The sequence below is a fragment of the Mchenga conophoros genome, linkage group LG23 (genome assembly GCF_057382185.1).
Source record: "Mchenga conophoros isolate Kocher_MC1m ecotype Shallow Benthic linkage group LG23, M_conophoros_male_GT1.1, whole genome shotgun sequence".
NCBI lineage: Eukaryota > Metazoa > Chordata > Actinopteri > Cichliformes > Cichlidae > Mchenga > Mchenga conophoros.
The window spans coordinates 819,326-957,883 of NC_140547.1; the positions used below are offsets into that span (position 1 = coordinate 819,326).

At 44.3% G+C, this 138,558-nt stretch overlaps 12 protein-coding genes across 21 annotated transcripts in view; 7 read left to right on the top strand and 5 right to left on the bottom strand.

Moving 5' to 3' along the window:
- LOC146546278 (claudin-7-like) overlaps nt 1-1,173 on the top strand; it is a 1,572-nt gene extending 399 nt beyond the window's left edge. The window contains exons 2-4 of the mRNA XM_085264126.1: nt 99-263; nt 401-473; nt 571-1,173. Of these exons, the coding sequence (XP_085120252.1) occupies nt 99-263; nt 401-473; nt 571-736 (404 nt within the window). The 3' untranslated portion in view covers nt 737-1,173. The remainder of the gene's footprint in view (nt 1-98; nt 264-400; nt 474-570) is intronic.
- Nucleotides 1,174-8,154: 6,981 nt separating this feature from the next.
- Nucleotides 8,155-10,169, top strand: LOC146546279 (claudin-7-like). The gene is made up of 4 exons (XM_085265087.1): nt 8,155-8,989; nt 9,199-9,363; nt 9,481-9,559; nt 9,646-10,169. The coding sequence occupies exons 1-4, from the start codon at nt 8,788-8,790 to the stop codon at nt 9,806-9,808; spliced, it is 609 nt and encodes a 202-aa protein (XP_085121213.1). The 5' UTR covers nt 8,155-8,787; the 3' UTR covers nt 9,809-10,169.
- Nucleotides 10,170-16,264: 6,095 nt separating this feature from the next.
- p3h2 (prolyl 3-hydroxylase 2) lies at nt 16,265-59,615 on the top strand. 2 transcript variants are annotated; one of them, XM_085265223.1, is made up of 15 exons: nt 16,267-17,037; nt 48,445-48,597; nt 49,057-49,246; nt 51,046-51,177; nt 52,257-52,384; nt 54,564-54,653; nt 54,995-55,035; nt 55,379-55,470; nt 55,574-55,701; nt 55,790-55,885; nt 56,026-56,176; nt 57,174-57,291; nt 57,378-57,453; nt 57,979-58,119; nt 58,618-59,615. In XM_085265223.1, exons 1-15 carry the CDS (start codon nt 16,621-16,623, stop codon nt 58,708-58,710), a joined length of 2,046 nt encoding a protein of 681 aa, XP_085121349.1. In that variant the 5' UTR covers nt 16,267-16,620; the 3' UTR covers nt 58,711-59,615. The 2 variants fall into 2 exon arrangements, with proteins under 2 accessions (XP_085121350.1, XP_085121349.1); XM_085265224.1 differs by lacking the exon at nt 51,046-51,177 and having other exon boundaries at nt 16,265-17,037.
- Nucleotides 59,616-60,229: 614 nt separating this feature from the next.
- ccdc181 (coiled-coil domain containing 181) lies at nt 60,230-65,288 on the bottom strand. Of its 3 annotated transcripts, none has more exons than XM_085265782.1 (6): nt 64,664-65,288; nt 63,165-63,280; nt 61,786-62,799; nt 61,555-61,701; nt 61,226-61,386; nt 60,230-60,922 (listed from the first exon to the last, which is right to left on the bottom strand). In XM_085265782.1, the coding sequence occupies exons 2-6, from the start codon at nt 63,267-63,269 to the stop codon at nt 60,751-60,753; spliced, it is 1,599 nt and encodes a 532-aa protein (XP_085121908.1). In that variant the 5' UTR covers nt 63,270-63,280; nt 64,664-65,288; the 3' UTR covers nt 60,230-60,750. The 3 variants fall into 3 exon arrangements, with proteins under 3 accessions (XP_085121908.1, XP_085121907.1, XP_085121909.1); XM_085265781.1 differs by having other exon boundaries at nt 61,534-61,701; nt 64,664-65,287; XM_085265783.1 differs by lacking the exon at nt 64,664-65,288 and adding an exon at nt 63,058-63,106 and having other exon boundaries at nt 61,534-61,701; nt 63,165-63,279.
- Nucleotides 65,289-67,781: 2,493 nt separating this feature from the next.
- On the top strand, nt 67,782-74,294 carry cpox (coproporphyrinogen oxidase). Its single transcript, XM_085264165.1, has 7 exons — nt 67,782-68,469; nt 68,580-68,723; nt 68,802-68,912; nt 69,017-69,158; nt 69,988-70,206; nt 73,508-73,612; nt 73,710-74,294. The coding sequence occupies exons 1-7, from the start codon at nt 67,908-67,910 to the stop codon at nt 73,792-73,794; spliced, it is 1,368 nt and encodes a 455-aa protein (XP_085120291.1). The 5' UTR covers nt 67,782-67,907; the 3' UTR covers nt 73,795-74,294.
- A 356-nt stretch (nt 74,295-74,650) lies between these two features.
- Nucleotides 74,651-80,165, bottom strand: prrg1 (proline rich Gla (G-carboxyglutamic acid) 1). Of its 2 annotated transcripts, none has more exons than XM_085264166.1 (4): nt 79,868-80,165; nt 79,231-79,271; nt 78,357-78,517; nt 74,651-76,764 (listed from the first exon to the last, which is right to left on the bottom strand). In XM_085264166.1, exons 2-4 carry the CDS (start codon nt 79,238-79,240, stop codon nt 76,303-76,305), a joined length of 633 nt encoding a protein of 210 aa, XP_085120292.1. In that variant the 5' UTR covers nt 79,241-79,271; nt 79,868-80,165; the 3' UTR covers nt 74,651-76,302. The 2 variants fall into 2 exon arrangements, with proteins under 2 accessions (XP_085120292.1, XP_085120293.1); XM_085264167.1 differs by lacking the exon at nt 79,868-80,165 and adding an exon at nt 79,351-79,855.
- Nucleotides 80,166-83,550: 3,385 nt separating this feature from the next.
- On the bottom strand, nt 83,551-87,990 carry LOC146546284 (uncharacterized). The gene is made up of 4 exons (XM_085265935.1): nt 87,729-87,990; nt 86,668-86,816; nt 85,803-85,967; nt 83,551-85,725 (listed from the first exon to the last, which is right to left on the bottom strand). The coding sequence occupies exons 2-4, from the start codon at nt 86,722-86,724 to the stop codon at nt 85,525-85,527; spliced, it is 423 nt and encodes a 140-aa protein (XP_085122061.1). The 5' UTR covers nt 86,725-86,816; nt 87,729-87,990; the 3' UTR covers nt 83,551-85,524.
- A 2,712-nt stretch (nt 87,991-90,702) lies between these two features.
- Nucleotides 90,703-97,353, top strand: tmem47 (transmembrane protein 47). Its single transcript, XM_085264471.1, has 4 exons — nt 90,703-90,839; nt 90,911-91,138; nt 95,028-95,168; nt 95,263-97,353. Exons 2-4 carry the CDS (start codon nt 90,913-90,915, stop codon nt 95,439-95,441), a joined length of 546 nt encoding a protein of 181 aa, XP_085120597.1. The 5' UTR covers nt 90,703-90,839; nt 90,911-90,912; the 3' UTR covers nt 95,442-97,353.
- A 53-nt stretch (nt 97,354-97,406) lies between these two features.
- Nucleotides 97,407-104,713, bottom strand: tab3 (TGF-beta activated kinase 1 (MAP3K7) binding protein 3). The gene is made up of 7 exons (XM_085264470.1): nt 104,456-104,713; nt 103,616-103,787; nt 102,203-103,460; nt 101,560-101,720; nt 100,957-101,050; nt 99,579-99,662; nt 97,407-98,255 (listed from the first exon to the last, which is right to left on the bottom strand). The coding sequence occupies exons 2-7, from the start codon at nt 103,715-103,717 to the stop codon at nt 98,116-98,118; spliced, it is 1,839 nt and encodes a 612-aa protein (XP_085120596.1). The 5' UTR covers nt 103,718-103,787; nt 104,456-104,713; the 3' UTR covers nt 97,407-98,115.
- A 5,981-nt stretch (nt 104,714-110,694) lies between these two features.
- Nucleotides 110,695-119,624, top strand: nexn (nexilin (F actin binding protein)). Of its 3 annotated transcripts, XM_085264799.1 has the most exons (15): nt 110,696-110,862; nt 112,279-112,639; nt 112,739-112,936; nt 113,779-113,863; nt 113,944-114,092; nt 115,339-115,539; nt 115,631-115,804; nt 116,217-116,399; nt 116,715-116,906; nt 117,249-117,293; nt 117,550-117,744; nt 117,855-118,076; nt 118,169-118,354; nt 118,437-118,797; nt 118,934-119,624. In XM_085264799.1, exons 2-15 carry the CDS (start codon nt 112,331-112,333, stop codon nt 118,945-118,947), a joined length of 2,514 nt encoding a protein of 837 aa, XP_085120925.1. In that variant the 5' UTR covers nt 110,696-110,862; nt 112,279-112,330; the 3' UTR covers nt 118,948-119,624. The 3 variants fall into 3 exon arrangements, with proteins under 3 accessions (XP_085120924.1, XP_085120925.1, XP_085120926.1); XM_085264798.1 differs by having other exon boundaries at nt 110,695-110,862; nt 118,437-119,624; XM_085264800.1 differs by lacking the exon at nt 117,249-117,293 and having other exon boundaries at nt 118,437-119,624.
- Nucleotides 119,625-124,063: 4,439 nt separating this feature from the next.
- Nucleotides 124,064-131,760, top strand: mindy4 (MINDY lysine 48 deubiquitinase 4). Of its 3 annotated transcripts, XM_085265177.1 has the most exons (18): nt 124,065-124,510; nt 124,811-124,930; nt 125,008-125,192; nt 125,288-125,546; nt 125,624-125,859; nt 125,966-126,018; nt 126,803-126,915; nt 126,996-127,112; nt 127,192-127,283; nt 127,443-127,544; nt 127,698-127,761; nt 127,915-127,980; nt 128,070-128,137; nt 128,225-128,288; nt 128,671-128,832; nt 129,622-129,802; nt 130,293-130,371; nt 130,495-131,760. In XM_085265177.1, the coding sequence occupies exons 1-18, from the start codon at nt 124,418-124,420 to the stop codon at nt 130,541-130,543; spliced, it is 2,103 nt and encodes a 700-aa protein (XP_085121303.1). In that variant the 5' UTR covers nt 124,065-124,417; the 3' UTR covers nt 130,544-131,760. The 3 variants fall into 3 exon arrangements, with proteins under 3 accessions (XP_085121304.1, XP_085121303.1, XP_085121305.1); XM_085265178.1 differs by lacking the exons at nt 130,293-130,371; nt 130,495-131,760 and having other exon boundaries at nt 124,064-124,510; nt 129,626-129,784; XM_085265179.1 differs by lacking the exons at nt 126,996-127,112; nt 127,192-127,283; nt 127,443-127,544; nt 127,698-127,761 and having other exon boundaries at nt 124,066-124,510.
- Nucleotides 131,761-136,002: 4,242 nt separating this feature from the next.
- Nucleotides 136,003-138,558, bottom strand: part of alkal1 (ALK and LTK ligand 1) — a 9,009-nt gene continuing 6,453 nt past the window's right edge. The window contains exon 6 of one of the 2 annotated variants that reach the window (XM_085264582.1): nt 136,003-137,401. The gene's annotated coding sequence lies outside the window, so the exon portion shown is untranslated. The remainder of the gene's footprint in view (nt 137,402-138,558) is intronic. The other variant, XM_085264583.1, reaches the window with a different exon arrangement.

Below are 138,558 nucleotides of genomic sequence, written 5' to 3' on the forward strand. Positions count from 1 at the left end.
AGCCACCGAGCCATCAGAGAACAAACCAAATCTCTTTCTCTCACCGGTGTAATAAAGCTACGATTTCTTACCGATATTTGTGCTTCTGTTCGCCGCAGCTGAGATTCAGGTTACCAGGGCAGTGCTGCCGGTCAGCCTCCTCCTCTCTGCTCTGGCTGTACTCATCTCCACAGTGGGGATGAAGTGCACCCACTTCATGGACGGTGTGCCAAAGAGCAAATCCATGATAGCGATGATCGGAGGAATCACGTTCATACTTTCAGGTGTGTCCAAAGCCTGTGCTCAGACTGAAGACAGAAGTCATAATGAAGTTAGCAGCTGAGAGCGGCTGTTATTGTAGTGAACAGGTGGGTCAGGATCCATGAGTGCTGCAATGATCAAAGATGTTTTCTTTCATTAGGCGTGTTGACCATCATCATCACCTCCTGGTTTGTCAACATGGTTCTTTCTTACAGTGGACACAAGCTGTTTAGGTACTGTCATCAAGACACACACACACACACGTATGCATACACATTGTAAATAAACACGCAGTGTGCTACATTAATGTTGCTCTGCTCTTTTTGGCAGACCTGAGTTTGGTAATGCCGTGTTTGTGAGCTGGGTTGGTGGACTCCTCACTGCGGCCGGTGGTGCTTTCCTGAGCTGTCGGAGATGCTGGAGGACCAACCCTCCAGTGTCCATGAGCTCCAGCCACTTTCTTTCTACCAATCACTCCAAGTCCAACTACGTCTAGTTGAAAAGGCCACAAGAACCTGAAGAAGGAGCCGGTTTCCCTTTGTGGATTATTTAAAGAATACGTCCATTCACTGAGAGGTCTTTGAGATCGGAGTGAGGATCGCTCAGAAGAAACTCCTTTGAATCTCCTTTGTCCTGGGTTTAAATGCCACCACAGCTCTGGTTTCTCCTGCTGTAAAGATGTCAGGGTTCAAAGTTTAAAGTCTGAAAAAGTCCACAAATCGATAAATATACAAGTGAGCATGTCAGGTGGAGTTTCTTCATAGTAGCACTGAAGACAAACAGTTTTTAATAGTTTGAAGTGTGGCCGCATGTAAAGTGGAGACAGCGTCATTTCTGATACTTTTCCGATATACGGATTTGTTTGTGTGTGTTTTATGTGTTTATTTGTATCTGTGATGCTTCCCCTGATCAGATAACATTTTGTATATTTTGAGAAGAAAAATAAAATAATGTTGTTTTTTATAATCTGTGTTTTCCTGTTTTTAATTAGCCGCACAGGCTAAGTTTCTGCAGAGTACCTGACAGGTTACATGAAATCAACAAATCAGAAGCAAGTGGGCAGAACTGAAAGACAGAAACACGTGCAACAAAACATCTACACATATGAAACATTAATGCAGTTAAATCATCTATAGAAACTCACAAAGACAAAAAGACATCATCGATTTGATAGATAATAACCACCAACCAAGATTCTTCTTCTTATTATTATTAACTGATAAGGCTCAGATCATTGAAATACATTTTTAAACATCATCCTAATGTGAAGCTATGTTACTGTGGCGAGGTGATGTGGCTGGAGAAGCGAGCTCAGACCTGACCAGCAGTCCCGTTCCCACAGCACCAAAGGATCGTTCACTGTGGATATCAGCTGCTGTCAGTCAGATGTGACGCCATAATGTCAGCACAAAACTGCATAAACATTCATAAGACTTGTTTACTGTAACCAGGCAGTACTTATCTTAAGCGCCGCCGTGTACGAGTAATGATGTCATACTTTCCTTCCTTTCACAGATACTGTCATTAAGCCCATTACTCCAGACCATTAGGACCATATAAGAGTTGCCAAGGTCGCTCTCAGAGAAACCTACTTGCTGCATTCAGTCAGCATTTAGTGGGTTTAAGATAAGCACTGCCATTGTTTAGGAAGTAAGTGATAACTGATGAGATTTGACTATAAGCTGCATTTTCAGGAGGCAAATACACAAAAACAGAAGCTGTTTACCGACTTTGGTTCATGTTCATGTCATGAGACTGGGCTGCGTCCCGAGTGTGAGGGATACGCGAATGCCTCGTTCGATTAAATAATTAGCAAGAGTGAGAAGATTAACACAGGTGAGAGTTCGTTTGCTTCCGAGTTTCTGAGTCACAGTGGGGAGAAATTCGCTCACTCTTCACTCGAAACATAACAAAGAGCGGATGTGGACGTGAGTGGATGCAGGCCGTGTCTGGGAGCGACTGTGTGCCGCTGCGATGCTGATTGTGACAAAGCAAAATGGGATCAAATAAAGCAGTTAATGGATATTTGATGTTACTGTGCTCGTTTGTTCATGTCTAACTCGACTGCTGAGAACAACAATTTGAATCAGATAAATAGTTTTATTCTATAGAGGATCCAGCACTGGACAGCTTGCTGTTACTTGTCGTTGCTCCAATAAATAAATAAATGTCCTCCACCCAAATTTCTCTACAGGAACACCGATAAGTAATCCTTAACTGCCCCTTGTTCAACACTAGCAGAGCTGACGGATCATATGACTAATTCTGTGGCCACTTTGGAGGTGCCACCTTGTTGGATTTGTATTGTGTAGCATTCCTGTTTCACAACTGCACTGTGGCGAGGTGTGGTTTGTGGCTCAGCTGCAGGGGAGGGGTGGAGCAGCGGGTTTGGGTGTGGCCCCCACAGATGACCCTCCATCATTCCTTTCCTATTTGAGTAGCTGCTGGGGCCCAGAGGAGGGTGGAGAGCAGGGCGGAGCTGTGAGCTGGGAACCGTAAATAAACACTCACGAATCCTGCAGAGCTGCGTGTCCCTGTTTGTGATTAACGAGGCTACCAACCTCTTTCAGTGAGTCATCTGTAGATAATTACATCTGATCTAACTGATGAATCATTACGTGAACGCGTTCTCTGCATATACTATTATATATTGTATTATATATTATATATTGTACATATATTTATTAGTTTCAGATGTAGCCATTCTTGTATTTTGCCTGTTTACATTATTGTATTTTGCACAACTCTGTTGCTTGTGAAGCTCGCACACAAGAATTTCACTCACATGTGCTGTACCAATGTACCTGCACATGTGATGTGACAATAAAAGTGATTTGATTTGATTTGATCCAGGAACACTTTAGTAATTATGTATCGAGATTCTTCATTTGTAGGAACCCAGAGATTCTTAAATAAGGGACATATATGCATGTGTGTGTGTAGGTCAGACATATAAGCAGAAGCTGCAGTGGTGAAGGACCTTCATGTACATCTGCTATATACAGTTTCACTTAGCTTCAGAAGTTTTATTGTAATTATTTGTTTTCAAACAAGTATTTAATAGTGGGTAAAGTGGATCTTTGAGCCAGTTGTGTCCCTGCCCAGAGTGGGACCCCCACACTTGTAAACCCATGAAAAAGTGAATTTTCAGTTTCTTAATGAGTCGTTGAAACCCAGCAAACCCTTTCAGATATTCAGAAACCTCAAGCTGCTCCTACAGGTCACTGCCCAGGTGTGCTGTGTCTGTTTCTGTGCAGAGGGGTCGTTAGGGTAACATGTGGATGCTAATGGTGTGATAAAAGGTTTCAGGGTGTGCTCTGATGATCACTGATGTTTACATGCTCACACCAACATTTGTTTTTCCAGCTGTGTCATGTACATATCACACATATGCACAACCAGTGTATGGCAGCTTATATGACTGGTGCCCCTCAACACTTACTGGCATGTCTACAGCTGGTTATTTAAATTCATTGGACTGAATGTCAGAAAGACAAACATCTGTCTATATGAAGTGAAAACGAAACTGTGGAACTGAGAACATCATCTGATCAGACAGGAGAGATGGAGCTCCTCAATATTTCCTCCTGAGGATCCGGGAACAAAGAGTTTAACTTTTGTGTGATTTTCTTCCTGTTTACCACCCAAACACACCAGATGTCAGTGGTAAGCCCAGGATGTCGTCTGCTAAGTGCATCGGACTTGGATATAGACCAAAAACAAATTTCCATTACAGAGGACAGAAATGTCCTTGTTCTCAGGAGGATATTCTCTTCAGCTGCAGGTGAGTGAGCTCTGTGGTTTTAGCGCCATCTACTGATGCAATCCAAACATAAATTCATCCACACATAAGGACGAACTTTCCTTCCGGCTGCTTAAAGGCAATTGAAACATTTTCCAATAAGGTATAAATATCAACCAAACAGACACATAGAAAGTGTCCACACACACACACACACACACACACACACAGACACATAGAAAGTGTCCACACACACACACACACACACACACAGACACAGACACACACACACACACACACACACACACACACACACACACACACACACACACACACACACACACAACAAAGCTCATCTGCACCTGTGAAATACAGAACTGTTCCCTTTAAAAAGTTATTGTTTTCAAAAGCTTTTGGTGCCACATCCTGCCAAAACGTCACTGAGGTCAGCCTCCCAGCAGCTTCCTGCTTCACACTGGGAACGTTTTGTTGAAGCTCTTTTTTTTCTACTTTTGCTTATTTATCAGACTCATTTGTTAATCCTTGTTTTTGCTGTTTTATTCATTCATAAAACTTTCTCATTATTGAAATGTTTTGCTTTTCATTTCCATCATGTTAACGTGTCTCTTTGTTTCCCTTCTTTTTTGAGACCTGCATGACTTTTATTCATAATAAGCAGGCTTATTATAAGCAATCTGAATATCCACACACAGTGAATTCTTTGCCTGAGAGGTGCATCACAGTCAGGGCAGACATGGGCCAGACGTCCCAGCTCTCCGTGGAGGGAGGGACTGAATCGAGCCTGGAATGAAATCTTTGTTTCACTTTGTCATTTTTTTTATTTTATAAATGTCATAACCTACTCAACCAAGGTGATGTCATTTTAGTGTTACAGTTTGATCAACACAAATACCGTAGTTTTCGGGTCATAAGCCGCTACTTTCCCCCCACACTGTGAACACTGCAGCTTGTACTTGTACTTGTTACCATGTTTATGTTACCTTACGGATTAAATTAAACGTTAAAAATCCTCACGTGTAATATTTCTGTGTAGATATCTCATATTACAGGTGAAACGCATACGGTGCGGCCTGTACAAGTACAAAATTGATTTTCTTCCTACAATTAGAGCATGCAGCTTTTAATCAGGTGCGCTCTGTAGTCCAGGATTTACGGTAAGTTCATACACTCTGTTACCAGGATTATTAGTGTAGCCTGGTCTCAAATATCTATTTTAGACCCTACAGGTTAAAAGGATATAAACATTGTCATGTAAAGACTTTATTGTAAATATTTCACATGTGTTTAAAAAACAAAAAAAGAATTCAAATGCATTAAAAACGTGTTTAAAATCACAATAAATAGAAGTCAATCATAATTTAAGTGTTCACGGAGTTAAAAGTTACAAGAAAACCAAAGGTTTGTTTTCTAATGTGAAACAAGGAAAACTTTGTATTTGCTGCAAGTTGTTTTACGAGTTCATTTTGGCTTGTCAATCTTGTATTTTCGTCTATCCCATTGGGTGATGTAAACCTATTGTCCAATCAGACGTAAGGAAGGCGGGATCTAAGCGAGGCGAAAGAAAAATAAGCACTAACTAAACTGGTGAGAGTCGGCAGCCGCACGTTACCGGAGGAGGATGGCGAGCTAACGGGAGAATAGTCAAAAACAATAGCCGTGGATGCAGAGTCTACCGGGAGTTCGCCTTGTAATCGGACGGTTGCCGGTTCGAGCCTCGGCTCGGACAGTCTCGGTCGTTGTGTCCTTGGGCGAGACACTTCACCCGTTGCTGCCTACTGGTGGCGCCAGTGTCCGGCAGCCTCGCCTCTGTCAGTGCGCCCCAGGGTGGCTGTGGCTGCAATGTAGCTGCCATCACCAGTGTGTGAATGTGTAAAGCGCTCACAGGCTATTTACCTTCCTGCTATGCGCTGTTTACCCTGTGATGAGTGAGTACTGAATGTAGTATTGAGCTTAAACAGAATGTAGAAGAACTTAAAATGTATCATGTTAGCATTTTAGAGCCAGCAATAGCTATGTATGCCGAGTAGTAAGCTACAGATTACTCTATGAAACTAAATAGTAATCTCTAACGCACAGTGGAGGAATCCTCTGGACCCTTCTGCTGTGGATAGGATTTCCGTGGGTTTGTCCAAGTGTACTCAGCAGCGTTGCCGGTCACAAAGCGAGCCTGCCCCTCAGCTCGCCCTCGCATTTAGCCCAACGGATTTGGGAGTAGACCTGAGCACGTGCGTTTTGTTTTTCTGCTTGTTTAACAAGTGAAGCGGCCGTTTGTGTGTTTTCTGGCCCATCGAGCCCGAGCAACGACCAGGCCTGCAACGGTTTCAGTACATGAGCTCGCAAAGGTTACAAATCTGAACTGAACTTAAAAGGATTGTGGGATAAATGTGTTTTCTAAAACATTGACTGTGAGTGTGAAGAGAAAACATCCAATTGAATTGTAAGGAAACGCTTCAGAACTTGGAATATTGTATGTTTTTTTAAGTCATACTTTATTTTGACTAAATACATTTTGAATTTAAAGTTTTGTGTCATAATTATTATTTACAGAGTTTGTAAGTGGTAACGGTTACTACAAAGTAACAACGGGTTAACATGTTAGATAAATTCATGATTCTTAGTGAAGATTAAACAGAACTCATTATTTTCACTGAGTGGAGGCACCGCCAATATCAAGACTTCTAAGTACAAAGGTTAAAACTGGTTAATTGTTTCTGCTGTTTACCAGTAAAATTAAGTAACGTACCAGGGCCCCGCTCATAGTACTATCATCACCTTAACCGAGAGTTAATCCTGAGCTATAAAATAATATATAAAAAAATAAAATATAAAAATTAAAGTTAAAAATGAAATAACTTCATTCTAATTTGTGTTGTACAGTTATTTCATTTTTAACTTAAATTTTCATATTTTGTTTTATTCCTTCCTAGTTAAATTTACCCTTTTTAATTTTCATATTTATTTCCTATCTTATTCATAGCCTTTTCTTCTTTTCTTTTTTTTAGCTCACGAGCAGTTGTCTAAGCATTTCACTGCATATCGTACTGTGTATGACTGTGTACGTGACAAATAAAATTTGAATTTGAGCTACGTGAGTTGGGTGCTACATTAGTGATGATGCAGCGCCCCGATGATGGTTTGACCTCTGAGGCACCAAAAAATAGAAAACAGTATGAGGCTATAAACAGGTTAAAAAGCTAATACCAGTCCTGTGTACTTTATCATAGTGGAGGGTCTGTCTGCGTACAGGATCGTTAGCACGAAGACAGATTTTGAAAGATGGTAAAAACAATGAAATCTCCAGCTTGATGCTCCAAGCAAAACTCGACTGACTACAGTGTGGAGTTAAAGAAAGGTTAAAAAGTGTCAAACTGTGCGGACCGTTGTGTCGACTTCTTGGTGCAATCATTTGTTAAAAATAAGTAATTTAAAAAGTCATGTGGCACAAAAACATCCTTCCTGCTGCTGTCACCAACATCTTCTGCCTGCAGGCAACAACAAAAGAAACTTCCTTGGAAATAAGATTTGACTCAAGCAGACCTTGCAAGTCAAACTTAACAATGCTGGAAAGAAAAAAAGAATAATAAATAAGTTAAGTGGCACATTCAGATGGGATCTGTAACTTTAATTGCTGCAAAATGTTTGTGCTTATTTCAGGAAAGGCTGGACCCTGATCCAATCTAACAGGCAATGCAAATGTTAACAAACAGGCATCTTGTGAACCAAATATGGTCAGATAATTTGGTAACTGCTGAAGTAAATGAAGAGTTTGTTCACGTAAGCGCGAGCTTGCTACGTTAAATGGAGGAAAGGAATGACAATGAGGACGCTGACGTTCAAATGTTTGGTTCAAAGATCATCTTTAATGGATCTCGTGGGACTCAGAATGTACAGTACTGTGCATTGTAAATTGTGCTTGTGCAATAGTTTATCAGTTGAAGCATGCAACACAGAAGTTACAGAATAAATTCAACAAATGTTTGCATGTGTAAGATGTGCTGCCTTAAAGTAACTCTGCTTATTTTCTTCATTCACTGTAAAATTATACTTAAAAATGTAGATCTCAGCACAGTTTGAATCATGCAAAGCTTAAAGTTTAAAGTATGTTTTGTATCGTACATCAACCCAAAGATGCATCCAATAAATACATATTGAAACCCGTTAGATAATCAGGCCATTGTTGTGTGATGGGCTCACAGTTTAGTTCCCTGCACGTAGCCTGTTGCAGTCTCATATAGGTGCAGGTTAAATGCACTAGGCATGCGCCACACGTGAAGCACATGTTTGATGCAAAGTGAAACTGCAGAAAAATCAGATTTGCACCGATCTTGAAATCCATTCTTGTGTCTGTGCACTTTGAGACCCAGTTTGATCATCAGGCCAGATTTGCAGAAACATATTAAATGCTAAATATTAAACTTCTACTCATGGAGGTCATCAGGAGGACTCATCCAAAGAAGAGGAATCTTTTTCGTATTTGTTCAAACATGTTATGGCGGTCTTTCCTTAGGATGTCAGTGTAATCTATGTTATCATCATTAGTTAATTAGCAAGATAAGACTTCCTGGAACATTTTCTTCCCATCAACGGCTGCAGGAGGAAAAAGGGATCTAGAGCGTGACGCATCTTGGACTTTAAAAACAGGAGGCAGCAGCGCTCACGCATAACTGTGAGCAACTACGAGCGACTACTGACTTCAGCGGCACTCATCAGCATTTCAGATCATTTGGACATTCCCAAAGACGTTTCAGGACTCGTCGATTAAGTTAACTCCTCTGCTGGATAAGATGGCCGCATCTGGATTACAGCTGCTTGGATTTTTTCTCTCCCTGGTCGGAGTCGGTGCCACTGCTGCCGCCACTGTTATGGTGGACTGGAAGAAGCTGGTCCAGGGCAAGCACCGCTCCTATGAGGGCTTATGGATGTCCTGTGGTGGAGTCCAAGACAGAGCCACCTGTGAAATTTACCATTCCTTTATCAAACTGCCAGGTAGGTTTGGATTGCACCCCAGCTTACAACAGGGGCTGTAATTAGTCAGAAATGTCTCTTTTTGACAAAGTAAAAATGTTTGTGTGGAATTACTTCCAGCTTTTTGTTGAGCTTTTGCAAGCAAAAATGTTCTAAATCTGATATTTAATGTATAATCTACATTTACAGTTTAGCAAACGTTCCCATATTTGTGCTTCTGTTTCCTTTAGATGAGATTCAAGCAACCAGGATAGCGTTGCCACTCAGCCTCTTCCTCTCTGCTCTGGCAATGCTCGTCTCCACAGTGGGGATGAAGTGCACCCACTTCATGGACGGTGCCTCGCAGAGCAAATCTGTGACAGCGATGATCGGGGGAATCATGTTCATGCTCTCAGGTGCGTTCAGATCTAAACTAACACATGAAACCAAAATTAAATGAGTGGAGAGACGACTAATGTATTCACAACAATGGGCTGCAGTGATGGACAATATCATGTGCTGTCTGTGATTAGGTTTATTGACCATCATCATCACCTCCTGGTTTGTCAAAGTTGTTCTTCAGAACTTTTATCATTCGCCTCCTCTAATCAGGTACAGCTGACACATATCGTCACACATGAACCCTGTGAGCAAACATGCAGCACGCTAAGTTAGTGTTTATTTGCTCTCTCCGGCAGATCTGAGTTTGGTAATGCCGTGTTTGTGAGCTGGGCCGGTGGACTGCTCACTCTGACTGGTGGTGCTTTCCTGAGCTGTCGGAGATGCACGACCATGTCCTCGGTGTCCATAAGCTCCAGCCGTCTGCTTCCCACCAGTGATCCAAAGTCCAACTACGTCTAGTTGAAAGCAAAGAAGAAGAAAAAACTTTCTACATTCACTGAATAATGAGGTCACATCAGGATCGGTCGTCGTGTGTTGTTTCCCACAGTAAAGATGTGAAGGTTCAACATTGAAATTTCTTCTGTAATTACAGATTTATGTTAGTGAAGGACCCTGTCGTCCTCCTGCACTCTTATAAAATCATCACGTTTATAATAAGCTTTAAATAAGATTTGCTTTCATAATTTAAAGTGTGGCCATAAAGTGCAGTACTTTCTGTTGTACTTTGATCTGTTTGTGTCTAAAGTGTGTGATTCATTTCGTAACTTGTCAGTTTTTTTATTGTTTGCATAATTAAATAAAATTGTTTTGTTTTTGTTTTTTTTCTCGTCTGGGTTTTCCTGTGTTTGATCAATGATATTTAAAGCTTGAACATTTTAAAAAGGTGCCTTTGTGAAGACAAACTTTATATGAAGTTATTTAAGTTTGTTATTTATTATTAGATGCTGACAAAAACAAAAACCCACAACCATGAAGCCACTGCACTTTTTAATGGAGGGAGAATTTGGAGGTTGTGCCATACGTGCAACAATACAAAAGCATCATGTATCAGCTGCATACTCTTCAGTAGTCTAGCCAGCGTCATCCTCTACGCTGTTGCATGCTGGGGCAGCAGGTTAAGTGTCGCAGGTGGCAACAAACTCAATAAACTGATTTGCACGGCCAGGAATGCTGAGTGGACGGAGCTAAGGTGGTGTCAGAGAGGCGGATGTTGTCCAAGATAAGGACAACGCTCCATGACGTGCTGGCCAATCACAGGAGCACGCTCAGCGAGAGACTGAGATTACCCAAATGCGCCACTGAGCCACACAGGAAATGATTCCTGACCGTGGCCGTCTGGCTGTACAGCTCCTCCATCTAATGAACAGTCACACGGCAGTAGTCGTACACATCCTTCATCGTGCACATCCTTCATCGTGCACATCCTTCATCGTGCACATCCTTCATCGTGCACATCCTTCATCGTGCACACCCTTCATCGTGCACACCCTTCATCGTGCACAAGCTTCATCGTGCACGTCCTCTGCAGAGAAAATAACAAGCTTTACAGTTTGGTAAGAGGGCGCCTCAGTTTCCACCATATAAATTGAACTTGTGTTATCTGCAGGGATATTTATAACTGTTTTGTTACATTTTGTAACTTTGTAATATTTGTCGTTATTGATTCAGTTTTGTCAGTCGCTGTTCTTACTGTCTGGGAGCAACTGTGGTCGCATAATTTAAAATATTATTCAGATTCCAGTTTTCAGTAATACTCTGCTTGCTAACCACCACAGCTGTAAAATAAACACAGTGCCATAAGTTTAACATGTGTTCAGACTTTGCTTTAACACACAAACTGCATTTGGTTGAATATAAAAAGTCCATAAGAGTTTGTTGTTTGCTGTATCCAGGCAGCAGTTATCTTAAACGCCACAGTGTACAAGTAATGAGTGTGTTTTCTCCAGTGTATTCGTTTCCTTCCTTTCATACACTGTCATTAAATCCATTACTGTACACCAGAAGCGTTGACAGGGTTGCTCTCAGACTAGACAAACTATGGAACGACAGTAAGAAACCTACTTTTGTTCAGTCTGCATTTCATAGTCATCAGTGTGTAAAACCAACCATTTAAGATAAGCACCATGTGAACATTTGTGTGGGCAAATATACAAGAGGAAGATCGAAGGATAAATACATGCTTTGATTTGATCATTTGCTCGGAGAGAACAGTGAAATTAATTATTGGCAAATACACATTTGCTCCATTAGTGCGTTTCTAATTTGTGGAAACAAATGATCTCGCTCCTCACTCGAAACATAACAAGACGTGGGTGTGGATTTAAGTGGATGCAGACTCTGGAGGGAGTGGCCGTGTGCCGCACAGATTCCTTCCTGAACTGCCAGCAAAAGACTAACAGAAAGAAAGCAGTCGTCATATCTAATCACGGCCCTAATTCTCTCTGGCTAAAATTTAACGAGGTGCTGAAAACATTTTGGTTCGTAGTAGCACGATGCCATCGCACAGCTGCCGTACAGCCATGATGCAAATGGCTGCATCCTGGAAGATGATCAGGAAGAGGAGTACAGAAGTCTGGTGAGGAACTTCCTCACATGGAGTCACACAAACCACCTGCAACTCAACACCTCAAAGACCAAGGAACTGGTTGTGGGAGGTCCAGAGCAGGTCCACTGCCGGTTCAGATAGAGGAGGTGGAGGTGGTCAACAAGTACAAGTACAAGTACCTCGGGCTGTGGGTGGACAACAAACTGGACTGGTCATGCAACACAGAGCACCTGTATAAAAAAGGCCAAAGCCGACTGTACGTCCTCAGGAGGCTGAGGTCTTTTAACATCTGCAGGAAGCTCCTGAGGATGTTTTTCCGGTCAGTGGTTGCTGGAGTACTTTTCTATGCTGTGGTGTGCTGGGGGAGCAGCACAGCAAAGAGGGACTCATCCAGGCTGGAGAAACTGATCAGGAGGGCTAGCTCTGTGGTCGGCATGAAGCTGGACACTCTGGTGACAGTGGCAGAGAAAAGGACACTAAAGAAACTGCTGGACATTATGAACAATGCTGGGCATCCTCTGCACACGGCCATAAACAACCAGAAGAGTCTGTTCAGTGACAGGTTGCTTCTCCCCAAGACAAGAACTAACAGACTTAAAAACTCCTTTGTCCCACACGCCATCAGACTGTTTAACTCCTCTCTGGAGGGGAGAGGGAGGGGAAACAGGAGGACAAAGGAGGGGGGACAACTAAGCTGTAGTGCCTCTTCACTGTGCAATGCTTTTTGTTAATAGTCAACGGTGCAAAACACTTCAATACTTGAAATGTGCAATTCCCTTGTATTCTTATTCCTATTTATTCTATTTATCCCTTTCATATATTTTATTCATATATGTCTCTGTATTTATATATGTGTGTATATATAAAATATTCTGCTCACGTTCTGTAACTTCTGTCGGTGCTGTGCTTTTGGAAACCGAATTTCCCAGAGGAACCCACCCGAGGGATTAATAAAGGAAACAGGAAACTGCAGGATCTAGGACTGAGCAGCTCCCTCTGCAGCTGGATCCTTAGCTTCCTGTCTGACAGACGCCAAGTGGTCAGACTGGGCAGCATCACCTCATCCCCCATCACACTGAACACTGGTGCTCCACAGGGGTGTGTACTGAGCCCTCTCCTGTACTCACTCTACACCTACGACTGCACAGCCACTAACAGCTCCAACATCATTGTGAAGTTTGCGGACGACACTACAGTGGTGGGTCTTATCACCAACGGTGATGAGACGGCTTACAGGGAGGAGGTCAGCGCCCTGACCCACTGGTGTCAAGACAACCATCTCACCCTCAACGTCGCAAAGACAAAGGAGTTGATAGTGGACTTCCGGAGGTGCAGAGAAGTACACACCCCCATCACCATCAACGGCGCTGCTGTGGAGAGAGTGAGCAGCTTCCGGTTCCTTGGCGTACATCTGGCTGAGGATCTTACGTGGTCAGTACACACAAACAAAACAGTGAAGAAGGCGCAGCAGCGCCTCTTCTTTCTCAGGAGACTGAAAAGATTCGGCATGAGCCCCGCATCCTCAGGACCTTCTATCACTGTGCCATTGAGAGCATCCTCACTGGATGCATCACCACCTGGTACGGCAACAGCACCGCCTACAACTGCAAAGCTCTCCAGCGAGTAGTGCGGTGCTCTGAACGGATAATTGGAGGTGAGCTTCCCTCCCTCCAAGACATCTACAGGAAGCGGTGCCTGAGGAAAGCGGGGAGGATCATCAAGGACTCCAGTCACCCCAGCCATAAACTGTTCAGACTGCTTCCATCAGGAAGGAGGTTCTGCAGCATCCGGTCCCGTACCGGCAGACTGAGAGACAGCTTCTTCCACCAGGCCATCAGACTGCTGAACACGTCATAGACACCTCAGCTTCACTACTGGAACTTCAACATTATGCACTCCATACTGTACAGTAATGCCACTGTTTTGCACATGTCTCACTCTGTATATTTTATTTTATTTATTTTATATATTCTATTCATTGTTTACTCTATTTAATTTGTAAAATATGTGTACACACACACACACACACACACATGTAGAAAAATATTTAGTATACACATCCAGAAATGCATATACTATTATATATTGTACATATATTTATTAGTTTCAGATGTAGCCATTCTTGTATTTTGCTTGTTTACATTATTGTATTTTGCACAACTCTGTTGCTTGTGAAGCTCGCACACAAGAATTTCACTCACATGTGCTGTACCAATGTACCTGCACATGTGATGTGACAATAAAAGTGATTTGATTTGATTTAAAGTTTAATCTTATCTTATCTTATCTTATCTTATTGTTGGTTTGAGCCCTGCTGATAGGAGAGGCCATTACAGTACAGTGAACTCACAGGCAGCATAGATACATGCTTTATGGTTGTTTACACCAAAAAGTCTCATTAGAACAGGCAACATTTTTACAGTCTTCTCTTGTCCAGTTTATAAAGTCCACGTCAAGTCTAACCTCAGTTTCCTGTTCTTAGCTGACAGGAGTGACACCTGCTGTAGCTCATGTGCTTCAAGGTTCAACTTGTGTGCATTCAGAGATGCATGGCTTCGCTGTTAGAAGTGGTTATTAGAACTACTGTTTCCTTCTTATTGACTCACAGCAGACCAGCCTTTGACCTCAAATGGCATCAACAAGGCATTTCCACCCAGAGAACTGTTCACACTGACAACCCTAGAGATCGTTGTGTTGGAAAATCCCCCATCAGCAGTTTCTGAAATACTCAGAGCAGCACGTTGGGCACCAACAACCACCTTTCTTCCCCATTCTGATGCTCGGTTTGACCTTCAGCAGCCCATCTTAGCTATGCCTGTATGCCTTAATGCATTGAGTGCATTGCTGCCATGTGATCAGTTGATTAGATTTGATTCAATCTGATCTGACGTCCTTTGAACAAGCACTTGGCAACAACGGGAAGAAAAAACTCCTTTTTATCAGGAAGGAAGCTGAACCAGGCTCAGGGAGGGCGGAGCTTTAAATGCTCTGCCACCGCCAGCATAGACTGTCATCTACATTTCTTCCATTGAAATAAGATAAGATAAGACTTTATTGATCCCACAACGGGGAAATTTTTGCGTCACCTCAGCTCAGGTACAGATATATGAAGGAAATACAAAAATACAAATAAGTACAATCAATGAAAAAAGTAAGATTACACACTATATACAATGGTAGCATACACACAAATAATTGACTTACTTTCAAAGATCATCTCAATATTAGAATATTGTATTCACAGCATATAGTAAACATGTATACAGCTCTAGTTTAGCTCATTGGTGTGTCTAAAACGTGTTGCACTGCGGTGTATTACATTCATTGGGCTCTTGTGGTTCTTCATATTATGAGTGATCGGTGTAAATCTCCTTGGTTTGACTGCCACCTAGTGGTGCAATCCACATACAGTGGCTTAATTAAATTAAGTAATCACATATTTCAGTTTGGCTTAATTGGTAATTAGGTCAAAACAGATGAAATAACATTTAAAAAACAGACTCACAAAAAACTGTCCAACTAAAGACAGTTGGACAGTTTTCTTACAGCTCTTTTATTTCGACTCTTCTTTCTGAAATTATATGTTTTATTTATATTCACCTTACTTCTCCATTTATTATTTATTAGACTTTCCCCCCTATCGATTCATCACATTTTTATTATCACTGAAATATCTGCTTTGTGTGCTTTTTATTTCTGTCACGTTTGGTTTCTTGCTTCTTTATAATTTACTTGTTTGGAGACCAGGAATAAAAGCTATGTAAATAAGTGACTTGACTTATCAAAGAAGTCTATGCAAGTGCTTTGACCTGGACTCTACTTTCATGTCGTTTTGTGGTGTTTTTAAAAAAGTGTTTGTACATCGAAAACCTGAAGAGGGAGACAGTGTCCACTGATGTGGGAAAAGCTGTGGGTCTGCGTCTGGCGGGGACTCGGAGCGAGCGCGTTTTTCTTTTGTTGACAAAGAATTTTCTAGTTGTTTCCTGCGCTCGCAGTATAACTGAATTTATTCTTAAACAGCGTAGCTGAGTTAACATGAGAGTTATTGAAGTTGCCCAAACAGCGTGGAAACGAAGTTTCGTTGATGTGGATGAGCTGAAGAGTTTGTTGTTTAGGACTCCCAGAAAGTTGATTCTGTTCATTTGGAAGGAGTGAGCGACGAAAACGTTTCTCCCTGTGACGGCGACACATCCAGTGAACAGAACCAGCTTTGGGGGATTTGCTTACCTGTTTGAATGTCTCTCGGTTACTTTTGGAAACTCTTTAGGTCTGAGAAGTCAAATGTCTCCTTTTCAGTGTTTCTTTATGACTGAAAACATCTTCAGGTTTGTCTCAGTGAGCTCAAATTGTCTAAAACTGGAGATTTTGTTTTTTATCTCAATGAACCCAAACAGTTTAAACGGTGCATTCCTCCTTTAAACGCAGCGTTTCGTGTTTTCAACGTTGAATAAACGGGACCCACGGGACTGCCCGTGCTTCCCCGTGGGGGCTGTTTCCCTGTTACGAAAACGAGCTTTGAGTGTACCCTGGCCATTCATCTCGGAGGGGAGGAGTTAAAGGAGCGAGAGGGGGTCGTAACAAGTGCGTCCTCGATAAGTAATTATTCCATTTCCGCCTCGCTCGGCTGATCCCTCTGAGAGGAGCGCTTGGATGAACTGGAAAAGGAGGCTGAGCTGATTTTTGTGTGCTCTCCGCCTGCAGCTCCTCGCAGCCTGAAGAGAAGAGGATGGATGGAAACTTGTTTCCGACTCTTATCTTCCTCCCGGTCCTGCTCTCAGCCGTGTTGCCATCTTCCGCCGGTGTGCTGGAGCCGTACGACCTTTTATATGATAACGCGGTGGAAGCGTTTTACAGTGCCGATTATGAGAGCGTGGTGCGCTACATGGAGGGAGCGCTCAGCAGCCACAGACAGGTCCGGGCCACCAGAGTCCGATGCCGGCTGAGGTGCCAGGACCAGCATCCGTTAGATGAAAGCTTCTCGGATCTGCGCTTTTTCGACTCGGTCCTGCGGAGAGCAGCGTGTATGAACAAATGCATCGAGGAGAAAGTTGGCACGCAGTCTCTGCACAAAGTCAGCGAGGATGTGGTGCAGGACTTCAGCAGGAGGATCCCGTACAACTACCTCCAGCAGGCGTATCAGAAGGTAAGGAGGGGGAGAAGGAGTGAACTGCTGGAGCTGAATGAGCACTATTGTTGTGGACTCGGCGGGGGAAGGTTTGTCTGGCTGGTCTGCTCAGCGCTACCTGCTGCATTCCTCATCAAAAAGGAAAAAGTTTCTGCTGCCTGACAACAAGAAGCAGAGAGACGAGAGAACAGCAGAGTTTTGCTTGTGCCAGTGTTGCGCAATGTACCCCACGTACACGGTGCGTGCAGTAGGTGTGTTATTGTTGCAAGACACGTTAATACACATCAAAGGGAAATGAAAGTATTTAGAAAAACACTTGCCAGTTTTCTTTTACTGAAAACTTGGCAACCATCACTTTAAGAGTCAAGATACGCTTTATGATCCCCGAGGGGCAATTTGATACCCCATGAAACACACCCACCCAGAAGACTCTACACGGAGCGCTGCTGCTTTGCGACAGTTTCACAAAGTGCTTCAATCCATCGTTGTTCTTCAGGCTGAGAGACCCAGACCAGCAAATATTAGAAGACTTGGTAAAACACAAATACAGCATTTTCATAAATACATTATACAGTAGATACACTGCTGAGCCAAAGTGACACTTTGTAATCAAGTACAAATACTTGGATTTTTCCACCAGCTCAGTTACCTGTAGATCAATCATGCTTGTCACGATAATGCAGCTCTATACATCTGTAGGCTGACAGCGATGCTCTCAGTCTCCATCCACAACAATGTGCTGTAACATAAAACTGTGTTGCTGTGAATGCTGTCGTGCTGATCTGTGCACTTTGTTTTACAGCAGTGCTTTGCTTTGTTTGGCTTTGTGGCTTCTTAGCGTGCACTGTTGGTTTTTCAACACGTTTGTGGGTTTTCGATCTCTCTCTTCCCACATCCACAGTGTTACAAAGCTGCTTGTTTGTATGAAGCGGATACATCAAGGTCCACTTGAAGTGCGCTGAACTAACAAATTCAGCCTGTCCTTTGACTTTTTTTCTTTGGACAGCTTCAGGTCTATAAGAGGCACAAATTAAGATGACGTCTGCATTATCACAGACTTTCTAAATGGAACTTCCCATGAGGCTCATCATTTGGTGAGCGCAAAGCAAAGCGTGGGAACAATCTGAGAGAGAGATAAAGCAGGAGAGTTGGGAACAAAGTGTAATGGCTTATTCAGGCTCCGTGTGCTGCTTTTTGTCCCCCAAGGAGGAGTAGGTTTGTGTCCCTGGCAGTCTGTGAATATTTGTGGGTTGTCTGTGCACGGTTTCACCAAACTGTAAACACTGCTGGTCATTCTCATTAAAGGATGTTTAGAGAAAAGTTGGAAAGCCCCGTGTTGGTTTAGTCAGTCCAGTCACTGTTCTTCTTAGTTTGTGTGGGAGGGGGGAGAAAAGGTGAGGGAAGCGTCTCCTGGAGTTTTGGATGGATCGTGAGGACCAGAACTCTTCAACATGGCTACAGCTGTGACACGACTTCTTCATGTGTCCCTCAGCAGTAAACGCGTTAGCTTGGACGCTTTAATTCTTAGTGCAACTATCACGCGGCATGTGATTGTGCCAATCAAGCTAGGGCTGCCACGATTAGTCGACTAGTCACGATTACGTCGACTATCAAAAACGTCGACGACTGATTTAATAGTCGACGCGTCGTTTGAAGCTTTGTAAGATCCCAAAAGACGCAGGAATAAGTAGCAGGATTTAAGAGTGTAATAACGGACTGAAACAGAAGATGGCAGCACTGCATGTACAAGGATGCCAGCTGCCGTTAAACCCCGAAGAAGAAGAAGCTGTGTCCCAGAATTCATAGCGCCCAGCTTAGTTTCCAACAATGGCGGCAGCTAGTTAGCTTTAATATTACTCTTATTATTCTTTCTGAGTCACAAAATAAACGTTTAACATATTTTCAGGCGAGAATGTAGCTGTGTAAACCTCAAATATCTGCTCAGTTTATCAGGACACCGCATATTTTCAAAAGCGCTCCGACGTTTTTGGAGACGTCTGTTACCCACTAGCTCGTTAGCGAGCCGGGGGCTAGGCTAACTAGAGCCGTGAGAACACTGGACTCCCGGCTGTCACTTAGATAACTTAAAAATGTTATTGTTTGGCTTTTTTTAGTATTTTATTTGTTCCTGAGTAAATCGGTTTGGATGAGATTAAAGTTATAGTTTTTACACAGCTGAATAAACGTCAAGCAGACAGCTGATTATCAGAAGTGTGAGATGCTCCAGAATTTACTCCGGTGTCCTGTTATATTTTAGATAGCAAGGAGTTTATTAAACTTCACCGAAACAATCTGCAAGTTTATTTAAAATTTAATAAACTATCATCTTGTCTTTATTTTTAGTTAGCACAGACCTTAAACACTTAAAGCTGTAAGCTAATGATAGTTATATAAGAGCAGATGCTGCTGGTGCAACCTACAGCTTGTAGGTTTTATGTCCAATGGATGATGATCTGATTAGTCGACTAATCGCAAAAATAATCGGTGACTAGTCGACTATCAGAATAATCGTTTGTGGCAGCCTTAAATCAAGCTATAAAATGTAAGAAAGGAAAAACTTGAATAAGATTGTTTCACTGAAGTCAGATGAGGGCAGTTTGACCCAGCTGGCTGACAGCTGGCACCGTCCTCCCACATGTGGACTGCTGCTGACTGTAGACCAGCCCCACATGCCCAGGTGATGACACACAGCTGCTACTGTGGTAGGAAGTTGATCGTGTTAGGGCTGCTGCTTCGCTGTGAGGTGGTTTTTGTTCTTTCTCCTGAATCAGCAGCGAAAGATTCAGAGCTGAGCGCTCTCTCCTGTCTAGACGTGACTATAGACTCGACTTTACAGACAGATGCTCGTCCAGATATGACAACGTTTCTCTACGTCTGCAAAGAATCATGTTTTCTCTGTTTTGAGAACAAAATGGCACATAATGGTTCGTTTTTATTTCCCCACAAAAGGACGCACACGCGCACGCACACACACACAGCCCTGCCTTTGCTGTTTTGACATCTTTGTGAGCCCTTTGGAAACAGCGAGCTCACCACAGGTAAGGAGGGGCAGAGCGGGGCTGCTCTGTTTGGCCACATTGACCATTAAGTGCACGCTGTTATAAAAAGGCGTGTTCCTGTAGTCTCTGACGCTCCGCTGTGCCACACCCTCCTCCTGACGCTGTACGGCATAATGTTGCTGTTGGGTGAAAGTCTCCGGCTCGCCTGTCGTTCAGCGGGGCAAATATTTTATTTTCCTTTTGTGGTTTGTGTACCTTTCTAAAAAAAGATGCACATCACCTTTTTTTGTAAGTATTAAGGGAAACTTGTGTAGCGGTCTTTGTGCGCTCGCTGAACTCTCCCAGCAACAGTTTGTTTTTAATCCACTGTTATTCCAAGAGCTGCTTTGAAAAACTTAAAACTTCTTTTTAACTTCTCAAAAAAGTTTCATGAAAGATTTTTCTTTGTTATGACAGTCGGTGGGGCAGCCATCATTCAGTCCCACACCACACATTTTAAATCTTCAAAGTTCACACCAAATACTGTGTGTGCTCAGGAAGTTTTCTCGTCCACTGTTTACGTCACCATATTCTCCCTGTGCATCTCTGCGGCGAGTCCAGCACTTCTACTACAATCAGCTTTTCTGGCATTTCACACTAGACCTATATCAGGGTTTCCAGCAGTTCACCAAAAACTTGGATGAGTCCGCAGTGTGCTCCAAGCCTGAAGGCAGCACGCTGGGAGTGAGGGCCTCAACCACAGCTCAGAGAAAATGCCCACAAAGGGCGCTGACGTGGCACTTTTGGATTTGTGTCACACCAAAACAATTGTTACACTCTAACTTGGCTTCATTGCTTTTGTCAATGAAATTCAAGCTGAAGGATGGCCTTTTTGATAAAATGGAGAAAATCCAGCACACGTGCAAACTTTAAAACAGGACACCAACTGGAAAGAAGGAGACCACGCTGAAGGGTGCAGAGAAAACCATCGATAATGAAACGACCTCCTATCAGCAAGCGCTGGGTGACAGTGGGATGGGAAAACTCCCTTTCAACAGGAACAAACTTCCCGTGGACCCAGGCTCAGGCAAGGGCGGCCGTCTGCTGTGAGCGGTTCAGGGTGAAGAGAGAAAAACACGACAAAAACACGTTGTGCAGGAGATTATTAATAACTAATGGTTAAGTTCAGAGTGATGCATAAACACACAGTGACGAAGAAAACACTCACCAGGTCACCAGGTCACCTGATCCAGCCCTGCAAGCTTTAAAAGCAGAGATAGTGTCTGTCTCCTGAACCCAAACTGGGAGCTGGTTCCACAGAAGAGGGCCCTGAAAACTGAAGGCTCTGCCTCCCAGTCTACTTTTCTGTAGTCTGAAAGGGAAGTGCTGTGATTAGTTAAGCAGGTAAAAACATGTTGCATTAAAGTCAGCATAGTGGATGTTCTGGTCCAAAGTGAGCTGCGTCTCCCTTTCTCCATCGTGTACAGGTAATGGTCCATTATTACTGCTGTGGAGACATTTTCTCCTGCTTCACATAATTTTCATCTTACTGTAGATTAAGCCGAGACTTTTCAGACCCAGCAGGGCTCGTCTCAGACTGCCCACTGTCATTAGAGTCGTCACGTACAGATTTGGGACAGTGGGATGGTCTAATGACCCTGTTGATGGGCTTTGTTCTAATAATGAACGGGACTGAATGCATCAGCAGTGATGGGAAAAATGCAAAGACTTGGCAGGAATCATGTAAATCTGTTCATTCGAGTTTACTTTTCTCTGAGAGATGAGAACAGAGGGAAAGCAGCTTTCTCACGATTTGTCCGACTGTCCCATTGATCTTTTCTGCTTTGAGGACTTTCCCGTGTCTCCCAGCATGGTGCTAGAACGTGGCAGCAGGTCAGGACACTCAAGTCTGCTGCTGTTCCTTGGGATAGTTTAAAACTCGAACTCATTCACGAGTACGATGATTTGATTACAGCACAGCTGGAAGGTCGTGATTGCGATACTACTCCATACATCCTGTATGCTTATATAAAACCTCGGGTGTGTACGTGAATCAGAGAAAAGCTAAATGAAAAGAAACTGACGAACCTGTGAGACTCAAGCGCCCTGGGAGGCTGGGCCGGGGTCTGCTCCTTGTTTTGAGACGTCCACATTAGTTTGGACTCGAGATCCTGGACAAAGTGATTGTTTGTTAAGAAAGAATGAAAAGATTTTGTATTAAAAGCAGTGAGCCTGAGTCTGAGATGATGGTGTCGTCATCTGCACATAATAAGGGGACACGAGGGTTGAAGCACACAGAGAGTGAGCTCTGCATCTGGCACAGTTACAGCAAACAAAAACAGTCCAGCTGCTGCTGAGTCTGAGTCGTGCGTTTGTGTCGGCAGCACTCGTTCTGTGGTTGACCTGAGAAGTGAAGGAAGGAAGATGAGAAGATCATTGAATTTAAAGGTCTCATCAAACGTCTGGGTGCAGCAGCGCCTTGATTTGTTTGTCACTGACACCCAGACTGTTTTTAATCGTGATGTTTAAGAACTGGTTTGACGTGTTGGAGAATTGAAAAGAGGAAACTATGAATGGCGTGTGTGTGTCTGCTCTTGGTCTCGAGCGTGTTCTGCTTTAGTCTGAGCACAAACTAAAACCAGCAAGTTCTAGTTTTAGGTATACAAGACTTGGCTTGCCACTTGGTAACCATCTGTTAAATGGCGAGCCAAGAAAAGGTTGCCTCTGGGCGGTTATTTGGGGTTAACAAGACCAAGCTGCTGTCCAAATGAATGAGAGCCGCAAATTTAGTTTCAAGGGCTACCAGGACACGTGCACGCATAGGATCACCAGCAGGTTATGCTTCCACTGCACGTGCTCAAAGTTGCAAGACATTAAGCCCTCAAAGATCGCGGCTTATCTCACCAGAGCCAAAAACTTTCATCATCTACGCACGAAGCCAAGAAAAACGACTACATCTTCTTGCATCTTCACCGTCGTGATGCGTTGAGTTTAAACTTTAGTCAGCCTGTGTGTGTGCGTGAGTCCAACAGGCCAACTGGCTTGATGCTTCAGGTCCACCTTAAAAGGTTTTAGCTGTGCTGCTGCTTGTGATGGATTCACTGGTGTTTCTTTAACTGTCACACAATGAAGATTAAATGGAAATGTTCCAAAAAACAAATGCGCTGCTGTGTTGTTCCAGTAACGGGGAAACAGGAGTGGTAAAACTGAACACCTCATTCAGAGTCAGAATGCTCCACACCTGCACCATCATAATGCCCTCCTGGGTGAAGCATGCTGCGATTTGCCCAGATGATCAGACACTTAGCAGTGCCAAAGGTCTTCTGCATGACTGGATTTCAGCAGAGAACCCATGACAGGAATGTGGGGGCGTGGCACCTATATTGTTCTTGCCCTGATTAACAAACTGCTGCCGCAGAGCAGAAGGCTGGTTCAGGATCAGCTGAAAACACTGCGTCGGTTTGCAGTCATGAAAAAGACAGATGAATGGAGCAGAGTTGGCCTCTGTGGAAATGAGTCCAAGTAGAAGAACAGACGTAGTTGGATCTGACAGGAATCAGGACGCCTTCAGTTTGGATTCACTGACGGATTAGTCACACTGACCACATGGTGACTGCACTGTTTTCCTTTTTCATGAAAGTTCACAATATCCTCTTTATCCGATAAGCAGGATTTGGGCAAAAGCGGAAGAACAGTATTTAGACGTGTTCATGTGGATTTTGTCCCCCTTTTCTCACATTGAAGGGTTCGCATGCCTCTGATGGGGGCTGTCGATCTTTGTTTGGTGGCTTTGAAACGTTTCTGTGGTGTCTGAGCACAGAAACCTGAGTTAGCGTGGAAAAAGTCGGTTTGCATTTACACACTTTTCACTGATTTTGGTAAATCGTGAGGTGTGTTTTGGTAGATGGGTGGGAGCCACATTTATTTCAGTCAAGTGTGTCAAAGCACACAGGGAGGAGACGTGTGTTTGCACAAAGTGTGCCTGAGTAACGTGTGTTGACTTTCCCAGAAAAATACTAAAGTCAGCTTTGGATGGTCTGGAGGATGCTGCAGACAGAGCTGCCTGCTGACACCACGAGGAGGGACTCACAGATAATGAATTACAGCCTACATTGATCAGTTGCATACCCACTGGCATGCCCGCTGCTAAACTCCATCTCCCCTGCTGCTGTTTTCTTTTAATCAAAATGTTTGCTTGCGCGTAGCCAGCGGTCACTTCAAGAGCTTTACTCGTTTGCTTATTCAGACTAAACATTTTGAACAATTGAACTGTTGGCACTGGTTTAAGCCACGTTAGCCAACCTCTCAAAGGAGGTAGAATACTCATCGGGTTGTGATGTGTCTCATATCCAGCCCACAGCTTGTTCTGATAAATTGTGCGGTCGCATTAAGTTGGTTTTGTGCTTGACCGCAATAAGTTGTGCGCCGTTAAGAGTGGAAACCGCAAAGAAGGGCGAGTGCACAGGAACCTGAATCTTCCTCACTAAAGTGGGTAAAATGACTCTTGATGGCAGGAGGTTTGTGGTGCTTTGTGTGAGGTCCCAGCTGCACAGAGCTGCAGGCCTCAGAGCAGAGTAAGGTCACATGCCTGTTATCCCCTTTGTCTGTTTGGTTAAGCACACACGACAATGGCAAGATGTGAGTGTATACATTTCCACTGAACTAGCAAAGCAGAAGGTAACTGATACTGTTCTGCTGTTGTGGTTCTGCTTGGGCCGAGCTGTGATCGTCTCCACCCTCTCGACCTCGCTGTGTTGACAATAATGGGTTTAGCTCGAGGCTTGTGCAAGTGTAGTTTGGCTGTAGCGCTCCAAAAGGAGTGCAGGGATAAAGCAACACAGCTGTGCTGGGCCCAGTGTGGCTTGTGTCTTAATGCATAGTGAAGCTGTGTGGTAACCTGGCTGATGTTAAGAGCTGAGGATCTAATATGGGTCCAATAGTCCTTACTGACTCTGGAAACTGGAGACCTCGTCACCAGGAGATGGGGTTTGCCCAAAACTGAAGCATGCAAGTTAATTCTGAGGTCTTTATCTTAAATTCCAATGCAACGTGGAAAACACATCCCCTAAATGCTTGGGGAAATGTTTGTCCTCTGTTCTGCCTAAAAAGCTGACGTGACTGTTGTCTTTGGTTCAGTTGTGTGGTCCACACCAAAGCTCTCACACCAGTGTGAGCAGGAAGTAGCTGAAAGTGAAGTGTGTCTAATGTCCTTTCCTTTTGGAGCTTTCACCAGGCTTCTCATTAATATTAAGAGGACAGTTTATTTTCTTTGACCCACAGCTGTTTCCAGGAACATCCAATTTAAAGTGTTGATCATTTATCAGCCCAGTCTGCTGTCATCAGGCTGCACACAGGGTCCCGACATGTGCACACATTTACGTAGCATTCGTTTTACCACAGGAACAGCGGGCAGTGTTGGGAGATTGTCCGGAGTTGTCTGGTTTTTATCACAGTGGGCACACGCTGGGAGGTGGTCTGCTTCAGCGAGGTTTTGGTTTAATCGAGGGTGTTGAGCAGAGCACGTGCTTCTCACATGCTTCCTCTGAGATGACCGATCATGTAGGAAGCTTGAAGACTAGAAATAGGTTTAACGTCCTGCAGAGCTGCAGTGCATTTGCTGAGTTTAGCACAGAAGAGACTGGCATACTGTAGACGGTTATCAGACTGTGCTGTAAATGTCCCACTGCAGATGTTTTTCCTGAGCATACAAACACAGCCATGCAGCTGCATCCACCCTATGCTACACATCACCAAGATGAACAGCTGGCAGGGCCACGCCTTCCTATTTCCAGTTTGCTCAGATCGTTCCTTTTGACTCTTCGCTACCAAAGAACCAGCGGGACATCCTGATGCTCAGCATTGCTCAGACCTGCTCCTTTGTCTTTAGAGAACGTTTTTTCTCCCCGTGTTTTCACGATCCCATGTTGACCTGACCCTGGGTGTTACTGACCTCGGGGCCTTCACATCTGCTGTAGATCTCTGAATTGTAACGAATAACAGAGTTCAACAGGCAGCCAACGACAGGCCTGTCTGCTTCATCACAGTGATGTGACAGCAGTGGGAGAAAGGAGGAGAAAGTGTGCAACCAAAGGAACGTTTGTCCTTTTTGGCTGCACATTATGTCATCTGTAGCCAAGCAGAGATCCTTCTCTGAGGTCATGGACCAATGACATCATGGGTAAGCTGCTGGTCTGAATATTTTGGGTAAACTTCATGTCATTTGTAAGAATAAGCCGTCTAAAAGCACTGGCTGTCATATCACAGAGATGCTTTATAACATCACATTTCCCCGTCTTGTTTACACCATTATACATGGTGCTTACACTAAAACAACACTGTTGATTACAAAAATAATGCATTCGTTTCTAAATGAGAAAATAGCACAAGAAAGCTGCGAGCAGTTATTTTAAACCCCAACATATGTGGAGTTATGTCTCGAGCCAAATGAACCTTTGCTATAAATGAAGGATTTCCACCCAAGCAGCCGCATCGCATCATCTGTGAAACCCAAATCAGTTTTTACATCAGCTCCCGCTCGCACCTTTTTATTTTCTTAGACTGATTAACGGCTGAAAGTGTGAGACAAACAAACGCATGCAGGACTTAAAACCTGGACTGGGCAAAAGTAAAACGTTCACAACAAATGAATTTATGCGTCTAATGGAAAGAGTCTGTTCAAAACGGCCAAGAGAAGAAGGCTGTGTGTATGAAGACGCCCGCTGGTCTGGAAAGCTGTGAGCTGCCTTTCATCGTGTGGACGTGAGCGAGGGACTAAGGGACATTGCGTGTTAGTCAAAAAACAAACGTTTTATGTCATGAAATGCAACAAATCCATTTCACTGCGATGTGTCAATCAACCCAAACATACTTTCGATGGAGAGGTCGGTCAGACACAAGCAAATCCACTCGTACGCCTCAGAATTCGATCAGTCTGCCGCGCGCTCGAGCCAGTGAGACGCAAAAACCGGTGCACGCACAACGTTGTCCTCAGTGCCACCACGGCGTGTCTGTCCACGTTAAAGGAAGCCCGCTCTGACTGCAGAGGTCTGTCAGGTCTGTTGTAGCAGCAGGACTGTGCACACTGACAGTAGGACGGGCCTCCTGTAGGTCTCCTCTGAACGGGCCTGCTGGGTTGGCACCACAAGCATTTCGCAGCATCATGTTAATTAATAGCATTATATTAATAATGCTTTCTCATTCTTTATTCTCACGGGACGGTGATGCATTCAGTGAAACTCTCCTGAGACCTTAAAGGAAAGCATTTACTGCGGTGACAGTGAGCAGGCGAGCTTTTTCTTTTACACTTTTATAGTTAGACTTCTGTTTGCAACAACAGATATCCTCTCATGGCTAACAAAAGCGAGTTTAGGCACATCCTCATCGGCTTCATCTTTCAGGACTAGACGCTGTCTGTTATTTTTTTATTTTTAATAATACAGTGTACAGGTCTGTGAATTCTAGTTAGCAGAACTGAATGTGTATTTATGTGTTTGTGATGATATAATGGCAAATGAATTAAAACCAGAACCTGCAAAGAGATAATGATAAGTAAGATATATAATGTAATATGAAGTAATAGTTACATTTTTGTAGGTAACATGATGATGATCCAGTTTTAACCTCGCTGAGTCACATCCAGAGATCCAGTCTGGCTGATACACACGATGTAATGTTTGTGTACTGCGGCGTGTTCGGCCTGTTTGAAACACTGCACCACTCTGATGCTGTCTTTTGGTTCGCTTTGGATGTGTTTGCATTCAGTTTGACAGTTTAGCAGTGGATGGTTTGGACGAGCGGCTGATATGAAGCGCTCTCTGCGATGTGACGTCACATGAACGTAAACGTTTTTTCTCCCATTGGGATTTTGAGAGCTGCCACTTGAAGACGATGCATTACATCCTGACACTCAGTGAAAGAGAAGACACGAGTGTCGACATGCAGATGGCATTGTTAGACGGAGCGATACGGGAACAAACGCTTCCTCCATGCTGTCTTTATTTGTCACATGCATAGTTATACAAGTATAACACACAGTGAAATGTAGCCTGACACGCTCCTCGACATGTGCAAAAATTTGGGGGGGTGTAGAGGAGCGATACGGGAACAAACGCTTCCTCCTGCTGTAATCGTAAACATTATGCTGAAAGCAGAGTCGCATTCGTTTAGTCTGACGTCCATCCCGAGCGTCTCCAGTGTAACCATAGCTACGCCTGCTCCGTATAGCGAGGTGGCGTGTTTACAGTCGTTTATTGTCTTGTGCCTGGAGCTGCTTTGTTGTGCCGTCTCTGCTTCCTGTTTGCTTAATCTCTGAGTTGTGTGGTTTTAGTTATGGAGGATATTACTGATCCTTACGAGTCCTGAGAAAGACGCGAGGATCCGAAGGTTCGCGGCTCGATTGCACAGAGGACAAAGGAAAGCCTCTTCTTGTTTCGCTCAGTCATTTTCATAATTAAAACTGAATTTGAGAATTGAAACTGAATCTGCTTTTGATGAATATGTTGCCATTTTCTTCTGTCCATGCAGAGGTCGTAATTATCGACAGGTCTTTGCATTTCCACCCGGTAACTAACGATAATGAGGGTTCAGCCAGTGGAACGATGTCCTTCTTATTTTCTTCTCCTGAACAGCAGCCAACTATTTTTATAGATTAGAAGGCTCCAGTGTCTCTTCTCATGCAGCAAAATGTCTGTTTTGTAGGAATGTAATAGTTGCACGATTATCTTTGTTGCCTGGTGTGGAAACATGGCCCATCCAATGGATTCGACAGGCCTCTTAATTTAGCAGACACAAATACTTGGAGTGCTTTAGGTCTGGCACAGAGTTACTGCTCGGGCGGGAAAGGTCGAGGTCCCGACCAGCCCTTAGTTTGTCTGCAGCGTACGTTTCTATTCACAGCCACGGTCAGACTCAACAAGAAGCAGCCCACAATGCATTGCAGTATTGCACATGAACATGTATGTCGCATTACCTCAAGCCTGATGTTGTTTTGTGCTCATTGTCTTAGAAAAGCTGCCCTACAGCGTCGTGTTACTGCTGTCGTACTTGTTATGGTGTTACAGGACATTTTCCTTCAAGAGATGATAAAGAACATTTTTAAGTTTTAGATTTGAATCTTCAATATTTACTTTGCTTCAAGCTAAGTCCTAGAAGCATGCTGATAATAAACACATCAGCTTAGGCTGAATGTTTCTAAGCAAGGGTGTTACGTTCCCCTAGAAGGGTCCAGGCGGTGAGGGGGAAGTAACAAAAAGTGTCCGGGTCAGAAAAAGGAGTCAAGGAGGCAAAAGGGTTAAATTAAATAGTTTTATTAAAGTAGCTCAACTAAAAGAGACGGACAAGCCGCTATCACCATTTAAGAAAACAAACAAAACTCAGGCGTTGGTCAATAAAGTAAAACGTAAGCCAAAAAGAAAGAGAGCAGCTCACTAGCTGCAAACACAACAAACACTCAGCTCACAAGCTGTAACCACACTAACGGCACTCTGGCCCAGAGCTCACCTTTCCCTGGGCTTAAATACTTTTAATTACTGATGTGAGTCAGCTGTGTAACAGGGAAAGGTAGCACCTCAGGCAGAAGAGGTGGTGGGACACGCCCACACAGGCACCTTCAGGAGGAGGCCCTGCTAGGGCCGTAACAAAGGGTCCGAACTCTGTTTACAGCCACAGCAAACTGCAAGTAAACGGCTGATGTATTGAAGCAGGCCAAGCTCACTGACTCAGAGAAATATATTCTGTGTTTGGGGGTTTGAGTAGTGTCGTGTGGCGCTAACTCGCAACAGTAAGTGTACTGTGCCATTCCAACATAATGGTTACTTAATGATTTTCACTACATATTAGAATATGCTGTGATTTACAGCCTGTGCTGTTGTGTAACTGTGCTATTAAGTGGTGTAAATGTGGAAACTATGCGCTGCAGAGTGGGGCCGTGGGCTGAGAACAATGCATCGTTTGTATACACTTCATGGCTGCATCAGAAACAACATCTGTAGAGCAACCATGCCGCTTATTCTGGATGAGGTCCTGCTGTTTTCACACCCGAGCAGATTAGAAACATAAATCCAAAGAAGCCTTTTAAGCATATACTGAGCAGACGTGCACTTGGTTTACAGCGAGCTTTCTGTACATTTTTCCATGGAGCCACAACGTGCTGACATAGCAGGAGATTTCCTTTCATGTCGCTTTCCTGGATGACCAGAAACTTGTAAAATAAAACAGATTTTTTAAAGGCCATACAGTGTAGTTAGTGTTTTTGTTAATTATAGGTGTCAAGCCCTAAGATTATCTCACTGGTTCATGGTGAATGTTTGTGAGAGTGTAGTGTTCCTTGGCACAGCTGAAATCAATCATAAGCTGTGTCTGTAATTAACTGACTTTCTTACTTTAACCGTGACTCACGTGCAATGAAGCCCATCAACATTTTGGATGTCGGTCAACAGTGTGGAACTACGCACGACCGTCTTTTACTACTTTGCTACTTCTTCTCATTTGGACCAGATCAATATATTAGCTAAAAGATGGACATAGCCTGTCTGTAAGCCACTCTTCATGTTGAAGCACTTTAGCATCATAACTCTCACAGCTTGTTTTTCTCCAGACAGAAGTGACAAAATGTAAAGAATTACAGTTATCCGCTGCTCGCCAGTGTTGTGGCGATACAATCACAACGATCTTCACTCGCTGTGTTTATGCGCCACATTGCCTTCAATACTTAATTATTAAACTCTGTCTTCCACAGTGTGTAATTTGTCCCGTGTCCCTCCCGTCACCACAGATTTCTGGATGTACTGTACTGTCAGCTGGTTCTGCCGGAGGTTTCTTCCTGTTAAAAGGGAGTTTTTCCTTCCCACTGTCGCCAAATGCTTGCTTATGGGGGGATCATCTGTATTATCACATAGTGTGTACCTTACAATATAAAGCACCTTGAGGCAACCATTGTTGAGATTTGGTGCTATATACTGTATATATATTTAAAAAACTGAATTAAGATGCATTAAGATGTTTTTTGAGGTGTTTTTTTATAGGATATAATATAATAAAAATACTTGGAATCATTTAGTAATGGTGTAATATCGCATGAAGTAGGGGAAAAAATTAATTCTTCCTAAAATTAGCGTCCGCCTCAAAAAGGCTGGCATACGTCTGGCGATATTAACGAAACCCACACAGAAACTCACCTTGTGGGTTGGTTACTAAGCAGCAGTGGGGATACAAACAGACCCAATGACAGGGCTACTTCTCTTTGGGTCAGTGGTTTATAGCATCTCTTCATCCAAGAGGAATTTTTACATGGTTTGGGCAGAAAGCTGAACCTTTGAAACTGTGTCACTCTGACGAAATGAGTGGTTAGTTCCCCCAGAGAGTCTGTACCATGGACTCGTATTAGGCCCAGCGACTTTCTATACAGTGCAGCCATTGTGCAGAAATGTCTTCATGACATCATGTGGATGTTGGACAGTAAACAACTCTCCTTTTGTTTGCTATAGTCTGTGGGGAAAACGCTGCTCTGGGCTAAAAACGTGAATTTAAGTTTTGCAGCAATGACGACTTCATTTGTTCATCACGATGGAGCTGGCACTAGATTCAGACAGCAGGCCGGCTTTATCCTTAAATAAGAGCACATTAATACCTTCTTAGAAGATGCTCCATGTATAAAGCAGCCTCTTCATCCTGTCTGCCTCCTCACTCAAACTCCAGTGTGGGCCTCCACTCGGTGGCTCTGTCACAGCCAACAATCACAACCCCTCTTGTCCTCTTACTTGCCGTTGGCGGTGTGGTTTTCAGCAGCATGCAGACGTGTCATACATACAGTGCAGTCTGGGTCATTCATGTTTCCATGGCTTTACAGTACAGCCTGGCTGTGGTTGATGGCACAGGCGGTGAGGTTTCGGTGCACCGACAGCGAGTGGGAGGCTTCCACCCGGGCTGCACGTGTGGCATGAAGGGCAAGCTCTGTAATGGCCTCAGACGCTGCACTGCTGCCAGGTCAGAGTGAGCTCATCTGAATCCGTGGTTCCAAATGTTTGGATGGGATTGTTCCCAGTTCCCACCAAACACATGAAGGAAATTATACAAACTTTTTTTCCGCTTTTGTTCAGTATGTGTCAGCAGGTATGACAACAAAACAAATGAAGCTGTTTATAGCTGGCTATAAAAGCCATGACATCATGAGGAGTACTCCCCATTGGATGTAGGAATGAATGAACTGGATCGTCCAGCAGCCAGTAGACAGTTTTCTTCACACGATAACAACTTCAGGGTCTCGTTAAGGAACTGTGGCTTAGATCTATAAATATTTCACTGAGTGAACACCATAACAACAAATTTACTGAAGTATACGTGATATTGATGACATCAGCCTGCATTCTTGCTCATTAACACACCAGACACACCTCCTGACTGGCTCTGGTGTCTCCTGTAAAGGTGATCTGGTAGTAGATCAGTTCAACTCCTCTGTTATTTGGGTATCACCAGTTCAAGCACACATTTGGCCTCAATGCAGTTTATACTGTATAAAGTTTATAAGGTATAAACCTTACAGTTTATACTGTAAGGTGATGACCCTACAATATTAGAGGGAAAACCTCAACAATCTAATGATCACGATGAACAAGGACTGGGTGACAGTGGGAAGGAAAAGCTTCATTTTAACAGGAGAACCAGGATAAGTGCGGGGCAGCCACCTGCCTGTTGGAGGATGAGGATGGTGTATAAACAAAGAGCCTGTAGGAGAATAACAGGGAAAGTTCTGGATCAGCTGATCCAGACGGTGAGCTTTATCTAAAAAAGCAGAGAGTGTCTGTGTCCTGAATCCAAACTGGGAGCTGGTTTTACAGGACACGGGCCTGGAAGCCTCTGCCTCCCATTCTACTTTTGCAAAGTGCTCTACTGGGATATTGGGAATATGATGGGATGAATTTCTTAAGGTAGGCTGATGGAGCCTGGTTATTCAAGGCCTTTGTATGTGAGGATTTTTAAGTGAAGCTAAATTTGTCCTGTGTTTAAGTGTTAAGTAGACCTTCACTGACTTTTGTCATGTCAGAGCAGGGCAGGGGGATGTTTCTTGTCTTAGGTGTGCTTTATCAGTCCCACCTCTTACAGCTGTCATGGCTTGCTTTCAAACATCTGTGGTTATCCTGCAGGCCTAGGAAACACGTCGGGGGGGTTATTACCTACGGCACCAAAGGGTTTTTCCAGCACTCGGAGCATGTGGGTGGATTCCTCAGTGAAAGTTGAGACACATACTCGTCACCCCCGCTTTGTAATTTAGGCATTGTGCTTTGGGACAAACACACATGTTGTAAGTGTGTTACTATGTTTTCAGCTGCTAACACAAGCATTCCTGTGCAGCGCCTCCTCGGGCTACATCACCCAGTGTGCGTTTCCACTGACGGTGAAGAATGTGAGCCTTTTATGATGGATTACTTTTTTCCTTCTTCTTGCCTGTTTCCATCTATTAGTCTTCCTCACAATACTGCACATGATGAAGATCACAGCGTTGACACTGAAGCCAATGAAACCCAAACAAACGTCTCTCGTGTCTGTGGATCGCAGCTAATGAAGTTAATGGAAAGAGCAGTCGTGGCCGGAGGCTGTGTCACATCTCTGTCCTGGGTGGATGCAGACAAGAAAATGGGAGAAAAAAAGGCAACATTGGAGCTGATTTCTTTCTCAGGAGCTCAACAAGAGCCAGCTGTGAATGGAGAGGAAATGAGATCAGCCTCTTCTTAGGAAGTCATATTTCTGGATCTGCCCCCACATACATCAGCAGTAATGATGATGCATTTCTTTCCCGTGTTTGTGTAGAAGGTAGCGTAGGAAAAGCACCTCATGTTGGCGACACTCAAACTTTTCCACACAGCTAGCTTTGAGAGGTCTGGTGGTATGTTTCCTCTCCAGATTGTGGGGGATTTCCTCTCGCCCCCCCGGGGACATCCTGTTATCTGAGCTGTGACTCATTGGAAAGGCCTCATTTCAGTGACTGGACTTTTTCTTCCCCCTAGATTAGTGTAGTTGATTGATTCGAGGGCAGTTTTTCTTATCTTAAACTTACGCGGCCTCGCTCTAGGTGTGAATGCCGGTTCATGCAAGGGTAAGACAAGGCAACCGATCCATCATTGCCTCGTATCACTCGAGCAGCTGTGTGTGGGATGACTTTGGTCTGGCCAAGAGTAAACACATTCTTGTGCAGAAGGGAAATTCAAATAACAGCTCCAAAATTTACTTTTTGGTTGTGGAAAATACGATTTTAAGGAATTTGGACGAAGTCGCTGTTCACCTACTTGGACAACAAAAATAGTTTTCAGTCTCGTTTTGAGGTTATTGACTGATTGGTGTGAACGTCAGTGCAGCTCTGACACTGTCGTCACATCTTTAAGTCCTGCAATACGTCCAGCATTGTGGCTTTAAAATTCCTGAATGGACTGAGATGGGACGAGGATTTGTCCTTCAGATGCTACTTCTTTGTGTCCTTTAGTTTATATTTCAGTCGTCCAAATGGGATTGACGGTTTAATGGGGCCTCGGCAGATCCCGCTCCGCTATAAAAGTCTGACCTCAGAAGTCTTTTTGCCCTCGGCTCCTATAATTAAGCACCATGAAAACAGATTGATGCTTAATGTGTCACATAAGTTTTCTCTTTGTGCTGTTAGAGAAAGTAGAGCAATGTAGGCCAGCGGTGCCCAGCTGTGTCTCTTTTTGTTGCTCCCCCCCTCCCCGTGGACTCTTATTTATGTTACTCTTGTAAAGTCAGACCCCAAATATGCTTTTTTAGCGCTGACACTAACAACAAAAAGATCCTGACGAGTTTTTAAGACTCACTGTTTTTATTTTCTAAGCCATCATCCAAAGGCTGAGACCGATAATATGTTTGAGCCAGACACAAACATGTGGATGCTTCAGCTGTCTGCACACAACATCCACATGTTTGCCTCTTTCTTGTCTGAAAAACCAAATCTCAGGTTCATGATTAATCTGGAGTTCCTGGAAGTCTTGGCTCAGACTCTGAGTCTTGTCCAAGTTTAGCCTCAGACATTTTCCACTCTTCATTTCCTCCTTTGCAAGAACTTGGAGCAGCGATCGCATGTAGTGTGTCTGCGTCTGAAGAATGATCTTCAGGATCAATATACAAAACAGTCTTATGTCATGTTATGTCTTATGTCGCACATGTGCGTGCGCCCCAGGGTGGCTGTGGCTACAATGTAGCTGCCATCACCAGTGTGTGAATGTGTGTGTGAATGGGTGGATGACTGGATGTGTAAAGCGCTATACAAATACAGGCCATTTACCATTTACCATGTTTGACCTTTGACCTTTTATCTGTAGGTACTGCATTCTCAGAGGTCTTCACAGCTACAAATCTTTGGCTACGATCTGAAACAGACCAATGAAACGTAAGACGTCTCAGCTCCAGCCAGGCCCCAGAAAGCTGGACAGTACATCTTAGTTTTCTCTGAGATGTTAACTTTGACAGTGCTTTTATCAATTATGTAATTTCAGCCTAAAAACTTTCCCCAAACCAAACTCCTCCAACAGGAGGATATTCAGTTTAGTTATTTTGGTGTTCAGCAGCAAAGCCCTCCTGCACTTTGGCTCCTCCAATCCTGCGTGCTGCACACGACCAGTTTATTTAATGTTGTTTTGAAAGTTTCGCTGGCACAAACACCCGCTGGACAATCTGTTTATTGTCCCAAAAGTCTGTCAGCTTTGGTCGCCAAATGTTTTGTCGGGAATTTCCCTTCGTCCTGGATTTCTCTGGCTCGTTTGTGAATGGTATTATGAGTTACGAGTATTTCTGGGCCTTTTGAAAAGTTTTCAGATGTTGAACACATTACTTGATAATTCTGTGAACTGGAGCGACGTGTATGTGAAACAAAGGGAGTCGTGAAGGGTTCTGCTGCCCGCTCTGCCATTGATGACCTAGATTTTTCAGAGAACAGAAGCAGACCTCTTGTAATGAACAGATGTGTAATTCAAGTCCTCCCGTGTGTTTATCTTTGCCAAACCACTTCCTCACAGTTTATTAATAGGGCAGAGTCCCAGACCTGGAGCTGAGACGTCACCTCTGCATTTGCAGCTCACGCCCGACAAACATCTCAAAATATTCTCCGGGGTTTTATTGTAGCTGAGGACCAGAAGCTGCTCTTTGAAATGTTTATGACAGCTGGCAGAGTCGTCGCCCTGAAAATAAGTTTGAAGTCGAGCAGTGTCAGAGCTGCCAGACTAACAGAGTACACACACGAGGCCACCTGTGCCCCTCCCACCCAAGGGTCAGCGCTTATGGTAATTTAACCTCCTCGCTCTGTTACTGAGCAGCCTGTAAGCTCTCAGTCCCTGTCGGGAAGCTGGAGCACTCACGGGTGTAGTGCAGATGCACAGGATCATCCACGAGCAGAGGATGCTCAAATAAACCTCTGCTGAGGTGTAGACATGCAAGGCTGCACACAAACACATGTGGGACATGCTCTGTGGCACTAAATCAACACTTTTATCTCACTCTGCCTACACACATCTCCTGACCCGATACTCTAGATTAACCTCTGCAGATGTTTCGGTTGCATTGCCTGATACTGCAGCACTGCAGCAGGACCAGCGCAGACTCGGGGGTGCTGATGGAAATCTCGATGTGCTTCATGACGGCTGATACTGAGGCTTCAGCTGCCGTCAGTCACTATCACGAGCGACACTTAGAGACACATACAGAAACATTTACCAAAAGGACGGGCCTGTGGTCGATCCTGGATGTATTTAAAGAGCAAAGCAGCAACAGTTCAAAGGCTGCAGCTCTGGGTTCATAATGTTGCTGCAGAGGCTCTGTGGCTGTGGGCTTTATGGGGCCCAGAGGCCACAAACACCAGAGTTTTAGCCACTTTGTCCTTGTTTGATTTGTGTTGTCATCGGAGGGCGGGGCATTCCTGGTGGTTTCCTGGTAACGTCCACGAGCTCCACCCTTCAAACGCGGTTGTCGTGGTGTCATTTATCTTTGCTGTGGTGACAGTCATGAAATATGAACACGAGTCGGATGGATTTGAATGTTTGTGCTTAATAACTCTGTTGGCCTTTTTCTCTTTTGGTTGCTTTTTTCCTTTTCAGTGTTTCGTGCAGTCCTGCAGGTGTTTAATCAGGAAGCAGAGTTTGAGGCGCTGTGAGGCTTTCAGTGTTTGTGGCCACGTAGGATTTGTTACAACCAGTGGCAAACAGTTGAGGACCATCGGCAGACTGCTCCGTGGGGGGTCTCTGACCCACTCGCTGTCCACTGTCACCTACCTCGCTGTGGAGACGTATTATTCTGAGGGTTACAGGGGCTCAGCTTTTTTTCAGTACTCATGGAGACACAGACACACTTCATATTTCTTTAATTTTGCTGTGGAATAAATACCAAACGTGCTCTCACTCAAACTTGGGGGGCAGGTTAATGGAAACGCAGAGCGGAGGCATGCGAGCGCTGCCCTTCTAACAACGAACAGAGGACCTGAAGTCGAAACAGGTTTCTGTAGTGAGGCAGGGAAATCCTGTAATCATATTTAAGGCCTGAAGGAGGAAATGCACGCCGCAGGTCTGGATTCATGATTGTAAGATAGGAGCAGTAAAGTTTTCTAGATCATTTCATCTCTGTAACTGTGACATAAATATTCAGCCGCCTCACGGTTAACTTGTCTTTCTTTGTCCTTCACGCTTCCCAAAAACCACAAACAAGATTCCACTGTGCAGTTTAGGAGCACTGACCTTTTAAAAACATCCTTTCTCCACGGCAGCACTGTCACATCTCACCCTTTGTAACACTTTTTGAGCCTGTCAACACTTTTGATGACGTTTTACATCAAGATTTGCTTTAGAAATGCAAAAGGAAATAAATAGTCCTTATCTAGGTTTCAACAGTGGAGATCAAAGTTAGCCGACTACCTGTTGATTTGATGACAGAGAGCATCACAAATACTACAGTAAAAGATGCTACGATTGGTCCACAGTAAGATGAGGAATTAGGTGCACAGACTAGAGTCGAGTACTTGACAGTTTGTGCTGCGGTAACTTTACAGCCGGGCCTCAGCTGTAAATTGCATTTGGCCGAGCAGAGAACCTGTAAAGATGTTCTGCTTCCAGCTGATTTTAAACTGAAACTCTGAACATGAGCAGCTTCAGGTTATGTATTCAGCATAAGGTGATTCAGCCAAGCAAAGGCTCACTAACCCATTAGTCTTGCCTCATAAAACAACTGGTGGTGAATGAAGACATGTTGTCCTATTGTTTCTGTTACCCATCATCTGTTCCTCCTGACTGTTGGACACGGACTTTGAGTCAATAAAATCCAGAGATTTCATATTAAATTGACTCTTAAGCTAAAGATAATTCAATAAATATGGATTTTTAGGTTATGTTGTATTTATGTTGTAATTATAAATGTCACTAACCAGTGAAGCTGGTTTGGATCTGAATCGACACCTGATATTCTCTTTATTGGACAGTTTGCCCCCACTATGCTCCATGCTTCCTCCATGACTACCTGAGAATGCAAAGCATGCAAAGCATGCAACGTGTCACCTCTGGGTCATCAGCCCGACACCTCCGCGACCCCTGACCTCAGACTTGTCCAGCTCCTCGCAGCCAGGCCCATCAAATAACAGGGCCGGTAGGGGGCGAATGCCTCTGCAGAGGATGTGACCACAAACAGGAAGAGGGAGACAGGCACAGACCTGCTTGGTGAGACTTTTTTCCTTCTTTTTACGGTGACTGCAGCACAAACCTCTGAATTCCACTGCTGTGGAAAGATGCACGGACACAAACAAAGCCTCAGGTCTGACAGGTTCCCATTAAAATGTCTCATAACCATTATCATGTGATTTTACGTGTGTGTGTGTGTGTGTGTGTGTGTGTGCATGCACTGGCAGGCTTGAGCTGGATTCCAGTCCCCATGCTGGGTGTCAGGAATGTTACATTTGTGTAATGTGACAGCATCAGCAGTCGTGCTGTGTGTGAGTGCAGAGCAGCACTGCTCTGTATCTGCCTCATAACTGCTTCCACTAAAAAATGTTCATTTCCAGAAATCACAGTAAAATATTTTGGTTTCACCGTGGACGGACTGGATTCCTTCTCTTCATTTTCTTTTCTAGGCAAGGATAAATTTAGAAAACACGTGTGAAGGTATCCGACCAATGAAATCACAGCCCTTTGAACTGACTTGTTAATGCAGCGCAGAGGTCTGCTCAGCTGTACCCTCAGTTTGACATCACATGTTTTCACCCTTTTCATGGGAGCGGGAGTTCCTCTCCACATGTCCCAACACATCCTGAACGTGCGTTTGTGTCCACACTCCGCTGCAGTCCCCAGCAAATGTGTGCAAAGAGCCACGCTCAGCCCACAAAGGCTGGGGGGGGGCATTCAAACAGCCGCCAAGAGGGAAGTGGCGACATGCGGAGAAAACGTCTCGTCCCAGTGCTTCCACTGAGGATTCATGTGCTTTTCTTTGCATCATCCCATTATGTGCAGAATGTATTTGGGCTGTTAAAAACGTGCTCATGTCGCTGTCGTGTGCAAGCAGGCTGTGCTGAAATCTCGCAGCGGGAGGACATAAAAGCGCGTCTGGTTTGGTTTCAGCTACATCGAGAATTTCTTCTACGTCTAATAATTGTTCCAGTCTGAGTGGATGATGCAGCTAATTTATCCTGAGCTTTTCATTCCTGAACAGCTGCTAATCGAAATTCACTCCTATGTTCATATTAGCTGACACAGATGTGGCTTGATTTATTTATTTGTTCACTTCTGTAGTTCCCCAGAGTGTCTGCGTAGTGTGGCAGTTTGCACACTTGGCTAACACGCCAAAGATTCCTGGTTGGATTCCCCGGAGACGACACACGTCTTCCTGCTGTGACGAGCCCTTTGTAAATAAGGGAGCAGCAAATAGTTTGTAGCTCACAAAACAGAGTCCGCTGCCTTTGTGGCAGATTTATAACAGAGTTATAATAAAAAGCACTTTTAAACTAACCTGGAAAAACATCCTTAATGTGATTGGTTTAAAGGAGAACAAGCGAACGCCACATCAGAAGAAACGCCAAGTGTTTCTCTCTGCGTCCAAAAGTTTGTAGTAAATATTTTATGAACTCGGCGTTTTGCCTCTTACTGCGAGCTGAACTCCCGTCTGCGTTTTCTCCCCATTCCCACCTCCTCGCTGCATCGCTCTCCAGTGATGGTGGTTTCTGCAGGAGATGCGAAACTCAGCGGGACGGTCGTGAAAGGGAAGAATTAGACACAGAGCGGTCATAGCTGGTTTGAGACGTTTTTCTTTTTGGTTTCTTGGAGCACGTCAGCTTAGAGAGACGAGGCTCCGTCTTTGACTCACGCAGGTTTTATTGTTTCTGCTTCTTTGGACATTTCTTCACCTTTCCCATGCAGTAAAAGGGTTTTTCTTTCCCCCCTGACTGAGGCTCAGAGGGTTGTGGTGTGATTTATGGGCTGTAGTCTTTTTATGACACTTTGAACAGAACCACTCCATCACTCTTTGTTTTTCTAATCCCGAGGGAAAAGGTGGGTCCATTACTCCAATCAGAGTGAAGCTGAACCAAGTCTGAACCGGCTCCTGACTCTCGGCAGCTGAGTGCATTTTTGGATGTTCCTTCTGCCGTGGTAGCTGATGCGCTCAGTTTTACAGAGACGTGGGGAAATGAGCTTAATTGCACATTCAATGGAGATTTCTATCAAACTAAAAGGACACAAGTTTGAAGGCTTCAAGTGTTTCCAAATTCCTGAATCTTCTGTTGAAATCTTCTGGTCCAGCTGTGGCTCTTGGATGCATTTCAGCCTCTCAGCAAAGGCCCCACAGAAGAAGTAGGTGGGTGTCACTGAAAGGCAGCTGGTAATCAGCAGGTTTCCATGAACTAACATATTTTCTGTTCCTCTGGGGAGTGCGGGCTGAGGGGGCAGCTGGATGCTGTCTGCAGAGGCAGTCTCTCCCACACTGACAGTTTCGCTCATTTGTTGCGCTTCTCTCGTGTAAACTCAACATTTGTCTTTATTTTAGCTTTGACACACAAACGCCACATCTGGAAATGACCTTTGACCCCTGAGCCTGATTGGCATGCAGTGTGTTTAAATGTGCCGTTTCTCAAAACATCCTCCAAAATGGAGGATTCCTCGCTCTGTGGTTATTCAGAGAGAGATAAGATGAGAGCAAACAGCTTTCAGAGGTTATTGTGACATCTCGTCTCTTTCTCACCAACTCCAAGGACGAGTTTGATCCTCGGCTGCGTCAGCCTGTTTCATTTGCAGCGCTGCATGCTGGGATTAGTCAGCTCATGTTACCCATAACCTCTGTGTGTAGGTTTCCACCTGTGTGAATGTAAAGCTTTTTTTAAACTCTTACATACCGAACGTTTCCCCTTTAATCTTGTGGGAGAGTAAAAGCTGAAGTAAGTTCCTTGAATCCCGTGCAACATGGTAGAAGCTGCTGAGAAAGCTGGGCCGGTGGCACTTCGTTCACGGGCTCCTGTTTCTGTCAGGGTCTAAAAAAAGATCTACACAAAGCAACAGACAAGACTGTTTTCACACTTCTTGGACTGGTCAACACTTTTCCAGTTTGGGAAAGAGGCACCTATTTTTATGTGGATGAAAACCGATGGAGTGTGAGATTGCGGGATAATAACCAAATAAAGACGTTGGCTAAGCTGGCCTGTTTCTCCCTGGAAGAAGAGAGCGTGTTATTGTGTTTCAGGCAGGAGGGAATGTGAGGAAGGTGTTGGGAGGAGGGGGAAGGAGAAAGACATCATGGGTGATTTTCCACCCCGTCTGCACTGCTTCAAACATTTGCACCTAATGTTTTCTTTAACGTTTCCACACAAAGTCGGTCCTGTGTTCCCTGACACTGCCCGGGAAGCACGATCTGACGTGGGAAAGAGTGTGATGGTTGTCCAAGGATACAGTAGCTCATGTGGTGGCGTCAGCATAGCTTACAGGGAAAGTCAGGTTGTCTTGGCGTTCCTGCAAGTCTTTCCTTGGATGTCGCTGAAGTTGGAGGGAGTGATGCTCCCCCTGCAGCCCAGTGTCGTCAGTCGCAGCCCAGACATGCCTGCAGATTCCAGCCGCCTCAGGTCAGGTTGTCTGATCCACTTGAGCTCATACATGGACTCGTTATGTTTGGATAGCTAATGAGATTCTGGATCATGAGCGCCTGTTGTACATTATGAGTTCAGACCACTGTGGTCGCTTACGCTCACCCTCCCCTCGCTCTCTAAGGACAGCCAGCAGTTTCACAACACGTGTCTGAAGCTCGCTGCTGAACAGTGGCGTTATTATCTACTGCTGTTTTGTCTTCAGTGTACAGTCTGAGGCACTTTCAGGAAGAAACACGGGACTCCTATCTTGATGGGTGGAATGAAAGAGGCTTTTTAGCAGCGGTGAGGGTTTATTTAGGAATTCCTTTGGCGTGACCTTATTAGATCAGCACATGCTGGGCCGAGGACGGGGAGGGTCAAGGACGGGCAGAAAGAGGCCACTGTGCAGATCTGTCAGCAGGAATGGACAAATGAGAGAGGAGGAGGATGGAGCAGATCAAAGCGGACCACTTTAACCATGACATCACTCAGAGGAAAAGTTCCACTGGCCCACTTTTCTTTTTTGTCTTCTCCCACAGCGTGTGCTTCATGCGTTAGCCGTGTTTCATGTGCACCTTGAGCGTCTGGCTGCTTTCCTCGCTAGCATGGAAAAACTGAGCTGGAGTCCAAATAATGTGTTGGGCTTTTTGATTATATCAGTAGAGCAAAAAAAGTCAAGCCTTGGTGTAGCTGAGATGAAGGTGCGGCTCGGTCACTCCTCCTCACACAGTAAAGACATTATGTGGCCGTGTGTCCAGCTAGCTCCTACTGAAGCAATGTTTTGTCCATCAAAGCTCCAGAGATTCAAAGACTTAAGTGTGCGAGATGGAAAGGCTAATGTGTAGGTGTAACAACATTTTCCTTGCCAATTAGAGTCGCGTGAATCAAAAGCAAGCTTTGTAATATGTTTCTGTTAAAGTTTGTGTTTTTTAAAAATGGGCTTCATTCCTGTTAATGTTGGCACGTGGTCTCAAAACGGGCACTGAAAGCGTCAAACACGAGGTCTTTTCCAGACTTCCTTCCACGCTTGAATTATCAATCAAAGCGCTCGCTGGTGACCTCTGAAGCAAAGCAGAAGGAAGCATGCGCTCGCCTCATCGGAGGCGATCATCCATTTGGACACATTTTCCCACGGTGGGTTTCTCTTGCAGGCACCGGTGTCAAGTTTTCACTCAGTATAGCTGCAGCAGCTTTCACTGGCAGTAAAAAGCCTTAAGAGTCAGCAGGTGTGTGCAGGTTTCTTCACCAGGTGAGACCAATCCCAGTCCTGTCCTCGTTTATTATTGATCTGCTAGAGCCAGCCATTGCTGAGCCATTACAACCCTGGTAAGGAGACGTATTTTGAACCATGACTGACTCGTCTCCTGCCAACTATGACGGCGTTTCATATCTGCATCTGGCAGATAAACCGAGGTACTGACATTTTCATATCCTAAAGATCTGTATAGCTCTGTGTAAATAATCATTTTGTACAATACGATAATTTTTAATCCTACAACTGTTTACAACTTGCATAGTTCCCATTTCTGTATAGCTGTATATCTCAGATTCTGTAAAGTTATTTATTTCATATTCTGTATAGTTTTTCATATTTATATCCTGTTCATATCCTGTACATAGCTTGTACTCACTACAGCCTGTACATACTTATAGTTATAGAATATTCACAACATACTTCATACCGTGTACATTATAACATACCATAATAGACCCATTTCTGTAATATACTCACATATCTATATTATTGCTAATATATATTGTAATATATCTATATCACTAAAGCACTTCTGGATGGATGCAAACTGCATTTCGTTGCCCTGTACCTGTGCATGTGCAATGACAATAAAGTTGAATTCTATTCTATTCTAATTCTATCAGGACAGATGCACACAAACTGCAGTTTCACTGAGTGGCTGAAGCATACAGAAGCGACGCCTTTCAGCCTATGGCGTTATTTTTGTGCCACTATTCTGAGCGCACGTGAACAAACTTTGCAGGTGCAAGTGTTGCATTTTGAGGAGAAATTTATTTCGAGCAAAGAAAAGCTGAATTTGAGTGAACAAAATTCATTGCTGCGTACAAAAAATGTATTTCAGTATTTGCTATTATCCACACACACACAACAGCAGCCCCTCTCGCTCAGTTTTTGCATTTGCGCTCGCTCACAATGTGTTGCTCACGCTCTCAACATTTCTGCCCGTTCGCGCTCAACTCTTTCTCTACACCGTTATATTTGTGCCACAAAACCAAACTTTTTTTACGTGCGCTCAGAATAGTGGCAGAAAAATAACGCCGTGTTCAGCCTGCATACCCTCAAGTTTCAAAGCTGTAACATTTTGGGAGGAGTTTGTTTGAAACCTTTGCAAGAAGAAGTGGAATAGGAGAGGAGTTGTGCACTATAATCTTGAAATTGTTACTATCCTGCAGCTTTTCCTGCCCCTACTTTTGACGTAAACACTAAAATCTGTGTAACACTCTCAAAGCTCAAACTTCTTGGTATCTAGAAGCTTATAAAGACTGCTCATCTCTCAGCTGTTCAGAACTGTGTGCAGAGGAACTTGTAGCGCTGCCATGTGTGCACTGTGTCACATCATCACTGCGTCTTCAGCGCCAGCCCACACCTATCTGCATACTGACTGGAAGGTGCAGCCCCAGAGGAGAAAAGCATGCAAATGCACATTTAACTTGGCACTAACACGTTCCCACATCAAGAGCACGTCTCTGAGTGGCAGGGCGGTCCAGCAGCTCGTACACAGGTCGCTCTTTTCAAGGCTGGACACACTGACTGGTGCTTATTCATCTCTACAGGTGCGGCTTTGAAATTCACGAGGGAGGAGAAAGTCAGCACAGTTTACATCTTGTACATCATAAGATTTGCTTTCTGTGGCAGAAACTGAGTTTTAAATGCACAGGAAAAATATTCCTGCTGTGTTGTTTTGGAGAGAGTGAAAGCTGAACTCTGTTCACTGTGACTGACAGTGCAGTTTTCTAACAATCAAATGAATACGTGTAATATGGCTAACTCATTTAAAATCCGTCAGTTTTCACAGTTGCAATCGTTTGTTTGACAGGAAAAGAAACTACCATCAGAAAGTCTGCCTGTAACATTTGCCTGTAATGTCTCTGGTTTAAGATAAGATAACCTTTATTAGTCCCACGTGTGGGAAATGTGTTGTTTCATGCACGAGTGAGGACGACACTGCAATTCAATTCAGCTTTATTTATACAGCCCCAAATCACAACAGTCACCTCAATGTGCTTTATACTGTAAGGTCGACCCTACAATAATACATACAGGGAAAATCCCAACAATCATATGACCCCCTGTGAGCAAGCACTGTGGCGACAGTGGGAAGGAAAAACTGCCTTTTAACAGGAAGAAACCTCCGTCAGAACCAGGCTCCGGGAGGGGCGGGGCCATCTGCTGCAGTCAGGTGCTTGATTTGCACGGTCAGCAAAAAATGAATTGTTTCAGCATTTAGTCTGAGTGTAGTCAGAAGTGATACCAACGATGCAATATTTGCACCACATGCAGAAATATTGCTGCTAATAAAACATCAGTTGGCTTTACCTACACATGACTGTCTTTATGCCGAACGTTCGGCCGAATAGCGTGATGGAAATCCCACAGCCGTGATTGATTCGGGCTCCGTCATGCTGAGGGAGTGTTTGATATATGAACATGTGTTTTCAATGCAGAAGCTTCCAGCTTGGACTCACTTGGGGGTTTCGCAGTTTGAGTCAGTACACCGACTCTCAGAAATACTTTGTTTTATCTCTCCATAAAATGGTAGCGAGCATCTCAGACTGATGACCTCCGGCACTATTAAACTTTGCTATTTGCTAATGAACAGTATATTTAGTCCTGAGTGTGCAGGGGTCCTCGCACTGTGTGCTGTGTCTGATTGGCTGGAATGATTCCTGCCTTGGTAAAGCAGGCCCTGAGCCCTGAGCCATGTCGTCCCTGTGAATGTATGTTAGCAGCTGGGGAGAGAATAGGTGGCTGTACTGTGTACCAAGCTGCTGTGACCTGCTGGTACTGTGCACAAAGCAGATGATCAGAGCTGACAACAGTGTCTTAAAGGAGAATGTTGTATCTCGAACGCAGCAGCGTGTGCTGTGCCATCAGCTCCTCCCTCTGGTCCACTTCAGACCGTGCACTCCAGCGAAGGTTGCATTACTCGTCATCGTGCATGTATGTGCACGTCGTGGTTGTGTAAATTTGATGTTTCCGTTTCTTCCTGTGTGGTTTTCAAAAGCTTTCAAACCTTTTATGTTACGCTGAGTTAAAATGTGGAGTTCCCAGTGTTTGCAGCAGGAGTGGGCTGGTAGCCAAACTCGTGCCACAAAGATCATCCATGCTTTTTTAAAATAAGAAGCTGATCTTGATCTTCATAATGTACACTTCTTGGAAGATTTTATCCCCCACAGAAAACACAAAGACGTCTCTGTTTGTCTATCTTCAGCATGTGAGTTTGTGCATTAAGGTCCCTGCAGGAAAGGATATCCGTGCATACATGTGGACTTTCCCGAACTTTATCTAATAAAGAACAAAGGAGCACAAAGCGAGACCTTTACTGTAACAAATGCCTTTTTACTGGCAAACATGAATCGGTGCCTGGTGGCCAAATGAGGGGTTGGCGTGTGTGGAGTTCTGTTTTTGTCAGTCCGACATACTCGACTGGAGAGAGGTTAGCTTGTGAAATGCTGGGGTCTGCTTTAAATTTGCACCTGTTGGCGACATGATGGATTGAGACAATTAGCGTCAGATGGCTCTGCTGCTGAGCAGCCTTCCAGGGGATACGCAGCCGACATCGTCTCCAACCTTGTCAACTTTCACCTTTCTGTGTTTTGTTCTCTTGTAATCGTTCTGCTCTCTACTCGGCTGCTTCTGCCTACAGTTCGGTCACTGTCGAGCACTTCATTTGAATTTCGAAGCTCTTTATCGCTCAGTTTTGGCTTTGTTGGTAGCGTGTTTATAGCCATCCAACAGAACGGCAGATTAAAACCTGCAGGCACTTATCATGTTTGAGTTCAAACAGAGTGACATCCAGTGAACCAGATCCAATGCAGGCTGGTGTTTAGAGCCCTTTTGTTTGTTGACTGTATACAGAGTTGGCTGCAGAGAGAAATGTGTCCGTGTTGAGGCTTGAACGCGATGACTATCTAATCTGAAAGGCACCAGGCGCGTCCTGATAGCCGACTTTTACAAACCGTGTGGGTCGTTTTAGAGATGAAAAGGGCAAACGTTGGAATTCAAATTGCTCAAGATGCCCTTAATCTTCCCCCTGATCCGTTTGTTTGGTTTGTTGCGTTTCGGTTGAGGCCGGAGCCAGCAGCGGTGTTTTGTAAAGGTTACATCTAAAAAAAGCAGCTTAATATATGCTGAGCCCAGCGTGGCTTCAACCAGCCCCACCGTCGCAGAGGGATGGACTTGGTTTGTAACAGTAACCAAGTGCTGCCTTAGTACTGAGCGGCCCAAAGTGTTCAATCCCCCACATCATTACACCAGCAGGAGTTATTGATACAGGGATCCAGGTTTTCACATCGTTTACATCAAATCCTCAGCCCACCGAGAGCCAGCAGACCGGCAGCGAGTTTCCTCTCTTCTCCAATCTGGTACCGAGTTTCCTGTTGTTGGCTCAGCACTCGGTGGGCTCTGTGGCTGCTTCAGGATTCAGTGTGGTGTGTGTTCACAGATGCTCTTCTATATTCGTTGGTTGATTCCTTCCTATCAGCTTGATTGTTGTTTGGTCAGCAGCTTCTGAAATACTCTTATTAGCCTGTCGGGCAATAAAGTCTCTCTCTTTCCTATTTTGTGCTTGCTTTGAACTTCAGCAGGCGATGGAGAACTAGAGGTAAAAAGCATCAGTGATCACGCCCAAATGTTCGTCTCGTTGAATGTCTAAACCTCTCGTTGTTTGGCTTTATGGGCAGCAGTTGTTCAGGTGCAGCGTTGCTGCTTCAGCTCCTGCACATGCTGAGCGTGTGCTTGACCCCCCGTGTTGCTGCTTTATGGCAGACGAGCACCTTGGATGCATTTGAGTTTGAGTGAGGAAGAAACACTGTACAAATGATTATTTTATGAGTTCAAAAATCGATGCCAAACATTTTAGGAAAGTAATCTGTTTCTTCGGGCAGATGCTTCAGAAGAACGGCTGCAGATTCTTTCCAGGTATAGCACGTCAGCTTATGGATAACAGAGAGCTGTCCATCTGTTTAATGCTGCAAACATGAAGATAAATTTATTGTCTGAATTCTACTGTAGTTTGCTCCAAAAATGCCCGTCACAAACTTTAAGTTCTTAATTCTGCTGACACGACTATTTCAATAACCCCTTTTTCTTTCTGTCTATGCTCTTTTTATTTCCAGTTGCAGCGGCCCGACAAGGCTGCAGAGGCGGCTCACACCTACTTCCAGGCCAATCCAGAGCATGTGGAGATGGGCCGGGACCTGGAGCAGTACAAAAACCTGCAGGGCGTCGAGGAAACTCACTTTGTGGACCGAGAAGCCCGGCCTCACCAGGCAAGACACAAAACCTTAATCTGTCAGACATTTCAGTTTATTTGGGTTTCATGTCCTGATGCATCTTCATAAACCACGTGTACTGAATTTAATACAAAAAGCATTTCTGCCCGAGGTTTCACTTTTCCTACTTTGCTTCTTTCCAAAAGTTGGAAACCATGGGAAGCGGCGCTTCCTGTTTGAAGGGGCTTTGTGTTAATGGTGCTTGCAGTTTAATGACTGGAAACATCTCAGTGGCAGCTGTGGTGAAGCTACCTCTGAGTGTCTCACTGAGTGAAACTTGTGCTTCAGTTCAAAGTTTTAACTGTGGATGAGTCCCAAGTGTTTCTGCTGAAGCATGTGCTGCCCCGGCAGCGGCAGAACGTGACGTTCACCAGCTGTCATCATTATGGGAATCATATTGCTCTGCGACTATATGGCTGAAATCATTTTTGTCTTGGTTATCGCCTCCTGTCGCAGCGCTCCTTCACAGCGGCAGTGCAGTTGTACGATAAAGGCGACTACGAAGGAGCGACTGCTCTCTTTGAGGAGGCGTTGGTGGAATACTACAAGGCAGACGTGGACTGTCGGGCGCTGTGCCAAGGCCCGCAGAAGTTTGAGGGCCAAGATCACCTCCGATACCGCTACAGCCTCCATGAAGTCGTATCAGGTAAGAAATCAGGCGCTCTGTCGAGGAGGCGTCTGGGTTCCAGTCTGCCCTTTGACCTTTGCTTTGCTCTCCCGCTTTTCACTGCAGTAAGCAAACAAAAGAAAGCAGTTGAGATCCAGAACCGAGGTCACGTCTTCTCTCACGTGTCCCGCGCAAAGTCAAAAGCTATGGCACGTCTGTCTGCACCAGTCAGAGTCGAGTTTGAGCTGCATGTTTAAGAGTCCCAATAAATCCCAGTTTAGTTGAGTCTGTTCAGAATTATTAGCAGAGCTGTGCGGTTAGCTCTGGGAGGCAGTCGACATGCTTCATAACCATGTTTGGCAGAAACGGCCTGAACCCAGGCCAGCTCTCTCTCCCGTCACCTCATTCCACTGCTGCGATCGTTGTTCTTGGCGTCTTTGCTTAAAGGAGCATTAGTTACTACATGCCTGGGCTCATTAACTAAAATTGTAGTGACATCCATGCAATTATTGGATGTGTTTTGGTTTTTATTCATTCAGAATATGAACAACTTTATCTCCCTAATGGCGTCTCTCAGTTCAACTCCAAAGGTCACTGGCAGCCTGGCGTCCATCACACTGACAGCTGGCGAAAGGTTAACCGCATAGCTTCATCACAAAATATTGTTCAAACGTTTTTAATGAGCTGGATAAATAACAGGCATTTATCTCATGCTTCACATACTGCTGTCAGTTTGTGTTGTTTCTGTAGACCTTAATGATCTTGTTGAACCAGATCACAGTTATAATTTTAGTATTATTATATTACACTGTGACTGGGCAGGGTGTTATTATCATTATTATTATTGTAAGAGTTTTTGAGTTTGAGCAGTAGCTGCAGGTTAGTCGTATCCAGGATGCATAAACGCTGAGAGGCTTTGTTTTACTTACAGTTGGAGGCTCATTTTCCACAGCGCTGCCACGGCACAGGCTGCGATCGTCATAATGCGCAACATGACTCGCATATACGGGAGTTTTAAAGGATTACTTTCTCCTTCACTGACCCAGAAAGTCAAATCCCTTTGCATGATTCAGATCCGACCTTTGCTCCTGCGAGAGAGTAAGGAAAGCGCTGCTGCAGCTGCTCAGACATCGCCTCAGTATACTTGCACATAAACGATGAGCACACGTCCTCATAAAGCACGCTCATCGAGCTCTGCTGGCTCTCCTCTCAGGGATCAACATGAGGAAATCATGTGCTGAGCCTTGTTTTTGAATTTCCATTAATGTTTCATTCTACAAAGATCTGCCAAGACTGGAAACTGCGAGAACCTTTTTCATTTATTCATCAACGTTTTTATCCAGTTATTTTCCAAATTTGGACTCGGAAAGTTCTCAGATGTTCTGTGTTTTAGATTAGACTTTACTGGGACTCGTCAGTGTTTTGATGAAGTATCTGCCCTGAGATGAGCTCGGGCTCTTTTCCATTAGACCAGCTGAAAGTCGGCCTTTAATGTGCGTAAATCCCAGATCTGGTCTCATACCATCTGTATGAGTTGCAGTAACTATAACATGAAGTTTGTTATGTGTGTATGTTGGAGTGCATTTATGGCGTGTCTGTGCACTTTGAACACAGGACATCCTGTAACAGGATCCCTCCTGCGGCTTCTTTCAGGCCTATTGTCAAACATCTTTTCAGTTTCTGGAACTATGAACATATAAAGCAACAACATGAGAGTTCGTTCTCTGCACGACCCCGTGGTTACCTGCCTGGAAGAGTCACGTCCTCGTCTCACAGCAGAAGGAATTTATGCTAAACTCAAATCAAAGACCAGCTCTGAGATCTTTCGTTGTTTGCAGATCACTTCACTCAGGTGCTGCACTGCGAGCACGAGTGTGTCAGAGACCTCGCCACTCGACCCGGCCGCCTCTCACCTATGGAGAACTACCTGCCTCTGCACTACGATTACCTTCAGTTTGCCTACTTCAAAGGTAGGTTGTTCTTTAGTGTAAAAAATGGTGACTGCACAATACTTTCAGACACTGTCTGTGTGAAGCTCAGTCTGACTGCACAATTATGAAGATGGATCCACCCATGAGTCCAACGCCCACACAAACACAGACATGTGTGTACACGAAGGCCCCACGACCACAAAGAGCTGCAGACGAGTGGATCGGCACGCCGGTCGAGTCTCACCTTGTATCACGAGCATCAACGGCGTGGCTGAACCTGATGCTGGTGCTCTGTGGTGCGCGCGAGTGTGAAAACATCTAAACGAGGGAGTGAAGAGTTCAGCACAGAAGTGTTGGCACGGCAACAACGCGTAGACGGGAAAAGATGGCGCTGAGGAGTTGTGACATCACTGATTATCGTGATGACCTGTAAACATGTGGCTCCAATAAGGAATCGTGGATCAGTGGGTCTGAGTGTGGGTGTGATAATAATGGGAATGACTCAAAAATCAGACTTAAAAAGTTTGAACTTTTGTCCGACATTGTTTTCTTGATAAAAAGTTCATGCGCGGAGCGCTCGCGCTAACATCCTGTTAAAGGTTGGAAGTTTAAGGCAGGTGCTTGTTGCCTGCGAGGCAGGAACGTCGCTGCCTGTGACCTCCTGCTGTTTCACTCCTCAGCACCAGCAGGACTCATACCGTTGCAGCTTTTTCCTAAACACGTCAGTGGCATTTTCTCAAAGCTCCACACTCTGACGCCTGGGAGGAGATAATAAACTGCAGCAGAGGTAGGAGAGCTTTGGTTAACCTTCAGCCTCTCGTCAGGAGTGCGTTTGTGCTCGCAGACGTCTCAGGAAGCGCTCGGTGACGGGCTCCTTCTGTTGTAGCAACCTGAGCCTGTGTGTGCGCCGTCTCCACTACGTCAACCTTTGGCTTTGTTTGTAATGAGAGTTTTGGAACGTCAGCTGTGACACATGGGTCTCATATACTCACATACTCCAGTCCTTTCACAAAACACTCGGTACACACTTTGCACATGTGTGACATGCATGATACAGTCTACTCCTGTGGAAACTCCAAGATAAAACTCCTTCATTTGCTTTGTGTGTCTCTCTGCAGCGGGCAGGCTGGAGGAGGCGCTGCAGTGCGCCCTCACCTACCTTTTGTTCCACGAGGGAGAGGAGTTCATGAAGGAAAACGCCGATTACTACAGAGAGGAGCTGGGACATGATGCTGAGCCACGAGAGGTAAGGAGCTGATGTGTTTGGACGTGAAGACACCAGATGAATTTAGTGAATGGGCCTCTAAATTAAACTTCATAAGAAGAGCAACGTGTCGAGTGTGTTTAGTGTCTGTGCCCGGCTACGTTACTGCTCGAATATGCAGGATGTTGCATGAGAGAGCTGCGATCATTTGTTTTGGCCTCTGTTTGTTTGAGTTCGTATGTAAAGATGGAAGTTTTACCGATGAAAGTAAAAATGCAAATAAAACACCAACAAGTCATTTGAGAAGATTTCACTGAAGCGACTGGAAGGCAGGTGGCGTGGACACAAAGTTCGAGTCTCAGTGACCTCTGACCTCAAGGTCAGAGGTGATGTTTCCTGAAAATCTTGTGAATGCGATAACTGGGGAACAAGGTGACGTAGGATTTTGAAATTCATCCCATATGTGCATCACTAGGAGGCTGAGGGGTAGCACTGATCGCCGCCGGTACTTCTTAATTATCTGCAGACGTGATTCTGCTTGTTCTTTTCCCTCTTTTCAAAGACTCAAAGCTGGACGGTGTAATCAGGTTAATCGAGGCGCTCCGGGCTTTATGCGGTTTCTTTTAAGTTATGAGAACAAACTCTTTCAAACACCTTTCTGCGCTGAGAGGAATGAGGCTGAGGTAACTGGCAAGTGCGTCAAAGAAACAGTAAAGATTAAATAAAGGCTAAAGATTCCACTTGAGATGGATGTGCAGTAATGTAACAGGAGTGTTGGCGTGAGACGTCCGGGACTGGAGAGGAAAAGTGTGGATTTAAGGAAACCCGAGGAGACGAGAGGCAGCGGCCCTCCTGCTGTATGTCTTGGATGAAGCAGCTACTTGCCACTTGGCAGCTGCTGCCTCTTCAAGTTTGCTTTTCACTCGTGTACGTTTTCCATCCAGCTGGCAGCACTCGGCACATTTCACTCTATCGACATGCAATGTTTACGGCAACATAGTTTCCCCTGCCATCTTTTTTATTGTTATTCTGAGTAACTAAAGGCTAAATGTCTGCAAGCTAGTGAAAATGAAATCTGCAGAGGCTGACTACTGCTCATCAGCTACTTGTGCGCTGAGCGTTTGTTCTTCCTAAACTCTGATCAGCTGCTTTAAGAGGGAAACGCTGCCTCAGTCCAGCTCCAAGTAAACAGCTTTTCTCCTAAAGCCTGTTATTCATTAGAGACACTGAGTGTGTGTGTGTGTGTGTGTGTGTGTGTGTGTGTGTGTGTGTGTGTGTGCTGTCAAAGAAACAGTAAAGATTAAATAAAGGCTAAAGATTCCACTTGAGATGGATGTGCAGTAATGTAACAGGAGTGTGTGTGTGTGTGTGTGTGTGTGTGTGTGTGTGTGTGTGTGTGTGTGTGTGTGTGTGTGTGTATTGTCTTTCCATCCCCATCCGTTTACAGAAGAGTCACTGGGCCGCAGACTCTCTTCTTCTGCGTCCTCTCCCTCTTTTGGGGAGAGTTCGTTTACAGAGTCCGGGGTCCCGTGCCACGTCCGACCGCCTCCCCGCTGATGAGTCTGGCTTCTTAGGCACTCGGGAGGAGGAAAAAATCACAGAAGTGTGTGAGACACTGTGGGAGCTTTAGATCTTATACAATCCACCTCAATGCAGAGCAGCTCTCTGTGTTACTGCAATATTATTCTTTTTTTACCCTGAGGAGGGAAAGTTTCCCTCTGAGAAAATGAGCACATCACAACCATTAGCCCTGGCACTGAAGCGCAGAGAGCCAAAGGAAACACGGTCTCATTCTCATTTCCTTCATACGGACAAGAGGAATACCCTGTGACTTTTAGAGCTTGGAGAAATTATGGACAGACCTCTGAGTTATCTAGGACTCGTATTAAAATATGAATAATTTTGTCTGAAGGTGTTTTATGCACGAGAGATCAAAATAAAACCATTATTTATAACATAGAAATAAATCAAATGTTTAAAGTGAGACATGTTTACTGTTTGCTGCCATCTGATGCCGTTGTTGTGTCTCTGCAGTCGAGGGTTGGAAAAGTAAGTGGAACTAAAACAGAAACAATTTGCAACTAATTAGTTTGGTTGTTATCAGGTGAGTCGACAGCAGGGTTTTAACCTCAGAGAGGTGGAGTTTGTCAGAGAGCAGAAAAACAATGCAGATGACATTTTCCTTTACTCTGTTCACCATAAATCCTTTTTTGTTCAACAGAAAGCTGCATGGTACCTGAGGAGGCACAAACAGGAACTAAAGCTCCTTCTGATTGGCAGCAAAATCATGGGTGCAGAATTCACAGAAGGGGTAAGTTATGCTATTAAACCCTGGAGCAGCCTTTGAGCGCTTAATAACAAACCGACGTTCTTTAATTTTGTTTTCCCCCAAAAATGAAGGAGATTTAGTTTGTAATTTAACGAGCAGTTGTTGGTAAGTGAGTCCGTATGTTTGTGATGCAGAGCAGATCTCCTGCAGAGTGTGTAGCAGCCTTAATGCGCCCCTGCTGCTGCTGGCTCATTCAAAGCAGGGGTAACAGGTGTCTGGCATGGCTGCTGCACGTCTATCTGCTCAGCTAACAGCGCCACCTGCTGGCCATGCCGCCACACGTAACAATACATGCACATTTACAGTTTCTCTTTTTCTTTCAGAACTACTGGAGGAGCACAGGTGGAAGAGATGACTCAAACAGGTGAAACACTGTAAACAACGTGATGTGTATTCATCCTTTTGTTTATATTATATTTGTCTGGTAATGAAAAGACTGCCTTCAGTTCACAAATCCAAAGTTTCTAGATTAAAGGCATGTGCTGGTTCGCCCTCGCCACGCTCGCTCAGCTTTATAGACGGACGTTTTTAAATCTGTGTGTCAAACCTTCAAAGGGCACGCTGGTTTGTTCCAGCTCCAGGCAGGTGGAGATGTCTACGAAGCTAAACACAGTTCCAGTATTTGTGTTGTGAGCTTTAAATTCAGAAAATGTTCGTACTGCTGTTCCTGAGTGGGTATCTTCACACCAGGTTCTCTCCACATTCAGCGTTCCCTCAGGCACCGATGGCTGGATGGAGTATGTTCCCATCTCGCATAAGAAAAATGTCACCGTCACGTCTCCGCAGAGTCTCAAGGAAGGTAAAGTTTGGTGCTAACACAGCAGAATGAGGAGCTAAAAGGATGAAGACCACCACTGGCTGAGATAACAGTCTGCATTCTTCCCATGCTGTGATCTGGGCAGGGGGCCCCTTGTTGTACGAGGGCGTGCAGCTGGTGCAGAACTCGGCGGCTTTGAACGGGACCCAGCGGGTGCTGCTGGATCATGTTTTATCTGAGGAAGAGTGTGCAGAGCTCAGACAGCTGGCACATGTAAGGACAGTTTTACAGATCGTGCATTTGTTTCTGTCTCAGTGTGTGAAACTGTATTTAAAGTGGTTTTTGTATTCTTGTCCTAAAGACTGTCACGATGGCAGGAGACGGTTACAAAGGCAGGATGTCCCCTCACACTCCCAATGAGAAGTTCGAAGGAGCCAGTGTGCTTAAAACCCTGCAGGTAAACACTGGTCACTAAACAAACAAGTCTCTAATTTCCAGTCTGGTTATGAATGTTAGGACAAGCTTCATAAACTGTAAACAGGACTGTTAGGTTACCTTCACTCTGATGGCGTTTACAATTTCCCTCTCTCCTCCCAGCACGGCTTTGAGGGCAGAGTGCCAATGAGAAGTGCTCGCCTCTTCTACGAAACCAGCGAGCGGGCGAGACGAATCATCGAGTCGTATTTCGTGCTAAACTCCACGTTGCACTTCTCCTACACACACCTGGTGTGCCGGACAGCCATCAAAGGTCTTCAGCTGATGCCAAAACCAGTGTTTAGTAAAGGAAATAAAATGCTGCCTTTCACACCAATGATTTCAAATCCGGTCGTTAAGTGATGACGTGACGAATCCTACTTCCGGGCCTAAAGTAGTCTGCGTTTAATATGGCTTTTGTGTTGTTAACATGTTTAATGTTTTGTATTTTCTTCTATTTGATCTCAAAAAGCTCCTAAAACAGTCAGTGATCACTGTTGACCTCCCTCGGCTTTTATTACCACTAATCATTTATTTAAGCTCAGTTTTTAAAACCTTAGGATGTAGCTACAGCCCAGCCCATGCAGCAGTATATGAATGACTAACCTCGTATTGTGGATGGATTATCTCAGTTGTTCTCCTGGCTGAAGTTTGGTCCTTTTACAGCATCCTGCCATGCGATTACATTTGTTCCTGACCACCGAGAACACTCACGGTAACTTTTATCGAGTGGAAAAAAAGTTAGCTTGTTTATATTATGCTAACATAGCTGTGTCGCTAGCGGTCACGTAGCACATCATTATATAGCAGCTAGCCCAACTTCAGTAACCCTACAAACGTCACTGCTGTTTAGTTTTCTGTCTTCATTTATGTTGGAAGTGATAACAGAGCTGTACGTTTTAATTTGTTTCCAAAACCCCGCAGTCAGGACATGCTATATTGTATTTAGATAGAAGCTAGCGAGCTAACTTCCTGCTAACTTCTAACTCCGTTAAATGTCATAAATTCCGTTTTCATGGATGCCTGGATGTTAAACTCAATTGTTACACCTGGTAGAGCAGAACGCTGATCATTTTATTAAAGATGAAAGACTTTAGACAGTTTTTCAACTCTCAGTAATGCCACAGTGATCGTTTGATATATGGACCTGCAGCGGAGTTTAGGCCCAGACACGGCTAGTGACGTCAGACTTTACGACCGGATATCCAGGAAGATGGATGGTTGTTGCGTTTACCGTCACATGAAAAGCAGAGTTGTCATTTTTCCCTTAGGTCAGCAAGATCACAGGAATGACCTGAGCCATCCCATCCATGCTGACAACTGCTTGTTGGACCCTGATGCCAATGAGTGCTGGAAGGAACCTCCAGCTTACACATACAGAGACTACAGGTACGAGGTTTATCCAGACTAAAGTGTTTGTGAGGTTTGTTTTATACTGTGAGACGTTCCTGTTTCAATGTCCTTCTTTGTTTCAGTGCACTGTTATATCTAAATGCCGACTTTGAAGGAGGGGAGTTCATATTTACAGAAATGGATGCCAAAACCGTCACGGTGAGAAGTTTGCCCAGCAAAGATGATTTCATAGCTTTTATTTGTTTTGCTTCCAAACACGTTTACTTGTAAGTTCGTGTTAAATGTTCTTGAGCAGTAGTTCTTCAGGCTGCTTTATCACTAGTTTTCAGAGGAATGTTTTTTTGTTTAAGCCATTTAACACATTAATCATTCAAAGACAACCTGGCAAGGAACTCATTTTAAATTGAAACCAGCCAAAGGACACATTGTTGCCCTTTTTTTTTCAGCTGAGTCTAAAATGCTAACATAGTCTGACAAGCATGAGTATTTTTGCACCAACAAGGTGTTTCACAGAGTTGATGGCTGGAAAGCTGGAATATCCCAGCATGGTGTGCAGGATCTGGACCGTTGGAAACCCAAAAACTCATGAACATAATATTTACTTTAAAATCCTAATAATGTGTGAAGTTGATGATTTTTAAGTGTCACTGTTTATCTTCAGCTTTGTGCTCACATCACAAGATCATCGTAGCCTCACATCTGTCCTTCTGTCGTCCCCTTCAGGCATCAGTGAAACCAAAGTGTGGCAGAATGGTAGGTTTCTCATCAGGAGGGGAAAATCCACACGGCGTGAAGGCCGTTACGAGTGGACAGAGGTGTGCTGTGGCTCTCTGGTTCACCCTGAACCCACTCTACAGAGAACTGGTAAAACGTAGCTTCTTTGTCTACATCTGCTGGTGGAGTGTCTAGTTACCGTCTTTGCAGAATAAACTGAGAGAAGTAACTGGTTACACTGTAACAGTGTCACATTGTTACTCAGTTGGTAGAATAAAAACTACCTTAGTTTCTAATGGAGGACGCTGTCAGAGGATTCAGTGCTGGACACTTTGTTTCGTGCACTTTGTTGTCGTTCTATCAAGAAAAGGTTCAGGTGTTCTGTCGGTATGTCAGGACCTCTTAAGAGGCAGGAGTCATGTGCCAGTGATCACTGTGTACTTAATTACATGCTGCTGTATTAAAGTCTCAACAGTAGAACAACTTATTATGAAAAGTAATCCTGTGTGATACTGGTTATACGGGTAGAAATCACTGGGACCGTTTGGAAAGGAAGAATGTTTTAACCAAAAATGTACAAACACAAAAAAATCTCACCGAATTTGTGCTGTTTAATAAATGTGTTGGACAAACTGTTTCCTGCTACAGGAGCGACTGCAGGCGGACGAGGTGGTCCAGGCCCTGGACACGCAGCATGTGTTCGGTCAAGGTCTCAACATCAACCCCAAAGATGAGTTGTAGAAACGTCAGAATGGCGCCACCTTCTTTAGTCAAACACTTGTATATGTTATTTATTGAATGACCTCTGGATCAGAACATTTCTATTTTTCTACTGTTTTGGAAGTGCAAGGTCAATGTCGTTTTGTGTTATTTTGATTTTTCCTCCTGCTTCTCGTTCAACCTTGAGTTTACATTTTGGTTCTTGGGCGTTCGATCCAATCACAGCCTCCGTGTGTTTGGAGCGACACGATGTCGTCAGCTTGTATCTGTAATCTCACTCAACTGTGAAGTTTCACTGCTTTGGTCAACAGACTTAAACACCAACATTTTCACTGTATGTTCATATATTAACTTGTGTCTTCACAAATGGTACAGGCAAGTATGATATTAAGCACATTATCCCTTTTTATTAGTTTGTATTTCTATGACTGTAATATATTTTTAAATATGCGGTGCACTGTTGTTTTCTCAGTCTAAAATGAGACTCATCTGAATAATTTGTGTCTTGTTGAATATTTAAGTGAAACGGGAAACATCTTTAGTCAGTTTAGTTCATTAGTTGTAATAAATCACTGCACAACACTGCCTAAGATGCTCACTGACACGAGGACAGAGTGTGTTTGGTTTTTCATTGTGTTTGTCTTGTAATGACAGCTGCTGGCTACATTTAATATAAGAAACTTTTTTTCATAAAAGATGCCAATTATTCCTGTTTCAAGGAATACGTGTTGAATAACGGTCTTTTATTACTTTGTGTGGTTGGTCCAGAACGGTCGAGTCGTGCACTGGAGATCAGGTGGAGAAGAAAAATAAATAAGAGTAACTTGGCTTTTCTACGTGGGTTCAAAATGTTTTACTGTTTAATTCTGAAATGCTGAAGAACACATGTATGTGTACATGCCTATAAAGTAAAAATATTTCACGTGTTTTGTGTCCCTATTGTTTTGTGTGTAATTACGTATAGCAACTAACAATACTATTTATCAGAAAACGTATTTATGTAACCAAACTCTCAGAGAAAAGACAGACGATAGGAAAAAGGTCATTTTTATTCAGGATTACATCGCAGCACTTTGTCAGGAGCTCCGCCCATACTCACAACTTGTGCAAGCATTTACTCAAACCATGCCACACCTGTATTTCCTGTTATTCAGTTATTTACAGAGGAGAGGTCACTGTGGTACTTTTACAAATGTACTCGAGCTCAAAAATGACGAACAAGAAACTCCACCAGGGCCCTGCTACAGAAACCAGGGTCAGTAAACTCTGAGCTTGTGCTTCCCGCTGATCAGAACTGATCATGATTCACCATAGCAGGGAATCCACCCATCCATCCATCCATCTACCCACCCATCTACCCATCCATCCATCCAAACAGCCATCCACCCACCCACCAATCCATTCATCCACCCATCCCCCCACCCACCCATCCGTCCACCCACTCATCCATCCAGCCACCCACCCATCTACCCATCCATCCATCTTCCCAGCCATCCACCCACCCATCCATCCCTCCACCCACCCACCCACCCATCCACCCATCCATCCATCCACCTACCCATCCAGTGGACTGAGTCATATTTATCGTAAAAAAGAAAAGAGGTGGACAGAAAAGTGTCACTGAGATATTTAGCAGACAGCTGCCTTACTGACCACAGAGTCAGCATGTTACAAACATGTAGCCAACAGATTTTGAGTTGTTAATAAATCTACAGTGTGTGCTGATCACATCCATGATCCAAGGCTGGTTGATTCTGAAAGCACTCGTGTTAAATGCACCACTAAACTAAACCTGGGGTTTCATGTGCATGTTAATGCATTCTGCTACACACTTTGATATTAACCCTATCAATGAGGAAATGAAACAGTGTGTCGGGGGGAGTCAGAGTTTCAGTTAACCCTCTTTCTGGAACAAATAACCTGGATTTCGCTCATCTCGTGTTTAACAAACTTGGGAGTTTATACCTGCTTTCTGTAACGAGCCCGAGTCCTTAGTTTGAGTTTGTGGGGACCCTGATTAGAGGTAACGTGGCTTTGGTCGGCGTGCCGGGTTGGTTCGGCTCAGAAGCGGTAGGCCAGCTGTTCAGTGACTCTGAACGGTTTGCTTTCACTGGCGGTGCACATCAAGTCCCTCATGCGCCGCGCACGCCGCTCCTCTAACACCAGCCTGCGGGAGTGCTCTCGGGCCGCCTGCTGCTCCGCTCGCTTCTCCGTCCGCTTTCGCTTCAGCCACCTGAGGGAGGAAAAAGGTATCTGTCAGTCAGCTGATACTTCCAGCACGCTTTCAGAATATTTGCCCTTTGTAGCCAGATGAGGGCTGCATCATTAGCCTGCTTTTTATTATTAATATTGTCTAAATGTAACTTTACTCCTGACAGGATATAAATCAACGAACCAAAATTCAACCTGTAAATCTTTAACTTCACCTTAGAGCAGAAACAAGCGGTGACAGACGTGATTGTCTCTACTCTTACGTGTGCCAGGAAGTCATCATATGAAACTTTCTGCAGGTTACGAAGTTTAAAAGCAGACGTACAGTTTGAAAGCCTCGTCGCACTCCTCACGGCTGTGTAACAGGTACCCACTGTCCTCCTCCAGCCTCTTGAACTCCACCAGCTGCCTCTCCTTGTGCTGCTGCTCCTGCTTCCTCTGAAGCCATGACCTGAAGGCCTCCTCCGGGTCCGGGTTGGAGTCTCTCTAACGGGGGACGCAGAAGCAGCGTATTACCATCGTCAGTCGGGTCACTTTTACCGGACACTTTCTTTGTATTGCATCAAAGTTTAAGACACGGAAAGTGTTGGGGGGAAAAGTGGTCCTCGTGTAGCGACTGTGTTATGAGCTTACTGTGCCCCCGTGTGGCCATACTTGACAATTCATTCTCTCGATTTCCTGGGCTCTGTGGATCCTTCTCTCCTCCTGAAGCTGCTCTTTCTTCCTCATCAGCCAGGCTTTGAAGGCCAGCTCGTTCTCCTGCCTCTTCAGCTCTTCTTCCTCACGCCTCCTCTGTTCTGCCTGAGAAACATAATAACTGTGAAGAAATGTAGCAACCATAGCCAGACCTTTTTTTGAAATGACCTAATTCGCTGCATTTCCTACCTCTCTGGCCAGCCTCTGCTTCCTCTCCTGGATCTTCTGCAGCTGCTCTTTCTGCTGTGGGGTCAGGGTGTACGTGGCCTGGCTGGGTGTCTCCGTGGCAGACTGCACCCGCCTCTTGCTGCTTTTCCTCTGACTGCCTCTCTGACTCTGGCTGGCTGAGCTAGGCCTGCTCTTTGGTTGTGCTGGAGGTCTGGGGGCCCGAAGGTGATCTATTGCCTGTGGAAACAAGGAGGAGGCAGCCCGAAGGCGAGGAGAAGAGGAGGAACTGTGGATCTTAACAGAGTTTACATTTTGCTCCTGAACACGAGGCGAGGAGCGTGAACTGTCACTGAAGTTGTTCGCTAAAGGAGGGAAAAGGGCTTGACTCTCCACCTCTTTCAGGCTGACCAGGTCAAACTTCCCGTCCTTCTCCACAAGGACTCTGCCCTCCTTCATCCCCTGGCCTCCCTCGCTGCTCTCCCCAGCCCTGCCAGAACCTCCTTCAGAACTCCTGCTTTCATTGCGAGGTGAAATCTTTAGCTCGGACAGCTTTCCCGACACTTCAGTATCTGCCGGTGCATCCTCAGCTCTTTCCTTGCTCCCATTTTTCCCCTTTACTTCATCGCTGCTGCCATCTCTCTCAAACTGCAGCGGAGGCACCACCAGGTCCACCAATGTCTCTTTAAAATGCAACCGCCTCCGTCGTGTCATATCTGGCACTTCCTGATCCTGCAGCTCCCGGTTAGCCTGCTGGATCTTCTCGAGGATGTACTTCTTCTCCTCGTCTGTTTGGTCATCCATCCCTGGAGGAGGTGGGGCTGTAGGTGATGACTTACTGGGACTGTCCCTGTCTGAGTCATACTCCAATGGTTCCATGGGAGATGGCCACCTCTCTTCATCTTCTTCCAGTTGCTCTGTTTTGTTGTCTCGCTTTGTTTCCTTGTAGTTATTCTCCTTTCCTTTCATTCCCTGTCGTTTCTCACCCTCCTCCAGTTCTTTGTCAATGTCTGCCTCTATGTCCTCATAGTCAGAGCCCTGTGGGGGATAAGACAGACGTACTTTGCATGCATTAATTAAGTCTGCATATAAATGAAGGTGCAACATCAATACTGAGCAACAGATAACAGGTATGTTTTATTTTGCTCATCAATATTACATCCAGCAGTGGAACAGTGAAAGTATGCCGCTGCATTTCAGCAGCATAGGTTTCACATCCAAACTCGGTGTGCCAGGTCTGGTAACTCAACACTGCTCGCTGTCACACTTTCACAGAGCAGGCTCAGGTATACACACCTCATTCAGCCTGCAGCAAGTAGAGCAGCATTCAGATATATACTGCATGCTAAAAAGGAAAGAAAGATTAGAAAGACGAGATGCAGGAGATGTAATGTCAGACCTACCTGGTCCCCGCTCCGGCCTTCCTCACTGATCAGCCAGTCCAGATCTTTCTCAAAGTCGTCCTCGTACTCCTCCTGAGTCTTTGTGCAAACTGTTTCGCTCATCATCTACCACCGAACTGAAAGAGGGGACGGAAGGATGTGACGTAATGCTTATAAAAGTTTTTCTCCCTGCACACACTCACACTGTAGCACCCAAAGAAAGTGAAGTCAAGCCTGAGACAGCACAGTGACGATGCGATCATGGCTGTAGACCGTGGAGATCACCTGTGCAGCCCAACCACACCTCAGGTTTAAAATCACTGATGATTATTTTCTGCTCACTGTTTTCTGTGAGAGGGTGACTTGGCTTCAAGAGAAAAGTAGCTGTTTTATATTATTCACTGAAGTCTAATAAGTACAGATCACAGTGCAGAAAACACCCTGCAGGATACATCTGGGATTACACGGTGAGCATCTTTCCTGTAGAGTAAAACGTGCATTGTTCTCAAACTTGAGGATTAAATTTCCCTTGATTTAAATCTTAGTATCTGACCTGCTGTTTATGATGCTGCATTTGTGTGGATTGTGTTGTTATATTGTTTTTATCTGCTGGTTGTGTTCTCGGGTTTCTCTTGTAGTGTTTAATCACAGAGAGGCTGCCACCAACAGGTTGGATGATTTCTTGACTGGTGCTTAATACATGAGACAAAAAGTGCATAATCATAGTCTTCCTCATTAAATACATTATTTGTGGTGATCACACAGAAACCTGAATAAATCCAGTGTCCCTCTATAATATGTGCTGTTTATTTTATGCCGAAATATAACAGTAAAGGTCAGAAAACAAAGGAGGTACATATCAGCACAGATAACCTTATTTACCCAAGTGTAGGAACATGACATCCAGCCAATGATGGCTGATGTCCAACGACCTGGGCACCACTAACAGCTCGTTAACATTAAGTATAAAGAATAATGCAAAGATCAGCACATAGAGGCAGACCGGCGTTATTCACAGTGGGCCTGTGCTTTAAGAAAACTAACAACAGACAATCCAAAAAATATATATTTCTGTGTTGCAGCGTTTGTGAGCACCTGTATTTGCCATGTTATGGTAAAAACTCCATCACAGCCACTTTTAAGTGGGTTCATTTATATGTTAGGTATAAATCTGTAGCAGGGCTTTGTGCCCATCTCATGTATTAGATCAAAGTTGAATAGCTGTCAAAATCTACAATTCTTTTTGGCTTTAATACCTATATAATATCCCTCACTTGCTAACATCTATAGATTTATACGCGCTTTTGATTCAGTGCATGTGTGTTTGGGTCACAGCCGCTTCCACCAGGCAGCTTAAAACACAGAAACAGAGTCGAGTCGTCTTTAGCTTTTACTTTATTTGTTTCAATCGCTTTATAGCGTATAGAGGGCAGGCTGAGAGCAGACTGGACCCAGTCGGATTACATCGATCGGTTTTAAAGCAGCAGTGTAAAATGTGACAACAGTGATGTTAAACTCACCAGCAGCAGCTCTTCCTGTTTCAGTAAAACAACAAATCGACCGTCTAACTGGCCTGCGTAGTCCCCGCCGGCCTGTGGAGCAACACCTGTGCACATAATCTGCTTCAAGCCTCTCCACGGCCCCTAAAAGGTTTAATAGACACGTCGTCATAGAGACCAGCAACACGCTTTACACATGCGCATGCGCACGCCACCTGCTAAACGCATTCACAAAAAAGAAAATCTCCATGAACACAGCGTAAACATGAGGGAAAAGCCAGGGGGTGTTAAAAGACCGTAAATATTGAATAAAGTAAAGTTATTAAATGAGTTATCTGTTCCTCCAGGCTGAGGTCGATTAAATTTAAAGCACTATAGATAAACTGGGTCCTTTTGTGCGAGTCTTTCCATTATTGCACATTTTTATGACTAAACAAAACTAAAGCGCACATTTGAGCCCGGATAGGCTGCACTTAGAAGATTGCCTCTTTATCTACGGTGAGAATAAAAAAACAAACCAATTCCAAAAATGTCAGGACGACGTGTAAAATGTAAACAAAACCAGAATACGAAGAGTTTAAACACTGATATGTTTTCTGTGTTATGTTCTGAATAAAACTTGGGTTTGTGAGATTCGCGAGTCTTTGCATTACGTTTTTATTTGCATTTTATACGTCGTGACATTTTTTTTTTATTTAAGTTTGGGTTTTATTAAAGAATAAAAAAGGCAGGCAAGTAAAACAAAATCAGGCAACAGATGAAAGATTAAAAAGTGTCAAGAGGGCAGAGAAAAGAGAAAATTTACAAGGAAGTCATTTATCTCCAACCACCTCTCTGATAAGAAGTATGTGTACAACCAACCAGTGTAAATGGTTAGCACAGGTTAAAGTAAGTAACTCTAGACTTTCACCCCAAAGTAGTTTAAAAAACTTGGAAGTTATACTTTTGCATGCTCTCATTTGTTTATAACAAGCCTTGTGATTAAAGGGTGAACCTTTGCAAAGATGTTTCTCAAAAATGAAACAACTGAAAGGAGCCTTCAGCAGGAAGTGTTGTGGCAGCAATGCTGCAGATGCTGGTGAATGATTCAGGACTTTATAAAAACGAACACATTATATGATGTGTTTACTTTTCAAAAGTAAATTTCGTATTTCTTTATGTATGAGTCAATAAAAAAACACTCGTGGATGATTAGAATCAGCAACAGTGCACACTACGTGGGTACAAGTTTCTGCCTCTTTGCAGCAAGAGAGCTCGATTTTATCAAGCTAGCAACTGGATATATATACTTAATAATAATGTCACAGTATTAAGCATTAGTAAGGTATTAGTAAGTGTTTAATTCATCATTTATACATCATTACCCAGTATGTCATTTATAAATACAGATATGTTTATCTCTCTGTTACTGTTACACCCTGAATGACTATATTTTAATCATAATCGTCGTCATCACCGTATTCCCACTTTGAATATGTATTTTATTTTATTTATTACCTTCCTTTATCTTCCCCATGCCTCTGCCTTGTCTCCACCCTTCCCCTAACATTTTTCCATCTACCCCAGCCTTCATCCATCCCATCTCTTTACCTCTTATCTGTCCACCTCCTCATAACCCCTGTTTTTTCTTTATTGCCCCCACCCTCTTTATTACCTTTCTACCTTTCCTGTGTCACTGTCAGACCCTTTCTTTTCCCGTTTACTCCCAACTGCCTCTTCTTTAAGTGCGGAGAAACACTGAAGCTCCACAGAACTGACCACCTCCAACAGTGCAGCTCAGTGTGTCAAAACCCTGAACACAAACTTTACACTAATCCGAAACTCTTTCGTTGTTACAGATAATGATAAAAATGTATAAGAAGGGAAGCCATAGAGCCTGGGGATTTTACATCCAGAAATGTTGTGTAAAACCAGACACGTTATAATTAAAAAATACTGAAGAAGAAGATATGATAGGGAGTCTGTACGCACAATGCCAGGACGATCAAACCAGTTTAGATGGATGAAAAAAATTTAATCATTACTTGTTATACTTTTTTCTTTTTCTTGATAAGAAAAGCGGGGATCCAGAGCAGAGATTTGTAATAGTTTTAAATCAGTTTGATCTTATGTTTGTAGGAGCAGTGAAACTTCTGTCAGTGTGAAAATGTTTAACAACACATTTATTCCTGCATTTATCCTAATATAAGAAAAAGAAGTGCTATTTGAACAATATGTCTTTTTTGCACACGATAAACAAATGATGCTATCAGCATGGCTCTCTGGGCTTAAATTGTAAGAAATTACTCAATTACAGAAAGTTCTGGTAGCTCATTGGCCAGGTGGTGCTGTAATTATTAAACACAAAGTTTTTGCTAATTTTCAGAAGCATCCACTTTTAAAATAAAGAAATAATTATAAATATATATAAATATTTCTATAGTAGATGGTCCAAAAAATGTTTTTTCCCCATCTTTTTCTTAATTACTTTGGTGTAGTTTGAATGGCCATGGTGGTGTTTGTCAGTAGAAAAAGCTGTTAAACTTATGAAAGTACAGTTAGAAGTCCAAACTGCCTCCCATCACATTTTCCAAAGACACCCAGTGGGCCATACTGGAGTTTGTGGTGGGCCTATTCTGGCCCTTGGGCCCTATGTTTGACACCCCAAGCTAGGGAATCAGCTTGTTTTATATTTCGACTCACTGATAAAGAGTAATGCCTGATTTACACTTCTGCTGCAATTCTAAGTCATAACTTATGAAGTAAGCACAAACTCCTTTTAACGCTCCCCGATAAACTTCCATGTAACCGGATGTGCACCTCCCAGGATATGTAACATGTAGCCCGCAATGACCTGAAAGCTGTAGGAGGTTGCAGCGTTAGGGTTAAATGGGGTTTCCGGTTACGTCGTCGAAGTTAAGACGAAGATTTCCCGCAGAAGTCTATAAAATCAATCAATGTTATGAACAATCGTATGAGAAACAGAGGTCCTTAAATGCCTCCCCAAACAGAGAAGTCTTTGAAGTCTTTGAATGCAACGTTTGTGTGGCGCACTGAACTCTGGGTCTTGGAGTTTTGTGTAGGCATGCATCATTCTGAGCCCCGCACCGCGATAATGGAGAACGACATTTCCCATGTTGCGTTTATCTCCTTTGACAAACCACGCCCCTTCATCTAAGACATGCCTGATATCACGTAGGTGAAACTTCTGACACAGTTTTAAGTTGGTGGTGAGAACACAGTGACAGGCCGGACACACGGACAGAGAATCGTGTCTTGTCCACAGATGGCCACCATCGTCTTTTACTCGGTGAACAAAACGGCTCACAGCGCCGCGAGACGATGTTTAACTTCTCCGTTAAAGAGGCTCGCTAGTGCCGGAGAGTCCGTTTCGCGGCTAGCCTCCACTCACAGTCGGTCAGTGCCTTTGCTTCCGGGAACGAGATGGTTTTCGAGGGGTACCGGCGTGAGGTTCATGTCCCATGGGACCGCAGGCAGGTCCGGGAATACCAGGAGGGGAGCCCTGGCGCTCAGCGGAGCCGCAGCAGTAACAGCGGCGGCGGCCGTAGCGGGGTTTCTAGCTAACACTGACCACTTCCAGCGCGCAGAGATGGCAACGAGGGTCCCCCGAGCCGCAAAGGAGACGGGGGAAGAAGCGGACATTCTTCAGAGGTGCCGGGGCTTCATGTCTCCGCCGGTGACTGACATTAGTGTGCTGCAGGGGAACAAGGACGAGATGCGTACGAAGATGGAGATGCTGATCATGGAGACTCAGGCCGACTTCTGCAAAGCCCTGGAGAAAGTGGACGGTGGGACGTTCAGGGTTGACCGGTGGAAGAGGAAGGAAGGTGAGGCGCTTCTGCCTGACATAAAATATCCACGTACAGCGTAACAGAGTGTAACATGATTATATTTGCTTAAAGAAGAACCAAAAGTAAACAGACTGTGTCTGTGTCAGGTGGTGGAGGCATCAGCTGTGTGATGCAGGACGGAAAGGTGTTTGAGAAGGCGGGTGTTAATGTGTCGGTGGTGTTTGGGAACCTGACAGAGGAGGCGGCGAAGCAGATGAGGAGCAGAGGAAAGGTCCTCAAAGGGAAAGATGGTGAGTTTTGACTACTGCGATTTGTGTTCTTGAACACAGCGGTTTAAACTTTAATATTGGTATCTTTATTTTTCCCAGGTAAACTGCCATTTGTTGCCATGGGAGTAAGCTCCGTTATTCACCCCAAAAACCCCCATATTCCCACTGTGCACTTCAACTACAGATACTTTGAGATTGAGGAGGAAGATGGTAAGCATTAGGCCTTCATCACATCAGCAGTTGGCTCTCAGTGTCAGTGACACAGCTGAGTGTGGAGTGAATGATAACCCTTGTTTCCTTCTTCCTTGTTCTAGGCACTAAGCAGTGGTGGTTCGGTGGAGGCACAGACCTGACCCCGGTGTATATAGATAAGGAGGATGCCTTTCATTTCCACAAAACCCTGAAGGAGGCCTGTGACAAGCACCACCCACAGCACTACCCCGACTTTAAGAAATGGTACGGTTTGGTTAGCCCCACGCTCGTCCCCTGCACTTGCACGTGCGTCCTTCAGCACGTACGCTGTGTGTGGATTTGCACTGGGTGTATCCCCACTGTGGAGTTATGATAAGAGGAAGTCTTTGCCTAAAATCTGCAGTTGCAGAAAAACCGTTGAAGCAAGACGTTAGTCAGGGATTGACTTCAGTGGGAAATGATGGGTGTGGTTTATCTGATGTTTGCTGTATGAGGTAAAGTTTTACATTTAAGGAATAATGTGATGTTTTCATAAATATGCCTTTCCTGTTACAGAGACGATTGGCACCCCTCTCATCCACTAAATGTAGCACAGTTTACTGTCTCTACAGACATGCTTTCAGTCGACTTGCTGTTAATTCATTTAGAGCCCATTTGGAGCTTTGATACCTATACTGACGTTTGATGATTTAAAAGTCTGATATATTGGCCGATATTTTTCTTTTTCTCTCAGGAAAAATGGAACATAAACACAATTCATATTTATTTTTAATCCTCACTAAGATATTACTGCTGTTTTGTTGAATCTGCTGAGTTGGTGTGTTTGTGGTGGTCCAAGCAACAGAGAAGTTGCAGAGCTCCCTCTGGTGGACAAACTGGAACATCACTGCTCATGACGTGGTTGAGAGGACATTTTCTCTTTTTTTTAAACGTTTTATTTTACTTTCTAAATTTTCATTACTCGGTCATTATAAATACTGATATCAACATACAGGCAAATCTGTCTTTCAGACTTCATTTGTCGTATGTCATATATTTGGATATTTATTTGGCCCTGCTTCTGTCTCAGTATATGTTACTGCATGTTGCCCAGGTGTGACAGGTACTTCTACGTCCGCCACAGAGGAGAGACCCGCGGTATAGGAGGAATCTTCTTTGACGACCTGGACTCCCCGAATCAGGAGGAAGTGTTCAGCTTCGTCAAGAGCTGCGCCCGCACGGTGGTGCCCTGCTATCTGCCCATCGTGTACAAACATCTCAATGACTCTTTTTCTGATGAGGAGAAGGACTGGCAGCAGGTTCGACGAGGCCGGTGAGTAGCACCAAACGGTAAATAAGAGAGAACCCATCTGATCAGTTTGATTTTCAGATCTTTGTGGAAGTCTACAAACAAGACTTCTGAGGTCTTCAACAAAGAGCTGTTCATGCTCGTCTTGGATTTTGCACAAATAATAAAATTCACACATCAACACAGTGACCTTAAACACACAAGTCTTTGTATCATAGAGGAGTCGAAGAAGACTAAAGGGACCGTTTTGAAGTCAGAGTGAGCGTCCTGACACGCAGAAATGTTGCAGAAGAACCTGCAGTGAGCACGTCATGCAAGGAAACGCAGACGTCCCAGAGGTGATGCTGTGCTTTGCAGAGGAAGAAGCTACAGGTCGGATCGACACAAAGCTTTAGTTACAGTTACTGCTGCAGGAGGGATCCACACTAGACACCGAAACAAAGCTTCACTTATTTTTGCACCTTTGCTCATTTTCTACAACAAGTAAAACATCAAAGTTTGATATTATTTTTATTCAGATTTTCCTTTAAGAATATTTGAGCTCAAATAAACACAAAATTATAAAGGGTTCACAGACCAGCTGATCCAAGTCAGCCCGTCCTGTTTTTCAGGCCACACACTTGCAGTGACTGCCAGTCTCAGGTTTAGTCTTCCTTCACTTGTGTGATTGAGCTACTTAATGACTGCAGTGTGGTCTGAAGCTGGAGTGGATCCTGGCAGGGAGTCGCTAACAACACAGAGACTGACTTAAAGGGCGAGTTTGAGAGGGAAGTACATAGCAAGCTGGAAACCAGTAGAGTGATTAGACTGTTCAGATTAGCTCAGTGTGGTATGTGTTGGCACATACAGAAAGCACCTCACAAAACTTGTGACATGACGTAATTCAGCTCATAACTTTCGCACGTCGGGGCAGTATGCGTCACGTGACAGAGCGGCTGTGGCGTGCGAGGCCTGTCGGCAGTCTGGTTCAGCATTTGCTGCCTCGCTACCAACCCGGCATTTCATCTCCGAGGAAGTTATCCCAGAGAAGTAAAGCAAAGGGGCGGATCTAGCAAAGTTTAGCCAGGGGGGCCGATAGGGCATGAACAGGGAAAAGGGGGCACAAAGACATACTTTTCTTTCTTATTCTCATTTAAAATGTCGAGCTTTTAATAAAAAAATTATCTGAATCTTACACCCAAAGTTTTAATCTGATGTATAGAAGTCCATTACTGTATATACACTCAACAAAAATATAAACGCAACACCTTTGTTACTGCTCCCATTCCCCATGGGATGGACGTAGAGACCTAAAATTCATTCCAGATACACAATATAAACATCCCTCCCAAACAGTGGTCACAAATCAGTCCAAATGTGTGGTAGTGGGCACATCTGCTATATTGAGATAATCCATCCCACCTCACAGGTGTGCCACATCAGGATGCTGATCTGACATCATGAGTAGTGCACAGGTGTACCTCAGACTGCCCACAACAAAAGGCCACCCTGGAATGTGCAGTTTTGTCTCACAGCAAATGCCACAGATGCCACAAGCAATGAGGGAGCGTGCAATTGGCATGCTGACAGCAGGAATGTCAACCAGATCTGTCGCCCGTGCATTGAATGTTCATTTCTCAACCATAAGCCGTCTCCACAGGCGTTTCAGAGAATATGGCAGCACATCCAACCGGCCTCACAACCGCAGACCTCGTGTAACCACACCAGCCCAGGACCTCCACATCCAGCAGGTTCACCTCCAAGATCGTCTGAGACCAGCCACCCAGACAGCTGCTGGAACAATTGGTTTGCACAACCAAACAATTTCTGCACAAACTGTCAGAAACCGTCTCAGGGACGCTCAACTGCATGCCCGTCGTCCTCATCGGGGTCTTGACCTGACTCCAGCTCGTCGCCGTAACAGACTTGTGTGGGCAAATGCTCACATTCGATGGCGTCTGGCACGTTGGAGAGGTGTGCGCTTCACGGATGAATCATGGTTCACATTGTTCAGGGCAGATGGCAGCTGAGAATGTCCCAGTTCTTGCATGGCCAGCATACTCACCGGACATGTCACCCATTGAGCATGTTCGGGATGTGCTTGACCGGCGTATACGACAGCGTGTACCAGTTCCCACGAATATCCAACAACCTCACACAGCCATTGAAGTGGAGTGGACCAACATTCCACAGGCCACAATTGACAATCTGATAGACTCCATGCGACGATGTGTTGCACTGCATGAGGTAAATGGTGGTCACACCAGATACTGACCGGTTCTGGGTCCCCAGACCCCCAATAGCGCAAAAAACTGCACATTCCAGGGTGGCCTTTTGTTGTGGGCAGTCTGAGGTACACCTGTGCACTACTCATGATGTCAGATCAGCATCCTGATGTGGCACACCTGTGAGGTGGGATGGATTATCTCAATATAGCAGATGTGCCCACTACCACACATTTGGACTGATTTGTGACCACTGTTTGGGAGGGATGGTTATATTGTGTATCTGGAATGAATTTTAGGTCTCTACGTCCATCCCATGGGGAATGGGAGCAGTAACAAAGGTGTTGCGTTTATATTTTTGTTGAGTGTAGTAACTGTTAAGTCTAATATACCCTAGTAAGCTATAGTACTTTTTCCTTTGGGAAGGTACCATCTGTGCAGTCTGCAAATCTGTTGAAGGAAGATGTTGAATCTGTTTAATATTTCTTGAAAAATAATTGATTTCTGTGAATTTTCTTTTACACACATGAAATGAAAGTTGATTACGTCGATTAAGCATCACGAAGCGGAGGGTGGGGGTGGTTCCCTAGTTATTTATTTTTTGTGGGGCGTTTTCAACCCTATTAGTTAGGTTGCTTAATATTTCTGCTAAGTACTCTTTAAAATACCAGAATAGGGAGGATGGAGCAGGTTTACGTTTATTAGATTGATCAGTGTTGCTGAACTATGAAATAGTTTTTACACACAGGTTCAACAGAACAGCTTTAGTGTTTGTTTTTTTAAACTTGAGTATGAACTTGTATAAAATGCAGCAAGATATTAATAAAACAGTCGTACTGATTAAAACACTATCGGATTCATATCGGTATCGGCAGATATCCAAATTTATGATATCGGTATCGGACATTAAAAAGTGGTATCGTGCCATCTCTACCACAAACCTGTCACAGTAACAAAGAAAACAAAATGAATAAATACGCATTACAATATTATTCCTGTGAAAGTAAACCCAGAGCATGGGCTGCCTTGGTTTGTTCTTATGTGTTTTCATACAGCACCTGATCACCTTAAACAATGAACAGGAAGTTTTGAGCCTACAGTGAGGATGTGTTGCTCTGCAGGTATGTGGAGTTTAACCTGGTGTACGACAGGGGAGTGAAGTTTGGCCTGGCCACGCCCGGCTCAAGAATCGAGAGCATCCTCATGTCCCTCCCACTCACCGCAAGGTAAGCTGCTGCCTCTTCAAAGCACTGTTTGCACCTCGCTTGTGTCAACAGCAGGCTGTCCGCGTCGCGTGGTAACAGAATCACTCGTCATCCTCAGGTGGGAGTACATGCACGAGCCTGCCAAAGGCACCCGGGAGGCTGAGATGCTGGATGCGTTACGAAACCCCAAAGACTGGGTGTGACCGGAGCGCCCCCGGGTTTGGACGTCAGTATGGACAAAAACATCTATTTTATAAAGCTGGCTGATCGACCAGCTGGGCAACATTTAACCCTGCTTTTATAATATGGAGCTGCGCTGTAGGTGTCTGAAGAGCTTTTTCATTTTGTCAAACGAGCCGTGGTAAAACGGACCCTGAATAATGTCAAACTCAGTTCATGAGCTTGGTGCCATTGCTTACTGCAAGACCAAATAATGTGACTTAATGGGCGACCTCCTTTTCAGGTCAGCTGCACTTCCGTTGTGCTCCTTTAAACGTGTGTGTTTTGTTCTATGACCAGCTAAATGTGGCTCGCTCTGCTCAAAGCTGTTAAAGCCGTCCTCTGCTCGCTTTCAACAAACACCTGAAAAGGACAAACTGAGCCACTGTGTCAGCTCTGCCATCTAATGTTAATAGAAGCTGGTTTCAATGTCCACAATGACTGTTTCTGCCACAAAATGAATAAATGGATATTTGCCACTCTCTGCTGAGGCCCATTCACTTTGTGCTGGTCTTTGATTTGTGGTTAATGAATCACTTTATGGTTTGTTTGAACAGCAGTAAACAATCTCTGACCCACAGAGGACGAATGTGAGTCACAGGCCAGGTGGAAACAATCTGTCTTTTTCTAGTTTCTTCTGTTCCTTTAAAATAAAGTGAAGCTCACACTGGATACATCTGTATCCTTGGTAAGAATCTCACTTTGTGAGCGCCTGGAAAACCACCAGGCGATGAATAATTTGTCCCTTTGTGAGTGATGATGGTAACAGTGCGGGGGGGCAACAAGTGCTCACCCAAACAAACTGAACATGTTCTCGAGACGCTGAAAGATTCATGCAGCGAGTTTTAAATATTTTATTACAAATTAATTCAAGCTTTTGCACAAGTGAAAGATTTATAACAAGCTCCTTACTTTTAGTGTTATGTAACGTGTTTTTCCTCGATAAGGCTTTGTAAAAACAGGGTTCGGTTAAGTAACAGTACAACAAGTGGCCGAACCAAAATTGCTACCTCTACCAGCACGAGTCAGCTCAGTGTCGCAGCGAGTGCTGAGGCTCAAAGGTCACGCTGCAAACGTTCAGTGCTCTGCTGCGTGACAGTGATCAGCATTAGTGACGACATATTTGGCTTTAGAGTGTATGCAGCAGCAGCAGCGTTTCATATAGACCGAGCACTCTGAGGATTACAACATCATTGTTACTGCTGAGTGACACAGCAAACGTGAAACAGACTGTCCTACTTTCCATGAAACAGCTCATTCTGAGCTTCGCCCCTTCATTATTCACAACCGACTGTACTACGGTTACATCAGCACCGGTGCAGTCACTGGCCTTTAAGCTTTAAAAAATGCCTCCCCGTAATGTTTGCACACAGATACACAGTTACATAGATACATTACTCATGCTAAACATAGACTTTATCCACGGTGACTGTAAATACAGAAGCTTCCCCTGACAACCCGTCTCTGCTGCTTTCTGCCCCACATTTATGTGCAAGTCAGTAACTGTAGCACAGCTGCAGCTTCACATCCAGGAGGTCCGTTTGGGAAGGAGGGCGTTCCACAGTTAAAGCAGCTGTCAGAGGCCCCACTAGTGTTCATGGGCCAGTGAGTCCTGACCATTAAATCAAATTAGACAGTACGGAGACACCTCTAACCTCACGAGGACAGCATGAACTACAGGCGTTACCGAAATATAAGCAGGTAATGACGCAGAACTGTCCTCCTTCCCTTAACCCTTTGTGTTTACTAAAGATGGACCAATGCTTTGGTTTGGCGTGTCACCTCATGGTTTAAGGCATATTAACTGAGTCATTTCTGTAACTGGGAGACACCTGCTGCTGCCTATCTTGGCCAGGTTTCCCTTGAAAAAGAGGTTTTTAATCTCAGTGGGATCTTCCTGGTTAAATAAAAAAATATATATTATGCCTTGACATCTGTTTACTGTTTACAGGTAAAACCCTCATTGGAGCCACATGCAGGCTCCCGGCCCACCACGAGAGACCGGCTGGTGAATAATGTCCTTTCTCAAAAGTCTGCATTATGTTCACTTATGATCGAGTCACACACGGCAAATGTACAACCACAAACTTGTGGATGAAGTATTTTTGACAAGGACGTATTCAAAGATGAAAAACAAATGATGTGACGCCGCCCACTCGGGTCTCAAACTGGCATCAGTCGGTACCGAGCGCCACTAAAGCATTGGTCTCACACCTGTGATACAAACCCTGTTTGTGAATCTGTAGCTGTGACACAGCGTGAGGAGAAGCAGCAGCGTGGTATTGCACCATCACTCGTTCCTTCAACGGTTAGTGCAACTTCTGTTCCAGCACTGATGATTGCATTAGTCCACTGACCAAACAGTTATTAGTGTTTCTGTCGTGTGTGTTGGATTGCAGGGGGGGGCTGGTGAAACCACAGCAGTAGCACTGCTAAACAATAAGTCTTAGTGTGTGTTAGGGCTTTTGTTAGGCTGCTGGTTAAAAACACGTTCACTTCCCTTGGCCCCCACTGACACTAACAGAACTGCTGTTGACTATGTCCTCATACTGTGGGGGAGGCTCAGTCTCTATTTGGACGTCCGTGTGGCCCACAGCCTCTTCGTAAGATGGCGGCGGGTCGCCGGCGCTTCCGCGCCCTGACGTAAACTCTGAGCCTGGATACGCTGGGCTGCTGTGGATGCTGAGTTCTGATTGGTCACCGTGGTATTCCCTCCCCCAGTGGTCCATAGAGACCACTGACAAGACGTTGTTGTGATGCGAGAGTCCCATGCTGGGGCTGCGCTGTGAGCGTTTGCGGGAGTGGCAGCGCCACACAGTGATTGCGACGCCGGCGATGATGACCACGACCAGCAGCAGCGGCACAATCAGGTAGAGCGAGTGGATCCCGCCCACCGCCGCCTCCGGGCCTCCAGGCGGACTGCTTTCACGCACATATTCTTCCCAGAACTGCCTCTGCACACAGAACATCCACACTGTCAATAAAACAGCCCAAACGTGCACCCCCCCCACTGCAAGCGCTTTTTATCCACATTACTGCAACGCAAGGAAACCGACAACAGCACCCAAACAAACAAAAAGAGACCACGTGAGCGCACACATGACCTAGCTCCAGCCTCCACACAATGCTGCACTGGGCTGTTCTTCCTGCTGATCGCAATCACTTTCTGACAAACACCCTCGTTCCGCTCTCGGCACAGGATTTCACTGCTGGACACATGAACGCCACAAAATATCACTTGTAGTTAGAGCGGCTGGCGTGGGTTACTCTCCACCGGTGATGCTGACCTGTGGGATTTAGCTGCAGTGGAAGCCATGTTTTCATGTTTCAAGTTTCCCAAGTGCTTTTAAAAAGGGCGAGCAGTTTCAATTATCCAAACATCCTAGTTTTTTGGATGATCATGTTATTTTACTACCAGGGTCAAAATGATTAGCTCCCCAATGCTAACACGTGTCTTCTTCAGTGAATCTCCCAAGATCCTCCAGACTTGATCACCTTGGCCTAGATCTTCAGGCCCCCCACAGACTGGCACTGGTGTCAGGGCTCCGTGCAGACCAGCTGTTCTTCACCAGGCATGTTTTGGGTTGTTGTCGTGTTGGAAGACATTAGGACCCAGATTTGCTGCTGGTTGCCTGAGGTTTTCTTTCTAAAGCTTCCTTTCAAGTTCAAGGGATAGCTCAGTAGGTAAAGTGGTCGCCCCATGATCGGAAGGTCGGCGGTTCGAATCCACTTAACGGCTACCCTGAGGTACCCCTGAGCAAGGTACCGTCCCTACACACTGCTCCCCGGGCACCTGCTTAGTGGGCTGCCCACTGCTTCACTGAGTGAATGGGTCAAATGCAGAGAAAAAACAAGTAATTTCCCCATGGGGATCAATAAAGTATCCATTATTATTATTTCCTTCTTTCTTCGCGATTCCTTCCATCCTGAGACTCTCTGTTTAAAGTGGGCTGAAGCATTCCCACGGCATAATACTCCCACCCCCGTGTTTCACTGTGGAGCCAGCGCTCTTTGGTTGTACACCTCTCACTTCTCTCTCCAAACATAAGCATCGTCTCTGCTTTCTACTCTGGAAACTCTGTATGCTTTCTCAACTGATAGCTCAGACCCTCGCTGAAGTTTTTATACTGAGTGAAAATAGGAAAATAACCTTCAGTTTTATCCTGATTCTAGAAGCTCTGAGCATTACCAAGTTAAATCACATCATTTCCCAGCAGTGCTTTGTGCGGTGGCACGATAAAAAGGTCTATTTTTCCAGAAGGGCGAATAATACTGACCCCGGTCAAACTAATCTGAAACAGTTCTGTTATTATGCACAAACATGCTCTGTTGAAGAAGCACCCGGGAAAGACTTTAAATTTCATAGGTGGGCTAATAATTTTGTCCTCATCTATAAGAATCAGGAAAACTTTAAGCTGTTTATTTCCAGCACTCCACAAATGTGCCCCAATGGGAAATGATTTCCTGTTAAAGAAAAACGACGCGTGGTTCATGTTGGAGTTCTGATGTGCACTGTGTGATGCGACACGCCTCCTCATCCTCTCACCGTCTTCTCTTCGTTCTCAAAAGCTTCCCGGGCCTCCTCATAGGTGCAGGTCTCCTCCCGACACTCCCTCTGGATGTTACCCTGCTTTATTTCCTCCAGAAAAAAGTTGGCCCTGCGCAGCCTCCGCAGGACCGAGTGGGCCGCTTCTGCTGGCAGGAACACTGAAACGAGTGGAGGAGGGAGGAAGCAAAGACAGGAGCGAGTAGGGGAAAGAAAAAAATGCATTAATCAACAAGCAGAGACAGGAAAGGAATGAAGATGACAGGAAAGTGAGGGCGAGTCAGCAAGCAGAACAGCATGGGGGAGGAATTTAGACGGCATTGAAAGGGCGGCAAAAAGGAAAGAGATGCTGGGAAAAGAATAATGAGGAAAATGGGGAGAGGAGCGAGGTGGGGACTGAAACAAAGGCAGCCGAGCCGAGCGCTGGTCAGTGCCCACATTTCTACATAAAGACAAAAGCTCCTTTGATTTAGGCATCCGTCCCTCTGCCAAATAAAAGAAACTGGAAGAACGGACTTGAAGAGACAAGGTGGCTCTCTGTTTCTCACACCCAGAATATAAACATAAACTCCCCCAAGGAAACAGTCAGATGCCACAACATGCCCAAATTAACAAGTAACGGCTGTCTGACTCATAACTTCGGGAATGGGATCAGCAAAAGGCTTAAAAGCAGAAAAAAGGACAAAGAGCAAAATCCAAACAGGAATTTCCCCCCGGACAGAATGGGAATTGTTACTGTGTCAACAAGGGGGGGCACTGCAGTGGTTTAGTAGCATGGACAATGAGGAAAATCAACACAATGGAACAGGAAAAACAAGCGAGAGTAGGAAAAAGAGGAATCCGTGTTTCCGTCTCTGCTTGTGGGTAAACTTACCACTCCCCATGATTCCCGCGGGTCTGTTTGGGGGGGTTTATCTGCAGAAAAGCAAACAGGCATTAAGCTTCAGTTTGAACCTGCTGATGGAGTAAGATGACAGTTAACAAGAACTTCCACCTCAGCAGCTACACCCTTCCTTTGGTCCTACTTAAAGACGTTTCCAAGCTCCTTCTCAGACACCACATCTCTGCTGTTCTCACACAGACCGACGTTTTCTAACAGGGACACGGTAAAGGGCGTCGTTACGCCATGACCACGAGACATCCGTGGCTGAAGTGACAGCGACCAATGGCGGCTGCCGTCCAGCGCTCCGCACGGATCCAAAAATAGATGACCATCAGCACAATCATCCATCACAAAGCGCCTCCGCCCCAAACAGCCACCGGGGACACGGCGCTGTGCTAACGGTCTCTATCGGGTTAGGTTAGCTTCGGTGGTGTGTGGCTGAGCGGGTTAGTGTCCTGGCAGGTCGATTAGTGGGCTCACGGAGCCTTCACCTTTAAATTCAATCTGGCCATCAACACAGGATCCAAACAAAGACTTCCCGGGAGAGAGTCCCGCCAAACGCTACGGGCTTCACTGCTTCTCGAAACCGCGTGTTGCTGCAAACACAACGCCTATCGCTGCGACTTACCTTTTTTCGTCCCCAAATATGCGCATTAGCGACCGTTCGTCTCCTCCGCTGCCCGAAAGATTTGTTGTACAAACTGCGCAGGCGCACAAGGTCTGTTTGGTATCGCGGCTTCACGAACTGCCCCGAGTTAAAGAGACACACCGCCGTTAGCACGAAGAATAGCAGGTAAATGTGGAAAAAATAACTAAAGATACATAAATGTAACCAATAATCTAATTATGCAAGTTAGTTCACAAATAGGCCACCCAATAAAAATCAAAGGTCATCGATGAAAGGCGGCAGTTCTTGCTTTCTCCATCCTCCGCAAGGTTAATTAAACGAAGCTAAAATCGTATGTGACAAAAAAACATAAAGAATAATGAAAAATAATGAAACTATTTTGTGAACTTGGAAAACTAGCTCAAATAAAATAAAAGAAAATAAAGAGGAAATATTCGTAGTTTTAGGTAAAACATTTAAATCTTATATCTAACATTTTTCACGTTTCTGATAAGGCTTTGATTGACATGTTTATTGAGAGTTTGGACGTCTAAGACTGAGTCAGCTGCTTAGATCTTTCCGCACGACAATAAAAAGACTGAAACTAACGAAAACCAAACCTACATGCCTTCAAATCACAGACGCTAAAATGAAACTAAGCAGAACAAAAAGTGAAAGAAAATATTTAAATAGAATAAATCGAACCCTTGCTATTGTAACCGTGTGTTCTTGCGTGCCTGACAAAGAAAGGTAAAGGAAAGAAAGACGTCCAAGTCATTAACTTACTCGCTCCAGCTCCTGCAGCCAAATACAAACAGGGGGGGTTAGCTCAGCCCATCACAACTTCCAAGCTAGCCAGAATTATATATTCAGCGTTAACGGCGCCTACAACACATTTGTGGCACACACATACTACACATTTATCTAACAAAAACAGGCACAATGATGACAATAAATGAACTAAAATAACAATCAGAAACATCAGGGTGGCTAAATATACGTTATATGTGTGTTGTACAGTGTTAGGAAAGCAATGACGCCAACCGCTCCCACAGGAGAATTGTAGAGGCCAAAGGGGTACACTGTATTTCAAACCCAGTGGGAGTTTCCCCCCAAAGAGGGACAAAGGACCCCCTGATGGTCCTCTTTGGGGGGAAACTAACACTGGGTTTAAATCTGGGACTCTCCACCAGTTAGAACTGAAGAAGCTTCTCGGATGAGAGGTGAAACGTCTTCAAGCAACTTAAAGAAGTCCAGACGCTTTTCTTTCCAAGCTCCTTAGACTACGATGACCTGGATCACTGAGAACCTTCACAGAGACCTTCTGTTTGGTTTGAGATTTTGGGACGTTAATATTTGCCAAGCTGAGACAAATTTCACTTCAAATCTCAGATAGTGAGGATGATTCTAAAATGCAGATCCAGAAAACCATCCTCTTTCACACACCTAGTCAGTTTTGAAGATTAACAATGGCTAACACTGAGCAGTGCTGATTTTCTAACTCTGGAAAATAACTCAAAATGTTAGAAATATTCCAGTGTTAGAAAATCAGCACTGCTCAGTGTTAGCCATTGTTAATCTTCAAAACTGACTAAGTTACTTTTAAACATATAACACTGTCAACAGTGTTGTATTTAACACTCAGAGGTGTGGACCCATATAGACACTCTCCAGTGTTAATTTAACACTGGAGATTTTGCTGTGCAGCGACGTTAGTATTAAAGAATATATTTATCTCTAGCGTTTGCCTGACATTTCATTTTTTGCTCACGTCACCACATTTTCCAATTCCTCGTGGCAGAGGAAGATACAGTTGTTCATTTCACTTTGTTTCCACATGGTTTCCCTCGTGCTCAGTGTTCTGTGTCAGTCATCAGTTCAATCTAAGCATTGATATTTTGTGCCTTAGACGTGCAATCAAATATGCAACTCCAAGCAGTATATTAACACTGATGAGTTATGATGTCGTGTGGTGTGTGTGTGTGTGTGTCTTACCAAAGTGTAGGTCAAATGTTCCTGCCGGCAAAGTCTTTCAACATCATTACTGATGAAAACAGATTGTAATCAGGAGAGGCTGGATGGGTAAATACACACACACACACGCACGCACACACACACAGTACAGTACAGACCTGCATATAATATCAATGTACTGGTTCATGAAACTTCAAACGTTGTGTTTTATTTTCAGTTTCCTTTCATGCTAACTGCGGTCTATAACCTAAAACTAACAAGGACTCCAACACAGATGCTGATGGTGCATTTCTAATTAAATGTAGCTATGAAGTTAATTTACTCGTCTACGTCTCTCTCAGGGTGCATTTGTGATCAATATGAATTAATTCCAAGATTCGTCCCTGGGGACAAAAATCACTGAGTTCAATTAGAAAGAACACGAGCAGCCTTCTAACCGTAGCTCTGAGTCTGTGTGAGACAGAATAAAGGTTTGTCTCACAGAGTGTTTAAAGTGATACAGTCGGTGTCTGCGCTGTGATCCACAACCTCGCACTGCTCAAAGCACTCTTGATGATGTCATTGTGTGGAGACGTCCTTAAAGTAGTTTTATCAGCACAGCAGCTCCACCTACCAGCTTCTCTGTTTGGGAAGGGCAGCCAATCAGAACAAAGCTGGCCTAAAGGGAGGATGATCTTAAAGCCAAAGTGAATGAACAAAAGCCGAGCCCTCATCTTCCACGTCTGGTGACTGCAGAAGATTTGCTGTGGGGTTCACCGTAGCAGATCATCTGCCTCCATCTCACCCTGTCTCTAGTATCCTATACCGTCACACCAACCTTCTGCATGTCCTCCTTCACTACATCCACAAACCTTCTCTGAGGTCTTCCTCTTTTCCTCTTTCCTGGTAGCTTCATCTTCAACATATTTTGTCCAATATATCCACGACCCTTTCTCTACACATGTCCAAACCCTCTCTGCCTTACCTAAGTACACCTCTTCAGCTGCTTGTTAATGCAAATATCCAATGAATTAATCCCATGGGAGCAACATACAGGCATGTAGACATAGAAACGAAAACCTCCTAAAGTTCAAACTGAGCATAAGAATGAGGAAGAACAGAGGATTTAAGTGACTTTGAGCATGACATGGTTGTTGGTGCCAGACGGTCTGCTGGGATTTTTCCCACATAGCAATATCTGGCATTTACAGAGAATGGTCTGTACACGTCACGCGGCTGCAACTGTGTGATGCTATCATGTATGAACCAAAAGCTGCGGGGAATATTTCCAGCATCTTGTTGAATCTATGCCACAAACAATTAAGACTGATTTGAAGGCAAAAAGGGGTCAAACCCACACTCAGAAAAATAAAGGTGCCAACTGGAACCAAAAGTGGTTCTTTAGACTGATGCCATAGAAGAACCTTTTTTGGTGCCACAAAGAACCTTTCAAACAATGGTTCTTTGAAGAACCATTTCTTTCAGTGGTTCATTGAAGAACCTTTGAAGGTGCCCCACAGAACCATCAAGAAATGGTTCTTTGGGGCACCTTTAATGGTTTTTCAAAGAACCTTTTTTTAAAAAGGTTCTTTGAAAAACCATTTTTAAAAAGGTCCTTCAAATGGTTCTTTAAAAGAACCATTTTAAAGAACCTTTTTTGAGTGGCTCTTTAAAGAACCATTTTAAATCTTTCAAAATAAAATGCATCATAAATTGAATTTGAGTAGGGTAAAATAAATACGAGCACAGCATAGACATATATTAATGGTTTATTGTCATTTTGTAGTTACCAAAAGACAAAAAGGCATTTTAACCCTCAGCACAACATCACTACTAATACATGTCACATATTAGTGTTTTAAACAGTAATAATTAAATATATTTGCTATACTATAAATAAATATATATAAATACTATAGCTACAGATAACACAACAATACATGTATTGTTTAATTAATAAAACATCAGAAAGTGATAAAACACATTAGAAATAGCAATAGCTTCATAACAGACCAATAAATCAACACATTTTCATCAGCAGATGTTTGCATGTTCAGTAACAATATTTCAACAAGTTTATGATTAAAATGATCAATGAACTTTAGCATTACGCTATGTAATGTACATTTCATGTTGTACTCATTGTCCTTTGTTAGTCCAGTTTAGGATAATGTCTCTGACATATGTTTCATATCAGTTACAGGGAGTGCAGAATTATTAGGCAAATGAGTATTTAGTCCACATCATCCTCTTCATGCATGTTGTCTTACTCCAAGCTGTATAGGCTCGAAAGCCAACTACCAATTAAGCATATTAGGTGATGTGCATCTCTGTAATGAGAAGGGGTGTGGTCTAATGACATCAACACCCTATATCAGGTGTGCATAATTACTAGGCAACGTCCTTTCCTTTGGCAAAATGGGTCAAAAGAAGGACTTGACAGGCTCAGAAAAGTCAAAAATAGTGAGATATCTTGCAGAGGGATGCAGCAGTCTCAAAATTGCAAAGCTTCTGAAGCGTGATCATCGAACAATCAAGCGTTTCATTCAAAATAGTCAACAGGGTCGCAAGAAGCGTGTGGAAAAACCAAGGCGCAAAATAACTGCCCATGAACTGAGAAAAGTCAAGCGTGCAGCTGCCAAGATGCCACTTGCCACCAGTTTGGCCATATTTCAGAGCTGCAACATCACTGGAGTGCCCAAAAGCACAAGGTGTGCAATACTCAGAGACATGGCCAAGGTAAGAAAGGCTGAAAGACGACCACCACTGAACAAGACACACAAGCTGAAACGTCAAGACTGGGCCAAGAAATATCTCAAGACTGGTTTTTCTAAGGTTTTATGGACTGATGAAATGAGAGTGAGTCTTGATGGGCCAGATGGATGGGCCCGTGGCTGGATTGGTAAAGGGCAGAGAGCTCCAGTCCCACTCAGACGCCAGCAAGGTGGAGGTGGAGTACTGGTTTGGGCTGGTATCATCAGAGATGAGCTTGTGGGGCCTTTTCGGGTTGAGGATGGAGTCAAGCTCAACTCCCAGTCCTACTGCCAGTTTCTGGAAGACACCTTCTTCAAGCAGTGGTACAGGAAGAAGTCTGCATCCTTCAAGAAAAACATGATTTTCATGCAGGACAATGCTCCATCACACGCGTCCAAGTACTCCACAGCGTGGCTGGCAAGAAGGGGTATAAAAGAAGAAAAACTAATGACATGGCCTCCTTGTTCACCTGATCTGAACCCCATTGAGAACCTGTGGTCCATCATCAAATGTGAGATTTACAAGGAGGGAAAACAGTACACCTCTCTGAACAGTGTCTGGGAGGCTGTGGTTGCTGCTGCACGCAATGTTGATGGTGAACAGATCAAAACACTGACAGAATCCATGGATGGCAGGCTTTTGAGTGTCCTTGCAAAGAAAGGTGGCTATATTGGTCGCTGATTTGTTTTTGTTTTGTTTTTGAATGTCAGAAATGTATATTTGTGAATGTGGAGATGTTATATTGGTTTCACTGGTAAAAATAAATAATTGAAATGGGTATATATTTGTTTTTTGTTAAGTTGCCTAATAATTATGCACAGTAATAGTCACCTGCACACACAGATATCCCCCTAAAATAGCTAAAACTAAAAACAAACTAAAAACTACTTCCACAAACATTCAGCTTTGATATTAATGAGTTTTTTGGGTTCATTGAGAACATGGTTGTTGTTCAATAATAACATTATTCCTCAAAAATACAACTTGCCTAATAATTCTGCACTCCCTGTATATGTCATATCAAAACAAACCCACACCTGCAGTTGTTTCAGTTTTTCACTGGCGTTTCCTGTCAGCTGGTCAACCTCACTCAGGCAGACATCCATATCAGCCAAACAAACGACAAGTTCCTCCCTTTGTGCTTCAAACCCCTCCCACTCTGAGACAAGGAGCTGAAAGAGAGAGAAAAGAGTCAATTATAAAGAAGAGAGAAAAGTGAAACCCTCCTCAGAAGGTCTGACTCGCATACCTGCAGTTGACCTGTGATGGACTCCAGTTTGGCGTTCACGTCATCCCTCGCCGATGCCAACAGCCGAGTCTGCAGGGTGCCCTGGAAGAGCTGAGTTAATGTTCCACTCCTCCTGGTCAGGCTCTCCAGCTGGATGAGCCGAGATCTCCCCTCTCGCCGCTGCCTCTGAACACAGAAACACAAATTGCATCTGAAGCAGGAGGTGCAGATTTTTTTGCTATTCTTTTCTAAATGCAGGCTAGATCAAGTGGAGGTATTTGGAAAACTTTTTTGGTCAGCGGACGACTGTTGTCTTGCAGAAAGTCAAATCAAACATATGCGATACACAATCAATTCACAAGAACACATTATAAAAAATAAGTCCAGTTCTTGCCTGATTGCAAGTGAATTCTGCATCAAAACAGGGTGACAGAAGTAAAACGAGAGCACAAAGCTTCACTTTGTACAAGCCTGCTATTACAATTCTCCTCTATGCAGACGACTTTCCTGTTTTCAAGGCACAACTTGGAGCTGCTGTACGAATCTTATGGATACACACTAAATGAAACAATAGTGTGCATGACTCCAGATTCTGATCCCTCATCCTAATATGGTCCCAACATAGCAACAGCAATAAAGAAAATGTTGAGGCTTCAAAATACAAAGTCCATAAACCAATGGCTGACATGGGTTTTATCATAAGGGTGATAAATATACAGATTTCAGTCTGTCTTAGAGATTTGATGTTCATTTACCTGCAGATGCCCTATACGTGCCTGTTCCATGGTTTTTCACAACGTTTTGCACATCACTATTTAATACAGGAAGTAGGTGAACTAAAACAAGTCATCTTTCTTTGTGAGAGGACCATACTAATGAAACAAACCTCAATGACATCATAGGGATCCCTAAAGATGCTCCTGCTGCTTCTCTTCCTCCTCATCCTAAGCTTCCTTCTCCTTGTCCTCGCCTTCCATCCAATTGTAATTCAACCTAATTGTGTTTCTGCCCCTCCTCTTCCTCATTTTGTTGGAGCTGTGAACACAATTAATGTGAATCTGGATTAATTTGTGCAAACAAGAAAAATCTACAGCTTTTTGGTCAGAGGTGCTCTTGTGATTTAAGCCAGGTAGAGTAGATTTATGTGTTGATGCTACCTGCTTCAGCTCTGGCTGCTGAGTGATATTTACACCCTGGCTGGATTACAAACTTTAACCATGTGCTGAACTTTGGCCCAGCGTTGATACCTCTTGTTAGTATAACGACCTCTTCTTAGCTTAATGTATGATGGTGGATAAATGAAATATAAAAAAAAATTAACTATATTACAAAAGAACATCTATCTTGGAAACATCAAATGACCGGAGCATAACTTGTCAACTAGTCCGAAACTAAGTTATGCAGGAACAGTCAAAGACACACCTTCTCATGTCACATTTCTATTCATTTCTATATAATTCGATTAGACAATAAAGAGTCATCTAATCTAATTATTCATTCAAACACTTATGCATAGCTGTATTTTATACAGCTCATGCAGAATTCAAAGTACAGGTTCATGTGAGTATTTAATGTACGGCTCAGATCTACAGAATTTCAGAGTTTCTAGAGCAGACACAGAGCTCACGTCACAACAGGCTTCAGGCGCCATTTTAGTGACTTTAATAATATATTAAATTTTAATTTCGGTCTAGCTGACATTGGGTTATGTACGCAGCACGCAATTGAACCACATATTTTAGAAGCCAAAGGTTCAAATTAGCTGGGAGCAGCTTCACTTAATTATAACAGTGGTTTTGTTAGGAAAACCGTTGGATACTAAATTGCGCTGACCTCAACGGCTAACGTATCTAGCTAATCGCTACTGTTAGCACAACATTAACAGCAAGCTACAATGACGAGTAACAAAAACAAAACAGTAATAAGGTTTTAATGAAAATGTTTTACCTTTTCTAACAGTCCCAGAATCCACAGCTTCAAAGTCCAGCAGGTACTGAAGCCTGTTATCCGTTTCGCTGTCACCGTCCGTGAGTTTCTTTTCCCCCGAAAGGTCAAGGCCCGCCGCTCGCACACTCCGTCTGCGCATGCGCATCTCAACGACTGACCCCATCCGTCCGCTCCCGGGAGGTTATAGTATGACGTGTTCTGACGTCACTCTCTCTCTCCCTGTCATTTATTTGGCTCGAAACACATATTAACAAATTGCTCAGTGATGAACAACTACTCAGATCATTTACCTAAGCAGTGTGCTTTGTCAAAACGAAGTGTGTGTTCATTACACTGACATTCTGTTCTGCAATTGTTATTTACTTGTATTTTATAATTTGACTTTACATACTGCTGGGTGGTTTGTAAAGTTTACAATAACTAGTATTATCATTATGCTATATTTTCAAAAATATATAATAATCTCAAAAGTAATGCCTTGGAGTAGAAAATAGTAATGCTTTATTAAAATTTAAAACTAATGTACAGTATTTGAATGTGTGTATTGTGTCTACTGTTTGCAAATATTTCTAACTTTTATTTGAATATTCAGTTTCCTACCATCTTCTCTTAAAGGGTAATTGCCAGGTATCCCGCCCTCCCCCTTCGCACACACATGCACACAAAGAAAACACACAGTATAATTCACAGCCTCATTATAGTGAATAAATATTTATGCCATTTACACCATCAAGCTTAGATTGCTAAAGATGAAGAACCTTTTGTTCTTTAAAGAACCATTTGTTATAGCTGAAGAACCATCCACAAAATAAAAAGGTTCTTTGACGTATGATGGTTTTTTAAAGAACCATGAAGACATCTGAAGAACCATTTAAGAACCATAATTTTTCTGAGTGCAGTACCACCAAGGTGTACCTAATAAAGTGTCCAGTTTATATTGAATGGTTATATAATGCAATTTGAACAATGATTTCATATAACATAGAGATCACAGACAGCATCTCAGGAATATTCAGCTATGCTTTTTGGACTTCCTGTATCCTACAATAAAACACACCTACTGTCACACTCACACTATGACATGTATTTAGGCATCCAGTGAAAACTGATGATAAATTGTACACAATACTTTAAATTTGTAAAATAACACACAGTTAAAGAATAAAAATTAGTTAATTATTAGCTCAGATTCTTGCACTAACATGCTGCCTTATGGATGCATTGGGCATCCATTGTTGCAAGAATGTAAACTTTCAGAAATGACTTCTTGGCCTACAATCCGTCAAACATATGTCAAACATGCCTCTCGGGAATAACATCAATGCCTTTTGAGCCAGAAAGAACATTCCTATCACCAGGTAGAAGCTGCAGTCAGTTTTTGGAAAAGTGACTTAAGGGAGTGAAAAACTTAACAAAACAACATCGGAAGGCTGCGTCATTAAAAGGTTTTAAGTTGGGGCTTTTATTTGTAAGGTAAAGACCCTACAATGATAAAGAGAAAAGAGAGAAAACTGCACCCAATCAGATGAGCCCCTATGAGCACGCGCTTTGGTGACAGTGCGAAGGAAAAACTCCCTTTTAACCGGAAGAAACGTCCAGCACAAGCAGGCTCAGGGCTGTGACGGGTCCCTGGTGAGGGGAGGGAGACAGGACAAAAGACAAGGTGTCGAACAAAGCCAGGGATTAATAACAAAATACAGAGGGGTGTATAAACACACAGGGCGGGGAGAAAAAACACTCATAGCATCATGGGAAGCCTCCAGCAGCCTAGGCCTTCTGCAGAATAACTGAGGGAGAATTCAGGGTCACCTGATGCAGCCCTAAATATATGCTTCATGAAAAATGTTTTTTTTAAGCCTAAGAGGGTGTCTGGTGCCCAAATCCAAACTGGGCTAAAGCTTAAGTCTCCCATTCTACTTTTAAATATCCTGGAACCACAAGTAAGCCAACAGTCTGAGAACAAAGCGCTCTACTGGGGTGATAAAGCGCTATAAGGAGGTGTGTGTGGTGGACCCAGGTGCGAACACAGGTGAGGAGACGGGAGTGAACTTAAACTGAAAGCGAGCCTTTATTTGGGCTGATATAGAGGGGAGTAGACAAAACATAACAGGGACAGAGAGGCAACTAACCAGAAACCTAAACTGGAAAAACACTAACACGACTGAAAGGGAAAACTATGATCACTGTGAACAGAATGCTGTGCAGATGCATGGAAACTGTGAACCAAATGGCGTGACGAAACAGACATGAACATGACCTGCACGGAACCTCATCGTGCGGCTGCATGAAAAACAACATAAACCAAATGGCAAACACGAACTGCACAGAATCCTGAAAAACACTTAACTTGACCAGAGGGAAGGTACACAGACTAAATACCCACAGGGGTGATCAGGGGAACACATGAGGAAGAACAGCTGCCACACATGAACCTAATGACAGGACAGGGGCACTAAATGCAATGAGCAAGAACACCAGAGCCTTTCAAAATAAAACAGGAAATATGGAGACAGACATGACACGAACTTGACAACAAGGACCACACAGACATGAAACATGACAGGTAGACAGTACAGGGGGAGATGCCAGAAACAACTAAGACACAAAGGACTAAACTGCAACTTAGAAATTAACTAGATGAGCTAAACTAGAAACCAAATTAATACAAAAGATACATAAAAACTCAAACACTGGGTCACACGACCCAGTACCGTGACATTAAGGTCTGTAACATAAGTACACACAGATTTAACTGATCTCAAATCAAGAGCAGGACCACAACAGCTGGGAGCCCCCAAATATCTGAATATGGAAACATAAATCTGTCTGGTTATCAGTGAGAGCATTAGAACACACACACACACACACACACACACACACACACACACACACACACACACACACACACACACACACACCCTGGCACTAGGACCCAGCAGGTGCAGCCCCGTTATTTTAGAGCTCCGTGGCACGGTTCCGTCGGCAGAGCGCCGGATCCACAGCACACACCGCGGCAGCGTCCTCTGGGCTCAGGACGCAGAGTGAGCGGAGGCTCGCCACCACACTGTGCGCGTTCAAGAGGGAACAACCGCAAGTTATTACTGGTTCAAGGTTGGCGATTTCCCGCATTTGTTTCATTGTTTTTTGCTACTATTTGTTATTTAATGAGTAAGATACTTTAGACATGGCTTCATCCGTGAGCGGCACAGAGGAGGTGCGGGTGACGGCGTTGACGCCCCTGAAGTTGGTGGGACTTGTGTGCGTCTTTCTCGCTCTCTGCCTGGATGTCGGTGCCATGTTGAGCCCGGCGTGGGTCACCGCGGATGATCAGTACTCCCTGTCCTTGTGGGCGTCTTGCTGGAAGCCCGTCAGCTCCGAGGATTGGTCCTGCAACAGCACGCTGGCCACGGGTGAGAAAGACGCTCATGTGCCCGCACAGACACGCTTAACACTGGCGGCTGCTGGCGTGACGTGCCACCATGTTGGCTGAAAGTTTTAAACCAGTTGGGTGTTGTAGTTTTAAGGGATGCTTCACCTTCGAAATCGCAGGGTTGTGGGCGCAGACAGACACCTACATTCATATTCAAATGAAGTGCGATGCACAGCTCTCAGGGATAACAAAGGGTCCCCGCGGAGAGTGCGCTGCTGAACCAATCTGTTCTGTGGGTGAGAATTATAAAACATCACCCCAGAGAGTGCTAGATGTTAATTACTTTATAATTAGCTATTGCCTGTTTAATTTAAAGTGCCGACATTTTCTGCATGAAATAGGATCTAGAACGGTGTGTTGCGCACTGCTGTCCAATTGGGAAATAATCGAGTACAGGAAAAAGTGAAGTCTCACAAGTCTGATGAATAAGACGCGTTGGTTTCTTTCTAGGCCGTTTGACTCTTTTTTGCTTAAAGCGTTTGCTCAGTGCGCCACAGAATGATGTGGGAATGTTGCCTCGCCAGGAGCGGTCCAGCTGGGGTTTCATTTGGCCTTTTGTTGCGATCAAAATGAGCCTTTGTGTGGGTTTCTTCACCGGCCAAGGAGCAGGGGCAGCTCAGAGCAGAGAACTCCCCCGAGATCCAGATGCCTGCAGATTAGTAACCAGGGAAACAAGCTGAAACACTCCAGAAATTTTCTCTATTAGGGAAAAAAAATTATTTATGGAGTCCCCTCACTTAGCTTTTTTTTCTAGAAGCATTTCATATTTCCATCATAGCTACTAATCCACCGAGAGAAAGGAAGAGAGAAGCTGGCTGAACTCTCAGAAAATTGATCCTATCGCTAGTTGAGTGTTTGTAGCGCTGTGCAAAATATCTACTGCATATGTAAAGCAGTGCAACAGCCCTTTATGACATTTCTAACGCACTGGCAGGCTTTCAAGCCACAGTTTGTAGATGACGATCCATCTTGCAACACAATAAAAGCAAAAAAATGTCGAAACTGATCGCACAGAGAAGGTTTGTCATTTTAATTTTCTTGTAAATGTGCCTAAAGCTTACACGGGTTTATCCTGCTGTATCCCTGAGCAGACTGTCTAACATTTCCTGTCTGTGTTTCTGCTGTCTCTGAGCGGCTCCTGCGTGCTGACTGGTGAATTGCATTTTTGTTAGTCTGACAAAATGTTTTCTTTCTGTCTGAGATGAGTAACTGCGGGCCACTCTGGCCCCATTCCTCCTCTGTCAGCGCAGACAAAGTGCACTTTGGTGCCATATAAAGACACGTAGTCTCCGTGTCAGCTCCCAGCAGCAGCAGCATACCACAGTAAATGCACACAGTGAACTTCCCATTTCCTCAGGCTCGTGCTTGGCTAGGGCTTATTGATTTGAATCCCAGTAATCAGTTTCTAACCACCCCCTCCCCTCATCAACCCGCGATATTTCCTTGGTGTCATGCTTCGGGCATTAAATAGATCCTGTTAGTCTGAAACAGCAGCTCAGATGTTTTGAACTTGTTCTCCACAAAGTTCTCTTTAAACCGTAATAATGTGCTGTAAGGTAGACATCAAGTATGGCCTCATTACGTGCTCTAGTGTTTGTGCAGATGCATATAGGTTATCCTGTCTGCGTGTTTCTCTCTCAGACAGACACGCACACACATGTAGTCAGGAGCTGCCGGTGGTCAAGTATAAATGCTACAGACTCCACATAGAGCCAGGAATGCAGCAGCAGCAGTGTGTTCATGCCAGGGTGGTGCGAGATCAGGATATCAATGTGGAGCCAGAGTGTGAGCACGTCCAGCTCAGTGAGATGCAGTGATGGCAAAGCGTATTAATAATGTAATATGTTAGCTATCCCATTCTGGGGGCCTGCTTCCTCTTTACGGGAGGTCACAGAACTGTGCAGGCCACATACCGGCTCTGTGGGACAGAGCCTCAGCTCAGCGACACAGAGGACACGAACCTGGAGCCTCCGATTGAAGATGGTGCTTCTTCAAACAGGCCTTCATCCTGCTGCCTTGAGAGAGTGAGGCTGAGATTGTGTGACAGTGCGAGAGAGAGAGACACTCGAGGCACTTCTGTGACACAGATCTTCCACAGTTGTCTGAGACAAAGCAACTGAATCGGGGGCCTTGAAGGATTTATTTGCTTAACACTTCAGCAGTTCCTGACATCCGTACAGAGGACCATAATTAATGCTCAGATTGGATCTTGTGTACTGTATCTCCTTTTCCATCTGTTATCGTGCGGGGCTCAGATTAATAGTTTGGCACTTCCTGCTCGTCAAAGCCTTTAAGCACCCTAACTCTGGCTGTGTCTCTCGCACAGCGAACAGGATCCGTTCCAATTCTGAGATGAGATGACTTTCTGCATCCTGCTGTTTTCATGATAAAGTTGCGCGCTGGCTGGGCTGCGGGCACCAAAATGACCCAGGAAAGATACAGTATCTCAACAGTGATGGGTCTGTGACAGCTGCGGGTCAAGTCAGTGTAACCCTCCCTCTTTGCTGAGAGGCAGCAGCAGCGAGGGGGTCGCTGTGGTTGTGAAAGCAGGGAGGCTAAAGGAAAAGTGGTGCTCTGCTTTTTGTGGGCTCGCTCCAGCATCCTGTGGTGACAGGACCCATTTTTTAAACTCTAAATCCTGAGCCATATTTGGTCAGAAGTGGTTGATGTTTGTTTATATTTGAGCGGCTTGGCCCCTCCAATAAAATTTCCCTCCAACAAGAGTGGGAACTGTATTTTAAGCAGCTTATGTTCCGTCACTTTCTTCTGCTGTTTTAATGATTTTCTGCCTCAGCAGAGAGGAAGTATTCTCAGCCATGCTTAATCTTTTTTTATTTCCCAGACTCCGTAATAAACAATACCTCGTACACGTACTAAAAACAGACTAAATAAACTTTAGTCAGTCACTGTAAACTTTTCCACACTCTGTAATACTGAGCCGCGTATACAGAGCCCAATCCCCTTTATGCTTTGATGTTTACCTTTTTCCACCCACCGTACTTTAAATGATTTCCTCCTGTGTAATCAAATGCTTCATCATAATATCCTCCTCCTGTTTACATGCAGACCTCCTGTTTCCGCAAGTAAACAGTAAAGCAATGAAAGAGACCCCTAATCTCTAAACAATAACGTATATTGTCTCTCAACAGTCAGTTGGTGTCCCGTGGCTAATTTAGACTAAGTAAAACTGTTTTCTCAAGAAAAAGGCAAGGCATCTAAAAAAGAAGAAGAAGCCTACGATCGTATTTTTCTGCCTTTCACAGCTGCGTCTGTTTGGGGCAGACAGCTATTTCCACTCAAGTGTGGATGGGATGCTGAGGATGCTGCTGAGCAGTCATCAGCCGACAGGGATATACTCATTGTCAGAGTCACCTTTCTGCTCCATTGGGATCCATTACTGGACTGTTGGAAATGTGCACGTGTAACCAGGCGCGTGTTCGTGCCAGAAAAAGGGCTGTGCTCAGTTTGAGGGTTTGCATTCCTCATCTGCACCCCGCCAACGGGTCCCCGGTGGCTCAGAAATGTTCCGAGCCATCGCCGCCATCGCTCAGCCTCCGAACCACAAATAGTTTGTGTTTACACTGTGGCAATTCACCACCAGTGTTATTTACTTTTGAGGGACTGAGTATTGCACTGTTACTGTGGCTAACCACTGCAGCCTGTGACCTATTCTGCTGCCTCTGTCTTCTTCCCTTTATCCGTCCTCATCTTGTCTCTCCGCTTCCCCCCTCCTGTCAGCAGCGCCGACACGGCTCTCCAGAGTAACCTTTTTTTAGCTACCTGTGTCACTCTCTGTTTCAGTGTGATTTCACGGTTTTCCTCCCTCCCCCTCTCCCTCCTCTCTGCCCCTGTGTTTGTGCTCGTCTCAGACTGGCAGATCGCCACCCTGGCTCTGCTGTTGGGGGGAGCAGCCCTCACGCTGCTCGCCTTCCTCGTGGCGCTGTTCTCCCTGTGCTTTGGCTCCAGGAGTCGCTGCTACAAGCCTGTGGCCGTCATGCTTTTCTCTGCAGGTATGTAAAGAAAATACATTTTCATCGAATGTGCACAGGAAGACCCCAACTTTAATGATGCATCTTGCGTCTGAACTGTCTGTTTTTCTTGCAGTTGTGCTCCAAGTGTGCAGCTTGGTTCTCTTCCCCATCAAGTTCATAGAGACGGTCAGTCTGAGGATCTACCATGAATTTAACTGGGGCTACGGCCTGGCATGGGGATCCACCATCTTCTCTTTCGGAGGCGCCCTCCTCTACTGCCTCAACCCCAAAAACTATGAAGACTACTACTGAAAAGACAAGAGGAGAAACCTGGGACCTCACCCAGCTAGTGTCCACATTAGTAATAGCACCTCTGTTACACATCGCACAACCAGACCAGAAATAGGAAAAAAAATGCTCATTAAAAATTTCAGGACTGGAAAGGAGCTCTTGTATTTGATACTGTGAACTTGTCTGAAATGCTGTCCTTGCTCATTGGACTGAAGCCCAGAGGTCTCTTAGGAGGGTTGGCAGCGAATCCAGTCATGTAAAGAAGCGAGGCACTTTCATTTGGGAGCGAATGCCACCGGTCAGATAATCCTGCGTCCCCTTTAAGTGTAACTCCAGTAGGTCTTAGTTCTGGACACAAGGTGTGTTGTGAACAGATGGATTCGCTGGCCCCATACCCGGAGGAATTGATGGACTAATTAGCCAATCAGAGAAGAGAAGGAGATGTAGAGAGGAAGACATTCTTTTGAAGTGATATCCTGAGGATGACAAACTGAGGAAGCACACCTAAAGAATGCAACATGCCACATTTCCCCAGAGACGCAACAATAACTGGAGGCTGGCCAAGCTTTCTTCTGCTGCCAGCAGACTTTAATATATCAGAGAAAGCATGTCACGGAGCTCCCTGGACTCACTGCATTTGTCCTGTCCTGCTTGTGTCTATTATAACTGGGTCAATAAACAAACAGAAGCTACCTAAGACAGCTAACACCTTCCAAACGGGTGGAAGTAACACAATCCTAGTTAATGACTCACGAGTGTCTTCTACACAAAACCTGATTTACAAGATGCGATCAAGAAGTTCTGAGAACAAAACTATAAAAAAAATCCAAAGCATTGCCTGAATTTAATTTGGTCATCTAATGTTCAAAGTTACCTTTTACCCGCGACACGCCCACAAAGCTTCCAGCACAGCTGTTATTTTTAGATCGCTCCCTGGAATTCCAAGTATCCATGACCACAGACTGCAAACATTAGCTTCTGTTTTCTTCCTGTTAAAAGGGAGTTTTTCCTTCCCACTGTTGCCAAAGTGCTGCTCATAGGGGGTCATATGATTGTTGGGTTTTTCTCTGTATCTATGAAGCGCCTTGAGGCGACTTATGTTGTGATTTGGCGCTATATAAATAAAATTGAATTGAATTGTTTGAACCTGAGCCCTCCGTAGGGAGGACAGTCGCTGGTTTAAGATGTCCAGCTACAGGAGTCGAGCTGAAGAGGTTCCTCAGCATTTCCCAGGATAAACTGGAGGAGGTGGCTGGGCTGTGGAGGTCTGGGCATCCTTGCTTAGGCTGCTGCCCGGCCCCGGATCATAGCTTTTACACTATGGAAGATCCAGCATCAGTGTCAGAGGGCGATCTAAAAGTAGCGGCCGATCGTGAGATCACCTGAAGTCTTGGCTTTAGTAAACCTGCTGTGAGAACCTTTCAAATACCCCCAGTCATACCTTCTTTTTCAGGAAACTGCATCATAAATAAAATAATAAAGCTTGTTAGTTACAAGCACAGCAGTAGGAAGGTAGAGGGCAAATGACCACGTCTGCTGAGCCAGTGTGCATGATCATACCACCCAGCATGTGCTCACAGACCTACCCGTGTGATGCCTCCTTATCTTCCCTCTCAGTAGGAAATGAAACGCTCTCAACAGGCACCATTAAAAATACATCTGCTTCCCTAGACTGTAGCTGAAAAAGGCAACAGACTCGGTTTTAGCGTCTGAGCGAAGGTGCACGCCAGAGTGAGACGTGCTGTGTATGAGTGAAACGAGGACCGCGAGGTAGACGACCTACGGCGGCGTGCTGTGGTAACGGGCGTCTTCTTAAAGCTCCTTTATAGCGTTCATGAACTCCCTCCTGCAACATCAAAGTAAATGAATGTGTGCATGCATTTACAATTCCCACTGGTCTGATAAACACAATAAACATGTAGTAGAAAATAAATCAATCGTGCGTGCTTCATTTGGGAAGGAGAGAAACTCTGCACCTGCGCAGGATCAAGTCACATAGAATCAGCTCTTTTATTAAGTACAGCAAGTTGAGGCATTTGCACAGGAAATCAACATCTGTTGAACACATAATACAGGGTGGTAATAATATGCATAAAAGTACCAGGAACATACTCGTATGCAAGTGTCTTTAGTGTTCTTTCAGTGAGCTCTCATACAGAGCCAGATACAGTGTAAAGTCTACATTTCGCATTAGTCACAACTTATATACTCATTGCTTTCATTGTTCCACTGTCAGAATGGGGGAGCTGGAGGTCCTGGATAAAACAAGTGTCTCCATTTGTACTTCGGGAATGGGCACAGTGTAAACAGGGCAGTCATTAGTTCTGCATGGAATGGTCGCCAGGTAAACCACAGCTCCTCCTCCTCAATCCTTAAAGCGCTCTGACATCTCTGAAGCCTGCTGCGCCCGCCGTCTGAGCCGCAGTATGCTCTTACATGTCTGCCGCCGGAAGCTCCAGCCCTCCGTGGTCATTATCCATCAAAGAAAACAAAGGTCAAAGTGCACAGGAGTAGGGGACCAGAGCAGGACGAGAGGGATAAGTGGCTCTTCCTCAGCAGGTAGGAGGGGACGTATACTGATTGATGGGATGAGACCTCTACACAGATTCTGCAGACTGTAGAGGGGCGGGGCTTATAGTATCCAGGGATTTGCAAGGGATGAGGCAGGAGTGGAGATACAGCACAGTGCGTAAGCTCAGGTGTAGCGTGGCATCTCGCACTGTTCACAGCGGTTTAGTGCAGGGTGGTTGAGGAAGGTGCAGCTTTCACAGTTCCACTGGGCGCCTTCAAAGTCCTCGTCCGTCTGGGGCACCCGCTTCGAGGCCTGTGTCCCTTCTGACAAAAAGAAAGAAGCTCATTCACGTGGTAAAACATGCGCATCAGTAATGAAAGGCTGCAACTCAGAGCTGCATTAAAACGAATGCAGGTAATCATTCAAATGGTAAAAATGGTAAATGGCCTGTATTTATATAGCGCTTTTCTAGTCCCTAAGGACCCCAAAGCGCTTTACACATCCAGTCATCCACCCATTCACACACACATTCACACACTGGTGATGGCAGCTACATCGTAGCCACAGCCACCCTGGGGCGCACTGACAGAGGCGAGGCTGCCGGACACTGGCGCCACCGGGCCCTCTGACCACCACCAGTAGGCAACGGGTGAAGTGTCTCGCCCAAGGACACAACGACCGAGACTGTCCAAGCCGGGGCTCGAACCGGCAACTGTCCGATTACAAGGCGAACTCCCAACTCTTGAGCCACGATCGCCCAAGGGTGAAACCTGACAGAAACATGCATTTACTAAACCGCAGAGCGAATCTTACATCTCTGTCCGAGGTCCTGCTACACTCAGCAGCTGAGCAACAGGTGCATCGTCTGGCCCTGAAGGTTTTTCTCTACATCAGATATTATGATGCTAGATGAACTGCTTCTCATACAGCACCTTCCTACTCTACTCCTTTTGTCTACGCTAAACTATCATTTTATCGAATGTGAGTGAAGCAGCTCTGGGATCAGTGTCTGCTATCAAACTGGAGAAGCTAAGAAACCACCAACTTTCCAATTAGTGGATGTCCTGCACTACAGCCAGTTCTACTTTTGGGTGGGTAGTGTGGGAAGTGCCGCATGTTTGTTTTGGCCAACTTTAACTCCAGATGCTCGAAAGGGTTTCAGTGAGGCGATCGTGTAAGCTGTGGGGCCACCACAGCACCTTAGAAAAGCTACACAGCATTTTAATTTCACAACAGTGAAATCAGATTTTTATCCACTAAAGTTCAGTTGAGTCTGATATAATGTCGACACGTTGCCTAGCAACTAAGTAACCTAAACTGACCTGATTTTAACGTTTATCTTCCTAAAATCCTTTTTTATAAAAGACTTTTGTTTTAATCTTAAGGCAACAAAAACTCGTTTATAGTTGAATTACACACCTATCGCATCACGATGCTGCCGAGCAACCACATGTTTAAACGGACACATTTTTATGCATCTGCAGCACTTTATAAAAAGCTCTGTGTCATTTAATTTCACAGCTGTCAGCATGAACAGACCAAACAGTAAGAATTAAGACCAAAGTGAGACAAAGATCTGAATGAAGCCTCAAATCTGCACCTTGGTAAAATATTAAAATGTCTCTGACTTCTGCAGAAGTGCTTACCTTTCTTTCCAGATGTGGGTGGCACCACAGGACCAGGCTGAATATTGTCATAAAAGTTGTTCATTGCTTTGGGGTCAAACTTCCCTGCAGAGATCAGACAGAAAGCTTTAGTTTGTTTTAAAGAGAGCCTGTTTCAGCCAGAACTATCCCAACAGGCAACGACAGACAGAGGCAGCTGTCACAAAGACTCAGTTTACTCAACAACTTGTCGGCCAATCAAACACCTGGAAGAAGACGAGCATCGTGCAGGCCTACTTGAAACGTCTTATCCTACTTTGGGAGCATCAAGTAATTGTTGCTTTAACTGTTTGATGACAAATAATTAAGTGTTTTATCATCTATAGGAAAATATTTTTTCTCAAAGATTTTTATATTAAATTGAAGCAAAGAAAAACAGACACACACAGAATCGTTAAACAACAAACAAGCAGGCTTCACAACGATTGTTTGAACTGAAATAATAGATTACAGATTAATGACACATTCACACATGTTGTGATTGCTTTTATCAGGCTGGTGAGATGTTTACTTAAATAACTGTTGGATTTTCTCTGTAAGCAAAGTCCTCGAGTTTGTAGAAGAAAGTTGTAAACAAGTTTTATGTAAAATGTTTGCGTGTTGTCAAATTAATTTTACCTTTAACAGCTACCATTTCAGGACAACAAGAATCTCACGATGTGACATGAACAACATGAGGCCACATCTCACAGGCACACGAGCTTATCTTGAATTAACGGCACTGATAATCTTGTCTTTGTTAGAAAATTAGGTATCAGACTCCTAACGGTGCTGGCACAGGTGAACACGAGCACTGTGATTTGCTGCCATCCTGTTGAACGAAACGTCTGATCGCACAGGCCAACATTTATGTCACATCCACAGACACACAATGTGCCATGGAGTGTGTTGTGGCAGCATCGAGTTGTGGGGCTGCTCTCTGCAGCACATCTTGCAAAGCAGAGGGTCAGACGAACACAGCCAAATGAATCCTGAAGGAAACGGTCCCTGAGAGTGTGCTGCTTCCATCATCATCATCACTCCTGCTAAACAGATAAAGGATTGGAACTAATGTCCACACGCTGTGTTGTAGGCCAAGTGTTTCAACTGCAGAATCAACAAGAATCATGTGCCAGCGAAATACTACGCAGGGCCCAGAGTGGAGGTCGAGCACAGATCAGCCCGAGGCCTGCAACGCACCGGCCAGTCATTTCACAAGCCTGCATCTGCATGCGCTGCAGCGGATACTCGTCCATCATTCTGGACCCGACACCGTCTGCTTCAGGCCTCGGCTCTTTCAAGATCAGTGCTTTCAAATAAATCAGAGACACTTCAAAGCTTTGTGTGGGAATGCATTTGTGTGCGAGTGATGCGTACATACCTCTAGACTGCAGTAGATCTGTTTCCTTCAGTGTACAGTCAATATCAATTTGAAGCTGTCGGTTCTGACTGCGTAGTCGGGTCATCTCCTCAGGCTGCAGACAGTAAGCACACGAGCCGGTCTGATTAGCCCACTCCCACACTCGCACTCCACTTTCATATGTATTAGCAGCGAAATCAAACCAGTCTTAACACCAGCTTGACCGTCTCAGTGATTTTCTAATACTCCTTAAATATGGTGTTTTTACAGGCAACATATCACCACAAAGTGGTGGCAATATACCTTAACACCACAAAAAGCCATTCACTGCAGGTGTTGGACCGGTGAGGCGTGTGCAGCGGGTGAGATTAGATAATACTGCACAAACAGGACAAACATGCACAGACAAGTCCTTCAGCACATCAACGAAAATGAAGTCAAGTGAAAACTCTGCAAGGTAAGCAGCAGCCACGAAGGTCTTGGGAGAATAATCAAGCAGTTCCCAGTGAATAAAATAATAATCAATAAAATCAGTGATCATTTCACAGCTTGCCTTTATAGCTTTGGTCAGTGAAGCAGCACACAAAGACTGACATGTAAGACAAGCACACGTTCAGGCCTTACTCGGGGGATAAGACTGGTGGAGTTGACTCGTCGGAAGCGTCTTTGAAGGGCATCGTATTCCATGTTGTTGACGTCACCCTTCAGCTGCTCGAGTTTCTGCTGCTCCAGCCGCAGCTCCTTCATCAGACGCTCCATCCTCGCCCGCTGGTGGAGCAGGAGAGCTGAAGGGAAACGCACCAAACACAAAAAGGCTTTTTTTAAAAAGAAAAGAAAAGCTGCAATGCTCTGCTGCGACTCCAATCTGCTATAAGCCTGAAAGTGGTGCAGGTAGAGGGCGTGGGGAAGACTACAATCACATGAAAGCAGTGTCATGTGTACTTAACACGTGCAAAAGACCAACATGCAGCCTTAAATTAAAAAAAGAAAAGAAAAAGGCTGACAATCACCTTTTCTCATCACAACACGCAGACAACCAAACATACTTAAAGATGACAATCAAGCACAAAGCAGTAAAAAAATATCACAAGGCTGAAGGTGCAGCTGCAACCACACTGTCCAAACAATGAGCAGCAGAAGTTGTCACGCTGCTTAATAAACCCATGACAGGCGAGATCTTAAGTATTGCAAAGCATAACATATATAAAATGATATGAATATTGAAATATAAGATTTTGATGGACAAACCAAAACAAGAAGCCCTTACCTTGCGTGTAGGCATAGTCATCAGAGCCCGAGCTGGAACGTCTGGGCATTGGCTGAAACTGACTGGTGATAGTCCCCGGTAGAGCGGAGATGGGCAGGATGGGTGCAGGGGCGGCGTTGTGCGCCCCTTGGTCTACTATGTTGAGAATAGGCTCGGCTTCAGTGACGGGTGGTGAGCTCGGGGGCCTCTGAGCCTGGCCTCCTGGGGACACTTTGATTTTGAACGTATAGGCTGACTGCCCCGGTTGAGGGGACGAGGCGGGCCGAGGTCTTCCCTGCATGTACACCCCAGGGTGGTACGACTGCGGACCTGCACTCATTGCAATGCCCCTCGAAGGGGAGCTGGGCGAAGAACTGGTAGACATGTAAAGTTGTCCCTGGGGGTGAGGAGTGTGCACAGGTGAATTGCTGCGAGGCCGCGGACCCTCCAGAGTAATCTCTATCTGGTTCTTAAGGAGGTTCTTTGTTTGGTACGGCCTGTAAACAGGAGGCTGTTGCTGGGGCGGCTGCTGGTGATGGTAGGGCATGCTGGGAAGAGTTGGGGAGCTAATAGGGAGGAAGACATACTGCTGGTGCTGGGGCTGCAGCTGGGGTTGCAGCTGGGGTTGCGGTTGGGGCTGCGCCTGGACCTGATGCTGTGGGGAGCTGTAAGGTGAGCCGTATGTGGGAGTGCTGTAAGGGGACTGCTGATGTTGATAGACAGGTGCACCTGAGGAGGACCAGGGTGCTGGCTGCGGGCTTTGAGATGGCGAGGGTCGAATGTACAGGCTTGGGTTGGTGTTGTTTGCGTAGTGTCCAGGAGGGATCTGCAGAGCTTGTGGGACGTTGGGTATGCTTTGCGAAAGAGTGACTGTTATAGGGTTCATGGTGTAATGTGAAACAGAAGAGTATGTGGGAGACATGCCTGGCATTGTGGGTGGAGGGGTGGGAGTACTGGCCGAGCGGCTCTGATCATTCATGAAAAAAGGATTGTATCCAGGGGAAGGAGCCATGGCGGCAGGGGCTGACAGCGGTTCGGGGTAGTTGGGTCGCTGCGGATCGATGTGACTGTCACTGGTGCTGTGCACTAGGGAGCGCCCTACTCCTCCTGCTCCTCCATTTGATTTGCTTGCATCTGAACCTGGGTAGCCCAAGCTAATGTGTAGCATGTGATTTCGGTTCAGCCGCCCCTCCTCTGGACTGGGATGGAAATCACCATACAGGTATCTGTTACTCTCCTGAGCCAGCAGATGGCAGCAGAGATCCAGGTTATTGTTGTTCTGAGGCAGAAAGGAGTGTGATTAATAGGTATCATGTTCTGATCATAAATATCTTCTGCAGTGTTTTTACGATGCAAGAATTAGTGCAAACACATGATGCACTAATACATATATTATAACAAGTCTCAATCCAAATAGCAGCTTTCAATATGTACCTGCAGAAGGCACTGTGACACTACCCCCTCTGGGATCTCTGGGAAACGCTGCTTGAGGTCCTGCAGGATGTGGTAGTCGAGCTGAGAGCCTCCCTGCGCCATCCTGAGCCAAAACAGAGAGTCAACGAGCCCAGAGCTGCAAATGTCGAAATAACCGATCTCGTCTCATCCCCTGATGACAAACAAAGCAAACAAATAATTGAACGTGGAAATTCCTGCAATGATCCCATCAGGACTGTCGGCCTGCCAAATGACAGTCACACACCCTATGTGTCAGCAGTAATCTTAACGCACGTATCAATTAAACAGTCACTGTGCGGCATGTCATGTTGCTTATTTAACCGAATACAGTTAATCCGTGAATGGAAGACACAGACGAAACGAAAACATGGATTATTGTGCCATTTATTCCCATTAGCACACGCGTGCTAAGTAAGGAGGTGGCTGTCAGTCTGTTGTTTGTTTGCCATACTGTTGCACCAAGCAACGACGACATACCAATGCTAGCTAGCAGGCTAGTTATCAGCATCAATTAGCCTCCGTACATCACTCACATAAACAACCGCACCTGTGCACCCTAAAAGACAATCCTGCCACTCCTGGAAGACGCTCCGATGTCACCTGTCACTAACGCAGCGTCATAAACCCCTAAACCAACAATGCGTTTAAACCAGGCTAACTTAATTCAACAGCCTGTCAGCTAAATATGCTAATGCTAACCCTAGCTCGGTCCGGCTGGCTGGTCAGCTGCTGTCACAAGCCCGGGTGTTGATGGATTAGCTAGCTAACTATGCTAAAGCCAGCCAACGTTAGCCACTAAAACGGCTCCATGGCTCTTACCACACGTTAAGAGTCCCCTTCATGTCTCGGGCTGTAGCGGAGTCCCGAGGGATAGCTGTGATACTTCTGAAAAGGTGCGCCGACGTTTCCCGGTTCTTTGTTTGGGCTAAATAACTTATGCTTTTGCATTCCAGCGTCAGGCCCGTGCCGCTGAAGTGCAGAAGTACTAACAGATCAGCCCGTCTATCGCGATAATGTCAGATTTTCCCGGACCAGGAAGTTGTTTATTCGACGTGATGGGCGCTGTCAATAGTGCGCATGTGTGGAGCGTGCGCGCTAAACTGCTTTCAGTATTTTGTCTCGGCACAGGGGCACAAATGCTTGTGAATAACAATGTATTTCCTGTAAATACTGAGCCAGTCCCCCCCGACACACACACACACACACACACACGCACGCACACGCACACGCACACGCACACACACACATTTTCATACAGATATATAAATAGATTCTATCTTTTTATTTTTATTTTTTGCATATTCGTCACACTCAGGCAAATAACAATAGACAGTTTAAATTATTACGGGAAAAAAAGCCATCCAAACCTACCTGGCCCTGTGTCAAAAAGCTTTCCACACAGGGCTAAAACAATGTCTAAGAACTGCAGGCCTCACCTGTTAAGTTATTGTTAGTGTTGATGATTCAACAATAAGGAAGACAGAGTGGGCAAAAACGGAAAGAGCCACTATTAACCAAAAAGAAGACAAAGGCTCATCTCACATTTTCCAAAAAAAAACATCTTGATGATCCCCAAGACTCTTGGAAAAATAATCTGCGGACTGACGAGACAAAAACTGAGCTTTTTGGAAGGTTTTTCATAAACAGACCATCGTAGCTAGTCTGTTAGTATGATGGTCTGAGCTGCTTTGCTGCTTCAGGACCTGGACGACTGCACACTGTAATTGATGGAATCGTGACTTCTGCTCTCTATTAGAATATCCAGCCATCAGCTCATGCCCAGAAGGTTTAGTGAGACCTTCTATGATGTATAGTTCAGAGATGGCAGCACTGACAACAAGACAGAAGAAGGAGCTGGAGGTGGCAGAGTTAAAGATTTTTGGCCTGAGGGACCAGAACGGACAAGATTAGAAATGAGTACATCAGAGTGGAAGCTCAGGATGACCAGCTTGGAGACAAAATGAGAAAGGAAAAGCTGAGATGGTCTGGACATGTGGAGGGACAGAGGAGGGACAATGGATACGTTGGAGAAAGGATCTTGAATATGGAGCTGCCAGGCAGCAGGAAAAGAGAAAGACCACAGAGAAGATTCATGGATGTACTGAAGCAGAGCAGGCAGAGGGTTGATGTGTTGGAACCCAAAAGAAGAAGATACTTTAACTCTGGAAGCTGAAAACATGTCAGATGTCACATTTTAGTGAAATAAAGGTAGGTGGGGTATAAGAAAATTGTACTTTTTTCTACAAAAATCACACACACGCACACACACACACATATATTTGTCATCATTTTATGACAACAAACATCACATTCATTTAACTTATTTTCAATCGATATTTCCACTAGTCCACACCCACACGTCCACTGGCTCTGTGCCCAGCAGCGCCCAGCCCACAGTCTGAAATCCACTGTTTATGATTAATGTTTGACTTTCTTACAGCACTACCAATAAAGCATAAACACACCTGTAGACACATGTTTCACAACATTATGGAAATAAAAGAAACAAGGGTGTTAGTATTCAAAGCTCAAATAAAGTAACAAAAAAACCCAAAATTCAGCAACAGTCAAAGAAAATCTTAATGTTCTCTCCATAAAATCACTTAATTTCACATTTCAGTGAGACTGAAAGGCTCTGATTCTAAAGTGAAGTAACGTGTTTTGTTACTTAATAACTGGTTCAGCCACAGTGACACAAACCGACGACATCAATGCAAACACATACACACAGGCTTTTAATGAAGGGGCTTCAGGTCAACACATCATAATGAGTTTCTTAGTTTGCTCAGGTCGTTGAACAACCTTTAAACTGAAGCATAAAGACATCAAGTGCAGAATAATGAATATTTATAATTAGTCACCAGCTCACATGATATATTTCTTGCCTTTCATTTTACGGTCAGGACTGTTACAGGTATTTTCCCTTTGTTTCCACTAGGGGGCAGTGAGAGACGCTCATATTCTGCATCCACGCTGACAGGAAGGCGCCTCGATGAAGGTCCGGAAAAGAAAAATGTACACAAGGTTTAATTTGTTTAACAGCACAGGAGGATAAACCAGCTTTCCTCATGATTTCAGGTAATAAATGTACACAAGCCCCGGGCCATGAGACCAGCTGCTGACTGATGCACGATTACATATAAATCTGTCCTTGTTAATATTGTGTCCAGTCATGGGTAGTACCATAATAACCGTCCCTCGGAGGGCTGTCACCAAGCCAGTGGTGCAGAGTGGAAGCCAGTGCCTGTTATCAGATAACTGGAATATTTTAACTTTGGGCTGTTTTGAATCATTATTACGGAAATGTTCTAAGTCCCTACTTTAACACAGAAGAGCCAAATAAAACCACATTGATCTCATGTTTGTATGTAACATTAACCCAAATTAGTTATAATGTAGTTCAAGAGAGAAACTGTTAAAAAAAACAACAACAAAACAAACACGGATGCTAACAAGCATTCATTCTGATTATTTTGATTTAGACACACGGGGGCACGAGCTGAACAACAGTCTGCTTGTTCTTCTGAAAACAGCACAAACATCTGTTCATGTCTCAGCTGATGAAGGGTTGTTCTGTTCTTTCCGGACCACCTAATTTGATTACATTTAACTATGTAGGCTGGAGAAAAGGCAGAGGCATCACAGAGTTCATGTACTACAGTGCATTGCCAAGTCTGGCCAGAACACAGCAATTTCTTCTAAAAATGCAATCATCCAGCTCAACCTGCAGATTAGTACTGCTCTGGGCCCGAGCAGGCTGTTGCTCATGATCACACTTTGTTACTTTCCATTTGCCTTTTAACTGTTTCCAAAGCACAACTTTGTATCATGATTGCATGCCACTGGACTGGCCTGTCTGCTCAGGAGGAAGGATTGCTTCACAGTCCGACATGGCTGAGCTTCATCATGACCAAGTGTCAGGAATATATTTTATATGAGGCGTGGATGGAAGAATCAGAGGGTCGCTGAAATGTGTTTTAACTGGTCCAAGTCCTGCTTGTGTGAATCAGCCTGTTTATAAGTGACTTAAATGAAAAGAGACATAAAAGATTTGATGAGTTTTTTTTCCTTTTGCTGAGCTCATGAGCGTGTCACGTAGCGCCGGCCTTTTCTATTGACTGCTTGGTTATGTGGTTTGAAATTTGCTCATAAGTTATGTGTACCTTTGCTAGAGGTGTGGACAGGTGTGTCCATTCAGCAGCACATGGCCACAGTTTTGACCCGGTGAGCCACTTTACAAGGGTTTCAGCGTGGGGGCGCGGGCTGTACCACCATGAAATATCCACAGGGGAGTCTGAGTTGTTGTGCTGCAGCAGCTGATGCTAAGGCCCAGTCTGACTCAGGTTAGCTGTCCTTGCAGTGCTGATTAGTTTCCACAGCTGTGGTGCTATTTAAAGCAGTCCCCTTGTTGTCCCTAATACCCCACCGGACTCGGAAACAGAGGAGGACCACGACCCCAGTGCCCCGAGAGCTCACTGAACAGTACCCCTGACCAGCTAATGCTTTAATCTGGGCAGGAAGTTCATGTGATCATTCAAATGCAAACATCAGTCAAAGTCGAGACGCAGATACAACAATCCAAAGTTCGATGCCTGCTTGAAGACGTGTAGTGACCTTGGCAAACTCTCTGTGTTTATTATCTACACTGTGCACTTTTGATGAATTGTGTGCACCGAACGAGTTAACACAACAGCTTAGTCTTAATGTTGTTTCCTCAAAGGACTCCTCGAGCTTTCTTTCTTTTCCAGAGGCACTGTGACTCTCATGTTTCACTTAGAAGTGCAACACTAGCCCGAGTTTTAGCTCTTCAGTTTGGGAGGGGGGGGTCCAAAATATCAACACCTCTCACATAGTCACAGTGTAATTGCTAGAATCATGAAGCTTTCCTACATTTTTGGCATGTCCAAAAAGTAGATATGACCAAAGCTTTGACAAATGAGCAGCATGATCAGCAGAGCCTTTTGTGCGCAGCCTCTCAAAAACTGTCTGCAACATTCCTGGGCCCGTATCCCTAAAGAATCTTTGTGCAAAAAGTGGCTCCTAGCGGCCAAATTCTAAGAAAATTCTCAGAGTCATGACGTTTTCTTAGAATTTCCCCTAAAAGTGACACGACAATCCCAGTTAATATAAAAGCTATTCCTCAAGATTCCTAACGCTTAAAAGGGCTCCTAAGGCAAGATCTGCTAAGAGCAGGGAAGAGGACTTTTAGTGGCTTAGGAGTTCCCCTAAGCAGCTGCACAAAATGGCCAACAGAAGAGGCAGGAGAGATGTCCTGCAAACACTGGATGACAGGGAATTATTGAGACGCTACAGATTGGATCGTGCAGGAATCATGTTTGTGGTGGATCTCCTTAGAGATGCAATTACTTCACCAACTCGACGCTACAACGCTATTACACCGGAGACGAAAGTAATCACAACCCCGAGGTATTTGGCAACCGGGAAAATGCAACAATGCAGCAGTGATGACTTGGGTCTGCAATCACAGACATTGCTAAAAGCTGAGCCGTGTTACCCTCGTTAAGACCACACTGGACTTGTAACGTTGTGATTTCTACTTCATTAAGGACAGCCTCTTGAGATAGGCCATCTTGTTTTCAACAGGGTCCATATGGGAGTGAAAGTACAAAATATGCCAGCTAGGATATTTATATGAGCAAATAAGACACGAATCATTATTTGAACAGGGTGTAATGAGTTTAAGTTTTCACATATTTTAGATTCTAATGGCTATAACCCCTACAGCTTACTATTCATTTTCCAGATATTTTCTTGAATGTGAAATATTATTTACAATTACAGTCAGCATAAGATTAGAGTGTATAATTATGTTTATTGATTTGAGGGTACATCCTTTGCTCATTATCACCAAAAGCTCATTTCCATCAAACTTGTAGGATCAACCAATAACGGCTTTTGAAATGATGACTCATACCTAGCAACGGGGTCAACCACACCTCCTCACTAAGATAGGATTTTCCATCCATTCCTTGCTCAGAGTTCACTGAAAATGTTCTGGAATCACTTCTAAGCTAAAACTCCTGGCAAGGAATTTTTAGGTTAAGTTAGGAGCTCTCTGAGAGGATTCTCAGAATCCTTAGGGATACGGGCCCTGGAGTGCTTGAATGGGGACTTAACTTTGTGCACTTTCTGCCGGATGCCTGTGTGGTCAGTGAGTCAGCAGCTGTGCATGGGGGCATTAGAGCGGGCTGTCTGCAGCCAGGTTTCTATTTACATCCATCTACAGTGAGAGAAACACTTTGTCACCTCAGTTTAAAGAAGAAGGCTTATCAGCACTACCGTGGAGCTGTTATTCAGTTATTTGACTTAAGATAAGTTAAACAGATGCCTGGTTCCTGAGCGCATGTGACACACTGAACAACTGGATTTGTGTTGGCACAACAATGTCAGCACCAACTGTCACTGCATAGCATACTGACAGCAACATCTAGGTCATTTTAGAAAAAAGGAAAGGGCAAGCTGCTGTCCCTCTGAACTGATAAGTCCTGAATCTGCGCTGAACTGGATAACGAGCAGATAATTATAATCTGTCTGCATTTAGACTCCAGTTCTACCAAACAGTCCAAACGAGCTGCTCTTATCTCAGCAGTGCGTCCTTGGTTAACAACAACAACAACAACAACAATAATAATGATGATGATGATGATGATGATGCTCATTTTGTTCATTCTAAAAACAAAACAAAAACGTTAATCAGACAAATTAATAAAAACCAAAAATGATAACCTATCCATCTGTTGTTATTGGTATAAAATCAGCAATAATTAGCTCGCTAATTACACTTTTGTAACGATCTTTTCATAAATACATAAATAATAATCTGACAAAAGTAACGCTGAGTCTGCAGCCAGAAATCCTCCAAAACAATTACTGTATTTATTTTATTAAAAACAAAGGCTTCGAGCTGTGAATAAATGACCGGGATAGGGCCGTGCGCCGGTGCGCGTGCATGTGTGTGGGAGCGCGTGCGGGGCTGAACAGCTGAACCTGCAGCAGGCGCGCGCGGAATGCAGTGTCCGGTAGAAAGTAACGGTACTTTTAAGGAAACTGCTCACCAACAGGCAACCAGCAACCAGAAGCCAGTCGAGTGGGTGGAAGCGGTCACTCCTCGCATTGTTCCGCTTGGTCTCACTTTAGGTTTTGTGGCTTCCCAGAGGAATAAGAAAGAAAATCAATCAAAGCAGGAGGACGAAAGCACTGAAGAGGTAAAGTCTGGTTTCATAATTCTGTAGCACGAGGGGGATTGGAAAAGACCAAAGTGTGTGGTTTTAGATTATTTACCTACACCCTGAATTAGGATTAACCAGCTCTTTGGTTACTGCGGGTTTAGCCATGCTCATTGGTGTCGCTCTAGCTTCACTGCTTAATAATAGTTTTAAACGTGACTGAGGTTAGAATCAGGCTTTTATGGCATGATTTTGCCAGCTGTGCACAGAAATCACACTAGCGATTGTTTAAATATTGAGAGTATTTATTACAAAGCAGGTTCTTTTTATTTATCAGCAGCAATAGAGTTATAATGGATTTCTTTCAAAATCCCTCTAAATTGGAATTTAAACAGTCAGAATATGGCGTGAAGATCCACAAAGGGCAACAAACACTGTCACTGTCTGACTTTGGCATTCACCTCTTAAAACGAGGGTGGAAAATCAAATCAGCCGTCCCTAAATCAAGCTACAACCTACCCTGGCTCCAGCAGTGTGTTGTAGGCCTAAAATTGATAACTATAATTGCTTCAATTAGCCACTCTCTGCTATAATGTAAAAGTGCTTCGAATACTTCTGAAGTCGGGCTGAACCCACCTGTGAGGCCTACAGTGATCCGCCTCAGTGCGTTGACTGTTGGTTCAATGGCAGAGCTTCTGATTAGCTGTGCCGGGTCACAGTGAGATCTTCATATCTGAGTCTGAAAGGTATTTGGGGACGCTGATACACAGCAACAGTTTTAGTGTGGGGTGACTAACAGTCCAAACAGCTCTCATTCATCCAGTTGTCCTGCTCTCAGTTTGGCCATTTTGTCGAGGGTCTGTGGGGCGACATGTGGGTGCCAGCTCGAGCTGTGTCCAACTGCCTATCAGTCATCAGAAATAGTCACGATCACATGCCCTAGAGCCACAAGTGGGCTATAAATAGGGGCCGGCAAGCTTCCATTGCACTCTTTCTCCAGATACTGAGTAACAGCTCTGTTTGCAGTGGTAAAAATGTGACAGTGCAGACAGACAGTAACTGTGAAATGTAGCAAAACGACAGTAAAGTGCTACGCTGATATTCAGCTAAAGGATGGAAAATCAAATTAGGCAAAGATAGAAATGGCATTAAAATGATTGATTCAAAACACAGATTAATAAAAAAAAACTTTAAAATTAGGATTTTAATCATGTAAAATTAATGTAGTCTGCCATGTTGTCGGCCAAAGGGAGCACTTATGTGCGGCACTACATGGCAAAGGTTAACAAACTCAGCATGTATCTGTCAGTTTAGTTTTAAGCTTTTATTCTGCTGTGATGAGTGAGTTGTGTCTTTGTGTGTTTAACAGCAGATTCTTAAAAACACGTTTGGTGGAATAAAAAAGCAAGGTTGGCTGGTCATCAGTGTTTGAACCGTGACTTGTGTGCTTTGCAGGTGAAGAACTTTAAACAGAGTGTGTTTGTCGGCCTGTCACTGTGGTACAAACATGACTGAGGTGGCAGCTGTAGATGCCCACGACGTGGAAGATAAAGAAAGCGATGTGACAGCCAATGACGTCGAGGGTAGAGGTGAGAGAGCATCCACAGAAGATCAGAAACCTCGTGGCAGGAATGAAACGGCGAGCAATGAGACCGACAAGACACACGTGAACGGCTTGGAGCACAAAGAAAAGAAAGGGCGAAACGAGAGCTCGGGAGATGTTAATGGTGTTTCACAGAAGGAGGAGGACGAGGAGGAGGAAGAGCCTGAAACAAATGAAGACCAGAACATTTCTGATGTGGCATTCAAAAAAGAGGTGAGATGGAAAACACTGGCAGCATCTTTACATTTCTGGTACCATTTTTTCCCACAGTTACATCAACGAACTCATCATTTTTCGACTGTTAAACCACAGAAACTCCTCAGATCCAGAAAGCTGGTGGCAAGAAGCTACGTGCCAAAGCTCAACAAAGACAAGGAGAACGTGACGAGCAAATTTGAGTCCATGCAGAAGGCCAGGGAGGAGCGCAGCAGGCAGAGGAACAGGGAGGAGCAGCAGAAGAGGAAGGAGCAATACATCAAGGAGAGAGAGTGGCATCGCAGGAAGCAGCAGGTCAAAGGCTGATAACCCCACTAACCTCCCACTGTGATCTGCATGGCATGATGAGGCATGGCGCCGTGACAGAGACTGCGGTTTGTGAGAGAACTCGATTTTTACACTGCACCGACACATCTGTCACATCTGTCACATCTCATGTATTAACCTGCTAAACGTTGTAGATATGAGCCCATGTTCAGTCAAACTGGCCTGTGCTTGTTGTTAAAGTGACCTTTTGTAAAAAGCCATCTTTAACCATATTAATATGCACTGAAACAGTCGTGCACTGAACAACTTTCTCACCACTACTTTAAATTCAGAATTCACCATATGTCAAATATCCAGCGGGTCACGTGATAGTGAAGCAGCATGAACGATGCCCGAAACGTCTGAATCCAGTGATCAACTAATCAGATTAGTCCACGATGGTAAATTGCTTTAAATTGATTTAATATATCACCAAAACGTCATTAATCCATTAGAAAAAAGCAGACATCAGTCCCACTGAGAAGGTCAGAGATCAAGAATTCCAGGGTTCAGCTTTTCTTCCTACTCGACTGCAGTGAAATACAGGCAGTGATACGGTGTTGTGTGATTATCAGGCACTCAGACAAAACGCCCTTCCTGTGTACTGCTGTGCTGTAGCTGGCCAGGCTCGGACACCTGCACTCATCCCCTATCTGTTCAACAACACGACGGGCCAATCAGAGGCCTGCTGCAAGCCACATGACCCTGCTATTAGCAGGGATTAGGCTCGTGTTCTTGCTGGGACCAGCATGGCTCCTGAGTGGCAAAGGAGATGATCCCAGCTAAACCGTAACCTCACCTCGTCACACTTTCTATCTGCTCGATCACAGATAAAAGAACTGCTTGCTTCCAGTGATGAGGAAGAGGAGGTGAAGCCAGCGAAGGTGGAAAAATCTTACGTCCCCAAAATCAAAGGTAAGGGATGGTAATGAGCGATGACTATCCAGGAGGAAGACGAGGCTTAAGGCTTGTGTCTCGCTTTGTGAAATCCTCAGGTAGCGTGAAGGGGAAGTTTGCAGAAATGGAAAAACAAAGACAGGAGGAGGAGAGGAAGAGGATGGAGGAAGAGAGGAAGAAGAGGGAGGCCCAGGATAAGCTGGAGAAAGCCAAAATCCAGAAAGAACTGGCTCAAAAAGCCGCTGAGGTCAGTGAACCTGGGCTCAAGCAAAAACAAAGTGTGTTTTGGTGTTTGAGAGGCTGCGATGAACCAGTGTGGTTACCACTGTAATGGTTAATCCTCAGCTGCCTCTCGGATGAGTTGTAATGGGCATTTGAGGTCCAAAGAGTTGGCACAGACTGGATGTAGGTCTGAATCCACCAGTAGCATTGCTAACATGACCAGTCTGTGAACTGCTGGCACACATTTAACCTCACTATGCAGGAAAACGATTCAAGCTAAATCAGATGGAGATTTCCAATTAGTCCACTTTCAGGCTTCTTATACATTCAGACGGTGCAGTTCTTGGAAATGGTTACGTCAGTGATCTCGTGCCAAATAGGCAATTACAAGCAGCAGTGCACTACTTCTTTGACCTGATTCTGCTGCTGTAGCAAAGCAATAAGGTTCACAATGCTGTCTGAAAATGGGGCTTTTATATGGATCCTGTTCAGTGTGAAACTTTGAATGTGGCTGCAAAGCTCTGCCTTAGTCATCACTAATAACACTGAGCCTGAAAGAGCAGGAGCGTAACACTGTTGCTTTCACTGAAACACAATCGGAAAAAAACAAACCCAAAAGATGTTTTCTCCTCAAACTTGAAACAATAACTTTTGCTTATTCAAATATCTCGCTGAATCTGTACCAGTGAACAGATTCCATTGTACTTTGTACGTTACGTTACACAATTACGTGTATCTGGGACCCTGATTATGGTAAAGATCAGATCATGAAGTCAAATCAGTTTCTTCAAAGCGTGTCTAAAAAGCTACTCTGACCCCTGACTGCTGCTTTAACCGTTTCCTTTGTGCCTCGTTGACCACATAAGACAATGACGCTTCAGATCACACCATTAAAAAGAGCCTGTTCACATATAGGAATGCACTGATCTGGAAACAGCTGGAACAGAGCTGCCAGGTGTACACAGCAGATGACTGGCAGCTGTTTCCCACACCTCCCACAGACAGAATTAGCTCGAGCCTTCCCTGCTACGACTGCTGCTATCTTAGACTGACACCCGTACACTGACCTACTGCGAACTGCAGAGTCGCTCCCTACCCACACACAGTCCCAGTGAACGTGGGAGGTTTGCTCTCTCAGTGCTGCAGACAACACACATAATAGTAATAATAATATCATATCTGACTCGTCACATTTGCTTTAATATAAACTGTGATGATATTGTTGTTGTGAATTCTCTAGACCGTGATTATCGGCTGTTTTAACTTTTTAGGAAGGAGATGACACAATCCTGGTGCGTGTGGTCCCGGCGAAGCCGTCACGACCTCCCGGCAAAATCAAAGTGAATTTTGAAGACATGGAGAAGAATCGAGAGGAGGAGCTAAAAAGGAAGGCAGAAGAGGAGAAAAAAAGACGCTACGACGAAAACAAGCGCTCCTTCCGGGAAGTGAAGAGACGCTCAGTTAATCAACAGGTAAATGAAGATGTCAATGTGAACGCAGTGTTAACAGGAGATATTGTGTTTTACAGCCACAGGTCTGCTTTCTTGCTTTCTTTTGCTTTAGGATGAAGAGGAGAAAGCTTCCGATAAGGTTCAAGTCACTCCTGGAAAGCTGAAACTGACCTTTGAGGAGCTGGAGAAAGAAAGGCAGGAGCAGAGGAGGAAGCAAGCGGAGGAGGAAGCCAAACGCCGCCTGCTAGAGGAGAAGAAAGCTTTTGAGGAGGCCAGGCTGGGAATGGTACACATGACTGCAAAACAGCAAGCATAGCTTTTGTACATGTGCGATTCACTGGCAGATCTCATGAAGGCAACAAGTGCGCTTCAGCAGCTTTAGCATTCCCATAGTTGCTGTACATCTGCATGTCGCTTTGCAACCCTCCTCTATGCAAGCTTAGGGCGGTACCAGAGAAACCACACATACATATCTACAGACGGATATAACAACCTTCCTTCTGACTGCCAGCATCTTCCAGTGTACAGTTACTTCAAGCAAGATATAAATCACGAGCCATGTGAAAATATTTCAGAAGTCCTCCTGGGATTAACATCTCATAAAAACAACTTTAGGGGATTTGTGTTTGCGCTTCCAAATCACTTTTGTGTTGTGAAGATGGCCTAATCACGTTTGCGATATGTTTGTGTCCCATCAGGAAGAAGACGAGGAAAGCACAGGACAGGAAGACAAGGAGGAGTTTCGCCCAGGAAAACTGAGACTGAGCTTTGAAGAGCTGGAGAGACAAAGGGTAGAGGAAGAGCGCAAGAAAGCAGAGGAAGAGGCCAAGAGACGGATGGAGGAGGAGAGAAGAGCTTTTGCTGAAGCCAGGAAAAGCATGGTCAATATTAAATCTGCATTTAATACAAAACCTTTCTCTCAGAGTGGATACATATCTGTTGATTATATCAATGAATTTGTTTGCCTTAAAAGTGTAGATTGAACTTTTGTGCGTGAGGAAGCGATCATCTGCCAACTGAACGTTACACTCTAGTCAGCAGCTGGTTGGCCTGGTTAGTGAAACAAACTAGTCTGGATAATTATCGAGCTTTCTGTGCAGAGCTGCCTTTACTGTGTGTACAGGCGGTGAGATCAACTGCTTTTTAAAACCAGGCAGACATTAATGTGGTCTTTGCACCGTTGGGTTTTCACTCAGCTTGTAGACGAGGATGACGAGGTGCTGATGGCCTTGCTGAACCTGGAGGGCAGTGAGCCTGGGAAGATATGTGTCAGCTTTGAGGAGCTGGAACGCCAGAGGAGAGAGGAAGAGCAGAAAAGGGCAGAGGAGGAGGCTAAGAGGAGACTGGAGGAGGAAAAGAGGCTGTTTGCTGAGGCCCGCAAGAGCATGGTAAACGTCCATCACTTGGTGACAAAAGCGTTGCACAGTCTGCATGTATTGGACTGATCACTAATGTGTTACTGCTTTTTTGTGCTGTTAAAGCCTCAAGTTGATTTGCTGCTGCTTTGCTGCTCAGCTCTCTTGTTACAGAGCAGGAAAACATGCATGAAAAGCAGTTTTACGATATTTGTAAAACAATCAAACACAGTTTCATTCAGCATCAGTGGATTAAGCCAACACCTTCTTTAAGTGACCCTGCAGAAGTGTTGCCTGTAATAGATTCATGCTGCACATCAGTAATGATGGGCTACAACTGCACTGCTGTTTCCTTGTCTCAATTATTTCTTCAAGAGCCCTGGTCTGGATCAGGAAAAGTCTGCATTTGGAGATGAAACAGTAAGAGATTTTCAGTTTCAGATATAGTATAAATTATTTTTACTCCAAGAGTCTTATTATCAATGTGTTCCCTACACATACAAGGACACAGTGGCCTCCAGACGATGCATCTTGTTTTTTTTGCATGCAGCTGTTTATCTAATGTTTGTAATGCTTTAGATTTGCACTTGCTTTTGCAAATTGAAGATGTTACTGCTGCAGGATTTCATTAAACATTAAAATACTGAAACACTTTTGTGGGTGCTTGTGTGTTTAGGTACTAGATGAGGACGAAGGGATGGTAAAGAGCGAGTCTCAGGAAGCCCTGCACCCCAGGAAACTGGAGATCAACTTTGAAGAGCTGCTGAAAGAGAAGGAGGAAGCTGAGAGGAGACGCAAGGCAGAGGAGCGCAAAAAGAAAATGGAGCAAGAGAAGCAGGAATTCGAACAACTCAGACAAGAGATGGGCGAGGTCAGTCTCGAACAGCTGAAAATATCAGACAGCAGCCAGTCGAGTCGACAGCGTGTTTTACAGAAAAATGTGACTAAATGTTTAAAGTTGTGTTCCACATATCGTTACAGGAAGAAATAAATGAAAGCTCGGATGTTGTAAGCAAAGAGTACGAAGAGCTCACTAAGCTCAAGAGAACCGGCTCCATTCAGGCCAAAAGCCTCAAGTCCAAGTTTGAGAAGATCAAGCAGCTGACTGAGGAGGAGATTCAGAAGAAGATCGAGACGGAGAGAGCCAAGAGGAAGGCCATCGATGATGAAATTAAGGAGAGAGAAGCTGAGCGGTTCCAGGAGGTAAGAGCACTTTATAGCACATGTGGTTTTTTTTCATATCAATGGAAGATGATCTCGGCAGCATGTATTACAAGTTTTTGTTTTTTCCGGAGGATGAGGACCAGGAAACGACTCCAGCGAGGGCCGAAGAGTCACCGTTCAAACAGAAAGTGGACATGCGAGCCCGCTTTGAGCAGATGGCCAAAGCAAGAGAGGAGGAGGAACGGAGGAGGATAGAGGAGCAGAAACTGCAGAGGATGCAGTTTGAGCAGCAGGAGATTGATGCCGCGCTCCAAAAAGTAAATCTTCCATTTTCATGACAAACTGCACCGAGATAACAAACGAACAACTTTTTGTGATTGTTTTGTCCTCTGTTTGCAGAAGGATGACGACGTGGAGGACGAGGGCAGCATCATTAACGGCTCTGCGGCTTATGAAGATGAGGAGGATCACGCCAGGTCAGGGGCCCCGTGGTTTAAAAAGCCCCTCAAAAACCAGTCGGTGGTAGATTCTGAGCCAGTTCGGTTCACCGTAAAGATCACCGGGGAACCAAAGCCAGAGGTGACCTGGTGGTTTGAGGGAGAGGTGCTTCAAGATTGTGAGGACTATCAGTACATAGAGAGAGGAGAGACATACTGCCTCTACCTGCCGGAGACCTTCCCCGAGGACGAGGGAGAGTACATGTGCAAGGCCGTGAACAGCAGAGGCACGGCAGCAAGTACCTGCATCCTCACAATAGAAAGTAAGACCACCTTGGTGTGATTGCATGCCCGTCTGGATATGAACCTCTCTTCACGAAGTGGATCGCATGCTCCTCTTCCTCGTAGACTCTGCCAGACGGCGAGTTGGATAACCGTCCTTCTGTTTCTTTCTTGCAGCTTACGACTACTGATGCCGCCTCGTGATCTAGAGAGTTTCCCTCTGTCTCTCACTCCTTTTGTAAAACGTCGTCCCTCCTGGCATTGTCAAACAGAGGGAAGGAAATAGCAGTATGCTTGGCATTCCTAAGGGAGGGACACATAACACACATATGCAAAAAACAAAGACAAGATGTTGTTTACGTATTGCTCAAATGTAAAGCTGCACTCCCCTCTAGGATGGAAGATGATACCTGTGCCAAAAACACGTGGTTCTTGTTCCCACGACAAGGGCTGCACCAAAACTTCAAAACGATCTCTCCTGCGCGGCCCTGACAATACTCGTCATACCAGCACATTTCCTGCATTGCTCTGGTACTGTTCTGTAAATATCACACGTTTTGGTCCATAAATGGCAAATGTTAAGCTTGAGGTATTGAAATGTTAAATGTAAGATGTGCATTCAGTTAAAGAACAGCAGTTATATCGACGATTTAGAGGCAGCCACATGTTGCAGGAACAAAACAGCTGCATCCCTGAGTTTTACTTGCAGCCTCTACAGATGAATTTTTCATGCACCAACCATTTTTGTGTTAAATGTACTACACTTAAAGTTGTCGAGGATTGATAATGAATATAAAAGTAGACATGTCCGATTATTTGTCGTATATTATAAATAGAAAAAAAACCTTTTAATAAAATGAACACAAAGAACTGCATTGTTGATTTCTTTCACTGTTACAACCTTTGCAGCAACAAACTGCAACCTGTTGCCTGAAAGGACGGACTGTCCCGTCACGAATGAGTAACCACAAGCTACACCTGAGGAAACCCATCATCACTCCACAAACACTAGCATCCCAGTGTAGCATGCATCCATAGTACAGCACAATGAATGGAGCTGTATGCCATGGAAATGCAGTGGGTGGTAATTTATCAAAATGAAAAGTTCCCCATAAAAACCATGAAAATGTTCGAATACTCAGAATGATCCGTTAAGACATGGACAGCGCACCATGGCTCCAAACCGTCTGAGGTGGACATCTTTTTGTCCAACACAGAGCTGTGCAGAGAAAACATACAACAATAAAGACATGCACATAATAAAAGAACATTATACATGTTCATAAGAAAAGACTGTGGGAAGGAAACTGCAAATACATAAATGTAACCTTTCTAGAATGAAATGCCAGAATAGGTTCATTGCTTTTTTCTATAAGTTTTATTTTAAGGCAGCAAAGTATTTAAAATGTCTTGTGACCTGACATTGTAAGTATTGTGTTCAAATGCAATCAAAGGGCCTTGTAACTACAGGATAACACTGCTGAGTAAACTGCAACACGCTGTGAACACAGGATGAAGCAGTTTCAAGAAGGAGGCCGCACAAAGTTTTCCTCCCTTACAAAGACATGTTTGGATCCCATCCTTGGTTGACTACACATTAGAGCAGGGGTGTCAAACTCAAACACACAGTGGGCCAAAATTCAAAACTGGAACAAAGTCGCGGGCTAACGTTAATATTTATTGAAATATATTTATTCCTCCAGATATAAGAATGAATCTTTTCTTATGGACACGTTTTGCTGAAAAACTGAATATGGAACAAGCCGAGCTTAATACTAAACAATATATATATTAGCTGTATAATACCAGTGGGCCAGCTCTAATAGTAATTTGGTATGGCTTCGCGGGACAAATGTAATTAGGCTGCGGGCCAAATTTGGCCCGCGGGCCAGAGTTTGACACCTATGCCTTAGACAAAGCAGGCAACTGCCCTCGAACCGCATCGTCGCACTGCCCGTTCATCAGCTGCACTTGATGAGAACTGCACCTCTTTAGTTGTTGTTCTGTCACAAAACGTAGGTATTAGTTTTGTTATTTTTCTTTATCTGCATCTCTACATTTGTATTCAGAACACGTTCAGCTGAAACGTGATTTCAATACAGTTTGTGTTCAGACTTGAGGAGTTACACAGCAGGAACAGGGCCTGTGGTCATAATGTTCAACCAAGGAGCAAGTTCCTCAAAAAGAGGTTTATAGTCTTAGCAATTTACACACTGTCAGTTTAAAAACATGCATTTGATGTATTTTCTTTTTTAATCATTCCACATATTTGGAGGGTCTACGCCTGTGGTTTGGCGGCCCCTCTAGCCCTCCTTGCTCTGGGCGAGGTTGTGCTAGCATAAGCTTAGGCTAATACTTCTGTATACAGTGCTGCTGCTCATTGCATCCTGCACTTTGCAGGAGGAACTACGTCACTGTCAGACTGATGGAAAAGCTTTTTGTTCATTCTTGCAAGAACACTCTCACTCTTATAATCTGAGAGGAAGATGAGAGCCAGGCCCCTCAGCTTTTCCTCATAGTACTTTCAGACACATGGTTTAGATACAGGGTCACATGCAAGTCAACAATATTTCTCTGCACAGCAATTATTTCATGGTCAGTCTGTTCCTTTGTCGTAGAACACATTGTTCTAGAACACATTGTTCCTCGTGCACAGCAAAGAAAAGATTCAGAGATCTACAGATGTTGCAAAATGCAGCTGCTTGCATTTTAACAAGAACTGGGAAATTTGAGCACATTACCCTGTTCTGAGATCACTGGCTACCTCGTCAGGTTCGAGCAGATTTTAAGGTCCTGCTGCTCACCTACGCGGCTCTAAATGGATCGGCACCTTCATACCTCTCCGACCTTTTACACCTTTATGTTCCATCTCGTGCGCTCCGATCTCAGGACTCTGGCCTTCTAAAGGTTCCTAGAGCCAGAAAAAAGACAGTTGGAGAGCTTTTACCTTTCGTGCCCAGTTTCTGTGGAACAGCCTCCCTCAAGATATTAGGCAGACCTGCACTGTGGAGGTTTTTAAAACTAAGTCGAAGACATGTTTGTTCACCCTATCCTACAGGTCTTAATTCTTTGCCTTTTAGTTTTTTAATTCTTACTGTTTTTACTTGTACTGCTATTTATCTCTTTTATTTATTCATCTTCTTACTGTCAAATAGCTGTACAGCACTTTGTTTGAAGGCACTTTATAAATAAAGTTATTATTATTATTATTATTATCTAAACAATATCAAGAAGATCAAAATACATGAGTATAAAGGGTAATAATACCTCACATGGAAAGCCATGAACTATGGAGGAAACGTAGAACACACAGCGTGAGGACACGTATGACAACAATGTGAGAAAGAACAGAGGAAGACTGAAGACGTAAACACACACATGAGGTAAGAGCAGAGTGGAAACATCTGGGGAACACAGCTGAACAGAACCCACAAAAGAACCAAAGCTAGCAAAGCAGAACATCACACACGAGACGAAGGACCATCGACGGCTGGGAAAAAGGATCACAAAGGGAATCAACTTAATATGACTGAACTCGGAAGATTAACCAGAACCCAAACAGACTGCAAATAAAATATAATAAACGCAAAAGAAAAGCTACAACCAAGTTCATATGTAAAGGAGCTAAACCAAACACAAAGCTATAGATCGCCAATACTTGGTGTCATCATGGCCACCATCTGCCCATCATGGGTACCTCTGTATACAAAATTATATCATCTATGCAATCTACCTTAATCAGTGCTGTAATAATAATTCTCTGAATCAGTCCTTGAAGACACGGCACACAGCAACAACCAGTAATGGTCAGCTGCTGCACATCACTTAGTTGGAGCTTGGCCCAGTCTGGTTGGAGCAGGGTGATTTTTCACTCTTTGGTTCCAATGCAGTTGAAAGGTTGGAAGGGCAGAGCACATCGTACACCCTTGCTGTCTTCCTCAGCATCACATAGAAATCTTTCTAACCTTGTACCAGCCCTCCTGTTTGTTTAGGCATAGCATGGCCCATGGCTCAATAAGGCTCTCTACAGTTAAATGTGGCTATGTTATCTCAAAGTAGTTCCCAGTGCATCAGACGTCATCTCTTTGTGTGTGGCTTGCTTCCCATTTTGATCTGTTGATCATTTAAATCAGGTCGGGTATCTGTGTTTATAATATAAGGTACAATGTAGTTCTGATAGTTGTTGCTAAGTTGTCTTAAATGGCATAATTATGTCTTGGTTTTTCTGCAAAGATCAGAAGTTATTGAGGATCGGGTTGCAGAAGTTCCCTGCACTTCAATGACTTAACAAGCAAGCTTCTCGTTCACTAACCTGATGGCTCGCTTTCCCTTTGCACTTGGAATTACACTTAAGTCTGATTTTATCATCAAACATTTTCCTGGTAAATTTATTGGATAAGATTCAGATAACACAAATGTTGTCGGACAGGTCTTTTGAATTTGTGGTCAGTGGGAGTAATAAGGTATCCAGCAATGGTCCCAAGGCCTCCCACAATTTGCAGGTTCCTTATTTTTGGCAAAGGGCTGGGATGTAGGATCTGACTTGAAGGAGCGGAATGTCAGATAAATCCAAAGGTGACACCACTTTAATAAAAACCAAGGCAATGGAGACCCCGATCGATGTGCTGAAAGAGCTTTTTCTTTTATTCTTGCAAGAAGAAGCAAAATTGTGATAGTCTGAGAGGACGCTGAAGAGCAGTCCTGTCAGCTTGTTTGAACCGTGGGTTTCCCAGCATAGTTTCATAGCACTTTCAGACACATGGATTAGATACAAGGTCACATAAAGCTCTAAGATATTTTTCTGCAAACACGATTATTTCATGGGCAGTCTGTTCCTTTTGGCTTCTCTCATCTCCAAGCACACATTGTTCCTCTTTGTTGGCAGGGTGGTGTGGTAATTGAAATAGTGTGATTGTAAACTGTCACTGATTTCTCCAAACTTAACAGTCACGGAGGGGAAATGATCATGAATCAAATATTTAAAAAATCACAGTGGTGATGTATTTAAATGAAGGATGAAACATCATTTCAGCAGCAGCTCCTGAGCTGTTTGTTGTCCGTAACAATTTATTATCTGTGGTGCATCTCTGTGGTATTTAGATATGAAATCATCCCAGACTGGTTTCTTGAACATGAGTGACTTCACTGTACTCACATGGTTTCCACAGTAACCACATCTCAATCTATAGAGCCGCTTTGGGATGTGGTGCAACAGGAGATTTGCATCATGTGTAGTGAACAAATCACTACACAAATTGAACGAACGTAATTCAAAAAAAAAAGGGGGGGGGGGGGTCGAATCCAGTGCTACCGAGCTGTACCGGATAGAAGCTGTACCCACAAACCTGAGAGAAGGGCACCAAGGCTAAAGTAGCCCAGGGCATCAAAAAAGCTCGAAGCGTCCGTGAACGACTAGCTTTGCCATGGTAACGCAGCCGTACAGGGTCAGAAAGGGCCGCAGTTTCACGGAGCTGTAGCCCCCGCGAGGACACCCCACGACACCGAGTGGAGATTGCATGTTTTTCACCCTGTTTGAACCTAAACTGTACCCAGCTATGATTTATTAAGACCTTAACAATAAGCAGCTAACTCAGCTCTTCAGTGCTGTCGGCGCAGCATCCCGCTGCTGTTTGCTAACACCATGGCCGCTTCTCGTTGATCATGTATGCTAACACGGACAGACTCGTCCTCGGCATGGTCCCTTCAGTCGAAGAGGTGTCTTCGTCCCTTGTACGGGAGTATTTGAGTCGTAAGGTGAGTCGGCTAACGTGTGGTAATTCAGACTGATAGCCCATCACAGCGTTTCTGTGCAAACCGCTAACACTGCTAGCTAGCCAGCTGCAGCTCCGCTGCGAGTTTGTGTCGATGCGATTCTGGTCCAGCGAGCGTGTCTGTAAGCAGCCCTGCTTTATTTAAAATAAGAAAACGTGCATGTAGTCGTAGCAGCAGTGCACGAGGGAGAGCATGCGACCAAGATGCAAGCTTTCGCAATATGAGGGGAAATAAATAGACTAATTCCCAGTTTGTTTGTTTTTTGTTGGAAATGTTGTTCAGGGGCTGAAGAGGACTATTGCCTGCATGGATGAGGAGCATCCACGCACAGAGGCCAGTATCAACAACAGGTCGGAGCTGAGGCAGATTCTCAGCATTGAGGATCTCTACAGGAAGAACAAGGTAAGCGTTAAAGCTGCAAGGTGACTGCTGTGGTGCGCAACAGGTAACGTGTGTAGCTGATCTCTCTGTCACTGCAGCTTCAAAATAACCCTCTGAAAACATTACTGGAGGTTATTGTAAAGCATCTCATTGAACAAGTAAAGAATGAGAAACCAGTGAGCAGTGAGGTTTCCCCACGGAGAGCCCAAACTAGTTCGATGGATAATGGAGGAGAGGAGGACCGCAGCCCGGCTTCTGTTCCAAGCAAACAGACCAGATCGAGGTATTTTACAGGCAGCGTTTGTGATTATTTTCTACTGATTTTACTTTCTTTTTTGTAATAATGTGCTTAAATGAATATGCTGTTGTCTTTCACAGGCTTGATATAACAGCAACATTCCCTTCTCAAGCTACAAATGCTTCACTGATGCCAGCAAACGATAGAAAGTCCAGTAATAATCAGACAGGTTTCCGGGGTCCTGACTTAGGAGTTCAACAAGACCATCCAGCGATGGATTCCCTCCAAGACAAGAAGAGCTTAATCCAAAAAGAACCAGAAAAAACCACCTCTGAGACCACCCAAAGGAGCAGAACTAATCGCATTAGGAGAGGCATATTGGTTGGACCGGTACCCCAGGTACTAAAGCTTTTATGCCTAAAAACACATGTGATCGCGTGCTCATCTGCTGTTAATCCTCCACTTTCTCCTTTCAGGAATCAAACAGAAAACGTAACAGTCGAAAGGTGTCCCAGCCGCTACTCAGAGGAGAAGAGGAAACCAGACCCACTCAGGATGGACGTTTGGTGACTGGAAGTTTACAAGGCAGCAGAAGTGAAATCGGCTCAGCTGACCGTGTACGAGCGGGGCGCGAGGCGCTGAGCGTTTCACAGAGAACACCGAGTGAAAACAGCTTTGAGCGAGTGAGACTGAGCATGGTGACGACAGCAAAGTAAAATAGCTTTAAGTTGTTTGACTCCACATAATAAGTAATGGCCTCATGCTCACTGCTTTCCCAGGCTTTGTTCTCAATATTTACACGTTGTTTTCTTTTTTAGAGCAAAGACCAGGCCAAGTGTGGCTGATCTGGATGCGTCTGCGATGGTCTTGGGTAAGTGCTGTGCAGTACAGGGCTGTTAAAAAGTGCTTGTCCCTTTCTGATTATTGATTTCTTGATTTCTTTTGCATATTTGTCACACCTAAGCATTCAGAAAACCAAACAAATTTTAACCTTAGAGCGTGATAACCCGAGTAAATGCAAAGCGCAGATTTTAAAAGTTATCCAAACCTTCTTTATTCATAAATTACCCGTGGTTAATTCATTTTCGGGAAAGCTGAGGTGGATGTCAGCAGCCACACCCTGACTCTCCCTGATGAGTTAGTAGCATTAGTTAGATGGCTGCCTCGCTGCTTTAAGACCCGAATGACTTGCTGTAATTGATGGAACCACAAATTCTGCTCTCTGCTATAAAATCCAGAAGGAGAAGGTTTAATCATACGTTTGTTTGTGAAGCTCAAGTGCACAAAGCCCTGAAGCACACCGGCAGCAAAACAAACAATCATACTTTTGGAATGACCTTAAACAAAAAGGGGCTTGCAAAAAAAAGCCCCCATTGTGACTGGATCAAAGCAATTCTGCCAAAAAACGGGTCCAAAATTCCTGTTGGTGGCACAAGCAGTTATTAGTTTAAGGTTTGGATAATCTTTTCCCATTAAAAGTGAACTCATCGTTTAAAAACGGCGTTGGGCTGTCTTCATCTAGTATTAAAGTTTATTTTAGGGCAAATACTTTCTGTATGTGCGGTCCGGGGCTTCACTGATTGTTTCTCGCCCTTTGAAAACAAATCGGTGCCTAACTTTTGATTTTCAAGGATATATTTGTGTTAATTATTTAGATGACATCGAGGATTATGATGACGATCTGCGAGAACTCTGCGACGCCCCTCTGCGGGGAACCTTACCCGAACACAGCCTCGCCGGTCGCCCGATGGACCAGGGCACTGCCACGGTGGGTTTCTCTCAAGCTGCTGCGCAGACTTTCTGCAGTTGCCTTTGATTATGTCTTTGTTTTCCGTTTATTCCCTCTAGGAATTAAAAACACTTCTTCTTGGATCCAGCCTAAATTGTTTCAATATTGAGTGGAGGAATCAGGGTTTCACATTCTCAGACACGCATGACCTCAGATATGGGATTGTGCAGAGAAAGGTGATTTCAATCAAGCCGGATGCTTAAATTGTTTTTATTTTCACAGGCTTTATTTAATTGTGGCTTTGAATTTTTTAAGGGAGGTCCTTGTGGAGTTCTGGCGTCTGTTCAAGCCTTTGTTCTTAAGAAACTGCTGTTTGAAAGCACTGAGAGCTGTACCACGGGCCTGCAGTAAGCCACCCTTTAGTTCATGGCATGAACCTGCGAGCACTTTATTCCAGTTACTTCACACGGGGGAATGATGTTCAGCAAGTGACTTCTGTATTTCAGTTTCAACCGTACTATCACCAGAGAGCTTCTCGCTCAGATGAGATTTTTTTCCCCCTTCAGGAGATTAAGACCGTCCAACAGCATCAGGAGAAAGTGTCTCGTTTTGGCTCTGGCTGAGATCTTGTGGAGGGCTGGCGAGGAAAAGCAAGCCACAGTTGCAATGTGAGAGCTCCAGTTTTACTGAAGCACACAGCCGTTTTATTGGTGTTGTATCTGCAGATATTGTGCAGATGTTAGGAACTGCGTTGGTGTGAGTCTGCTCTCGCGTCGCTACGTTTATGAAGGTGTTGCTGTGGTTTTGTTGTTTGGAAACAGAAATTCAGGGAGAAATCAGTTCACCCCAGCTCGACCCTACAGATCTGAGGGGGTGCTTGAAAAGGTACACATTTTTATATTTGCACTGAAGCTAATCAGAATGAATGTAAGATAACTGGTGAGGTTCATGAAATGATATTTGTCAAACTTACGTAAGATTCAGAGCCGTAACCGTAACTTTGTTCTGTTGACGTTTTACGACTTGTCTTTGTTCTAGATCACCTGTTTGACTGTGGAGAACCTCAAAGATCTGGAGTTGATCCTTGAGCAGCATGTTGAGCAAGTGAGAGAAGCACATTTCTTCTCCTTTTCCCTCTCGAGGGCACAAACGTTTATCCTCCACTTTCCTTTTTATCTGTTTTTTCCCCACAGTTTGAACCTGGGATGTTGGGCTGCGTGCTGCTGACTGTGTCTGCTGTTCTCTCGCGGTCCATTCAAAAGTACTTTTTTAAAAACATCTTTTATGCAGAACAAAGTAGCTGGAACCAGACTGTGAAACAACTATGATGTGGTTCTTCTTTCTTTAGAGTACAGGAAGATATGGATGTGCCCACCACCACGCTGATTGGAGCCCATGGGTACTGCACACAGGTATTGTGCTAGTTGGATATAAGAAGATTCATTAGCTTCAGCTTCTAAGCTGCTTTTAAAGCTGTCACAGTGTTGTTGTGTTTCTGGGCTGTGAATCTGCAGTGATGGTGCGACATCAGGTGTCTTTGAAGTGTAGCTTGGAAGATTCGCCTCTAGGTGTCACTAAATCCTAAACAATACTCTTTAACTGAACAGTGAAAAAGCAATGAACCCCTCGGCCGAGGCCGCTCGCTCTCTGCGCCGTTTGCTGTCAGAGGAACATTTCTTCATTTTGTCTTTGTTGTTTTTAAACATACGTGTTGACAGTACGCGCCACGCTGTCTAAGCTTTACAGGAGGTAACAGAAACACGACGCAGTAATAACTGTGTGTTTTCTCACCAGGAGCTGGTCAACCTGTTGCTGTGTGGCAGAGCAGTTTCCAATGTGTTCGATGATGACGTGGAGCTGGACTCGGGCAACGGCAACATGACTCTGCTCAAAGGAATCAAAGGTCACTGCGACGTCGGCCTGCTGTCCTTGTTTGAACATTATAACATCTGTAAGGTGAGAAACACCGAGCCTCTAACAGACCACATCCCAGTTTGATTCATGTTACACCGACAAGCCCTGACTTCAGGCCCATTGTTCACTCTGATGATGGGAGCATCGCCACAAGTATATTCTTAAACTATTATAGAATCTATATGATATTCAAGTAAACGTATGTGCCGCAGCATTTGGAAACCAGTACTCAAAAATCTTCATTTTTAACTGGATTTTTCGTAATAACTGGTAGCGTGTTGGTAAATGAGTGAACTCCTGACCAGTTGGTCCCCGTCCACGCAGACGGGAAGGCCACCAGCATTATTCTGGGGCTGAATTTCACAGACTGTCTGGTCAGGTCACACCCTGAGGTGAGCAGGGTTTTCCTCTCATAGTTGAAAAGTTTGAATAAGGGGGATATGGGTTTGCGTCACGGCTCAGCTGTTTTTGTGCACACCCGGGACACCAAAAGCTCCAGAAACACCCAAATCCTTCAAAGCTGTTGTAGTTGTTTCTTTGGCCGGTGCAGAGCTTCCAAACTCATGAAGTCTTGGAGCACCATCTGTGTCTGACTTCACTCCTCTGCTGCTCTGCTCGGCGACCTGTTACGTCGACTCTGTCGTAGTTCGCTTCGTTGGCGTCTTACACACGAGACGTCTTTACATCAGGTCGTCGGGAATAAATGGTTAAGATGGGTTTGGCTTACGTACAGAGCAGTAATGCCTGCGTTGCTTTCAGTACACGTATTGCATCACTCAGTGATTCTGTATGGCTGATGTGATCAAAGACAATTGGTTTTCTCCTTCTAAGGTAGGAGCTTACCTGAAGACGCCACGCTACCCCATCTGGGTGGTGTGCAGTGAAAGCCACTTCAGCGTGCTGTTTGGCCTGCAGAGGGAGCTGTTGACCAACGAGGGCGGCGGCACGGAGTTCGACCTCTACTATTTCGATGGACTGGCCAACCAGCAGGAGGAGATCCGCCTCACTGTTTGTACGTAGCATCGTTTATCTGATTGTCTTTGTCTGCAGCCCCGTGTGTCCAGTCTGTCTTCTTACAACCCCCGGGCCTCGGACCGGTACCGGTCCGTGAGTCGTTTGGTACCGTGCCGCGAGAGTAGAGGCTCGGGTGTGAAATGTCTGGTTTTCAGGGTTTTATCGGTTTTCAGCGTTATTTTGTCATCGTTTTTATCGTGTACTCGGTTTTCCTGGGTCTTTCCACGTGTGTTATGAATAAATCTTCTTTTTTTCGGTACCAGTACTGGTTTTATTTTGTTGTATTTATCCGCGACACCTTAAAGGCCGGTCCGTGAAAATATTGTCGGGCATAAACCGGTCCGTGGCACAAAAAAGGTTGGAGACCGCTGCCTTACATGACGTCTAAAATGTGTTGGGTTAATCGTGACCTGTTTTCAGTCAGATTTTTCAAGTCGTTGCTTCTGAGTGTTCCTAAAGCTGCGAAATAAAAATGTTTTTACTTTTAGCGGTCGGCAGATTGTCCCAGAGCAGTCAGGAGGTGGATACTGACCTCACTCCTCCTCTGGAGCTCTGCATCCGAACAAGGTGAGAGCCGTCATACAGACAGATCCCTGAAACAACCATAAAATGTTTCGACATGTTTTGCTTTTCCTTTTAATCCTGTAACGAGTTCTGAAGCTGTAATAGACGAGTCTGCTCTTCTTGCAGGTGGAAGGATGCATGTGTCAGCTGGAATGACACGGAGCCTATTCTCTGAGCGATCATCTGTTTTCAGTTTGCTTTTGTTATTCTGCTGGTTTATTTCACGTCGGTTTTATTACGTACGAACTTGACAGTGGATACAGAAAAGTGCGATCGAAAGGTTCAGAGCCTGAGCCCGTAAGAAAGTGAAAACTGTGACCCGTTTAAATTTGGCCGCCGTCCTTTTCCAAGTAGTTGCTTTGTTCCTCTTCTCCTGCCATGCCTGACACATTCCCTGGAAGTCAGCTTTTTAATGGATGTATATTTATTTATTTTGAATTCCCAAAGTGCTGCTTCTGAGGTCTGCAGTTAAACTTTTAGAGGCACATCTGGCACTGGTCACAAAATACGTGCACTCCTGATGTTGGTTGTGCAACATGTCTCTGAATAATGACTCCGCGTGTTTTTATTATTTACTTTTTCATTTGTTTTCATTCAACAGGGATGAGTTACAGACTACTGCCAGTAAATGCCCTTTAGTAAAATGAAGCCGGGGCGGTCCACGAAGAGCCGCAGAGCTCGCCATAATTTGCAGGTTTTGTCCTCAGTTGGCTTTGAAGGTAACAAAGTCACAGAAACATAAAAACGGAGCCGAGAACAGGGAAAGGAAACACTCTGATGTTGACACATTTTGTTCAGGCCAAAACGTTTCCTAATAATAAAGACGTTCTTAACATGACGTTTTTATTTCTGATGGCAGCGTGTGAGCTGATGCACACGTAACGGGAACACTCCCAGAACCTTTCGATTGCACTTCTTGCGTTGCTGTTTTGTCCGTCTGAGACGAAGCGTTGTGCAGACACATGGAAAGCTGTCGGCCGCCATCGTGTCGTCTGTCACAGCCTGATTCTGCTGCCCGCACATTTACCATATTTTGGGGAATAGTTGGTCTTCTAAAGTTTGGCAATAAGAACATGTGAATATTTTAGATGTGTTGCTGCAGGACAGTGTTCACCACAGTGGCCTTCTGCTGTCAGCTGGTCCTTTTAACATAAAAGCATCGTATCCACATTTTACACTAAATTAATTTGATTTCTCTGCTGATAAATATTTGGTAAATGGACTCAAAGCGCTCTATACAAAATATATGTAACATGTTATTATTTTAAGGACTTGTGACACATATAATCTAGATGAACTTTTAGTGAGTGTGACATTCCTCATCATTGCCTTGATGCTTGTTCACGTTGGACAAACCACCTGTGTGGACAATAAAATAATTGAATACCTCAGCTGTCTCCATGCTTGATGTTTTCTACACTAAGCACTGTGCCCTCCTGCTGCCTGCCATCCTGATGGAAACTGCAGAGCACCGAGTATGTACTGAATACTGCAGTGCAGTAACTTTGTTATGTAAGCTGCTCTTTGTTGTCTGTATCTTGGTAATCAGAAAAGACCATGAACATGGCCTTAAGGGTCAGACTGGGACAGGAAAATCCACGGATACTTCACCACACATACAAAGACAACAGCTTTAATGGAACTACTGGGTTGATGCTCTGTTTCAAGAGCAAGTCTGTAATAGCAGGTCACCGCTGTGAGAGCATGTACTTATTGTTTTTAAAGAGAAATAAAGGAGCAGTCCTGAACACAAAGCCACTTCAGTCAGTGTTAGCTGCTGACTGCTCGACAGGCAGCCGAAGCTAAAACTATACCGAGCTTCATCTTTACATTTATCCATCAAATGCATCCAGAAACGTTTTGGACCCAACTCATAGGAATGCTCTTCAGCATGTAAATGAGACTCATCACCTCTTAGAGCAAATGATAAAAATTCAACCACTCAGGAACAAAGGGCTAAATCGTGTTTGTTTACACGCCTGTTTAACTGTTGTTTTGTTTTAGGTAATGATTAAATGTATTTTGGGTTTATTGTTTATTAAATAAATGGTTTTTTGTACCGTTTTAGAGCGCCTTCATTCAGACATACAACCCAGAGAGCTCACAGGACAATATTATAAAAGTATAATAATAATAATTAGAAAGGCTTCATGCACCGTTCACCACAAAGTGAATTCCGATTTAAAGGTTATACAGCAAATATTCTTTACATTTATCAAACATTTCGTTAAAAGTTTTGTTTAAAGCTGTTAAACAAACCAAGGAATCCTTAGTTATGATACAGGCAGCCAGGCTGCTGGGATTCCCATGATGCACTGTGTTTCTTCGCATGTTTATACACCACTTTAATTCAGTTATTAGTTCTTCTCTGGCTCTCTTCTCAACGCTGCTTCGTCCCTGTTCTATTTTAAATATGAATAGATTTATCCAGACATTCACGTCATTTTCATGGATAGTAGCTATAAATGACTAGTGGGCAATAAATTAAAATAATCCAGTTCTATGAGGAAACTCTACGGTCTGGAAGCCCATAAAGAAACTCTTGCATTCCTGTCAATTGAGTCGCTTGTCATGAAGCCTCTTGCAGAGCTATGGGAACTGCCTGCAGGAATTAAAGTGGATGGACCGGGCACCTTTCTTTTCCATAACGGGGTGCTCAAAAATAAATAAAATGTAGATGAAAAACAGGCTGCACAAGCAAACCTCAGAGGGACATGACCACAAGGATTTCTGCTAGTGCTCTGTTCATCGGGGGGATTCTCATTAAAAGAGATGGACATGTGCACCCACAGTTTATGGTTGTAAGGTAGCCTGTGGCTATTGCCATGTTGTTTTCTGTTGTCTGAAATAACAGTCTTTGGATGAGAGGACAGCTGGAAAGCTGGAGCCAATAGACAAACCAGTGACAAAATGCATGTCCACAATTAATGCCAGACTGACCAGATCTGCCTCCTGGATACTCTTTGCAAAGTTGTTGCCAGCAAAGTTAGCGTCCATGGGCAGGTTAGCTTTGTTAGAAATCACTGAACTCTCACATCCAGATGCAAAGTCTTTTAAGTAGTTCAGGCAGTTCTCAGGTAGCCAGACCAATAAACCCGCTGAGTCTGTTAAAAACAAACAAAAGAAAGTATCTGAGTACATTTACAATTGAAACGTGTCTGTGCGTCTGTGTGCAACAGCTCATAAACATGTCCTGCGCAGTACTGGAGGCAAAGAGTCGTGACTTATGAGATGAATCGTTATCAGTTTTTAAAGTCACATTTTATTGACCATTAAATCAGTGTGATTTTCACTTTTCTCAATAATCAGTTAACACAGCAGAGCTCTCTAAGATCGTGCTTTTCTCTGTCTGCCTCTAAAACTGTGTTTGAAGCCCCGTCTCGGATGAAAACAGCGATCAGGACTCGATCGTTTCTAAATGACTTGCAACACAATGTTCCCTGGAATAAAAAAGCTTCCCTCACCCTCTCACATGTTCCCAAAGTCATCCAGCTGGCTGGGCCGGACTCGGCACGGCTATAAAACTTCAAACCCGCATGGAGCCGTTATTTTTTCCATGCACAGGTTGAGAAGAGTTTGTAATTATATGATAGATGAATTGCTAAATAAATGAAAGCATCTTGTGGAAAATGACGTGTTTATCGTCGGTTGTCTGTGGCTCTGGCATGAATTCAAAACACAGTAAAATCCCCAGAAACATTACTCTAAACGATATTCCACGTGCACAAATCACTTTCATTGATGTCGCTGATGTTCTGTGATGTGAAGCATTTATTTTTAACGATCATGAAAAAGGACGGTTTATGTAATTTCTCCACATAATGGGAACAAACTGACCGTAAATTAACTCTTAACTATATGTCACGTCTGGGTGAAAAAAAAGATGCCTTGAAGTTAATCGGTGCGTTCAGACCTAACCGTGGCAGCACACTCAGTGTGGGGCATGCAGAGGGGGTGGCAGGAAGACAGCTCCAACACCTCCAGGACACGCGATCAAAGAGGCTGGCGCACAGACAGCTGCGGCGGCGCACTTCTCATCAAATCACACGGCACGGCACGGACCGGCCCAGGCTGCGCAGGGGTCACAGAATCCCCAAACAATCTTTTTATAAACACACAAAAGAACAACAGGTGTTTTCTTCACATCACTCAAACCCACAACGGCTCTTTCAGCACGATGGAAAAAGCCACGAAGGAACTGGACTGTGATGATGAAGATGACAATGCAGTCGTCTTTCAGCTGTCAGATTCCCGATGAAGGATGTATTATCTGAATTGACATTATTGGTGACTCATGTAGGATTTGTGCATTTCGCAAAAGACATGAGAAGAGAGATGAATTAATCATGAGACATGAAGTGAATCAATGAACCCTCGACAGCAATTTTACAGTCATCAAGACGACTGCGATCACTATAAATAAGGCGGTTTGACTGAATGAAGCCTTGGGGTCCAAGCATTTGGATCAAAGTGTTCTTCTGTGGATGGGGCAGGGCTTTGATATTTACATCATAAGAGCCCATATTTAGGTTTTAGCATGAAATATGTTAGTAAGTGCCAAATGGCTAACAAAACTGCAGGAATGGGAGCATTGCATCCACTTGGTGAGCTGGTATCACATCCGAACAAGGCCCGAAGTTTACAGCAACGTGTCCTCCAGCCTCCATCTAAACATGGCTCCATGAACACGTTTCTCCTCACTGGTCTTGAGCTCTGATGGAGCTCGGTACCGCCTGACAGGAAGGAAATGGCATGGCTTTGGTCTCTATTTGCTATTTATTACAGCAGCATTTCTCAGAGGCACCAGAGGAAGGATTTGGTGCTTGTGTGTAATTGTATTAACGCCCTCCCACATACTGTCCCCTGTGCATCTTCTGTCTCCTCTCCTAATCTGTGCTGTTTGTCTCCAGATAAGTGATATCCTCCTCAGATTAGGATCCGGTGTCCCTGCTCTGCCTGCCCGAAGGGAAAGGGATCCCCAGTGTATCCCGTGGGGTGCGAGCAGTATTTTTAGCTTCCTAATCCTTTTATAGTTTGGGCTGAAAACATCACCCTTTTGCCTAATTGGTCCAGTTCATTACCGCACAGTACGCCACAGAGGAAGTGCTTCATCTGGATCCTTTCGGCTATTTGGTTTTGCAATATGCTGGTTTTTGGTGGGGCATAAATTTCTGAGCCGGATTCGTCTGTTCCTAAGCAACTTTGATTTGTGGAAGGGAGGCTATCACCGATTTTATTGCCCTGCAGCACAAGGACATCTCCTATCATGCTGGAAACATTGCACTGATAGGATCTGTACATCATCAGCACTAAAAAACAACCCAACCCGCCCCCCACCCACATATTTTCAACGGAGTTTAAGTTCACAACCCTTTGAACTGATGTCCGCTGCAGATGATTTTTTAACGATCCCACAACAGGCCAAACTTTGTTGAATAATGCATGATCCCTTGTAAGAAACACTTTCCTGCTAAGTCTGCAGAGACATACTGACGTGAGAACAGAGCTGTTGTAATCTTTGGCTTAGGGTATGTTTTCTTAGCTTATCAGCATCCTCACGTGTACGTGGGTCATTTATTTCACTCCCCAAATAAAAACAGCAATCACTGTCACTGTTCTCAGAGCACAAATGTACGACATGAAAAAGAGAAATAGATTTCTGACCTTTTTATTTTGTCAGCAGTTTAAAGCGCTCTGTACTGTAACCACAGCCAAGTTGACCCCCGTCCCCGAAATTCACAGTGAATTCAATTAAAAGAAAACACGAGAGAACCTCTGGAAGAAAAAAACACACATTTCTTTCTTTCCTGGCACAAAGTCAGACGAGTTGGAGACTACGCTCAGTTCAGCCTGTTAACTGATACAGCAGGTGGCCTGAGGCTTGAACACAAAGCACGTTTCAATCAGTGAATTTTGATGATCGTGAACAAACTTTCTTCAAACGGTTTTCTTTCCCTGCTTGATTGCACTTGTAAACTGCAAGAAACTTTCGCCAGAGCCAATTTGTCAAGTCTTCCGCACGGTACACAGATGTTTTCAAAGCCCACCATCAGCCATCGTGCAGCTAATTTAGATTCTCCCTATCAACAGCTACAACTCTGAAAAATGCCTTTCACGTGTGACTACTTGAGGAGTTCATCAAACCTTTGCTGAGCTTATCCAAAGCTGGTTCTTTGGAGCTCGGGTTGCTCAACATCCCGTCGAGTCCAAGATATCTGACAGCTAAGATTGAGTGTGTGATTGCCAGAGACAAGCAGAGGAATCTGCCAGAAATTTTGCAACAAGCTCCAGTTAGAGGAGAGAGTTTAGTAATGGTGGTCCCTGTTCAGAGAGCGTCAGAAAGGTGCTGAAAACTGAAAGAAGAAGAAATACTCGGGCCAGAAGGAGCATAAAGACCCACTGGCTGTGGCTTTCCCACAGCATAACAGCTGTAATGAAACGCAGTCTCTTTCAGGACACCGAACGGTGTTTCCTCTGCAAACTGGAGAGGCTGGCTTAATCACACTGCTCTCCACCAGCTTCCCCTCATCTTCAATGATGGCGACATGCTGTGCTTCAGTATTCTTTATTGTTCAGTACTGCAGTGCATTATCACCATTGCTCTTATTCCATATATTCTCAATGTCAGCCACATCCTTTAGTTCACTCCAGTGCCAAATAAAATGTAATGAAGTCAATGACAGAGCGTAACATCAGTATAACAGTGGGAGTCTTATATATGGATGAGAAAAGAAGCTTCTTCCTCATCCATAACTGTAATAACCAAAAAAGAATCAAATTTTGAATGACTGTGAAATTATTATATACATTCCTTCTCAATAAATAGGTGCATTTAATATTAAATTAATATTTCTTTACAGATACATGGTATATACAGGTACATCCATTCAAAAACAACCAACGGCGTCCGTCGATGACAGCGAGAACAACAGAAAGTAGAAACACTAGAAACACAACCACGTTCTCATGACTGCTGTGGGTTTGAAGGCACTTCCTTGGCACCACGTCGATCCTTCTTCTGTTATTCTGGGACCTGCAATCAAAAGAAAATACAAAACCTTGATGAGGATGAACCGTCACTCCTTCCTGCATCCTTTCAGACTGCATGTTTGCTTGTGGCTCCCAGAGTTTGTAGAATGGGAGGCAGAGCGTCTTCTGTGGAAGCAGCTCCCACTGTGGATCCAGGAGATAGACACCCCCAGCGTACATGCAAGTTCAGGCTTTTCCTTACAGTTAGGATCAGGTGACCCTGAGGCATCCTTTAGTTCAGCTGGAACAGGCTCCTTTTCACTCCCCACGTGTTTGTGCACCACTGCTGCACGCCATTACACTGCTTCTTCTTCTTCCTGTCTCCCACGGTATATTTCTTTTCTATTTGCAAACGTGATGGTTTTCAGAAGCTCCTCTGCTAACAGTTAACGACTGCTAGGCTAGCTACAGTAGATTTGTTCATTACTAACATTTTGCAAATCAGATTTTCCCTGCAAGGCAAACAGAAGAAGGCTAAGACGCCCCCGCAAAGCAGGAACTGTATTTAGAAAACTAAAACTAGAAAACTAATTATACTTCCACGTTCACCTCCAACACCTCCATGCAAATTTTTGTTGTTTTCCACTCAACGATGTAATTCTGCTAACATCTCTATTAAGAAATGACCAGAATGACGACATAACGAATCCTTTAATATTCCCTCTGATTGTTACATTTGTCAGATTTCGCCGACAGGATCTTATTATCTGATTCACTTGAGAAACTGAATACCTGGGATGTGTCAGCCTCTTCAAATTTATAATCACCAACTCCACTACAGAAAAATCCAATGAACCAAGATGACCGCTTGTAGAGATGAACTGTAAGAGCAATCACTCTCCAGCTAATTTCCTGTACTGAATGTGTGCGTTTACGCTGCAGCATTTAGACAGCAGTGAACCCTTCAGACCTGCTGTCACAGAAGATCAATTTTAAAAAGGCCTGACAACGACAGCGTCGTAAATTACTCCACTGATGTCCGTCCTCTGTCCTGAGAGCGGTCGTATTAATAGATCTCTGACTCACTCACTGGCCTGCACCAGTTACCAGTCACTTTGTGGAGCATTGGACTGCCATTACCTCATAAGACTTTGTTGTTACACTTTCTCTTACCGTACACTACTAAATCTCTATTTGCACTATTTGCCTATTTGCACTACA

What these genes read in the sequence shown, in the direction of transcription:
- nexn (XM_085264798.1), top strand. Translation starts at nt 112,331, where the DNA reads ATGACTGAGGTGGCAGCTGTAGATGCCCACGACGTGGAAGATAAAGAA. An exon ending in GACGCTCAGTTAATCAACAG is followed by an intron (nt 115,540 to 115,630) that starts GTAAATGAAGAT and finishes CTTTTGCTTTAG; the next exon opens with GATGAAGAGGAGAAAGCTTC. An exon ending in AGGAGGCCAGGCTGGGAATG is followed by an intron (nt 115,805 to 116,216) that starts GTACACATGACT and finishes GTGTCCCATCAG; the next exon opens with GAAGAAGACGAGGAAAGCAC.
- p3h2 (XM_085265223.1), top strand. Translation starts at nt 16,621, where the DNA reads ATGGATGGAAACTTGTTTCCGACTCTTATCTTCCTCCCGGTCCTGCTC. An exon ending in TCCAGCAGGCGTATCAGAAG is followed by an intron (nt 17,038 to 48,444) that starts GTAAGGAGGGGG and finishes TTTTATTTCCAG; the next exon opens with TTGCAGCGGCCCGACAAGGC. An exon ending in ATGATGCTGAGCCACGAGAG is followed by an intron (nt 52,385 to 54,563) that starts GTAAGGAGCTGA and finishes TTTGTTCAACAG; the next exon opens with AAAGCTGCATGGTACCTGAG.
- prrg1 (XM_085264166.1), bottom strand. An exon ending in TTGAGAACGAAGAGAAGACG is followed by an intron (nt 76,765 to 78,356) that starts GTGAGAGGATGA and finishes TTCTGTGTGCAG; the next exon opens with AGGCAGTTCTGGGAAGAATA.
- tab3 (XM_085264470.1), bottom strand. Translation starts at nt 103,717, where the DNA reads ATGGCGCAGGGAGGCTCTCAGCTCGACTACCACATCCTGCAGGACCTC. An exon ending in TGTCACAGTGCCTTCTGCAG is followed by an intron (nt 103,461 to 103,615) that starts GTACATATTGAA and finishes TTTCTGCCTCAG; the next exon opens with AACAACAATAACCTGGATCT. An exon ending in ACCCACATCTGGAAAGAAAG is followed by an intron (nt 98,256 to 99,578) that starts GTAAGCACTTCT and finishes TCTTTTTGTCAG; the next exon opens with AAGGGACACAGGCCTCGAAG.
- tmem47 (XM_085264471.1), top strand. Translation starts at nt 90,913, where the DNA reads ATGGCTTCATCCGTGAGCGGCACAGAGGAGGTGCGGGTGACGGCGTTG. An exon ending in CAACAGCACGCTGGCCACGG is followed by an intron (nt 91,139 to 95,027) that starts GTGAGAAAGACG and finishes TGCTCGTCTCAG; the next exon opens with ACTGGCAGATCGCCACCCTG. An exon ending in CGTCATGCTTTTCTCTGCAG is followed by an intron (nt 95,169 to 95,262) that starts GTATGTAAAGAA and finishes TTTTTCTTGCAG; the next exon opens with TTGTGCTCCAAGTGTGCAGC.
- mindy4 (XM_085265177.1), top strand. Translation starts at nt 124,418, where the DNA reads ATGTATGCTAACACGGACAGACTCGTCCTCGGCATGGTCCCTTCAGTC. An exon ending in GGGAGTATTTGAGTCGTAAG is followed by an intron (nt 124,511 to 124,810) that starts GTGAGTCGGCTA and finishes AATGTTGTTCAG; the next exon opens with GGGCTGAAGAGGACTATTGC. An exon ending in ATGGGATTGTGCAGAGAAAG is followed by an intron (nt 127,113 to 127,191) that starts GTGATTTCAATC and finishes GAATTTTTTAAG; the next exon opens with GGAGGTCCTTGTGGAGTTCT.
- ccdc181 (XM_085265781.1), bottom strand. Translation starts at nt 63,269, where the DNA reads ATGATGAGCGAAACAGTTTGCACAAAGACTCAGGAGGAGTACGAGGAC. An exon ending in AGCAGAGGCTGGCCAGAGAG is followed by an intron (nt 61,702 to 61,785) that starts GTAGGAAATGCA and finishes TATGTTTCTCAG; the next exon opens with GCAGAACAGAGGAGGCGTGA. An exon ending in TGCGACGAGGCTTTCAAACT is followed by an intron (nt 60,923 to 61,225) that starts GTACGTCTGCTT and finishes TTCCTCCCTCAG; the next exon opens with GTGGCTGAAGCGAAAGCGGA.
- LOC146546284 (XM_085265935.1), bottom strand. Translation starts at nt 86,724, where the DNA reads ATGAGGAGGAAGAGAAGCAGCAGGAGCATCTTTAGGGATCCCTATGAT. An exon ending in ATCCCTATGATGTCATTGAG is followed by an intron (nt 85,968 to 86,667) that starts GTTTGTTTCATT and finishes TTCTGTGTTCAG; the next exon opens with AGGCAGCGGCGAGAGGGGAG. An exon ending in CCATCACAGGTCAACTGCAG is followed by an intron (nt 85,726 to 85,802) that starts GTATGCGAGTCA and finishes TCTCTCTTTCAG; the next exon opens with CTCCTTGTCTCAGAGTGGGA.
- cpox (XM_085264165.1), top strand. Translation starts at nt 67,908, where the DNA reads ATGGCCACCATCGTCTTTTACTCGGTGAACAAAACGGCTCACAGCGCC. An exon ending in TGAGATTGAGGAGGAAGATG is followed by an intron (nt 68,913 to 69,016) that starts GTAAGCATTAGG and finishes TCCTTGTTCTAG; the next exon opens with GCACTAAGCAGTGGTGGTTC. An exon ending in CAGCAGGTTCGACGAGGCCG is followed by an intron (nt 70,207 to 73,507) that starts GTGAGTAGCACC and finishes GTTGCTCTGCAG; the next exon opens with GTATGTGGAGTTTAACCTGG.
- LOC146546279 (XM_085265087.1), top strand. Translation starts at nt 8,788, where the DNA reads ATGGCCGCATCTGGATTACAGCTGCTTGGATTTTTTCTCTCCCTGGTC. An exon ending in TTCCTTTATCAAACTGCCAG is followed by an intron (nt 8,990 to 9,198) that starts GTAGGTTTGGAT and finishes TGTTTCCTTTAG; the next exon opens with ATGAGATTCAAGCAACCAGG. An exon ending in CATTCGCCTCCTCTAATCAG is followed by an intron (nt 9,560 to 9,645) that starts GTACAGCTGACA and finishes TCTCTCCGGCAG; the next exon opens with ATCTGAGTTTGGTAATGCCG.